At 40.4% G+C, this 107,895-nt stretch overlaps 5 protein-coding genes and 1 long non-coding RNA gene across 7 annotated transcripts; 2 read left to right on the top strand and 4 right to left on the bottom strand.

Annotated features, from left to right (window-relative positions):
* Positions 1-6,241: 6,241 nt before the first annotated feature.
* On the bottom strand, positions 6,242-8,880 carry LOC139313066 (uncharacterized). The gene is made up of 2 exons (XR_011600064.1): positions 8,800-8,880; positions 6,242-6,855 (listed from the first exon to the last, which is right to left on the bottom strand). It is a non-coding gene; the product is annotated as an uncharacterized lncRNA (long non-coding RNA).
* Positions 8,881-9,144: 264 nt separating this feature from the next.
* PHB2 (prohibitin 2) lies at positions 9,145-18,453 on the bottom strand. Of its 2 annotated transcripts, none has more exons than XM_070938415.1 (9): positions 18,375-18,453; positions 17,629-17,761; positions 17,448-17,532; positions 16,737-16,816; positions 15,906-16,090; positions 12,040-12,169; positions 10,323-10,426; positions 10,043-10,120; positions 9,145-9,225 (listed from the first exon to the last, which is right to left on the bottom strand). In XM_070938415.1, the coding sequence occupies exons 2-9, from the start codon at positions 17,753-17,755 to the stop codon at positions 9,145-9,147; spliced, it is 870 nt and encodes a 289-aa protein (XP_070794516.1). In that variant the 5' UTR covers positions 17,756-17,761; positions 18,375-18,453. The 2 variants fall into 2 exon arrangements, with proteins under 2 accessions (XP_070794516.1, XP_070794517.1); XM_070938416.1 differs by lacking the exon at positions 18,375-18,453 and adding an exon at positions 18,254-18,368.
* A 36-nt stretch (positions 18,454-18,489) lies between these two features.
* Positions 18,490-23,557, top strand: EMG1 (EMG1 N1-specific pseudouridine methyltransferase). Its single transcript, XM_070938418.1, has 6 exons — positions 18,490-18,862; positions 19,583-19,684; positions 20,136-20,277; positions 21,668-21,726; positions 21,803-21,952; positions 23,298-23,557. Exons 1-6 carry the CDS (start codon positions 18,728-18,730, stop codon positions 23,409-23,411), a joined length of 702 nt encoding a protein of 233 aa, XP_070794519.1. The 5' UTR covers positions 18,490-18,727; the 3' UTR covers positions 23,412-23,557.
* Positions 23,558-24,606: 1,049 nt separating this feature from the next.
* LPCAT3 (lysophosphatidylcholine acyltransferase 3) lies at positions 24,607-42,184 on the bottom strand. The gene is made up of 13 exons (XM_070938414.1): positions 41,964-42,184; positions 34,176-34,283; positions 33,967-34,073; positions 33,691-33,784; positions 33,403-33,440; positions 29,468-29,646; positions 29,068-29,176; positions 28,024-28,110; positions 27,143-27,309; positions 26,202-26,349; positions 25,216-25,374; positions 25,001-25,127; positions 24,607-24,920 (listed from the first exon to the last, which is right to left on the bottom strand). The coding sequence occupies exons 1-12, from the start codon at positions 42,091-42,093 to the stop codon at positions 25,011-25,013; spliced, it is 1,443 nt and encodes a 480-aa protein (XP_070794515.1). The 5' UTR covers positions 42,094-42,184; the 3' UTR covers positions 24,607-24,920; positions 25,001-25,010.
* A 14,382-nt stretch (positions 42,185-56,566) lies between these two features.
* On the top strand, positions 56,567-74,231 carry C1S (complement C1s). Its single transcript, XM_070938413.1, has 12 exons — positions 56,567-56,642; positions 56,999-57,107; positions 58,149-58,353; positions 60,429-60,606; positions 61,027-61,152; positions 63,089-63,288; positions 65,666-65,819; positions 67,069-67,184; positions 70,014-70,092; positions 70,922-71,053; positions 71,828-71,902; positions 72,875-74,231. The coding sequence occupies exons 2-12, from the start codon at positions 57,088-57,090 to the stop codon at positions 73,654-73,656; spliced, it is 2,067 nt and encodes a 688-aa protein (XP_070794514.1). The 5' UTR covers positions 56,567-56,642; positions 56,999-57,087; the 3' UTR covers positions 73,657-74,231.
* Positions 74,232-88,136: 13,905 nt separating this feature from the next.
* C1R (complement C1r) lies at positions 88,137-102,499 on the bottom strand. Its single transcript, XM_070938412.1, has 11 exons — positions 102,415-102,499; positions 100,968-101,196; positions 100,346-100,538; positions 97,910-98,047; positions 96,948-97,144; positions 94,930-95,077; positions 94,722-94,843; positions 92,822-92,900; positions 90,808-90,948; positions 90,287-90,361; positions 88,137-89,751 (listed from the first exon to the last, which is right to left on the bottom strand). Coding segments are annotated over exons 1-11 (2,154 nt in total). The 5' UTR covers positions 102,417-102,499; the 3' UTR covers positions 88,137-88,921.
* Between the last annotated feature and the right edge of the window lie 5,396 nt (positions 102,500-107,895).

Genomic DNA, 107,895 nt, shown 5'->3' with positions numbered 1-107,895 from the left:
ATGTTACGGGTCATGTAGGTAGGTAGGACACAGAAGAAGGACATACTCCATGATGGATCTCTCTCTTTGGGATATCGTCCCTTCAAAAATTAGACTGCCACCCCCCCCATTTTGACACTCCTTTGTAAGGCCCTGAAGATTTGGTTTTGCCGGTGGACCTGGGGAACTCAGAGTGGGATGGAGCCATCAACTGGCTTATTTGACTTGTGTGTTGCAGCCGAGGGTGAATGGGTGGGTGGTTATTGTTTTTGTTTATTTTTTTTATATATTGTATTTTTATTGTTTGTAAACTGCCTAGAGTCACTGTGGGCAAGTAGGTGACTATATAAATTTTCTAAATAAACATTAACTAGAATTTGAAACAGATTCCATGAGGGCTCTTGGATAAGTATGTGAGTCAGGGAGGGATCTGTATGAGGTCGTAGACAAGTAACAAATCTATCATTGGCTAAATACAAACATTTGTGCCTTTCACTTTCTAAGTCTGCCACTTTTTGGATTTTTAAGGTTGTTCTCCCTCCCCCTCCAGATATGTATGGAGCTAGTGAACATGGAACTAGTGAACATGGAGCTAGTGAACTGAAATCAGCATACATTCACCACCAGGTGGAATTGTTATATGGATATAGGCCAGTGGTGAAATCTGAACCTGTTTACTACCATTTGCTGGCTGTACATGCGCGCTGCACGCCAAGCACATACTGTTTTGTGTGCATGCGCAGTGCACACCAAACACGTTGCGTGCGCATGCGCAGTATGCACCAAAAGGAGGCTTGGGAAGTTAAGTGAAATCAGCTGTGGTGCATGATCTTGGGAAACTTTTTAAAAACTTTTTAAAAGCATTTTTTACTACTGGTTCGGGCAAATAGGTAGTAAAAAATACTTTAAAAAAGTAAAAAAAAGGTTCCCAAGATCACCGCTGTGCCGCGTGATAATCGGAACCTTTTTTTAAAAACTTTTTTAAAGCATTTTTTAACTACCTATTCACCTGAACCGGTAGTAAAAAAATGCTTTAAAAAAATAAAAAAAATGTTCCAATATTGCGCGGCACAGCTGTGATCTTGGGAACCTTTTTTTAACCTTTTTAAAGCATTTTTTTTACTAGCGGTTCGGGCGAATAGGTAGTTAAAAAAATGCTTTAAAAAAGTAAAAAAAAAAAAGTTTTGATGATCCTGCCTTGCTCAGCTGATCATCAGAACTTTTTTTTCTCCGGAACCAGTAGTTAAAAATGCTTCAAAAATTTAAAAAAACAGTTCAGAAGGTTTTTTTTTTACATTTTTTTACTACTGGTTCAGGTGAACCGGCTCAAACCGGTAGCATTTCACCCCGATATAGGCTATATTTCAGGCAATCCTGAGACATACCAGGTAATGTGTAATATTAAAAATAAAAGATCACTGTATTTATTCTGAAACCATTTAGTTTTCTGCATGAGTTTGAAAGGCAAGGAAAAATCAAAAGATACTTGGATTAAAATGGGCTAGGGGAATGTAGGGATCAGAAAAATGCTTTGCAACAATATTCAGGCTACAGGTAGTTCCTCGATTTATAACCATTCATTTAGTGACTGTTCAAAGTTACAATGGTGCTGAAAAACTGACTTATGACTGTTTTCATCCTTATGACCATTGCAGCATCCCCACGGTCACGAGACCATAATCCGGTCACTTGGCAACTAGCATGTATTTATGACAATTGCAATGTCCCGGAATCATGTGATCCCTTTTTACCATATTTTTGGAGAGTCAATGAAACCAGATTCACTTAACTGTGTTACTAACTCAACAATTTGCAGTGATTCATTTAACAACTGTAGCTAGAAAAGCCATAAAATGAAGCAAAACTCACTTAAAACAACTGTCTTGCTTAGCAACAGAAACGTTGGGCTCAGTTATGGTTGTAAGTCGAGGACTACCTGTATATTGGTACTCACCCAGATTCTGTTAGAATTGGGGCAGATTATAAATATTGAAAATAAAAATGTAAAGCATTGATTTTCTCTGCAGAGCCACTGATTTGGTGGATTTCCCACTGATTCCCTATCTTTTTGTATTACAGCTCCAAAAGTACAGAAACCCCACCCCTTAGCCCACAAGATACCATAATTCCATATTCCTTGGGAGTTTTTTCTATCACCACACTACCCTCTTGTGGTATATCATCAGATTACATTATTTGAAACAGCTGGTTGAGAAAGTGTCATTTTCCTATAGCCACTAGTACTGAAGATTGAGTTGGTTAAGCACTACCCAGTAGAAAGAGAGCCTTTTCATTTTATCTACTGTAATCATTCCAATTTCCCCTGCAGTGGAAGTGTATGATTTATGTTATTATCCGATCTGAACGGGTAATTTTTTAAAAAATTGCCACTGCTTTACTGACTTTTTTGGTGCAGTCTATTTTATCCTGAAGGTCTTTTCCTCCCCCCCCCCTTTTTTTTTCTGTTTAAAAAGGTAAGCTCAGCTCTCAGTGACTACTTGGACTAGGATAAGAGGGTTGGAAGGGACCTTGGAGGTCTTCTAGTCCAACCCCTGCCCAAGGCAGGAATCCTCACACTCTTTTGGATAAATTTATTGAAAATCTCAAGTGAAGGAGCAGCCACAACTCCAGGAAGCAAACTGTTCCACTACTAAATAGTTCTGTCAGGATATTCCTCCATATTTCCAGGTTGGATTTCCCTGACAAGCTTCCACTGCTTGCCTTATCCTCTGGTGCTATGGAGAATAAATTGACAGCCCGTCTTGCTATCACGTCTCCCCTTAGTCTTCTTTGTTAAACTAAACATACCTAGTTCCTTTACTCGTTCTTCATAGAATTTAAGTCTAGACCAGGGGTCTCCAACCTTGGCAACTTTAAGACTTGTGGACTTCAACTCCCAGAGTTCCTCAGCCAGCAAAGCTGAAGTCCATGTCTTAAAGTTGCAAGGTTGGAGACCCCTGGTCTAGACTACCTAGCATCCTTATTGCTCTTCTCAGCACTTTCTAGGGCCTCATCATCTCTTTTTTATGGGGTGACTGAACTGGACACAGTATTCCAAATGTGCCCTCACCAGTGTGGCATAGAGTTATCACTACATATAGTTCACGTAGCAGCAACAGGAAAATGGATTCACACTGGCTTCTAAGGAGATAATGACTGCCCTCTCTTCCCTACAGTCTTGTAGTTTTCTGAAGTTGTCTACTCAAATCTGAGCAAGATCCAATTCTACCCAGCGTTCTCAAGGTCAGCCAGTCTGGGAGGAAAGTCAGGTTTTAAAGAGGAATGGTTAACATCATTTGTAAGATCAGAAAGGAAACTGTTGGGAATAGTGTACAGATGAAACTCGAAAAATTAGAATATCGTGCAAAAGTTCATTTATTTCAGTAATGCAACTTAAAAGGTGAAACTAATATATGAGATAGACTCATTACATGCAAAGCGAGATAGTTCAAGCCTTGATTTGTCATAATTTTGATGATTATGGCTTACAGCTCATGAAAATCCCAAATTCACAATCTCAGAAAATTAGAATATTACATGAAATCAATAAAACAAAGATTGTACATAGAACAACATCGGACCTCTGAAAAGTATAAGCATGCATATGTACTCAGTACTTGATTTGGGCCCCTTTTGCATCAATTTACTGCCTCAATGCGGCGTGGCATGGATGTTATCAGCCTGTGGCACTGCTGAGGTGTTATGGATGACCAGGATGCTTCAATAGCGGCCTTCAGCTCTTCTGCATTGTTCGGTCTCATGTCTCTCATCTTTCTCTTGGCAATGCCCCATAGATTCTCTATGGGGCATTCAGGTCAGGCGAGTTTGCTGGCCAATCAAGCACAGTAATCCCATGGTCATTGAACCAGGTTTTGGTATTTTTGGCAGTGTGGGCAGGTGCCAAGTCCTGCTGGAAAATGAAGTCAGCATCCCCATAAAGCTCGTCTGCGGAAGGAAGCATGAAATGCTCCAAAATCTCCTGGTAGAAGGCTGCGTTGACCCTGGACTTAATGAAGCACAGTGGACCAACACCAGCAGATGACATGGCTCCCCAAATCAACACAGACTGTGGAAACTTCACACTGGACTTCAAGCATCTTGCAGTGTGTGCCTCTCCATTCTTCCTCCAGACTCTGGGTCCTTGGTTTCCAAATGAGATGCAAAAGTTGCTCTCATCAGAAAAGAGGATTTTGGACCACTGAGCAACAGACCAGTTCTTTTTTTCTTTAGCCCAGGTAAGACGCTTCTGACGTTGTTTGTTGTTCAGGAGCAGCTTGACAAGAGGAATACATTTGAAGCCCATGTTCAGGATCAGTCTGTGTGGTAGCGGCTCTTGATGCACTGACTCCAGCCTCAGTCCTCTCCTTGTGAAAGTCCCCAACACTTTTGAATGGCCTTTTCCTGACAATCCTCTCCAGGCTGCGGTCATCCCTGCTGCTTGTGCACCTTTTTCTTCCACTCTTTTCCCTTCCACATAACTTCCTATTAATGTGCTTTGATACAGCACTTTGGGAACATCCAACTTCTTTTGCAATTACCTTTTGAGGCTTTCCCTCCTTATGGAGGGTGTCAATGATGGTTTTCTGTACAACTGTCAGGTCAACAGTCTTTCCCATGATTGTGATTCCTACTGAACCAGACTGAGAGACCATTTAAAGGCTCAGGAACCCTTTGCAGGTGTTATGGCTTAATTAGCTGATTAGAGTGGGACACTTTGAGCCTAGAATATTGAACTTTTTCACAATATTCTAATTTTCTGAGATTGTGAATTTGGGATTTTCATGAGCTGTTAGCCATAATCATCAACATTATGACAAATCAAGGCTTGAACTATCTCGCTTTGCATGTAATGAGTCTATCTCATATATTAGTTTCACCTTTTAAGTTGCATTACTGAAATAAATGAACTTTTGCATGATATTCTAATTTTTTGAGTTTCACCTGTATTTATTACATTTGTATGCTGCCTGAACTTCAAAGCTTGACTCTACAATGGTGCTAAAAAGACAGAAACTTCTGTTCCCATCTGCACATTTTACAATTCAGAACTGTGGTTTATCATTGTCTGGCACATCATGGACTTCCCACTTGTGTGCCAACAGGTGTAAGCGGAGTGGAAATATTTCTTATTCACCTTCTAGCTCCTGCAACTTAGATTTTGTTGACACTGCACTGAGAATCCAGGCAAGGTCTGGGATCTGGCAAAGCATCCTCCAGCATCTTTATTTACAAGAAATTCTCTGGGCCTTGCATAAAACCTTGCAGACATGGATATGGAAAATATGTCCACCTTTGTGGGGAGGGTCACAAGATAAGCTAGAACTTCCTGGGAACAACAGAAAACAATTCAAGTTGCTTTCAGGTAGAATAGTTGTTTTGACTTTTCATGCTTAATATACCAGCCATTTTTATGTTAGGGCTTCTTCTTATAGCAGCCATTTTGTGAAAGTATCCTTCACATGCTTTAACAATCCTAAATGTACCCAACAGGCCGAATTACCACATTAGATTATTCCTTTTCACAGACACTGGTAGCTATTATTTATATAGTGTTTTCATTTAGAGAAAACAGTATACTTATTTTAAAATAAAAACTTTAAAACTATCTGCCAGCAAATATAATTTTTCTCTTAATACAGCTTTTAAGGAAGAATTCTCAAGATAATAGGGAAAGAAAAGTTAAACCAGTTAACCTGACATTCAACCACTCTTCCTGCCAATACTTTGTTATTGCACATACCAGATTTTTAATCAGGTCTGTGCTGAAGCATGATTGATTGGCTTTATGTCGGTGGGTGGTATGGTAATGCAGTTTGGTCAAACATCATTCAAGAACCAGTTGGTGGTTAAAGGCAGGTTTGAAATTGAGAGACTGTGAACTCGTCCTTAGTGCCCCCCACCCCCCAAGCTAGCTGTGTAGCTATGGGCTACTCTTTCTCTCCACCCTAGGAAAAAGGCAACAGCAAAGCACTTCCAAATAGAAGAGCAAAAACTGATAAAAAGAAAATATTCTTCTGTGGAAGATGGAAAATGCAACTACTCTGAAAGAAGATGGGGAAACCCTCAGTGCTCAGTAGCAATGCACTGCCACCTGTTCTCCATTTCCTCACAACTACACGCATGCTTTAACACAAGTATATGTTACAGTGAAGCGATTTTTAAAAGTATTCAAATGGGTACTTTTTCTCCTTTTTGCGTAAGTACTGTCTGGTGAAAAGAAATCCATCCCTTAAAAATGAAAACAAACATAATCGTATCAGAATGAGTTTTGGACCTGATTTTATTTAATAAAGATGTGAATCACAAGGCAACCGAAGTTACATAGATAAAGTATCACAGTACTTGCAAAAGTCCTGTGACCCATCATTCCTGAGATGAGATGTTCAATAGGGAATGGAATAGGGAATGGAAAAGTAAGTCAGAAATGAAAAATGGAAGAGCCAGGGATTTTATATATAAGGCATAACACAGACCCATCAGAAACTTAACAGCAATTATTTAATCTACTTAAAAAATCAGCCCCAATAGGGAAAATTGCATAATGCAATGCTCTTTGTTTCTCCCAGTAAACATCTGATCCATCAGGATGGGATTAAGTATCTAAGGGAACTCCATTCAATAAAACCAATTCTTATTCTTATTGATATTCTCAGAAAAATGGAGCCACATTAGCTAGAAAAGGTCCTTTAGGGAGGGATGAGTTGGGAAATTGATAAGGATGAAGATGACAACGGAAAAGAAATCCCAAGAGAATATTTATGGGCCTCAAAGGTACAGTATCCAAAAGCCCAGAATTCTCATTCTGTCAGTCATCTGCATGGTTCAAAGAGGCAATCGCTGTTTCATTTCTTTGTCTGTTTTATGACAAGACTGTCGCTGGAAGAAAAACAAAGACATAACAAAGAACTGTGAGAAACGTACCACAATATGGGCTTGGGGACCAAGCATAAAATCAAGCCTTAATTTTTATGGTTAACACAGAACAAGAGTAATTAAGGGTTTAAACATATATGTAATTTGGTGGAGTAATTCTTTGAGGCAGAAAAGCATATTTGTCCTATGCTGTTGTTTAATTTCTACAATGTTTTGTAATTGTTGTTTGGATATAGAAATTCTGTATTTTTTCTATTTTTCTTCAGCCTGCTCCATGATGGGAGTAAAGTTAACTCAGCTTTGGATAACTGATTTTGTTAAGGGAAGAGAGACAATGTCAAATGTCTGAGAAATTTACTCTAAATTCCTTTGTAACCAAACCTTGCCTGATTTAACTCATAAAATAATAATCATTTAAATGAAAAATGCTAAGAATGGAGCCACTAGAAAACCTTCCTTTTCTTTTTTTACTTCATTTATGGAAGACTATAACAAGCTGTTCTTGAACATGTTCCTTCCTACTTTTTCAACATTTTGTCCTAATGTCATCATCATCAATTTTATATGCAACCTGACTCTTAACAAATCTGGGTGGTTTATAAATCATTAAACACTATTAAAAAGAAAGAAAACCCCAAATGAAACATAAAGGTAACAGCTTACTGTATTAATGAATATTTTATATAAAAGATTCTTATTTAAATATAATACAGGCACATAACATTTCACATTACGTTCTAAACTACATATCTTTTTAGATAAACATTTAAACAAGGTCTGCTCAATTCACGAGAAAGACTATGGGTCCTTCCTCCGTACTTTTATGAACACCACCTAATTGCTATGAAACTATTAACGGAACTGGAATACCAGCTAAAGATTGCTGTCATAGATGTTCTGGGAAGCTATACCTAGTTTGTTCATTTTGGCACTTCATTTTCTACAGTTTGAAAGTAAGTACAATAACTTTGTAATACTATTAGCCTGGAGAAAATATAGCTTTGAATTCAAAACTTATTGTACTTTGGAGATGACAATGACCACATTTTTGTACCCTGGATGGAGTGCTTGGTCAAGCTGGACACAGAGCAACTTTCCATGCAGTTTCAGCTGAAAAGCACTGGAGGTTTTCTATTTTCAGCAGAAGAAAAAGGAAGAGTGGTGACTTAATCTCCTCTTGATCCCACTATTTGTCAGTTCAAGATTTCTCCATAGAAATAAAAAAGCATGTGGAGCTTAAAGTTTTTCATAAACTGACTTTCTCAAGGGGGAATAAAAAGTTTGGATCAGAAAAATAGCCAGCCTGTCCTCCAAAGTGGGTGGGAAAAAACTATGCAAAACCCATCCAGGCAACTCTTATTAAATTCATAGTTCCTGTGGTTGCCTATAAGCTAGAATCAAGCATCTGTGGGAGACTGTTCATGCATCAGGGCAGTTTAACCTAACAAGGTTCCAGAATCTACAAAGAAGAGCCCAAACTTATTCTTATGTAGTTTCTTTTTCCAAAGAGCAAAATCTCATCAAACAGCTATACAGACATACTGTTCAGGTGGAGAAGCCAACTCCATATCTTACTTTCTGTGTGCTTCTCTCCTCACCACTATAATTCCCAGCTCTCTAGATGACTTCATATTTGCCATGGTCCTGTTTTACATCTATCAAAATCTAGGAAGATGATTCATCAAGACTTTTAACTAATTAAGGTTTGTGTATGGATAACATAAAGACATTGTAGAAAAAAAGCACTATTTCAGTTGATGCCTTCTCAGAACAAGAACTTCTCTTTCACTCTCACAAGAGTGGGACTGTGTATTCCAAACAACAGATGCTGCAATATCTACCGCCTACAGCTTTTATAAATATATCATGTAGCATTACCAAATGAATCAGAAATAACTTCAAGTCATTTTCTCAAATTAAAGACTGTATGAAAGAGATGTGTCTTACCTTCCTCTGGATCCGGATCAACACATAGTAGCACCAGAAGAGAGAGGACAGAGAAGAAAAGGATTAGAAAAATTTACAACAGCTGCTAAACCTCAGTGTTTATGACACATGCTTTGGGACTTGGATTTATGCTACACACAGAGAGCAAGATATATTATTACGTTTATATTCTTTGCTCTTCTTCAAAAAAGCAGCATAAAATAAACAGCTTCCTAGTCCCCATCCCACCACTTTTCCAGAGGAACTACAGTCTTTTGAACTTTCCCTAAATCATCTTAAACTACAACTCATCACTGGGGAAAATCTAAACTCTGTAGATCAGTTACTTGGATATTCACAAGCCACTCACCTTGTAAAACTTTCCTCCTGTAGATTAAGCACTAAATTGTCAGCTGTAAGATACACACGGTTTTGAGATGCTGCAATCTGTAAAATGTTCAGGGCAGTGGATAAAAAAGGCAGTTAGCAAAAATCCTGAAACACATGGGGGGGGGGGTTTGGCAGAAACATACCTAAGCACAGAAGTTTCTTTCAATATTTAGAGGATCCTTCCCTAATCTCATCCCCTCCAGGGGTTTGCAGCTTTAATTCCCATGATCCCCTTCAAGCATGGTGCATGAACATAATGAAGTGTAGTGTAACCAGAATGGAGTGGGTTGGGAAAGACTGATGTAATAGCACCTAAACCATGAGAGTCACCATGCACAAGAAAAAAGCAAGGTCTCTGTAGAAGGATGCTATGGACAAAATTATCTCTTCCCTTTTGAAAGTTTATTAATTCTTTTGATGTCCTCAGTATGGGCTGTTTGATCAGATCCCAGAACACAGACAATGGGTGTGGAATTTTAATTTGTTTTCTGTCACAAATTTCAGATAGATCCAGGTCCATCAGTATTCTAAATGCCCAAATTCATTCTGCTTCTCCATCTGTTTTTGTTCCTGCTGTGAGCCTTTTCCTAGTCTGTGACACATGTTCTGCAAGTGACCACGACTGGGTATAGCCCACTGAAATGATGTGGGCCTGCTCTTACAACAAGAGTCAAAGTCTTCTTGGCTCTTGCTAAGATGGGGGAGATCAGCAGGCGCTGATGGTAAAAATGAACATCAGGAGAAGCATATCATATTCGCCTTGCATTCATCACTTGGCCTGGTACAATGCGAAAGCAGCAGCTGAGGGTGTACATGTCTACATATGTGTGTGTGTGTATATACATGAAAGCAAATCCACTAGTCCAATACTCACCGTTTTGGAGATATTCTGGGCAGCACGGATCTTGCGCAGCTTGATGTAACCTGGGTTCTTGCTGAGGGCTTCTCCAATGTGAGTAATCAGTTAAGGTTGCATTTCTTAAAAGTTTTGAACTCAGGCTCATCTTTTGCCATCCCCTCAGCTATGTTTAAGTTGAATCACTTTACCTGAAACCACACTATGTGAAGATTAGCATGCTCTGACAGTCTACTGCTGCATCCAAAGCGCCTGAAACCTGTAGCAATCTTTCCCCCTCACATCAAAGCAAGGATATCATTTTAGCAGCTGTGGCTTCACCTTCAGCCTGAACAATCTTCTGCCTTTGTTCTTGCTTTGCTTTTTCCACAAGGAATTGTGCTCGCTGAGCCTCCTGCTGGGCTAGAGTACAGAGAAAAATTAGTAACTTGGCAAGAACCAGAGTAATGTAATACACATGTGGAAATGCCAAGATGTTGCTAATTATTTATGGTATTTATTAAATATTCAGTCACAAATAAATTACTGGACTTTTCAGCTTGGAAAGCCAAATACAAACCTCCAGCTTTTTGGACAGTCTTTAATTTTATATTCTGCCTTTATTATTTTTATAAACAACTCCAGCCAGTGAACTTATCTAATACTCCTATTTTCCTCACAACCCTGTGAGGTGATTTAGGTTGAGAGTCAGCGACAACCACAAGGTCACCCAGCTAGTATTACAATGGATTACATGATATTACAATAAATAAACATTACCGTTTATTTGAAATAAATCTCCCCAAACTCTTCAACTCATCAACTGCTTCATAAAGTTTCAGATTTTTCATCATCCCTCAAATATTTATATGAAAATAATACTGAACTAATACTACAAACAACAACAGATAGGTGAATAAAAATACCAAAACCAGTCTAAACATCTATCTGACTGTGGAATCAACCATAATAATGAAAGAGATAGTGAGATTGACTATTTGGAGAACCCCAATTTAAAACAAGAGCCCAACCTTTTTTCATGCAGAGAGCTAATATAGCATTTGAGTAATGTGCTGTACGAAGCATCATTTTAAGAGTGGGATTAGAACACTAAATAGTTTTTCAATTCTTCCAATTGCTTACATTAAATTACAATATGACTGGCATTAAACTGATCTCACTTTAAAAATACTTTTAAAATATTCAACTTTAAAATTAACTGATTTACACCTACACCCTATCTTATAAAAATTATGTGAGAAGTAAATTCAATTAATGTAATGGTCTCAATATTCCACTCTAGCTCATCTTCAAATTAAATTGATTTCTTATCAAACAAAATGGAAAAAAACCTAACCACTGAGTGATCTGCCATTAAATCACAGGTGGTCTACTGTAGATAATCTGGAATCCAATTCAGGAGAATGGAAGAGCAGGAATTGAGGACAGAGGGGAAAAGTATGGCTGCCACAGAAAGCAAGACAAAAGGACCAAAGACAGGAGCCAACATAGTATAGGTAGGTTATGCTAGTCTTTGGCAACAGTAAAAGCAAATGGTTCAAATGACGAATCCATGTGAATCATGGAATAAACAGCCTTCCTTCAAAAAAACAGGCAATTAAAAATGACATTGGAAAATGATGTAAAGTGTGCCTTCTAGTGTTCTTGTCAATCTTACCAGCAGTAACCATAGGTGGTGTCTGTTCCTATATAACAAAGTAACATGCTACATAAATATACTTTTGTGTGTTTCTGTTCTCTCCTGTTACATCTGTGTGCATGTGTGCACTCAGAAACTCAAGGTGGACAGCATACACCCTATTCTGGATTATAAGGCAGGAGAATTGGTTAGTACAGAATTTACCAATACTTTGAGCAGCTGCCCACCTGCCTCTCATATGTTCATGTGTTGAAAGAATTTTTCAGGAATATTATTCCCCGCAGCCCTTTGTTAGCATGATCTTATTTTCAAACCATCTTCTTTTTTCTGGTTTCTTCAGCTGTTACAGTTTCCTTTAACTTAAGCATCAACTCACCCACTTGCTTGGATTCAACTGCTGCTGTGTATTCTCGGCTAAAACTCAGCTCTGTGATAGCTACGTCATCCAATATGAGGCTAAAATCCTTTGCTCGCTCCGTCAGTTCCCGTCGGATAAGCAAAGATACCTAAAAAAATAAACCCCCAGTTCTTGCTCAAAGGAATTTCCCTTTGCCCAGAAAGTCACAAAATCATAAAAATCATAGAATCATGTTGTTGAAGTGACCATTTAAATCCTTGCACACTATCCCTTTGGTACAAGAACCTACCCCCTCATGCTCCAACACATCTCAGCAAGAGGACTCCAACACCTGTCTGATTCAATTCTATTGTTAAACTGCTGTTACCGTTTGATATTTAAACATAATATGCCTTCCTGTAATTTTGGATAGTGGGATGAGCAACATTTAAAACTAACAAACAAACTTAAAAAGTCATAAATCAGAACTGTCTTTTAAAGTGTTTTTTCCTCAATTTCAGCTTTTCAGGTATCTGAAAGGTGCTATCACATCCCCATCACTTTTCTCTTTTAAAGACTACTGTATTTTTCGGACTATAAGACGCACCGGAGTATAAGACGCACCAAGATTTTGAAGAGGAAAACAAGAAAAAAATTCATTTTTGGCCTCCATGTGTCTGGTTTTTGCCCTCCCTGGCCCCCAGGAGCACTCTGGCCTCCCAAGCTCTCTGTGCATCCCGTTTTTGTGAAAAACAGGACGCACAGGATGGGCTTTCGGGAGGCCAAAAATGGCTGTATTCGGTATTAGAGGGGAAAGAAGTGTGTCTTATACTCCAAAAAGTATGGTAAATATTCGCTATCCTTTCAGTCTCTTTTCATAATACCTTGTTTCTAATTATCCAATGGTATTGCCTTTTTCTGACCTTATTTTGTAAATTCTTACATTCTTAAGAATAAGTTTTTCTAAAACGATTGGCCATAATTCTTAAAGAACTGGGCTTAATACTGGTTTTTCAAGATGGCTGCTGCACAGTTAGTTTCTTTTTCCTCTTACCGATGATCTGCTAATTTCACTGCTAAAGCTGGTTCTTTGGCAGTGCTGCTTCCTGGTTTTGAACAGGAGCACTTAGGAGTGAGCCAACTTTTGGACGATAGTTGATCAAGTGGGCAAGGGGGGGGGGGGTCTTGAAGATTCCAATTCTCTCTGGAAGTGATCAAAAAGTCATTGGGCATATCCATCTTCCCATCAAAGTTTTGTTTTCTAAGCACACTGGAATTTTAACTTTCGCTTTTTGACTTCTTTTATTTTGCTTATTGTTTTAAGTTGATTAATGGTTGGGTGTTGATTTATTTCAACCCCTTGCTGGACTCTTAATTGCTTTTTCTCTCCCCGCCGCCCTTTGATATATGTTGTTCTGGATATCCTGTCCCTTCCATAAACACCATGTTTAGCTAGGGATTGAAAAGTTCTCAGATTCTCATTGCTGGTTTCTGTACTTTGTGAATTTGCAAAGCACCTGGAGTTTATTTCCATTGAACTTTTCTTATAACCTTGGATTGAAATATAAAGACAAACATACTTGTTCCCTGGATAAATTTCATAGATTAAGATGGCTGAACAATTTCTGAAACCTGAGAAAGCAGGGTAGTGAAATGTGCAGCTCCTTAGCTGGATTCCTTCTCGAAAACTTGACAAACTTTAATGATTGTTAAAAGAATGTTAAGATCTAAAACTTTATCTTTGGATATGGCTGAAGATACACAAAAGGACTTTGATCCAGTTCCAGATCAAAGAGATAATTTCATGGCTGGAGAACCAGCAAAGTGGATTTTATCTGCTGTTTCGAAGTTTAAGTCTGCACATTCTTTTAACTTGGCTTTGACAACAAGGGAGAGAGATAGATTCCTACAAAGTCTGAGGAAGACTGGATGGATTTATTACAGTTAATTGGCAATTACTTCTTAGTGCACTTTGATTGTAAGATAAGACCTATTTTGGAGACTGAATTTACTATATTAAATAACAATTGACTAGAGAGGATATTAAGAAACAAACATGGATATTTGATCCAAGATGATTTGTTTATAACTTTTGGGATGATTTGAGATAGATAAGATGCTGTAGTACGAGTGGATTGCAATAGCCTGTTAACAAAGAGTTTTGAAACTTTAATTTTGTTTTGTTTTACTAATATTTTTTCTGTTAACTACTTGGTCATTAATATAACATATAGAAAACAGGTCAAGTTGCAAATAGATTTAGTAGTTTAAACATTTTTGGAGGGCTTGTTTTGCAAGTGGTGGGAACTCATGTTGCAGTAATATATTAATCAGTATTTATTTTATTTATTTATTTTATTATATTTCTATACCGTCCTTCTCCTGCGGGACTCAGGGCGGTGCACAGCCGAGATAAAACATAACATATAAAATTTAAAAAACAGTTTAAAAACAATTAAATATTTCGGCCCAGTAATTAAAATAACCCAATTAAAACCAATTCAATTAAAACTGAGAGGATGGGATCAAGCCAGCCCAGCTAGATGGAACAAGTGTGTCTTCAGGGCCCGACGAAAAGTCCGGAGGTCTGATATCGTGCGTATCTCAGGGGGCAGGTCATTCCAGAGGGCAGGCGCTGCCACAGAGAAGGCTCTCCCCCTCGGGGTCGCCAGCCGGCACTGCCTGGCCGATGGCACCCTGAAGAGGCCCTCTCTGTGTGAGCGAACCGGTCGCTGGGAGGCTATCGGCGGCAGAAGGCAGTCTCGCAAATACCCCGGCCCTAAGCCATGGAGCGCTTTAAAGGTGGTCACCAACACCTTGAAGCGCACCCGGAAGACCACAGGAAGCCAGTGCAGCTCGCGCAGGAGAGGTGTTATATGTGAGCGCCCCGTTGCTCCCATAATCCCCTGCGCGGCCGCGTTCTGGACCAACTGCAGCCTCCGGGTGCACCCCAAGGGGAGCCCCATGTAGAGAGCATTGCAGTAGTCCAGGCGGGAAGTGACGAGTGCTTGAGTGACCGTGCGTAGGGAGTCCCGATCCAGAAAGGGACGCAACTGGCGTATCAGGCGAACCTGATAAAAAGCCCCCCTGGCCACGGCCGTCATATGCTCTTCTAAAGACAGCCATGCATTCAACTAGAGGGGATAATGTGTGTACAATGTCTTTTTGAGGCACCTTTTTAATGCTTTGATTCTTTTGTGGGTTTTTTTGTCCTTTTGGATTATTATTTTTTTGAGTTCTGTATTTTGTATTTTAATCTTGTTTTGAATAAAATAAAAACTTGTGAAAAAAAGAACTGGGCTTAATAATAAATGCAGGATCTGAACAAAGCAGAATAAAAAATATCCTAAAACTACATTTAATACTTTTGCAGTCACATTGCACAACTTGTCTATGCACATCTGCTAAATTTCTTGTCTAAAGGAAATTTGCAAAAGATCTCATTTATTCCCTAAATAATTGCTTAATACATACCATATTTTTTGGAGTATAAGACGCACCTTAGTTTTTGGGGAGGAAAATAGGAAAAAAAAATTTCTGCCTAATAGTATTCCATCTGGCTAGCGTCCTTAGTCTGGTCAGCTTCAGCACATTAGTTTGCTGGTTTTGAGCGTTGGGGATAAAAAACAGCTTCTAAAGCACAGCTAGAAGCAATGAGAAAAGCAGACAAAGTGCAGAAGATCGCTTCACTCGCTAGCACCTCATTAGGGCTGAAAAACAGCTTCGAAAAAGCTACATTCGGAGTATAAGATGCACCCAAATTTTCAGCCTCTTATGGGGGAGGAAGTGCATCTTTTACTCCGAAAAATATGGTAAATCATCTGCAATCAGCAAACTATTGGACACAGCTGTGAAAAGTAGGATTAAGTGCAAGAAGACAGGTCTGGTATCAGAAAAGGACAAACCTGAGCTCGTTGGGTAATGAGCTGTGATGCATTAAACTTTGCTACCACACTTTTGAGTACTTCATTGACAATGGAAGGAAGAACCCGTTCTTCATAGTCTAGTCCAAGTCGTTGATATAAGCTGGGCAATTCTATAGCATTGGGTCTTGATAGAACACGCAAGGAGATATTCACCATCTGCAGATCTAGAGTCGAAATTAAGTCAACCACAATCTCTAAAGTGCATTTTATTTCTCAAGTCTGATTATATATCCAATTACACCATCCAGAATCAATTATTCTGAAGTTCTTAATTTACATTCTGGCCAGAGAACTGTGTCCTCTTCCATGAAGTACAAACAGAAGGATGTCAAAACTGATACAAAATGCAAAATTCAAAATTATGGAAGCACAAATCCTATCTACCACATAATGCACCACTCATAGATTTCAATGATTTTTTTTTTTTTAATTTTGATTTATATGCCGTCCTTCTCCGGAGACTCAGGGCGGCTGACAATGTGCTCAGCAATAGCCTTCATCCTTTTGTATATTTATACAAAGTCAGCTTATTGCCCCCACAACTGGGTCCTCAATTTACCTACCTTAGAAAGGATGGAAGGCTGAGTCAACCTTGAGCCTTGGCGAGATTCGAACCTGCAGTAATTGCAGGCAGCTGGTCTTAATAACCAGCTTAATAACAGGGTGCCTTAGACCACTGTACTACCAAGACTCTTTTGTGACATCATTCTTAGTACAAGATTCACTGCAGCATTGTTATAAAAACTAAAGATAGAGAAATATCTACATACATAATCCTGACTTCTTAGGAAGTAACAACTCTGTTCTTACCTTTGGATCCTGTTGGTGAGGAAATTTTGCGGGGCCGGGCTCGAATATCATAAATTATTGGATACTGGAACCAAGGAATTCTGTGGAGATTAGCAAAGATTATAACTGAATGAGATGTAAAAAAAATCGTATGCCTCTTACTTGGGAGATATAAATATCACCACATAACTTACACCTTACACTTTAATGAAAAAAAATTCTGAAGGTTTTAAAAGCACTATCTTAACAGAAATTATATCAATAAGGGTTTTCTTAGGGAAACTTAAAAAAAATATATTGCCAAGCTGAAGTAATATTAAATTAGATTTGGGGGGAAGTAGGATATATTTGGAAACATTGATATGAGGATAATATTGTTTTGAAATTCCCTGGTAAATGCTTTTTTTCCCTATTACACCACCTATAAGGAGCCTGAGTGGTGTAGGAGGCTAATGCCTCCTACTAAGACAGCATTTAACATCCAGCTGCCTGCAATTACTGCGAGTTCAATTCTCACCAGGCTCAAGGTCGACTCAGCCTTCCATCCTTTCTAAGGTGGGTAAAATGAGGACCCGGTTTGTGGGGGCAATATGCTGACTTTGTATAAAATATAGAAAAGTATGAAGGCTATTGCTTAATGCATTGTAAGCCACCCTGAGTCTCCGGAGAAGGGCGGCATATAAAAATAAATAAAAATAAAAAATAAAATAAAATAATCCCCTAGATGAGTACCTGAAATGAAGTCCCTCTGAAAGAATAGTATCCTGCTGAACTCCACCAATGCGGTTGAAGAATATTGCTCTTTGACCCCCTTCCACTGCAGAAATCAAGAGCATTCTGGTGTTATCATCAACAGTTGAACAAAAGAGAGATATTAAAGAATTAATTAAAGAATTAATAAAAGTTACCTTACCTGTAAAGACAGACTCCCGGATTCCATAGGCTGCAGCTCCAGCACCCAACAGCAACTTTAAAGCTGTGCTCATTCCACGCGGGCCAGTAGGCAGGCGGCCAGCAAAGTCCTTCAGGCTCTGAGCCATGGCAACCTTGTTATGGAGGCAGGTTCACAATTAAACAATTACACAATTCTGCAAAATTTCTTTCTGATTAAGCTTGGAGGGAGAGGTGGACTGGTGTGGTTGAAGTATTTTATGTATGCAATTATCTCTGGATAAAGAATTCTGCACTGAGAACCACACCAACACAAGTGATGCTAACCACTTATACAGACCACGATAAACGTACTTCCCATAGATAGATAGATAGATAGATAGATATCTAAACAAGATGTTATGATAAAGCAGCCCTTCTTTACTGCTAGGACGCCAAGAGCAAAAGTTAAGTTTTCATTAAGGAACATCACCTCGTGCAGAAGTTGCAGGCTTCTAAAAAGCCACGCACCCCCGGGGTAATGCCCCGACTTCGTTCAGCACAGCGGTTAAATCATGAATAAAATCCCCCCATTCCACAGCCCGCCCCTTCTTTGAACGGTCTCATTAAAGCACCGAATCAACCAGCCGCTCCCTTCCCCGACATGCCTGCTGCCCCTTCACTAAAGAGAACTCATCCTCGGAGAAGCAGGCGGGGGCTCTGAAAACGCTTCAGCGCTCCTCTCAGAAAACCTCACGGCAGCCGCCTCCGAGGATAACCAACCCTCACCCTCGTTCGCCAGTCACGCCGCCGAGCTGGAGAGAAGGACACAGGAAACGGCGGGCTCTGAAAAAGCGTTTCCGGGTCAGGCGGCCGGGGCCGGAAGGGCTTTTCCGCTGGCGCAGGCGCGGCCTTCGAGCACCGCGAGGCAGCCCGGAAGCCTAGGGGCGCTTCGTCATTTGCGGCTCGGCCCCTCTGGAAATGCAGCGCGTTCCCCTGCGAACAGTGCGGGGCTTGGTTTCCATCCGGGGCTGCTCGAGCGCCTTGAAGCCAAAGGGCAATTCGGGAACAGGAAGTGGCTGACCCTGGAAGAGGAAGCCGCTGAGCCCGTGGGAGAAAGGCGCGAGTTCGCCGCTTTAAAGATGGCGGCGGACCCCGTGAGGAAGCGTCCCCATCCGGAGGGAGGCTCTGCGGACGGTGAGGGGTTTGATCCCCGCCGCGCCGGGAAGAGGCGGCTGGTGGTGATCCTGGAGGGGGCGTCGCTGGAGAGCGTCAAGGTGCGGGCAAGCGCTGCTGGCCACTGTCCGGGAGAGCGCTGGGCAAACCTTTAAGCCCGGGGGAGAGTACGGAGGTGGGTCCGGGAGGAGAAGCGGCTTTGAACTTCCCTTCCGAAGCAGTCGCCAAAGTCAAAAGCTGCTTCGGGATGGGCGGGAGCGGCTTCATCGCCTTTCTCGGAAACACGCTGGATTTCATCTGTGTGAGGGAGAAAGATCCTGTTCCGATGGCAGCGTTTCTCGGCCAGCAATTCCCAAGCTGGTTATGTCCACGTGCGGAGCGAGAGCAACCACCGGAATCGTCACTCTGGATTCTGGAAATTGTAATCCCAACATTTGGACGGCTTTAAAAAAAAAATGCCGGGAAGAAGAACCGAGGGGAGGTATTATACCTATATGGAGCCGTGTTATCAGAGGCGATATATTTATGCATAGGTGTCTTTAAGGTCATAACTAAGTATGGGATGCAGAGGTCTTAGTTTCTGAAAATACTGTGTTAGATTAAGAGCGCTGGTAAGGGGAATTCTCTTGAGAAATAAAATTGCCATTTCCTCCCACAAATTCAGTTTATGGAGTGCCATAAGATGCGTTATACAGAACTTAAATGTCTCTTGCTTATGAACCAATGGTGTAGAATCAGAGTGTTCAGAAGCCAATAGAAAAGATTATCTAGTAGTATGGATGGGAGCTTTTCCTAATTTGGCACTGTTTTATTGTTTTAAGGTTGGGAAAACATATGAATTGCTTAATTGTGACAAGCATAAATCCTTGCTTCTGAGGAATGGCAGAGACCCTGGAGGAGTTCGACCAGACATCACCCACCAGGTATTCTATGCAGGTTTAAGTCCAGTTTTATGGCCCACCTCTGTTCCTGAAATATTAATTGGGAAATTACATAAATGAAAAGGCAAGAAATGCTGGCAATTCTATTTTTGAATCAAACCACAAATGCTCATTTTTATTTTTTCACTATCAGCTCTTTGTTATTTTATATATATACATACATACATCATACACACACACACACACACTCTAATACTTACTTCAGGAACTGTTCTTTCTCAAATATTCTTTACAATAGTCATTAATTGTTCTGAGACGGGTGTCAAACTGGCAGCCTGCGGGCAGGATGTGTCACACATAGGCCACGCCCACTCCAGCTCCACGAAGGGAAAAAACAATGTGACGCCGCAAGTTTGACATCCGTGTTCTGAGATACTTCCTAGATTTTGCTTTCTAAATAGGTACATGTATGATTTTCCATTTTTTAATTTAGAGTCTCTTGATGCTCATGGATAGTCCTTTGAATCGAGCTGGCCTTCTCCAAGTATATATCCATACAGAAAAAAATGTTCTTATTGAAGTCAATCCACAGACAAGAATTCCTCGCACCTTTGATCGTTTTTGTGGTCTTATGGGTAAGAAATGCAACTAAGATACATCGCCCTGAATTAAGTATACTGAGCAATGTTTGTCTGTGGATCTTTGTAGACTATTAAACTAGTCTAGTTTGGGATCTTTTACTGGTACAGGTGCACAGTCTTGCAGAATGTTTATATGGGGTAACCTAAATAGTTACATTTCCTGGTACTGTTAGTTTATAACCTGTCCATCATTTAGCATAACTTACTAAAACAATGGATTTTCCAGCACTGTTTCTGGAACATATTTGCCTTTTTGTTGAGCATGGAAATACAAGATGTTTTATATTCAGTACAAAAAGTAAGATCTTAAAGAGGAACAAATAAAAGGTTGGAATTATACTGGGAATTGAACTATAAAAAGTTGGTGAAGTTCACTGTAGTTTACATATAATTATAATTTAATGAAATACATGGATGTGATTATGTTCCATCTATTTTATATTTATGTCATTAACATTTTACCATGTGGCACCATTTTTAAAAGGGTCAAAGGCTCCATATATGGTCCTGAGTCTTAGTCACTTGTGCTTTACATTGCAAATGAGAATCCATTCAACCTCTTAATGGGTAGACAACCTGACTTTCTGTATGATTCTGCACTTTATCAGTCCATTGGTCTGGTAAGAAGGCTAGAGCGCCATCATCTGGGTTTAAAATAATATTACCTTATGTGTGCTAAATTAAATCACTTTACCTTTCCGGGGCTGATAAATGGATATTAGTTTTCCCTGTCAGGTCATATTTAATTACCATATATACTCGAGTATAAGCCAAGTTTTTCAGCACATTTTTTATGCTGAAGAAGCCCCCCTTGGCTTATACTCGAGTGAGGGTCCCACTTACCTGTTCTCTAGTGCAGTGCGGGTGTTCTCCGGTCTCTCCCGCTCATCTGTGGGCGCCTGCAGCCTCTGTGGGTGGTTCGATAACTGCTGATATCACTGCTCTTCTCCCGGGCTGTGACCAATGACGTAGCCTTTATAGTCTTACCCGTGCGTGGTCACGCCCCTTGCTCCGCCTAAGCATTGCTGAATACAAGTACCGGTATATCTCTGGTCTTGGATATACAGTACGTTTATTTAGGATTTTTACTCTTGTTTTTAGCTTGGTTGCTGATTGAGCTATTTTTGAAATTTACCGGTAGCTGCTGCATTTCCCACCCTAGGCTTATACTCGAGTCAATAAGTTTTCCCAGTTTTTTGTGGTAAAATTAGGTGCCTCGGCTTATATTCGGATTGGCTTATACTCGAGTATATACGGGGTAGGTGGTCATGAATTATGCATTAGTTTGTGGAAAAAGAAAATATTCTGAAAACCACTGGGATAAGTTGCAAGCAACTAACAGTATATGCTTCTGTGTTCTCAATGTTTCTTTGTCTCTCCTTAGTTCAGCTGCTGCATAAGTTTAGTGTCAGAGCTGCTGATGGCCCTCAAAAGCTGTTAAAGGTAATAATTCTACTATAATTCTATAGAAGATTAATTATGTTTCTATTACCAGCTTAATCCAGCTTTTCTTCTGTAGGTCATAAAGAACCCAGTGACAGATCACCTCCCTGTGGGCTGCGCAAAAATAGGCACCTCTTTCTCAGCCCCTCAGGTGACAGACATTCGTGACCTAGTCCCTACTGCAGACCCTATAGCCATAATTGTGGGAGCGTTTGCTCATGGATCGGTAAGGCTTGTATATGTTCTTAGACTGTCTTTATTTGTTAGTCAGTGATCTCACCTCCATCTTGAGGTTCTGGCAGCAAAGGTAATTCAGGTAGCCCTTGATTTACAACCACAATTGACCCCCAAAATTTCTGTTGCTAAGCAAGACATTTTGTTAAGTGAGTTTTTTCCCATTTTACAATCTTTGTTGCCACATTTGTTAAGTGAATCACTGCAGTTTTTAAGTTAATAACACAGCTGTTAAGTTGATTTGGCCTCTCCATTGACTTTATCAGAAAGTTGCAAAAGGTGATTACATGACCTCAGGACACAGCAACTGTCATTAATATGAATCAGTTGCCATGCATCTGAATTTTGATCAATGACCATGGGGAAGCTGCAACAGTTGTAAGTATGAAAAATGCTAATGTTATATTTTTCAGTGTTGTTGTGTCTTCAAATTGGTCTAAATCAAGGACTACCTTTATCAGTGATGGCTAACCTTTTTGCCATTGCGGGCCAGGAGAGGGGGGCGGGGGAGGGGCATGCGCGTGTGCCCACACCGATAATTCTATGCGCCCTGCCCTGTGCATGCATGCGCAAACACACACACCCCTGCTCCTGGCATGCAATGGCCTGGTAGGCCCGTTTTTCTTTCTTACCTGGTTCCAGATCCTCTCTATTTATCTGGGAAGGGAGAAAACAGCCTTTCTCACTCCCTCAGAGGCCCACCAAAGGCCTGAAACGGCCCATTTCCAACTCCCAGTAGGACAGGAAGTGACGTTTTTTGCTGTCCCCAGCCTCTCTAGGAGTCTCTGGAGGCTGGGGACAGCAAAAAACATCACTTCCTGTCCCTCCGGGAGTTGGGAAATGGGCCGTTTCAAGCCTTTGGAGGGCCTCCGAGGGAGTGGGAAAGGCTGTTTTCACCCTCTGCAGATGCAGAGAGAGGATCTGGAGCCAGGTAAGAAAGAAAAATGGGCCTTCCCCAGCCCCTCTGGAGGCAGGAAACAGCCTGTTTCCCTACTTCTGGTGGGCCCAGAAGGCCCGAAAATCAGCTGGCCGGTGCGCGCATGATGCCAGAGCTCAGCTGGCGTGCCCACTGATATGGCTACGCCATCACGGACCTATATTGCCCCTTGTTATAGAACTGGATTAAGTGTCTTAACGTGAGGGTGGGAATACTAGAGGGATAGTGCTTAATAGTCACTAATTATGGAGTTGATTTTTTTGAGTGCACCAATTTACAGAGTTAGAGACAGAAATCTTGTTTTCTGGAAAGTTAGATCATTTGTCTAATTTATATTCTCATCTAGATATTAATGTAACCTATATGCTTTAGAAACTTGACTGTCATTGTTCTTTTTTAGCTTAATGTTGACTACACAGAAAAGACCATCTCTATCAGCAACTATCCACTTTCTGCTGCTTTGACTTGTGCTAAAATCACCACAGCTTTTGAAGAAATGTGGGGAGTGGTATAAACTTCCTGTTTTGCTTATAGATTCGTAGCCTATGATATTTTGGTCTAACAGGCTCTTTGTTGTAAATGTTATGTACTGTACCCTTATTTATGGGAAATACATCCTTAATTACTTTTTTTGTAGTAAATAAATAATTTTTGTATATAGCAGTATTAGCACTTCATAGTGCTCTACAGCCCTCTCTAAATGGCATACAGAGTCAGCATATTGCCCCTAACAAATGGTCCTCATTTTACCAACCTTGGAAGGTTGACTCAACCTTGAGCCGGTCAGGATTGAACTCCTAGCAGTGAGCAGTTTCGCCTGCAATACTGCATTCTAACCACTGCACCACCACAGCTCTTAATTCATGATTAGCAATAGTTGCTGTATATTTCCACCAGGTTTCCCACCCCATTTCTTTTTCCTCCCCAAAATTATTTTAATCAAAAGATAAATATGAAACTGGTATGGCACAAAGCCCTAACTTCTAGCATCTTATTTGTTTATTCAATTTTTTAGGCCCTTTAACATGTCCTCTGGGATTATAGAAAACTTCCTGGAGACTTAATTTTCCTTTGTGATTTGCTATGCTTTTGCCATGACAGTCACATACAATTGGCAAGTCTCAAGACAGTGTTTTCACCTATACCCAGTCTAAAAAAATACTTCCCTGCTTCTCCATGAACTATGGCAAGTCTGTTGAATAAACAGTTTTGGAGGCTAAAGACCGCTGAATAACATCAATACCATCACTGTTTCCAGAGGTAGCCTCACAATCCAGTGATGCCAAACTGATAAGATATGCATACTATTTTGTTACTTGCCCTCCTGAAGATGCTTGTGACTGTTTTGTCTCCTCCAAGTGATCAGGAGAAATAGAATTATCAGAACAAACACTAAAGTGTTTGTTAACGCTAAAGTGTACTCACCACTGCTGAATCTGTACAACTGGTATTGTATGTAAGCAATTATCTGTACAAAAAGAGGCGTACTCGGTTGCTGTGGTGCACTTCATTAAAGGCACAAGAACAAGGTGTGAAGATAAAATGGGTAACCTTCATGTGCATCCAGGAGACAGTCAATCTCTGAAGAATCAGTATATCACATTTAACTATGTTCCTCATTTTTACCATAAGTTACAAATAAAACTAGTAAGAATAGAAAAACAGTACCAGTTCCAAAATCTGGTGAAAAGAAGCAGCTGAAGCATGAATGAAAAACCAACTTGGACCAATTTTATCTAGTGGAATTGGAAAGTAAAAAAGTCAGGCAAATGCTCCATTCCTAGATGGCAGCTGGATCAAGTGCTTTACAATCATCTTGACACTGCAGAGGTGGAAGTGTCTGGGGAGAAGTTGAGATAAGGCAACCTGTAGAAAGGGTAAAGAGGTCTGCAGCCTGTTTCCCTTAGTTTGGGGTCTTGACCCCTGTGCTCTTTCACCCCAGTCACTGTAATACAGTTCGTCCACAGCAAATTTGGCAGGTGATGCTTCAACCATCCTGTAATAAATGCACACGTGGTACAATCTGAAAGGAAAAACAAAAGTCAACTAGATGTCATCCAAGACCACTATGCACTAGTGACTAGTCAAAAGCAGTTCTCTCACCTTTTGGCTGTTACTCATCTTTCTTTAACTTTTCTTTTCGTGGCACAAATATTTTTCGGAAATAAGGCAATATAAACAGCAATGTAAAGAACAACACATGGCCTGCGAAATAAATAGACATGTACACCTGCAAAAGAGGATGAGGAAGTCAGTGTGCTGTCTCTTTCTCCAGCCAGTAAATAGAGGGGAAATAGAGAATCGGGCTCCTTTGGTACCTTAATCCACTTTTCCCAGGTAAAGAGGCAAAATGGTACTAGAGAATATCCCATGAACATCCAGTGAATAATTTGCTGAATCAGGTAGAAGAAGGGCCTCAGTATGATGTTTGAAGCCAAAGCAGACAGAAATGGACTGTCATTTACCAGTTTAATAGCCTGTAATTACAAAAAACCAAAACCACAATAAGCTTTATGCTTACAGTTGAACAAACAAAACATGGCTCTGTGCTGCTTACCCATTTTTTACTTTCCTTCCTCCCAGAAAAATCTCTTCAGTGAGCTTATTGCCATCTCACTCTAGCAGTAGTTGCTTCAACAATCATTTGGTATTTCAATAAATTATAACAAGTTGCCGATCAGCCTTGAACTGCTCAGCTTGAAATTGTCCTGGGTTCATCAAGAGACTGTTTCCCTAAGCCAATGTGTTGCAGCTGTCAACCACCTCAAAGAATGTAATCTGCATTTATTTATTTTCCTGCATGGATTTACATTTACTAATGCCTTCTGCACACTGAAATGCACAGACTTAACATTTTATTTAATTCTCTTAAGAAGAGTTCAACTTAACAACTTAGCATAAATGTGTCACTGAGGAAGCTCAAAAGCAACTTTCAGTACTTAAGAGTCTTTGCACATTGTGATAATTGCTGGATTCATCCATGTGCTAAACTGTAATCTGAAACAACCTGATTCAATGAACTGAATGAACCAAATGCAGGTTTAGGGGCTTCTGATCTTGCTCCTTTTACTAGAATGAAAGCAATGTCACAATGCAGGTTCCATTCCCGCTGAGCATAAGTGCAATGCTGCATGTAGAAAACAAGTGGGGCTTGCAGCACACCACGTATTATCAGTCTGATTATTCTTATTTGTGCCCACGGATGCCTCAGCACAATTTTGTCAGTCAATCTATAATTCATTCATTTTAAAGTGGATCCAGATATTAAATATTATCTTAAGATAACGCTTTAAAAGGTCCTCACCTGCCGCTCCACAATGACAATCAGGAACTCCATTTGGAAGCAAACTAGATACCCACAGTGTAGCCCATGCCAGAGGGACAGGAAAAGCAAAGATAAAGCTTGCGATAGTAACTTGTTCCCCAGGAATTTCAGACGTTTGTATATATAGCTAGGAATGGAAATGTAATACTGTCAGGGCAAGTGTCAACATTATTTTGTTTCTCCAGAAAAAAAACACTTAACAAAGACATCCAAGAAACTGCCAACATTTTATTCTTTTAACTTCAGGCTGTCCAAAATAAAGGGCAAATGTTAAAATTTAGCAGTCTCTAGCTTTGAATGGTGTGAGAATACAAGTTGCTTACTAAAACTTCCAAATATAAAAGGTCCTCAGTGGGAATACCAGAAATCAGGGATACTGTTTCAGTGCTCTGAATAGCTCCTTGCTCTTAGTCAAAATAATTCCTAGAATAATTTTTTTTTTTTTTGGAAGTGGGAGGAGACCTTAGCTGCATTTCTTTAATCATGGAACAAAACAACATACATTTAATTCTTACTCCCATTCTAGGCATTGATTAGCCCAATTCTCTTAGCCTCCAGCTGTATATTCTCTGCTTTTCGAGACAAACAGCAATCTTGGGAGGCTTAACATTTTTAGAGGACTACAAACTGCAATGGGTTAGGCAATGATGCAAGCGGGCAGAGTCATATGATTGAGTGAGTTTTTGAGTTTTCTCTGTTTTTGTGTTTGTGCATTATGTTGCTCAAATTCCCTGGGAGACCTGCAGCTGATTTTCTGCACTAGTGGTCAAAAATACTCTGGGAGCTGCAAATTGTTCATTCAGGCTTTGCACACAAAAATCACCTAATCTCCTCAAACACAATCCTATCATCCCATCCCATCCCTCTTGCTGTCCAGCTGACTCAAACTGTTCTGCAGAAAACAGCCAAGTTATGCTCACCGGGCTACCCAGTTGTTGGTGTTAGTATTGAAGGAGGCAATGGTTCCTGTAAAATAAGGAGTTGTCTCGAATGTCCAGATTTTCATGTTGGCACAAGCATCCCACTGTGGTACGTCCTTTTCATCCCTTCCATTGTAGCCTAGTCCAGTTAAGATGCAAACTCCTTCCTGGGATGAAAATAACATAGGATTATTAAGTTCTGCCAATTAGATATTATTCTATCTAACCTGATTAGAAAACATTCAGTCCTGGATTATGGGCTAGACGAAGAACAACAAGCTAAAATTAATTAGTAGCGAAGTGAGCTAGAGATGAGACTCTCCCTGAAAGAAGAGATCTCCAGCTTGATCTGGATTCACATGTGGCAGCTGTGGTGAGAAGCATAGATTTGAACAATTAAAGGAAACCCACTAGCTACAATGATTTTTGAAGTGGTCACATTCAGCTATTTTTCCCCACCTTAGTGACAGCTTGAACTATTATAACAGATTCTATGTGGGAGTAATCTTGAAAAGCGTCTGGATGATGTAAATTGGTACAAGATTTGCACTAAATCCAAACTGCTTCCTGGGTACAGGATTGATGTTATTTTTTAAACTACTGAATATGTTAGATTAGCTAGAACTGCCCTCAGCTGCCCGAGTAATAAAAGCCTAAATATCAGTTGGGAACTGTGTTTGCCTTTTACTCTCTCTCTATAAAGATGCATCTCTCTTGCGAGGGGCTTTGAAGATTAACAGATTTATGTTTTGTGGTTACTTGTTTTATTTATTTTTCTATTCAGTATATATATTGTTGTTTAGTAGCTGGGTTGGTCCTTTTCAAAACAAAGGTGACCCCAAATTAAGAAAGGAAATAAATTGGCCAACTTCCAGGCTTACCGTCACTAGCCAACAGGTAACGTACTTGTAAAGCATTATCTTGCCCCAGATCAATATATAAAAGCAGCGAAACCAGAAGGACAGTTTCTGCATTATAAGAGCACATTTGTAAAATAAGATTAGTGTCAGAAGCCAAAACATTTTTTGTATAAATACCTAGCATTAAACATTTCCCAAGCTTATGGTATAAAAATATACTTCAATATCATAAACCGATCATAAAAGTATTTTATATTTAAAGACATTTTCAAATATTAAAATAAAATCATACAGTAAATACCAAAAAAAATGTCCCCGCTTAAAAGCCAGAAGGAGCAAATTTATTTTTAATAGTCCAGCATTTAATCTTAGGTAAAAATAAGGCCAACCTCAGAACCTGAAATAGGGCACTTTCAGAAATAGCTTTCCTGGTCTCAAATTTTGGAACAGTATTAGCATACAAGAAAGCCATGGCAGGCAAAATGTGAACTACTAAGAAATTGTTAGGATGTGTAAATCAAAGCATTGAGTACATGCATTCCCACAGAGAACATCTGCGAATTTGACTCAGGTAACCCATGAAGTAGCTTTATTGTAGATAGTAGTGATACATAGGCACTGTTTTCCTTCATCAAAAGATACTACTTATAAAAAGTTGAACTTTCAAAACAGGTGTGTCTGTGTATAAAAGCAAATAGTGGGGGGGGGAACAGTGGTAAAGAAAGATACTTGGTTGTTTTTCTGGTGCTGTTTTAGGAACAAGGGATACTGTTGCATTTGTATTAGCAGATGACTAAAAGCAAGCTATTCAATCTAATGCCCCTTAGATTGGTTGCATTTCAAATCTTATGTTGGTTTGAAATCCTGGAAATTTAAATTCAGCACATCTGGATGACACAAAATTGAAAAACAGTAGGTCAGAGAGCTTTATGCTGTTATTCAAAAGATGATCATTATAAAGTTTCTTGTGAGCTAAACTGTAATCCTAATGTAGCCAAACACTATTTTTATTCTTGATTTTATTCTCCTTAATATGAAGTTATAGAAGCCTTTAGCACTACTTACCATATAATCATCAGAGGTAAGATATTCCTCAACAATATAAGGTGATGCCACAGTGTAGATTATCATGAAGAAAGTTCCCAGAAGTAGACGTTTAAGAGCAGGAACAAAGCTGTAACAAATGTCAGAAAATCCAGACTCCCTCTAGTGTCATATTTCAAAACAAGGGGAACATGTGGTTTGGTTGAAATGGTTCACATAACATCAGCATTTCACAACTAAAAGATTATTCTGTAAGGGTTCTGCCATATTCCTGAAGAAGTGAAAATCCCCATATGGGAAATAGTATCCCCAATGCAAATAGTATCAACAATGTTGGGCTAGTTTGGGAGCTGCATAGATGTATCCTTAACGAGAAAGACTTTGGCAGTTGGTTTGTAGAGGCCTCAGCATGGAAGATTACCTGTTGGGTCTTTGGCCTGGAACATCAGTCAGCTCACCCTTCACCAATTTCTGATATCGTGTCATGGAGAACTGAGGGCCCACCATGAAGGCACCATAGAAATAGGTGAAGCCAGAGACCTCAAGCAAAGTAGGAACTCCCCGGACAGCAAACTGTTTTTGGTCAGGTTCTAGGGATTCCTGCACCATAAAAAAACAACAACACACTAACATTAGTGAAACCTTTCCTGTAAGGTTTTGAATCTCAAAAGAACCTGGTCTTCTATATCTAGACTTTACTCAGAGTTCAGAATTTCAACTGCTTGGCATAAATAAAAACTGTTAGGTGAAAAAAAAGTAATTCTTTAATCATTTTGAATGTTATTGTAAGCTGCTTCAAGGCCTCTTTTAAAGAGAAGTGGTATATAAAAATAAACAGAATACTGCTGCATAAATAGTGTACAGTAGAACAAATTGTACAAATATACGGTTGTAAAATTAAAAATAAGATGAAAAAATATTTCCTTTCCTGCTACATCCTTAATGCAATAAGCATTTCAAGTGCTTGCCAATTACAGTTTTATCAGTTTATTCTTTGGTAGTGCAGCAACAGATACCAGAGGTGGAGACAACCACAGTAGAACCCACGATAAGCTGAAGATTGCAGCACCTGGGAAGGTTACCAATATCTCTTTTCAAGCACTGTGCTTGGAACAATTTAACAAGCCATATGTTCCAAATGATTAAAAAACCCACTCCCCACACGAACAAGATACCCTTCCATTGTCAAACTGCCAGTAACCTATGGATGTCAGCAGATGGAACTCACACAATTTTTTTACATTACATTCTTCTTAAGCCACCTCACTGCTATTTATAGTCTTTGTCCAGAGACTTGAAGAGAAGCCGATAGAAAATTTATCTAAGCATTGTAAAATATTGAAAATAAAAAATCCAAATTGCAATATTCTCACCAAATCAACAATCTTTTAAAGGACAATTGTAAAATCTTGGATCTATAAAAACATGTAATAAGGCTAAACAGTTAAAATCAGAAAAGGGGGAAAAAGCATTAAATTGAACACCAAGTTTGCTATTTCAGTTTTTGTTTTCTCAAGATCAACATTTGTTGCTAAGCAAGACAGTTGTTAAATGAGTTTTGCCCCATTTTATGACCTTTACTGCCACAACTGTTAAACGAATCACTGCAGATGTTAAATTAGTAACATGGTTGTCAAGTGAATCTGGCTTCCCTATTGACTTTGCTCGTCAGAAGTTTGCAAAAGATGAACACATGATCCCAGGACACTAAAACCCAGCAGCTAAGTCTGAGTCAGCTGCCAAGCATCTGAGTTTTGATCACATGAGCATGGGGATGCTGCAATAGTTGTAAGTGGGAAAAATGGTTATTGGTCACTTTTTCAATGCCATTATAACTTCAAATGGCCATTACACGAACTTTTGTAAGTCGAGGACTACCTTCTCTGTAGTCTCAAGTATTAGAGATTTTTCTATTTTGCTAGAATTTGGCCTCTGTTAGTACAGTATGACTGCCTAATTTGGTTTTGACAGAATTAGCAGCAATTTTATTATCTTCAAATTTAGGACCTCAGAGACTGCCCATTTAACTCTGTTCCAGTGTCTGCCAAGAAGGGCTCTGAGTATTGCATAGAATGGGATCAGTGGGAAGTTTAGCTGCTGGAATTTGTATTCATACAGTAGAGTTAGCTTGAATGAAGCAATAAAATAGGCTAGTAAACAAATAAAAGAAATAATTTTAAAAATACGGAGATTTTATCTTAATATGTGTTTGCCTCCAACATTCCCATGAAGAACCTTTGCTATATTTTAAATAACTCTGTACTTACTCTGAGAAACATCCAAGTTGCATGCCTGATCATTCACTTCCACTTAGGAATGAATGTACTACAATAACAGTTTTAGCCACATGCACATAAAACATCTCATCCTTTCTTTGATTTTAGTTTGATGCATCGAATGCTTATAACTATTCAAATAAATGTTGTTAGCCTTTAACTTGACGGCTTACACTTTGAGTTTTTTTAAAGTCAGTAGTAATACTGTCTTTAATACAGAAGAGTTGGTGAATCAAATCTGGTGAACCAACACTGAAGTTCATAAGGGGGTTACTACCCTCCTTGGTCTTATTTGTAAATCTTCAGCTAAATGGAATACAATTATTTTTCTAACTGGTCAATGATGCCATGTTTTTTTTTGCTTTAATCTTCCATGTATATTTAATGGAAGCAAAAAGAAATGTTCATGATAAAGTTTGCACTGTTTAAATGAAGGAGTAAGGGTGCCACTGTCTAAGATCTATGAGATACAGGAATGTTCCTTTCTGCTTGAGTCTTTTTGAAAGATAATCGGATAAAAACAATTGTAAGTTTTATTTTCTTAATAAACACATAATTTTAGGCCCGCTATTTGCAGCTAAAGAGATTTACCGTATTTTCCGGCGTATAAGACGACTTTTTAACACATGAAAATCTTCTCAAAAGTCGGGGGTCGTCTTATACGCCGGATGTCGTTCTCCTGTAACCAGGCAGACCAGCCCGAAAGGCTCTGACGAGCCTTAAATGGCTCTGGCGATCCAAGCTCTGACGATCCCAGCTTTGCCTGCTAATCAGGCAACTCAGCTGGGATGCCAGAGCCATGTAAAAGGAAAAAACTTTTTTCCTTTTACATGGCTCTGCAAGCTCTGACGATCCCAGCTGAGTTGCCTGCCAATCAGGCAACTCAGCTGGGATCGCCAGAGCCCTGTAAAAGGAAAAAAGTTTTCCCCCTCCAGCTTGCTTACCTTAGCTGCTAATCGCAACGCTTGCCTTGCTTTGCTTGCCTGAATCCATTCCATCAGCAAGCCACTCCCTGCCTGCAATCAAGCAGGCAGGAGTTGTGGACTTCAACTCCCAGAATTCCTCAGCCAGCAAAACAAAGCTGGCTGAGGAATTCTGGGAGTTGAAGTCTACAAGTCTTAAAGTTGCCAAGGTTGGAGACCCCTGTTCTATTGGGTAAGTTTTTTTCCCCTTTGGGAACTTTAAAAAAAATAGTTAATTGGGATTTTTTTTTAGTTGTTCTTTTTTAGACCTAGCCATTTAAAGTTTAGGAAGTTTTAAATTTAGTTTTCATATAAAAATAAAAATAAAATAATATTTGTGCAGCTTTCTGAGATTTAGTGTGTTTCTGTAGTGTTTCGCTCTAACTACACAAACACACAAAATCTCACAAAGCTGTATGTGGAATTTTGTGTGTGTAAAGTGTGAAAGTTGTTTTTTTGGGCTTTTTGTGGCTGTGTGAGGTTCCTGCTTGTTGCAGGGGCCATTTTGGGTCTAGCACAGCTGCTTTTACATTGTGGGTGAGCCTGTTGTGTTGTGTTGTGTTGTGTTGTGTTGTGTTGTGTTGTGTTGTGTGTGTGTAAAGTGTGAAAGTTGTTTTTTTGGGCTTTTTGTGGCTGTGTGAGGTTCCTGCTTGTTGCAGGGGCCATTTTGGGTCTAGCACAGCTGCTTTTACATTGTGGGTGAGCCAGTTGATGTTTTTTAATTTTTATTTGGTGTGCGTTGGAAGAGGGGTAGTCTTATACAGTGAGTATAGCCCAAACCCTATATTTTAACAGGAAAAGTCGGGTGTCATCTTATACGCCCAGTCATCTTATACGCCGGAAAATACGGTAAGTCTGCTCACCAGCTTGACAGCTATCTGGACTTCAATTGCTGCAAGATCTCTTTCTCCTTCATTGTGAATTTCCACTAAGTATCTACATTTCATTTTGAAGTCTCAGTCTAAATGTGTGATGATTTATATCCTATAAAGAATATTCTGGGAATGTTTTCACAACCACAGGTGATCTGGTATGAGTCACAGAAGTGTTTTTAATTTCTCTTATGATTCCAATTCATGATTAAAGAATAATGGAGGGAAAAAACTGGTACTACTCACCTCTTCCTTCCTGCCTTCATAGTAATCAATAACCAAACCTACAAAAAATATACATTATCAAACAAGAAATATGCCTATTGAACACTTTGGGGGCAGCCAATATAGAACTGATATGGATCTAATCACAGCTCAGCTAAGAAACATCTGGGTATGAGTTGTCAGTTATGGTTTTTAAAGATATAAGAACTCTGGGATCTTCAAGACAATAAATTAAACCCACAAGACTGAGTATAAAGGGACCAGATGGAACTGCATAGGTCAGGAACTGCATGAAATGGAATTACTTACCAATCATCTTTAGAGTCAAGACACAATGTGGCATGGTCCATTTGATGTCATAGTGCTCTGTGGCCGTGAAATAATAGCCAGCCATCAAATATGTCTGAAAAATATTAGCTAAAATCACATGCTATTGCATAGATTGTTTTTTCTGCCTAAAATTTCCTCACAGTACTTGCTGAACCCATCAGACCCAGACAACATCAGAATTCCATAAAAAAGCATGAAGGGAGGAAGTATGTTCATTGGAGTTGGGTGGCTAAATTTAAATAAATAAATGTTTACCATCTGAAAGCAGAAGGTAGTGGCAATGGCAGTGACTGTGCGACCCATGAGCCTCAAGATGAGAAACTGTACCAAGACACATATGAGAGAGTGACAGAACTGTGGCCCTAAGAAAGTAAATAGAAGTGATTACAAACACCTTACAGACAAGCAGCATTGCACATCCTCCCAGGCACCTTCCCAGTGCTCTCTTCTTCTAGCTCTCTTACCAAAGTTGAAGTAGGCAAGTGAAAGTCCTATTATTGTATTATAGATGTGGATGAGGTAGTCACTTTTCTGGAAAAGGAAGTAGCGTTGGAACAAGGCAAAGGGGTATCCTAAAGAGAGAAAACAAGTGAAATCAATACAGTGCATCTGTATTTCACAACATTCAATTATATATATTCTTATATTCTGATCTTCTATCCAAAACGTAGGCCACTTTTTGATAGCCAACAGCGATAGCTTTAGGGGAATAGGAAGCTATAAAATGAGTAAACTGATCTTACAAAATTTGGAGACTGTATTTTTGGAAAGAACAAATGGTTGTTCAACCGCTTGTTAGGTCTGTTTCTTTTGAACAATTTAAATCATTCTAGTAGTATGTTCCAGGCATGGGTTTCAACCCACCAAGTTTCAGTAATTGCAACAATGTACCTGCCCTCATGTACTAGATTTCAACTTTACCCTCTTTGTTCCTCATTCTTTATGTATATGGGCATCCGAGTCCTTTTTGACTAACTCTGCGTCTGTATTTATAATGGCAGTAGTTCTACTCTACTATTTATTTATTTATTTATTTATTTATTTATTATATTTCTATACCGCCTTTCTCCCGTAGGACTCAAGGCGGTGTACAGTCAAGAAAAATATAGACACACAAACATCATAAAATTGCTAATTAAAATTGTTACTTAGTTTGGTCAATTAAATAAAACCCAGAATTAGATAACATTTAAAAAATCATTTGTATAAAGTTATAGTACAAAAATGGAAACAATGTTTTTAGTTCTAAGTTTTTCATTGCAGTAGAGGCAAATATGCCTTGTAACACCACTAGATATATATTTTTTTCCTTTTTTACAGTTGGAAAAGATATTCAGTTATTATTACAGCTGTGAATTTTTAATAAGGAAGGAACCTGTAAATGTTACATTTTCAAAAACTGCCCATCACCCAATTTAAGTGTTTGCATCTCAATAATCCAAATTAAAAGCTGAATCTGCACGGTCCTCAGAAAAGCAGCCTTCACAAACATAATATTCTCCAGATGTGTTGGTCTACAATTTCCTTCATCCATAACCAGTCTTCCTTATGGTGGCTGAGGATGATTGGAACTGTAGTCCAGCACATTTAGAGGACTCTAAAATAAAAAAAATCTGTAATAAAGACATAGCCTCTCCTATATTTCATCCTTAAATCAGGACCAATTGATGCAGTCCTATGGTTTCAACTTCTAGGCATTTTTTGTTCTCTGTACAATTCCTCTGAAGAGGATTTTCTTCAAAATGTTTTGGGATCCATATTAAAAGTAGTACACCATATTTTTTCCCCATCATGTTGGAAACCACAGTAATTATAGTTTTCTATAGTAAAATATGTTTAAATAAGTTTTATGTATCCAAATCTCCCTAAACCGATTATTAGAAAATGGGGAAAATAATCAAACATTACGAGTGACTTCAAATATTAAGAGTAACAGAACTCAGGAAAAACAGTAAAATTTGCTTTGACCCTTTAATGATATGTACAAGTGTAACCCCTTACTTTCTTTCCTGCCTTCTATACTGATGCGATAACTAAAGCTTTATAGATCTGCAATGCACCTCAGCATATATAGCCCAAGTTCCTGTTTCAAATAAGCAACATAAATTTAAATTTCACTCTAAAATAGCCACAGGAAAGTTTCTATTGAAACTGTAAAAGGATTTCCTGAATTACTTCCTTAGAAGACATAGTCCCCAATTAAGACAATTATTTTGTCTCCCTAATCACAATATTTTCCTATGTTTTATAATGAGATATAAAATACTATGTAAGTAATCTATCCTAAGGTACTAATATTTTAGATGTCTTTATAAAATACTTTATCTTTTTCAAGTGCAGCCTGAGTTGCAAGCAAAGAAGCCACCTCAATTCACTTCTGTTTTGTCTTTGGCCAGGTTACATATGCAAGTTTCACAAACTGAACTTTTAAAACAAAACATGTCACATTCTGTAATACATGTTTTTCTGTCCACTAGACTACATACTGAAAATATGGTAACCCAGCTGCCATATAATATAGAAGCAATATCATAAACTAGATTTCACTCTCTTCTGTCCCTCTAAATCAATATGCCCATCTCAAGCTTCCTGGATATATGTTTTATACAGACATATATACATCAATATTAATACTCAGCTATTAATAAATATACAACTTCTACAAACATCTTTCTCACTTACAAAAATCCTGCAAAAGGAGACTCTCAATTTGTAGTTAATTTTGAAATTTTAGGAGATATAGCCTTTGCAGAGTTAATCCCAAAAATTTTCAAATAATTTCAAAAGCTCAAATCCATATTATTTATAAGCTGCCATATATCAGGTTTAACTGGTTTTTGAGGGAATCAATTAAACTCATCAGATTGTCGAGATTTCCACAGCACTATTAAAATAGCTCAATTGCATGGGAACATTTATATAGAAAATGAAAGTGTGTGATAAAAATGTACTGAAAGAAAAAGAAACACAGCAATCCATTGCCTGTGATTTGCATTTGTTTGTTTATACCTCTGGCTTAAATACATTTATGAAGATTATAAATCTAAGATGCAATTCCCAAAAGCAGCACTGGGACAAAACAGATGCATTCTGTGCAATGTATTTGCATATGTATATTTACCACTTTCTTTTGCTTCTCAGAACAATGCCAGGCTTAGAAAATACATACCCTTTTTTCAAATAAATCTGCAATTGTAATGGCAAATGTGTATTTTTAAGGACCAAGTTCACAGAACCATTCTGAACATTATGTTAATCATAATGTGCGTATCCTTTGCAAGATCATCACATATGCTGTCTTGTATACCTCCAAATTTTATCTACATACCCAGAGAAGCAAAGTATTTCAAAAGAAAAATGCTGATTTTCAGAATCCAAAATTATACAAACTGTAAGAAGCATACAGACTTCTTTAAAAGTTGCTGATGTGGAACTGCATTAAAATGAAAACCTGTAAACTTTGTAAGATTGTCAATCAAAACATTACATATTTCCTAGATCTAGGCTCATGTAAAAAATAATAGTCCACCTTGAATATACATTTAGTGAATACTCTGTTCCCACCAATGCACTTTTGTGCATTAAAAACTTCGCAAAATGCTTTTCCATTAGTTCACTGCCAACAAAACTGACAGATAGAAACCATGGATTATGACATTCCAGCATAGGATGTTTTCTTCAGAAGTCTATTTTAAATTGTATTATTTGTTCAATACATGTATGCTTAATTTACAGATACTTATTTTCCAGCTTTTTAATTTAAATCTGAAGTGCTTATATCTGCTAATGCTATTCTGCTTTCATAATTTTTTAATCCTTTTTGTATTACATACTTTTGATTTATATGGATTTTTTCCCTATAAACAATTGTAGAAATTGAGCAACAGGTTTGTAATTATTAGCAACAGATCCAAACTGTTTGAAAGTTCCTTCCATGAAAGCTGCATTGAAATGAATTATTATACAAATGAACAAAAGCTAGGAAAAGGTATCGAGTCAGAATGACTTTTTTCTGATTCCAAGTATACTATCCATTGTTCTTTCATTATTGCTTTCTATTTGTCAATAAATATCCCTTCCTTATCCCTTCAGGTTATACTTACCTCCAAATAACATTGCAAACAATCAACACGCTATTTCTGCTTCAGCTCAATGTTAACATTAAAAGAGCAAAATCATCACCATTACTATAATCTAATCTACTCAGACTGCCTGAGGTTTGGGGATTCCAATATTTCTCTATGAAGAATCACATAACAGTAACAGGGCATATACTTTGCATGCAAACATTTCTATCCCAGTATCTACAAAGAAAACTTCACCATGATGCTTAAGCCATCATAAAATGCTGCCAATCACAGGAGGCAGGACTGAATTGCATGATGTGGGATCCTGACTTGGAGGTTGGACTACTTTTTTCTCTCTCTCAGAAACAGGATACGGAACAGATTTGAGAACAAATCTTTGAGAAGATTTGAGTTCTGATGGCACCAGTAAGAGCTGATGGCAATGTAATAAACTTTTTTCAGTTCAGCATCAAATGATACAGCAATATTATTATTCCAACAAGAATATATATATAAGCTAAGAACTCCCAAAACCTGAATGTTAACCCCTATTTGACAAATGACATATAGGCAGGATACTAGAACTGAACATACATCAGATATGTCTTTTATTTATATTAAATTCCTGCTTTAAAAGCTACCAGAGGAAATTTGGGAAGTAAGTAAGCAATGGGAAAGCTAATGTGAAAAGGTAAAACCTTCTATTCCATGTAAACTTGAGGAATCTTGACAAGCCACAGTGCTGAATACATGTTCTATTTTGAATACATGAATACATGTTTCTATAATACATGGCTATTTTGAAGATCTTACACAACACCTTGGAAACCTTAATTAAGCACACACCTGAAATGAGAAAATATCTACAAATCTGCAATTCTCCCAACACATAGGTCTACAATGCAATCATCTTGGTGTTGCCTTAAAATAACCACCCATTTAGATTCAGGAACATACAGAAGTATGGAAGAGGGTACAGCAACAGTTATCTCAACATACAAGCCCTTAGATGAATGGTTAATGGAAACAGTGAATATAAGCACATGTGCATCTTTGGATAGGCATGTTACCTGATCTTCAAAAACTGGCAGAAGTACATTAAATTAAAGTCATTCTACTCTGAGATTAGCAGAGATTACAACAGAGAGAAGCTTGGGAAACAACTAAGTAGTTTTAACTATAGGAGAGAGAACTCCCTGGATGGGAAGGCCAAGATTTCTATAAGAGATACAGAATTAATTACTACTGGTTCTGTCATACTGGTGAAACCAAATAGCTTTTAAAACTTTGAGATGAAGTAAGATGCTGAGATCTATTACATAAACAAATGCATTCCACCTTTATATATCAATACAAGTGATTCTTAATTTGCTCTTCAGGGTATTCTTGACTATTAAGAATAGGAACAAAAAGAATTATGTAGCTCAAATGGATAGGATTCCATTGGCAAGATGTGCTGGATTTGGTCTCCAAAATTATATTGCTTTTCAGTTGAGAAAGCAGCACAGTAATGAACCAAAAAATCAGGTTTCCCTTCCCCAAAAAGTAATCAGTTATGATCCTAGTTCCTACTCTCTTCTACAAAGTAGCTTAGGCACTCCTGTGCTACACAGTTCTTTTACTTGAATGGACATGTGAATTAGAATGGCAAAACAATAGGTGCATAAGATAAGAGGATCAATCGAGACATAGTGTTCTTTATATATATACACACACTAGCTGGATACCCTTGCTTTGCTACTTATGACCATTTTTCACACCTTACAGCCATTGTAGCATCCCCGTGGTCTTGACAGACTCTCATTGTCATCATCACCACCAACAAAGTATATCTGGAGAAATGAAGGTTGCTGCCAAGGCCCCGCCATGATGCTCCCTATCCTGTGGTAGACCTGCCCATGCACTTTGAATGTTGGCATAAAATTTCCCTCCTTCACCTCTCTGGCTCCAAAAGACGTCATTTGGAAGCATCTGTTGTACTTCCGGGCAGCAGAAAGACAGTCTTTTCCCTTTAACTGGTGTTACAGTAGAAGGAACAGATTCGTCTGAACTGAGGAGGTCAGTGCAAGAAGTGAGTTGGGGCTGGGACACTTTGCAGGAGAAATTTGGTTCACAATCCGTTGGCTCAGTGGTGGTTGGTGATTGAAACACATAAGGGAATATCTCTCCTGCCGCCTTGAGTTCGGAATCAATTCCATAGGCGGAAGGCGTAGACATTTTGGTGAAGTAGCGATGTTCAGTACTCTAAGGACCCCCAGACTGCTCCTGAGTGAAGGAGTGGAACGTCTGCCAGTTTGACCTGACGTAACAGAATGTGAGGCAAGTGGCAGTTGGAACTTTTCATGTGGGGAGGGGGAGTAAAACGTCTAAATTCTTACCATCAGAGTGTGTTAATATACTGTATATGAATATATTGTATATGAAATACTAATGATCTGATGGTCATTTTGAAAAATCCTTTCTTAGCGAGCACCTAGAAGCCAAGAGGAACGTATTGCCAAATTTCAAATTTGTAGGCTTTACCATTCTGGAGATCTCGTGATGAATGAGTGGATTTTGTTTTTACATATATAGATATTATCTATCAACTGAATGGTAACATATTAGCTGGAATGAATTTTCAGTGATGAAACAAAACTTATATGCCATGTCACTGAGCTCAGGATCAATGTGGTTTAATGTCCTCTGGTATACATTATCATGTTTGCAATTGATAACATGGCTTTCTTTGTAGAAAATGAGAACTTTCCACTGAGCCCAAAAAGATTAAGCGTTGCTGTTGTCAACTTAGATCAGGGGTGTCAAACTCGCGTCTTCACATGACATATCACAACTTTTTCCTCCTTCACTAAACCGGGCATGGTATGGCCAGCATGTGATGCATCCAGCCCGCGTGCCATGAGTTTAACAGCCCTTAGATCAAAACATATAGAAGGATAACTTCTAGGGTTGAACGGTAATTAAAATAAGCAAGTGATACCTGTATTTTTTCTTACTAGTGCAAGCGTTCATAAAAAATAAAATTCTTCTGTGTTTTGTAAGAACACAATATAGCAATATTAATTAAATTATAGCAATAGTTCCATCTGGAACTATAATTACCACCTTCTCATGTTTCAACATCAGAGGTATTTCCAGATTCCCAGACCTAGGGTTCATTTTCACAATTTAGATTAACAAATTGAAACAGAACATAAGCAGTCATCTTCTTTTACGTAAATATGCATCGCTCCAACATCTACAAGCCATAATATTTTAAAGTTTTGCCAAGTCTTGAGCTAATGATTCATGTTCATTTCACATATTTAACCATCTCCTAAGAAAAACAATTCCTCATTCAAGCTTCTATTGCCGGTTGTTAACTACTGATGCAAAAGGCAGATAGAAAGGCTCATGAATTCTTAAGAAATGTCTGAGCAGAAATTGGGAGTGAAAAAGTTGCCATTCCTGAATAATAGCTTTGCTATCTTTTCTTTTGCTGTTTTTTCCCCCCCCGGAGTTTGTTATTCTAAATTTTAATGGGACCTTGCAACCAGTGGGCTACCACAGACAGAGAGAAGTACAGTCCATAATTCCTTCACCCTGTAATAGCTAGGATAAACAGGATAAACAGAGTCGTTAACACTTTAAAGACCTATCTCCACACTTTTTTTGTAGACACCCCTGGGGGGATATAAAGGAAAAAAAAGTCCGAAGGCGTAACTTGTCATGCAAGGCTCCTCGTTCACCCGGTTCCCAGCACTTCCCAACCATTAGAGAGCTATAGGAGCCCTAACCACCCCCTCCTTCGCAGACTGTCATTCAGAAGAGTTTGCTGCTCCAGAGATTTATGACAACCTGGGGCTGACGCCAGATATCTGTAAGGCAATAAGGACGACCATAAATGCAAAAAAAAAAAAAAAAAAAAAAAGGCATGTACAGGAGATCGTCTGTCAGAGCAGGCATGAAGGATCGCCCAGCCCACCGGGATCCGGTTTCACGGGGGCCGCCCCTACTCCTGGTGAGAAGCCCAGTCGCTCTCTCCCCGAGACCCCTGCCTCAATTTGACTCTGGAAAGGCAAGACGACGCGGGGCTTTTTAGGTATCCCGAGCGGCGGCGGGTGGGGGTGGGGGGGCCGCCGGGGCAGGCTCGCTCTCTCCCTCGTGGCACCGCACCGCTCGTCCCTCCTCCTCGCCTTTACTCACCCATGAAGATTGAGACGATGAGGCGAAGTGCTTGTTCCGAACTGCCCAACGACTTCGCTATGTCGGCCAGGCTCAGGCCGAGCCCGCGCCGCACCACGGCGGCGAGGGCGCTCCCGAGGTCTTCCGCCATCTTCTCCGCCGGGCCACCCAACCGAATCCGAACCCACTCCGTTACCCCTTTCGAACCCGGTTAACAGCCGCGGTAGTAGTACCGCCGCGGCGGCCCCCGCACCTAAGCCACGCCCCTGCCGACTTTTCTGACGCGCCGATTGGTTTCAAGACTCCCGGCTCCCACCTTCCATTGGCTAACAGGTGGCTGAAGGGTGGAGCAAGAACTTCAACGCTTAACTGAGGCAAAGGTTAGCCACACCTTTTTTACACCCCCCCTTCCCCTACGCACACACGTGAAGGAACATCTAGCTTGTTGAGAGTTGAGGGAAGCCATTTCTATTGGGAAGGAAGGGTGGCGTCCAGAGCGTGAGGCGGTTCTCAGCTTTTCATTGGCTGTCCTAAGACAGGAGAGAGCCAGAAAGGGAGGGGGTCAGGAGGAGGAGGTGTTGCCGAGGTTACTGTCGGACATAAGGAGGCAGACTAAAGAGAGTGGGCGTGTCCCCCCGCGGCAGGTCCGAAGGTTCGTCCCGTGGTTCTAGACCTGTCAGTAGTGAAGTAGACCCCGCCTATTCATGAATATTCAAGTAGAGGCGCACGATTTTGCCCGGCTTCCAGCGTGCACATTTCTATTTCTCATTTCATTGTTCTTTATTGTGTACGTATGCAAATTTATTCGTTAAAAAACACGAATGCTTAACTGTTACAATGAATTCAATACCTGTTACTATCTGCAAAATTGAATAGGCATATATTTTAGATTTAGATTTAGATTTTATTTGATTTTTATACTGCCCTTCTCCAGCAGGACTCAGGGCGGTGAACAGCCGAGATAAAACATAGCATACAAAATTTAAAAACAGTTTAAATATATGAAGTTGGGTGCCTTTCCCCCCCCATATATTTCATTGTACTGTAATTAATTAAGATGGCAGAACTGAACAGATAAATTTTGTCTCATTTTGGGGGTTATTTAATACTTTTGCTAGCCAAATAGACATTTTAAAAATTCTTGGATGCTTTTATAGAATATAAAAATGAATTCAAATTTAAAACCTATTTTTTATTATTATTAAAATATTTTAGCATTCTTTATAAACACATCAAACAGAGCATTTATTCAACATTAAGTTATACTAAATTATTTTTAAATAATTTTATTACATATTTTACGAAATATATATGCCACTGGCTTGGAAATTAAATTTAAATTGGATTACTTCTGGGTTTTGTGTATATGCTACTCTGCAATGTTGCAGAGCCACATAGTGATAAAGAAAATAAAAGAAAATATACACTGGTAAATTTATTTTGAAAAAAATAAAATAAATATATTTATATCCTGCTTTTTGATTGCTCATAAAAATACATTTCTCAGACAATGAAATTGCCTTTAGATTTTGCAAACACAAAGAAGCAAACGGTTCTACAAAACCTAATATTGGTTGCCTAAAAGTGCAATCCTACACCTTGAAGATACCAGCTGAGAAACAGAAGGTAAAATTTGTCACACTTAGGCATAACATGGTATAATACTGTATATAGCAATAGCAATAGCAATAGCACTTAGACTTATATACCATTTCACAATGTTTTACAGCCCTCTCTAAGCGATTTACAGAGTCAGCATATTGCCCCCAACAATCTGGGTCCTCATTTTACCCACCTTGGAAGGATGGGAGGCTGAGTCAACCTTGAGCCTGGTGAGATTTGAACTGCCAAATTGCAGGCAGGCAGCAGGCAGCATAAGTAGCCTGCAGTACTGCATTTTAATCACTACACCACGGTGGCTCACATTGATGCTACAGTATCTGCCCTGAAGATATTGTCATAGTACAGTGGTCAAAATCAGTAACAGACTTAGTTGGCGAAGGGCGGGGGAAGGGTAGAGAGGTGCCAAGAAGGAGCAGAGTTACACAGAATTCTATATTATTACATAATATACATTCCATATAAAACTGGAACAGGCACAATGAAAATGGACTTAGTGGAGAGAGAGAAATTAACCAAACAGCATTGTCATAAATTCATATTGTAGATAATTGGCCAAGATTACAAAACTCTGTAGGAACTCCAGGTAGGAAGCCAATAAGTCAGATGATAGAGTGCATGACATGGAGCTTTTGGGCCTTTTTAAAGCAGAGGTAGTGGCTTGGGGTAATGAGAGCAATGGGCCCATTCAATATTTGAGACTCCTAATTATTGGGCAAAAACAAATGGACACTAATGTAGGATGCAAGAAAAGTGGGAGAGAGAGAAGTCCAATATGAATATTCTGTAATTGGGATCCTCAGCACCTGAAAAAGGCCTTTTGAGCTGAAGACCTACTGACATGATTTTACACACACGATTTTACCACTCTAGTGCTGTGTCACTTATTATGTTTAATTTAGCTGCTAATCAAGTCATAGCTCTCTCTACTGTAGAAGCTGGCACCACACAGTCCAAGTAACCAGGCCAAACGAATAAAGAGTCCTCATCTACCTCCTCCAACTACCTGCTGTCATCAGATGAGCTCCTGTGCTGAAGAATATGGGCAAAGCCTAATTATATCAGTAATCTCCATGTTGGCTAGGTTAAAACACTACAGACAATCGATGTTTGAGAGGCTTGTTGTATGCCTTCCACTTCTAGCCAGTAAGTTTTATAATTGAATTTTGGGTTGATACCTCCTCACCAAAGGAGCTATTATTGATACACATTCATAGGTCCAAATTAAGTCATGATGGTTTTTTAAATTATAGTTTATCGGATAACACATTTATTGTGTTCAATTGTTCATATAATACCTAAAATCAAATGTTTCACATTATAACTTACTGCAACCTGCGTAACAAACTTCTTTCTCTCACCTCTCATTTAATTCAGTCTGAAAGCAGCAGGACAGGCTGTTTGTTCAGTGTCTTTGAAAGCCCAGCCTGCAGGTAAGAAAAAGTTTCAGAATCCCACTCTATTGCAGGCGAAGAGAGTTATTTATCTCCTGAAAGACCAAGTTCTCCTAGGAAGAGCAGTAGGAAGCTACTGCCCAATCTGTGGGAAACACACTTCCCTGAATTTTCTGACACCACAGGGCTCTCAAAAGGAAGGACCATACAAGTATGGCTCTGGTAAGAAGCAGATTCCAAAAGTATTAAACCTGAGGAGGTTTAACTTACTGCCTCCCAGCTATGCTTGGCTGTCCTTGAGAAGATCTATGGAAGCAGAAGGCTCCCTTGTGTGAAAGAAGAATATAGACTGTTAGATGAGTGGAAAACCCAGTGTGTTGATTCCCTCATTATGAAATTCTAATACAGAACATCAGATCAGGCTGTTGTCTTGTTGACTTCAATTGAGCTCCCTGTTTTGAGAAATGAGTCAAGCAAGACAGCCTGTATACTACCCACAGACCATCTCTGCTGCCTGTACTGTGTAGGTGTGGCAATGGTTGTGGCTTTTTTTCTCTTGCCCTAACTCCCTGTTGGGTGCTCCTTGGAGGGGACATTTTAAGTGACAGACCTCACTGCCACTGCTGATTGGGCACAGCATTTCTGAGACAGCACCAGTAGTTCAATGTGACATAGTGATTTCCAGGCCTGAAACAGTGTCTGAAGTACCCCAGTCAAAGAAGTTTTAGCATCCATATGCTTACATCCTTCTCTAACCTGTTGTGATAGGTGTGTGAACGCAGTCTGATTCCCATTATGTCTCTCTTGCCTCTGCTGGCTGATTGCTATCTTGCCTCTGTTCTCAATAATTTAGCCATCACATTTTTCACCATATTAGGGAATGAGAACGCCCAACATTATTTTTTTGTTCTGAAGCTGTCCTTAGGTAGTATAGAAAAAATAGGAAAAACATTTTAACAACAGCATACTTAAGGACAACTTAAGGCTGGTTCACTCATGGTCTAGTCTTGAGATGAAGGAAACATTATAGGAAAAAATGTTGCATAGTGCAAATGGGGACATGGCTACAAGACAGAAATTTGGAGGGCTGCCACATTTTGTAATGCCAAGCATTGCAAAGTATCATTTTGCACTGATACACTAAAAGGATAGTAAGTGACCATTCAGATTGTAGAGAATCTACTTCTTTTGACTCTGTATTTTTTTTTAATTGTCCGTGTAATGAGCAGGCTATAACTAAACTGCCAGTGTAACGTTCATTTTCCCCCCCACCCTACCAGTCTGAAGAGTGGAGAGCCAGTTTGGTGTAGTGGTTGAGGCACCAGGCTAAAAACTGAGAGGTTGTGAGTTCCAGTCTTGCCATAGGTACAAAGCCAGCTGGGTGATTTTGAGCCAGACACTTTCTCTCAGCCCTACAAACTTGCAATGGGAAACTACTGCCAAAAATGTTGCTAAAAAAACCCCCAAGGATTTGGCCAAGCAGTCACCAGGAGTCAAGATGAACTTGAAGGAACCCACACAAAAAAACAAAAAATAATCCAGTTTGAAGCAGCCAATGTTTTATCTTTTACTTTCTGGAATCAGCTTTTCTGCAGGTTTTGAAACTGCTATCAACTTCAGTGCGAATATTTGGCATGGAACAATTTTCAGGTAACTTTTATTTATTTACTTAACACCATCTATCGACTATTCCAATTTAAAATAACTTTGAAAGATACATTAACAAAGAAAAGAAAGGAAAATAGATTGGCAAGTCCTATAATTGAAGCACAAATGCCTAAAATGCCTTTTGAAAAACACTAATACCTTTATTTCATTATTCCAAATTTATTTTTTTAAAAGCAAAGTTTAAATTTTCAAAATAAACTTTGAAAAGCTGTTAAGACACAGACCTAGAGGGATGCAATAAAATGATATGGATAAACATGGATTTAAACTGGCTTGTAAATTCCTTTAATTTTCCTTCACAATTTCCTTTCTGTAGTCAAATTCACATCAGAGAATCCAGTCTAATAATTGTTGTAACCCCTTCTAGTCAATCTTCAGGATGCAGATTTTACTGGTTTTCCCTGCTTATGTATGTAATATACATTCCTCCCAACCTTTTTATTACTCTTCCAAGGACATGCACAGAGTTCTATTGTGCAATGGTTAGGAAGGATTACGCCTTCCCTTACTAACTTAATTTTTTTCATACTATGGTTATCAAGAAGGAACTTTCATTTCTTTGCTTCTAAGCAAATAAAGTTGGTCCTTCCCACCTCCAGCCTGGCAAATTGATGAATGTCCTTTGTACTCTCCCAAAGGTCCCTTCAAAACCCTTTGAAAGCCTCATCAGCAAAAGATTCACATGGGCAACTATTCTCTGAATGAAACATAAATGATGTGGTGAGACCTTGAAAGAGACATGGATAAATCAGATTTTTTTTTCTTTTCCTAAACTGGACAACTCTTTTTACACAAACCACACACACACACACACACACACACACACACACACACACACACAAAGAGAGAGAGAGGGAGAGGGAGAGAGGGAGGGAGGGAGAGAGAGAGCTTTGTGAAACTAGTGAGATAGTTGAACAAGTCCCTAGCTGGGGTGAGTTGAAAGACAAATATTTGTGGGGTCTGAAAGAAAAATTTTGAGAGGGAGAGAAGCCTCCCTGTTACAGAAAACATGAATAAAAGCCAGCCCTGAAGGATAAGAGTAGTGTTGTGAAAGATCCTGATATCAGAATGATTGTATGAGTGTGGTAAGTTTCCAAAGAAAAAACTGACTTTCTGTGGTAAAAGCAAAATGGTTTTTGGAGCTCCAAACAAACACACACACCCTCTCCCATTGCATGATTCTCCCCAGTTCAGCATGATGAGAATAGCAGAAGCTTGAACTACACCTTTGTGTAAGAGAATCAATTATTCTGAAAGCCTTTTAGAGCATAAAGCATCATTAAAAAAAAAAAACCACTTTCCTTAAAAATGCCAAAAGGGAAAGGGGGGGATAGGAGAACAATAGTAATAAAGAGAAACAAAACTTCTTCCACATCCCTCCCTCCCTCTCACTTTGCCTCAAATATGCCTTTTCCACAAACAAAATATATCACTATCCCAATCTTCCCTTTATGAAAGGTTTTCCTTCCCTGAAATGGATTTCAGGGATAAGCTGACTTTGTATAAAAATATACAAAAGTATGAAGGCTATTGCTTAATGCACTGTAAGCCGCCCTGAGTCTCCGGAGGAGGGCGGCATATAAATCAAATTTAAAAAAAAAAAATTTCCAAGGAAGACATGGGAAGTTGAACCATCCCAGCAGAGGACTTTAAATCACCAACAAGGGCTTCAGACAGTTGCTCCTTACAGGATTTTGCACGTAGGAAGGAAGGACAGAAGGAGAGAGTTTAGAAGCTAAAGGAGAAGAACACTCAAATGTGACTTACTGATACAGAATGGAGCAAAATATTTTAATAATGGATACATTGAAGGACATTTTTGAGTGGTGGACCCAGAAGTTAATTTTAAGAGGGTCTGCTTCTACAGATGGACTGTGTTTAGAAGATGTTATGGAAAAGGAACAAGTTTTACCAGACATGACACCCTGATCTGAAAGTGGATTTGAAAATGACAAGCTATAATAATGAAATGGAAAAAGATGCTAAATTGGATATACAAAAGAAACCAGCTAGTGTCTTAATAATTATAAGATAATTGATAACTTTTCTATACTGGATATACAAAAGAGGCTTGCTAACGTTTCAAAGAATTATTTTGAGATGGGACATTAAAAAAAAAAGAAATCGAGCTCTAGGACATTACAATCTTAACTAAAATGAAGATTATTAAAAGCAAAAGGAAGGAATATAAAGTAGTTTTTTTTTTATCAAGGTCAAAACAGATATATGTTGTTACCTCTGATAATCCTTAATGGACTTTCGCTGACATCAGGAAAGAAATGATGAGGCGTTAAGATTTGTTTATAGAGAAGAATTGGGATAAGAGTAGAAGAGATCATTTGTTGTATTTTAAGAGAAGATTATAAGTTACAAAAGAACACAGAACCCGGGTTTAGAAAAAGCCTGGCATGTAGGTGGTACTGGACAAAGAAGGAAAAAAGGAATGGTAAATGAATGAATCCGAACCCTGTCTTCATTTCATGCTATGAGGAAATGATTGTGCTGCCAGCAAAAAACCAAGGGTTCAGTTCTGATCTTGTGGATGGCAGTGCCTGGAAGTAGCTGCTTGTGAGCCCTTTGAGGTGGTCCAGGTCAAGAAACAGACACTGCAAAGATTCCAGGAATACTGTATTACATTTGTGTAAACGGATGTATTAGCAGAACCTTGCAAGCTTGTCCAAAACCTTTTTTTAAGAATAAGATGGGCAAGACAGAACTGTTCTGAGTCTCCCTCATACTTTTAAAAAAAAATTCTCAGAGTTAAGCAACCTCTCCCACTCCCTTTTCAAGACTGAAGCTAAATTCCTTGATGCTGATGCCTGCCATGGAGAGCACGTGGGCAAAATGGGCATACTCCCCCACCCCCAACAAACATGACATGACCATGGTACTTGACAGAAAGAGCCCTATTCAATCAAGAGCATTGATTGAATAGCACACTCTGCATAGGATGTTTGGGATGGGGAAATTAAGAGTGGAAGTACAACATACACCACCTTAAACTTCTGAATGAAAGGCAGGGAATAAATGTAGTTAATGACATAGACAAAAGTATTAAAACCAGTAACAAATGGGGCAGGATGGATTTAAATTGAGTTGATTTAAATAGAGCCTTTTTACTAGTGATTTAAATTATTTAAATTGTGATTTAAATCAACTTGATTTAAATCATTTAAATCACTAGTAAAAAGGCTTGCTTTAAATCAACTCAATTTAAATCATAATTTTTAAAGAGCAGCTGTCATCTCTGTCCTGCAGCAGCTCCTCTGACCCGCTGTTGACTCACTGACAGTCCCATTCACTTTAAAGGGACGGCTGGTGATGCGGCAGTGACACAACAAGGTGAGGGACATGGCAAGCAGCAAGTGAGTGGATGCCTGCTAACAGGCGCTGCCTTGATGGATCTGAAATGACAGGTGCTCTTTAATATTATATTTATAAGCTGCTTAGAAGGTTTCACTTTCATTTTTATTGCTTGCCCTTCCTACTCACACTTAGAGCCTGGTGCTACAGATGCATTTCTTTCCAAACAATCATACAGTTTGTAGTATACATAGATTTTTAAAACAATGGGATAAAGGAATATTCCTGAACTTTGTTTTATGATTTATCTCATGGTTACTGTGAAATTGTGTGAATGCATCAGTGCATGTTATTTCAGCTTACAGAGCTTGGATTCATTGAATGAGTTTACAAAAGATATAAATATTGCAGAATATACAGCCTCATACTACATAACTAAGCTCCATTTCATGCTGAATAAATGAAATTATTAATGTATCTTAAATAGAAAACTATTTTTAGATAGATTTTTACTCCAAAAGCATTTTATTAAAATAAATTTGATAAAAATAAAAAAAATCTGATCTAAATTTTAAAAAATCTGATTTAAATTTTTAAAAGTCCATTAAATTTTTTTTAAAAACCATTAATTTTTATCCACCATGAAATGGGGCCATGTGAAACCTCGTTCAGAAACAGTGGAAAATCTGTAATGTGTGTAGTTGCTTTCAAAAAGTATTAAATGTGCATATAGAGAGATCCCAGGTAAGATCTGACAAGTGCTTTGGAAAATGCCAGTCGGGCCTCATGGTGCAAGCCTCCAGAAATATCTGCTCTGTCCTGCAGTGTATGCCAAAAAGGCCATGGAAGGTAGTGCCTGGCACCTGGTGGGAAGGCCCTGCTTGCAATAGCCTAAAATGACCAGTACAAACTGGACAGATCCCAACCCCTGGCTGTGTCATCAATCAAATGGCCAAAGAAGTATGCTGATCATTTCAGCAGCAAAGACTAAGTTACTTTAAAACTGGAACATGTCAAAAAATAAAACAGTGATTTTGTGCCACAGCTATAGGCAAATGAGGAAGTGTGCTAAAAGATCAGATGTTGTAAGAGTTATGCTAATCAGCATACATGTGCTACAAACTTCCTATTGTGCTGCACAGGAGAATGGAAAGTTATACCATTGTTTTAGCTTGCTTTTCTAAGAAAGAAAAGCCATGTTCTTTTGTGCATTTGTATTCATGTGCTGATTTTATGAAAGCTGTAAATATTATTGCTGTTCCACTTTGTTTTGTTTTAAGCTCCATGGTTGCATGTACATTTGAGCAGCTTAGTTGAAATTTGTTTTCTAATCTTAAAACATAGGGTATCCACTGAATACATATCCAGTATAATTTAAATATCACAGCTTAGCTTCTTTTCCATTCCTATGATTAGAAGGAACATATGTTATATCCAGCTTTTATATTCTTCATGCAATTCACCTGGATATGCAAAAACTATACAGAGAAGGCCAATGGATACAGATTTTCTTAAGGAACTTGTTTCCCAATTCAACTATTCATTATGTAGATTTGGGGAGGAGGGAGAATGGGTAGCATTCTTATTAGCACTTAGCAATAGTAATAGCACTTAGACTTATATACCACTTCACAGTGCTTTACAGCTCTCTCTAAGCGGTTTACAGAGTCAGCATATTGCCCCCAACAATCTGGGTCCTCATTTTACCCACCTCGGAAGGATGGAAGGCTGAGTCAACCTTGTGCCTGGTGAGATTTGAACTGCCAAATTGCAGGCAGCCGGCAGTCAGCAGAAATAGCTTGCAATACTGCACTCTAACCACTCTGCCACTGTGGCAGATGCATCTTCCATTTAAATCTGTGCTTGAGCTATGTTTACAGACCCATCTTTCCCCCCCTCTTGCACATGTTCTTTCAGGAAGCCATTGGTTCTATACCAGGTGCAAGAAGCTTTCTGATACCCATTCTACCTATTCTAAACTAGTGTTTTTCAAATTTGGCAATTTTAAGATGTCTGGACATTCACTCTTAAATTTCTCAACCAGCAATTCTGGGAGTGGAAATCCACATATCTTAAATTTGCCAAGTTTGAAAAACACTGTTCTGCACCATGCCAAGATAACCTCAAGATGACCTGGAATGTCAGTGTGTGGCAAAGGCATAGAGAGTGAAATTGAAATACTGGCACCTTTCATTTGGAGCCCTCTGGGATGAACAAAAAGACTGAGGGGGAGAGGAAGTGGTTGATGTTACAACAGGAAGTTTTGAGGAAAGGAGAAACAGTAAAAAAAACTGAATTTCCAAGGGCGAACTGGGACTTCTTTTTTTTCTTTATTTGCAATGTTTTATCATAGGTTTGCAGGTGGTTGTTGTATTGAGTTGGTATGTATAGCAGCAAAAGCATAGGAAAATCTTATCATGGTTTGTTAAGCAGTATTTTCAACTGCCTTGAGAAGGGAACCCCCTCCCCAAATACAGAAATAATAAATTATAATTGCATTCAAGCATGGAAAGCTTTTCTTCTTGATTCCAAATTAGTAACTTTCATCTAGACCCAACATCTTGCAAGTTTGAGCTAATATTGAGCTACACCTATATAAATAGCTGGCTCTTGCATAATTTTGCCAGCAATTTTAGCTAGAAAAACCTAGATGGGGAACTATACTGATGTTGCAGTAGCTGTCCATGGCCCACAGTCTAATAAAGGATGAATTAATGATCACCTTGGAGCTGTAGCCCATCAAAACCTTCCTCATAGGCTTTTCTCATAGTCAGCTACAAACAACTGAATATAACCTGATGGGATTGAGATTCATTTCACACACTAAATTCCCCTCTCACCTCTGAGATTTCTTGATTCTTCAAGTTTTGTTCCTAAATATTTTCCTTATCTTTCACAAATCTCTGCCTTTCTTACATTAAAAATGTAAAAAACATGCTGAGCCAGCAAGAACAATTCAATAATATTTGTCCCCTGGAATCACAGTGTGCTTCTTTGTCCAGTTATGAATATCTTAAGAGATGGATGCAGGTTTTGAAATTAGAACACAGAAGATTAAATTAATTCAACCCTATGATTGGTTTTGATTTATTTGATTTATATCTCATCTTCATATTTTATATCTTACCTTGAGGTAAGATGGGTGGCCAATAAATTTTATAAATAAATAAAATATTGTACAAATCAAGGTGGCCCACTTAATACTTGTTCATCCTCTTGTTTCTCTACAAACACAACGGTATAAGTTGGGCTGAGCTGGGCTGAGAGAGTAATTGTCTCAAAGCCAGCCATCTGTGTTTCATACCTAAGGCAGGATTAGAAGTCACAGTATCCTGCTTTCTAGTCTGGCATTCTAACCACTGTACCACCCTAGCATTTTAGACTGGATTGTGGGATTCACTTCTGTTGGCATTCAAAATAATGTTGCTACTCTCTTCTGGAAATTCTAGCATTTTCAAACCTTCCAAAAACTGTTTCAATACATTCCTTTCTGGCAGTTAGAAATCTTCCAAGAAATGTCTCAATATGTTCTCTGAAATGTCTGAATTCCTAGCTCATTCCTCCATGGATAGCTTCCAATTTTCCATAGAGGTTTTTGTTTTAGTCATGGAGGATCTAGGCCTCAAATAATCCAAAACTAATTTCCCCATTGAATCCTTCCTCAGGGGGGAGATGTTCACAGAGGAAGGGCCATGCTTGGGGCATAAACAAATGATGTGTCACTCCTGATAGCATTATGAACACAGCAGAAATCCCACTGCATTCCTTAACATGTAGTTGCATGGCAATGCTCATAATGAAAGATTTCTTGAAATATTGTCATTTAATCCTAGCCATTTTTTAAAGTCCTCTTTTTGTAAATCATTGGCAAACAGTTGCCCATCTTCACACTTTAACCTGTTGCATTTGATATTCATAGACATGTTTTAATCTTTTTGTTTCTTCCCCTTCTTTGAGCTTTGGAGATATAACAAGATAGCAATAAAATTTGGGCATTGTTTGCTGGCTTTAGTGAAGGAGGGCTAGTTCATGGACAGTCAGAAGAAATAGAGCTGCTAGGCATGAATTTCTTGTGGTCTGCTGCCCTCTGCTGTTTCTATATATAAGGTGGGAAGGATATTTTAAAATTTGGTTGAAGACCAGCTGGGTTAGATGAGTCTTCATTTTGGAGGGGTTCCAAATAGAAGTCTCCCAATGTTAGCAGCAAGAGACATTGTGCAGCTTTTTCTTTTTTAACTGATTTTATCCAGGAAACAAATAGGGGAAAAAAAACAGTATTGTGAAATACTGAATAGTGGAATTTAACAGAGATAAATAAGATAAAACAGTGATAAAATACAGTAGATAGTAGATAAATTGTAAGTGAGATGGCTACCCATCTCAGCCTTGTGACTCTGAGCAACAAACAGCAGTTAACAACATAAATACAGCAGCTAAGTAAAAATCATCACAACCATTAACAGTAACATCCTTTAGGTGCCCCCACCCTCCCTAACACAGATATGAATGAGGTTAGGTGAATGCTTAAAATGGCCGATTGAGCCCTTTGCTTGTCTGAATGAAAGCCTCCAGACACAGATATGGTCTACACTTGTTATCTCTCAGTTGAGCTACTTCTGAACACAGATCCCACACACTTCTGAAAGAGTGCTAAACCCATGTCCCAAAGGAGTAGCCCATCTGCCAATCACAAGTGAACAGAGGAGAATAGGAAGGAGTGATTGATCATGAATACACTGCATAAGCACTGCAAGAAAATGACAATGGTGACAGATAGTAGAGGTGGCTCCCTAAGTGGCTCAGTAGCTAAGATGCTGAGCTTGTCAATCAGAAAGGTTCGAATCCCTAGTATGAGCAAAGGGGGTTAGACAAGATGACCTCCAAGGACCCTTCCAACTCTATATGCTGTTAAACAGTAAAAAGAGTATAGTCACATGAAGGCTAAAGCAGCAGAAACTCTGCAATGCATTCATTGATGACAGACCCATCAACGTATAGCTGGCAAAGTCCACCTGTTTTTCCCAATCCTAGTTTTTAAATAAAGACTAACTGTATGCTAGTCTCTGATAATAATAAAGGTTGATTTAATATATGTCTAGCACTCTTTCTAAAGAATGCTAAGTCCATACACATAAGGAGTCCAAGTGTGACCTGAGAAGCACTTCAGAAAACACCACTGTTACTTAGGTAGATCTACTGTAACCAGGATCAAAGTACTGTTTCCTCCCTTATTCTGACAGTCTGACACTGTTTCAAGGTGTGAAAAATCCATTGGTCTTTGTCAGCCATTGTCTTGGAAGGAAGCCATGAGGCTGCGGTGATTTGAAAGAGAGGTAAGAGAAACAATGCTTAACGCATTGTAAGCCGCCCTGAGTCTCCGGAGAAGGGCGGCATATAAATTAAAGCAAAAAGCAAAAAACAAAAAACAGGATAGGGATCAGCAATGGGGAACGCAAATTTCAATCAGTTTGGAGCCAATTCAAGGACATGCAGGAAGTGCTTCAGCTCAAGAATGTTCAACTCAAGAATAAATTCCATATTCATAGTCGCCAGTCAAGAGTCAATTTGTTAATTGACAGGTGGGCAGGTCACTGCCCAATGCTTTCCTCAATATAGTAGCAACCTCTCATAACAGCCAGTGACACAGCTGAGCAGTAGGTACCTTGGAAGCATGATCTCTTTAGGGCAGAGGTCTTCAAACTTGGCAGCTTTAAGACTTGTGGACTTCAAGTCCCAGAATTCTCTAGCCAGCTAAGCTATGCATAGCTAAGCTATGCTGGCTGGAGAATTCTGGGACTTGAAGTCCACAAGTCTTAAAGCTGCCAAGTTTGGGGACCCCTGCTTTAGGGAAAGCATGCTCTCCTCCAGCAGCCCATTGTTTGGCAGTCTGCTAGCAATCTCACATAGACTTTATGGGAAGCACTGTTCCCCAGTCTGGAAGCTGGAGGAGGGGAGAGGGGATCTGGGAAATTCCCAGCTCTTGATTTACTACTGCTTGTGGACCTTAGTCTTGAGAAGGTTGCCAAGATCTTATACACACAGCTAATCTTGCAGTCTCCTCTGCAGACTGAATTGTCCCCATGCTAATAAGAATTCATTCACTGGATTGCATTTGGTATGCATTCTCCATAAAACTTGAATAAATCTGCTGCAAATATTTGTATTAATTGACCTTCTTTCTGTGGCATTCTTTATGGCTTTTGTATCTTGGACGCTTTCTGTTTTATTTACTTCTGTTTTATTTACTTGTTTTGAAGCTGATATAAGATAATGTGTGCGTGTGTGTTTAGTAAGCTTAAGCTAAAGGTCACTAAATGACAAAGTCAATTATTTAAACTTGTAAAAGCAATCGACTGCTATAATTGCGCAATACTGTAACTTTGTTTTCAAAGTGGAATTTGGAATTTCCCTCATTTGCTTCGCAGAAGTCACATGACTTCTTTGGAAAAAAAAATCAACCATCCCTCTTTGGTTGATCCAAGGCTAGCAAAAATAGGACTTGTGCAACTGAATTATCTTAATATGGTTTTTGTTAGCTGAATTATTTAGGGCTATGAGAAATGAAAGATAAAATTTTAAAACAGCAGAGGGAGACAGAGTTCCTTAATGAAGTTCCATTGTTTCCAAATAGAAATGTTGTTCAGTGCTGGTAGTGGAGAGAGGCAGAAGAGGCAAACAGAAAGAGAGATCCAGCTGCAGAGACAAGGAGTTAAAGGTAAATCACTCTCAATTTCCTTTTCAGAAATAGGTATCCCGGGTATCTATTTTGGGATTAAGTTTTCTGCTCTAGTTTCCTAAGAGGTGATGCTTCTTCCAAGAGATCCTACTCTTTGAAGCGGGTGTGATACTTTTTTAGAAAGTCAGAAGTAGCTTTATGGCAAGTTGAGCTCTAAACCTTATGGCTCTGAGGAGTCTCCGGTCACATTGTGCACCTTATAAAATCCAACAGACCTTTAGGACATGATTTTACTTGCTAGTTGACAGTGAGAAATAATACATAGACAATGAATTCATTCTAATTCCATTCTTTGGGAGTGAGATTTTCACTTGATTATTCTGTCCATCCACCAGGCACATTTCAGGGGAGGAAACATCCCACTGAGCAGGGTGCTGGGTTCTCCTAAATCTCATGAACCCGTGGCTTTCTGGAAGGAATAAGGATGGTGCTCTTACAGATATGGTAAGTTACTGAATGAACAGAGGGTTGTTTAACAAATAACTTGGGACCCTGATTAGCTACTTTCTTTGTTGGAAGACCAGTTCCAGATGAAAGTCAGGGTGGTAGAAGATGATCCACAACCCACTTGAATAACTGCATCTTGCCAGGACTCCCATCTGCTCCCATCTCATGTCTAGGACTCTGTTGCACATCCTCACTTAGTAGAGTGACTTTCCTGGCAGCAGTATCTCATCTGGGTCAATAGTAAGGGCCAGGAAAAATACCATTGTCCTTTGGAGGCTCTGAATCAAGTTGCTGGGATTGTTCCACCCTCTATTGGATGGAAAGCTAAAGTCTTCATACTATGTGCATTCCCCCGTGGCTTTCTGTGTGTGAGCCACTTGTGGAGTCACTTCTGTTCAGGACAACCAGCATATTCCTCCTCATTATCTGTACTTTGGTTTTTGCACTGAAAAGGAGTGTGCAAGGACATTTCTCTCTTTTCTTTTCCATCAACATGATCTCGCAGAGGTTGCAAGGACATTCAGATTGCGCGTGTTTGTGTCCCACCACCCATGCATTAGAGCCAAACTAACTATGGCTTAAGCCAGGGGTCGGCAACCTTAAGCACACAAAGAGCCACAAAAGTCCTAACTGGAAGCCCCCGCATTCAATTCTGGAGCCAACTGGAAGTCCAGTTCCCCCACCATAGAATCTCCTCCTAGTGTGGTATCCTTTTTCCTCTGCCGACCGGAAGTCCAGTTTCCCTACCATAAAGTCTCCTCCTAGCATGGCGTCCTTTTTCCTCTACCTGTCCTAACCGAAAGCCCTATCAATTGTGGAGCCAACCGGTGACAGGGAGCCACAGCAGAGGGATGAAAGAGCCACATGCAGCTCCAGAGCCGCAGGTTGCTGATCCCTGGCTTAAACAATGGTATATTATTAGCCATGGACCTCTAGGCAAAACCAGGATGTCCAAGCTAGAAGATCTTCCAAATATATTTCATCCAGGGGCTGAGTGTGATTTTGGCAGTCTCCTTATATTGATATTTCATGTTTCAGGAGCTTCATTTCCTTCCTCTTCCTGTCCTATACTGAGGCAACATCTATGTATGGAGAAATTCTGTCTCCAAATTATCCTCAAGCATATCCCAATGATGCTCTGGAGTCCTGGAAAATAGAAGTTCCTCCTGGTTATGGCATTCATCTTTACTTCACCCACCTGGATATAGAGCCATCTCAAAACTGTGAATATGACTCTGTGAAGGTACAGGGGCATATTTGTCTGTTGGGAACTTGAGAGTGGAGATGTGTGTAAGCTGAGGTTTGCCAGACTGTGTATTGAAACACCCAGCTAGGAAACTATTTCAAACAAGATATAAAACTTTTCTGGTGATGTGTAAAAGTTAAGGATATGGATTGTTGAAGAGAGTTGAATATTGTTTCCATGCTAGATCACACCTGTGCTACAACTAATGAATTAACTACTTTGCCTGCTTCTGTATAGTAGATTTCAGTTAAGTCCATTATGGTAATCTCAAACAGAAAGTTTCTAGGACATGAATCCCTGTGCTAGATTGCTCTCTGGCTGTGTTCATAACTGGCACACAACCCCAAATGGGCAGAACATTTTCAAGCTAGTGAGCTTACCTAATTCACAATATTTCTAGGACAGGACATTTACCCCAAGTTCCAGACATGGGAGCCTTCAAGCCTCTCATTTGTCATGGTCTACTGTTAGCTTTTTGTTCTTCATCACAGCATTATGGCATCTGGACACGAATCCAGCCTTTTGACAGCTCCAAAAGCCTTCTGCATTCCCCTCCTAGCAAAGATAGCTACATCCCTCAAGGAATCTTGGCAGAGAGTGCCTGCTTGTGATCCCTCTCATCCGTATTCATGCTCCTGATTGTCCCCCCCCCCTTTTTAAAGGCCTGTGGCCCAGCCAACCTCTCACTCATTTTTTTTCCATTATTTTACTTAGTGGCAGCAGCAGGAGAAGCAAATTCTTAGAAGAGGGGTCTCCGACTGCCATCTTAATTTCTCTACAATGTATGAAGATCGGGGTGGGTGGGTAGTAAATTAAGATCTTAGTGTCTGCTGCTATCCTTAAATAGCAAGAATATTTAAAATAAACATCGGAGAAATGTTTAGAAGCCATCCACTACAGCTATTATCACTATGCTGGCCCAGGACAGTGCACATCTGTATTCTGAAGGAATAGAAGGAAAGGATAATTGAATGATAAACTGAAAGCATGAACAAAGTCTTGGACATGCTGTCCCAGCTTTCAGGAAGGGAGTAGCTTCAGGAATGCCTGGACTTTTGGATCTTTATCTGGCAATATGGGGAAGTGGAAGCAAGTGATGAATCGTGTGTTGTAATGTTGCAACCCAAACTCTACCCCTTATGAATTTATATATGCAATGTCTTGATGCAAGTAAGAATGGATGGAGCTCGTATTGTGATGTCACTATGCCCACTTCATCATTTGGATAATCCTGTGTATTAGGAACAGAGGCCTTTACTTCAATGATTCTAGAAAAGCAGCCATTTTCTGAGAAAATTAAACTTTGGGTGACATGAACAAAAAGAGAAAGAAGGGCAAATGTTGCTGGATGATATTGATGTCATTTAGATGACAAAATATGTTTGGCATTAAGGGACCATTTTGAAATCATGGTAAATGAGATGTAAAAAGGCAATTTTTACCTTAAACCTCCTCAGAGCATCCCAGCGTACAAAAAAGAGGCAACCTTGTAGTCTCTACTGCTCTGAGAGCCACAAAAGGGGAGTTCATAGGCTACACTTTTTGCATTCTGGCAATAGAGCATTGAGGAATTGCTGCAAAGGGCTGTTGCCATGAAACACAAAGATGACCTTGGACAATATCTGCTACAGCATTACTGTAGAAAACCATGTTTGAAGCCCAGAAGAGGGAGAGGCAGTGGTGGGATTCAGCCAGTTCACATCACTTCGGGAGAACCGGTTGTTAACTTTCTGAACAGTTTGGTGAACTGGTTGTTGGAAGAAATCATTAGGGCAGAGAACCGGTTGTTAAATTACTTGAATCCCACCACTGGGGAGAGGAATCCTAAAATGACTCCATCTTGACTTTGTTGGGTATAAGATGGAGGGAAAAGAAAACACAGGGAGGCTTTCAAGGCTCTGTTAGTCAATAGTCAATTTCCAGTCAATCTTATGGAGTCTTTTTCCTGACTTGGCTTACCTTGTAGGGCTGGCACAGAAATATGAAGAAAGGATGTTCTAAGGAGGGTTTATATTTTGGATAAAAATATAGTTAAACATAAGCTCTTATTCTTGTTCGTTTGATCCTTCCAGGTCCTGTCTGGTGAACAGGTGGAGGGTCAGTTCTGTGGGCAAAAAACGAGGCGCGCACGGGGCTCTCCTATCCTGGAAGAACTCCATGTGCCCTACAATAGTATAACTATCCTATTTCAGTCTGACTTTTCCAATGAAGAGAGATACACTGGATTTGCTGCCTATTACACTGCAATTGGTAAGTCCTTAGCTGTCAGGGGCAAAAGATCAGGACCACACAGGATGTTCCAATTGAACTGATTTATTACTAATTATGCCTTGTAAACCTCTCTGCACCATTCAAGAGCTCAGTCTTAAATCTGTTCGTGATTATGTTGCAAAAGAACAGGGTATTCAAAGCATTTGTCATCTGTTGGTTTTTTTTAAATCCGAGCCAAAAACTACTTCCCCAAGCTCCCCCTAACCACAACCTGTAAATCTTTGGAAAGCTCTATTTCCTATAAATGAGGGCTCAGGATTTGGGAAAGACACTACTGGGATTCCTTAGAGACCGAGCCAGGCTGGTAAAGTCTTGAGGTGGTAAATTATGTCATTCTTTCTGTCATCTTTGCTCCTATTCCATTGAGGATTTTTCTACATCTCTCTTCCTTTCTTACAGATGTGAATGAGTGCACAGATTTTGTGGAAGAGGCCTGTAGCCATTACTGCAATAACTATATTGGTGGCTACTATTGCTCTTGTCCTCCTGAATATTTCTTGCATGAAGATAAGAAGACATGTGGAGGTATCATTCATTGACTTACAGAGTATCACCGGTGTGGAGTCAGTGACAAAATGTACATTGTGATGTTAATAGTAATAACACTTGTATGCTGCTCAACTCCCAATGATTATGGCAGTTCACAACAATCAAACAAAGAAATTACAATAAAAGTCAATAAAAGTTGAACAATGGCAAACATGACAGACTAGAGGGAATGAAGTGAGGGAAGTCTCTCTCCCCTTTGCCAAGGGCCAGGGATTCACAGCTCTTCTAAACAACAGCTAAGTGGGAGCCATCTGGCTCTCTGTGGGGACCTCCTTCCAGATGGCATGCGCTGCCGCAGAGAAGACATGCTCCTGGGGTCCCAATGTTTGATTAAACATTGTTTAATCAAAGGTACCCAGAGTGTGCCAACCCTGCATGATCAAATTGGGCAGGCAGGTGGTCCCTTAAGTAACTGTTCCCTCTCTGTAACCAAAACCACTGTCAAAGGCTTGGTGTTGTTGACATCATAATGCACATTTGTCATCATCATGATTAGAAATAGATTTGATATGTATCTGCCTTTCTGTCCAGAGAACATTCAAGAGGAAAGCTAGCAGTAAAAGAATAAAAACATAAAGAATTAAAATCTGAACACTTCATTAAAATTACTGTTAATTTAAAATTAAAACAGCTGACTACATAGAGGAATATCTTAAAAATAGAAAGTATAGGATTAACCACAACTCCCAATGGATGTTTTACTATGAAACCAACATCAGAGGCTTTCCCTTATGAACCTAGCAAACAGACCATAGAAAGTTGAAGAGGGCATCTTTTGCTGACTCTAATTTCCCAACATTTCATATAGGAATAGGTGGGTTGTCACATTTGACAGATAGCTGTTTTGTTTTTAAAAATCAAGAATATGCAAGTTTACATCCTTACACTGAAGTCCAAACTGAGGTAAAACCAAGTAACGTTATCTACAAAATATGCTGCAACATTTTCACAATGACCTCAGCTTCCTGAGTTTTCATTCATTTGTACTCAAATTTATTTATTTATTTAAAACATTTATTAAGCTGCTCACCTTACATTGAATTCTGGGTTGACTTTCCTTCTGCTTCATCAGTTTTGTTCTCCATTAAAGAAGAGAACTGAACAGCCATGTGGGACCAAGAGGGTCCACAGTTCATTGTTTCCCTATTCAATTGTCACTAATAGAAGGAGCAGGAAAATTCAGGAAACAAACTGAGTCCATGAAATGTCTGAGATAGAACTTTTAATTGGTCCTCTGACTCTGCAAAACCCTCCTACCAATATTCAGCTTAAAGCTCATAAGACCTTCATCCTCAGACCACAATGTTCTCATAAACAGAATACCAAATCTAGAGTAAGCTCTGATGCATGTGTGGGTCCACATGTTGATTAGGGTAAGTGCCTGGTTCCCATGTTTGATCAGAACTTCTCAGAGATTTCCCATTTAAAAATCGTGCATGGATATCTATCCTTATATTAAGGTTTATGTATAGTATTTGCTGAGCAAGTTTTCCTTAAAACTTAGACAAGAGTGAATTTTTAAGAGAAAAAAATCTGAATTAATATGGGTCATTCTGTTATGAGTCTCTTTCAGAAATGATTCAGATGGGAACTTAGAGAAAATATATGGAGTTAACCAAGGAAGTTAATATCAGAGAATATGCTCTTCTTATAAACAATCTCCTGTTCTCCTAAGACAATGCTTTGAGTAGGAGAAGCCCAAGAGATTTAAATGCAGAAACTTTAAATGGCATATGTGGTGGGTTGGTAAAAATATAACTATATCCTTTCATGTCACCCAAAACACTGCTGTTGCCAATTCATCTTGCCTATTAATAGGCCTTTAAACCCTAAGGAGGGCCAAATAGTGACGACGGACTTCTGTCAACGTTATTTCTATTTTCTTTGCCATTGCTTTTCTTCTAAACTCTAGTGAACTGCAGTGGGAATGTATTTACTGAGCTATCTGGGGAGATTACCAGCCCGAACTATCCCAGGCCATACCCGGAGAACTCTCACTGTGATTACCGCGTCATCCTGGAACCAGGATACCAGGTGATCCTGAGCATTGGGAACAACGACTTTGAAGTTGAGCCAAGTGACTCAGAAGGAACTTGCCCAGATGTTTTCAGAGTAAGTGATCGTGATGGCTCTTGATTATGAGGTTTTCCTGTTCAGATTGTATCCTAACTTTGTTCCTTATGAAAATGAGGGGCTGACTTGACTTTCACAATCCATTGAAGTCCTGGAGTGTATGAATTGTAGCAAGGTAGAATATCTGAGCAGGAACATGGTGAATTTGCTTTTCCAGCAGTGTGTTCAACTTTGCCCTCTTGCTAAATAAAATTAGAAGGGGGAAAGGAAATCTACATAAATGGACTGAACTTCAACATATGCAACAGAAGGACACTTGTATACTCTCGACCTTGTTGGAAAGATTTGCTTCTGTTGCCTTAGAAATTCCCTTTCTCCTCCTGTTCATTCTTCTTCTTCCAGATGTTTTAGTGGTCTTCTATAAATAAAGCCATTTTTCATTTAGGATGCTAAAAGATACCAGTAATCTCTGTTCAAGAGCAGATAGATTACAGTGAAATCAAATAAGAACTAACAGCAATCATCTCCGCAGCATCATACTTTAAGAGAATCACAGCTGAAGCTCCCCTCCTACATGCTTAGTTAATTCCAGCAAGATTTCTCAGATTTCTCTTTTCCACATTCAGTGAATAATAGGTTTTTGCAGAAATCAAATAGGAAGGAGTCGAGATATTTCTATGCTCAAACAAACAGTGGCTATTTATTGTTAAAACCTGGTTCCTGCAAATGAGTATAGACTTAAATATTGCATTGTAGTGCTATAGGTATCCCAAAATACGAAATCTTTCTATCACATCTTAGTTTACCACCAAAGGATTACTAGCTTACTGTCATATCCAGTAAACACAGTGGATATTATGAGTTTTATTGTTTCTCCATGTGCCTGAGTGGTAATTGTGTTTTGACACAAAATCACCAGCATGATATTTCATACATAAAATACATAGTAAAGATTGTGTCTGGGACTCTGAACCCACAAATCTAGCTCTCTTATAGATATTTCAGACCATTTTGAGTAATGCTCAGCTTAAAAACTCCAGGGGAAAAAAATGAAGTTTTAAAGCCTTTTAGGGAAAAAAAGGAAACGAAGATCTAAGCAGCATTTCATATCTAGTTGTTCAGTAAGAAGTGATTAAATAGTATTCTGTTTTTTATCAAGGTCTATGTTTCTTGCATTCTGTGCCAATACTTAAATAATTAGGGAAAAGAAAGCAGGAAAGAAAATTGTTCTTTTTATTTGAATTAAAAAAAAATCAATAAAAGTTCAGGATGGTAATAATAGACTGGGCCAAGAAAAGCAGTTGATTCGTTAAGGGAATGAAGCAAACCCATCGACATTCTTCTCTACCAAATATTTAAGGACATTTTAGGACAACAAAGTGAGTGGAATATTGATGTCTCATACTTAATACTCTTCCATGGCATTTCTAATTGAAATAGCAATCTTCTTTGTAGGACCAAATCCAGGTCAGTCAATATTTCATATCCAGTTATTGAGTAGGAAGACGATTGTTCTGAGTGTTCTGTGTTCTTTCTGTCTCTGGGAGGACTGACAAATGCTTAGCACATTCTTACATTATATGTCATTAAAAGTATTTAATAACATCAATAACCTGCTTCTATTTGGGTTTTGCTGCTCTGTACATTAATATTGAATGCATCCATAATTGTATCTTTAATTCTTCAGCCGACAGCCCTTATGCTTATTTTACATCTTGAATGCCTGCCTCACTCTTTCAACTACAGGTGTACAACCATCACTGAGCCTAAAATTTATGTTGCTAAGCAGGACAATTCTTGAGTACATTTTGCCCCATTTTATGACCTTTTTTCTCACAGTTGTTAAGTGAATCACTGCAGTTTTTAAATTAGTAACACTAATGGTTATTAAGTGAATCTGGCTTCCCCATTGACTTTGCATGTCAGAAGGTTGCAAAGGGGATCACATGATCCTGAGACACTGCAGCCGTCATAAATTGCCAAGCATCTGAATTTTGATCCCGTGACCATGGGGATGCTGCAATGGTCGTAAGTGTGAAAAACAGTTATAGGTCACTTTTTTCAATGCTGTTATAACTTTTTTTTTATTTTTACACAAACACACATACAAACACACAATATATTTTTTCTGAACAGAGTGTTGGCCGATTCACAAATTTCAACAATTTTTAAGCATTTCAACTAAATTTACACTTTCAAATTGAATTTGGTTAAGATTAGAGATTAGGATGAAGGGTAATATTGGGTTTTTTTTAAAAATAGAGAGAATAAATATGATGGCAAAAAAAAAAATATGCCGTTATAACTTTGAAGGGCCACTAAACAAACTGTTGTAAGTAGGGGACTACCTGTATTACAATGCTGCTTTTTCTTTTTTTTGAAACTTTCCCCATTATTCCTACTGGCTGTTCTGTAGCTTTCAGCAGGGGATCAGAAGTTTGGTCCTTACTGTGGCAGTACATTTCCTGGGCCTCCTAAAATCAACACTAAGAGCAACATTGTGGACATTTTTTTCCAAACGGATCAAGTTGTACAAATGAAAGGCTGGAAAATCCGCTACTTTGGGGACCGTGAGTAGATCTCTTCTGAGGAAACAATGGGGCGAATTCAAGTGCTGAAGTAGGGAACTGGGTTGTTATAACAGGACAAGTGTTTGTTTCCGAGGAGCAAACAAAAAAGATGATATTTGCAGAATGGTGAATGAGTTACCATCAACAGAAGGAATGTTGTCTGTAAGAATTCTACTTGAGGATTCAATTGCATATTGTCCTGGACAAATTGTGAATAGGTAGATTATGGGGGCTAGGAACTTTCTTTGAATGTAGACGAAATTTTTTTTGATTTGGTGGCTGATTTGGAGTAGTTAACCCCAACTCAGCTCCACTAAAACCAGGAACAGAGGCAAAATGCAGTATCGTATATAGGATGTTTATTGTGCAATGCTTAGGAATGGAATTTCCATCAAAACTGGACTATGTGCAGTAGCAATATGTCATTACTACTACATTATCAGTTCCTTCCCCATTTTGCATAAAGTTAGGAAAAATAAAACAAAATCGTCTCAATAAAAAAAGAATAGGCATCCAGGTTATATATAGAGAGAGCCTATCTTCAAGATCATTCTGGAAGGCAAAAAGGTTTCAGCAGAAAGCTTTGCAATCCTGGTGGATTGCACCATTCCTTTCCTATTTCTTCTTATTCACAAATGCTAGGACAAAAAAGCACAGTTGGTCTCAGTGAAGAAAGGGTGAAGTATTGGCCAAACTCAAGACTTTTGTGGGTCCTGATTCTGACCGTTGGTGATAGAAAAGGGGGACTGGTGTTTGTACTTGTATAGCATAAGGCAGGGGTGTCAAACTAGATTTCATTGAAGGCCCATCAGGATTGCGTCTGACTTTGAGGGGCCGGGGTGGGTGTGGCTGGGGTGGACGTGGCCAGCTCAACATCACTCGTGTCTGGGGGAGCTGTGGTGGCCCGAGCACTCTGCCAGCGAAACCGGGCTCCTGAGCTCCATTTTTGGCTGCGACAGCCTCCTGCAACCCTCTGCCAGTGAAAACAGAGTTCGAGAGGGCCGCATCTGGCCCTCCCGAGCTCCGTTTTCATTGGCAGAGGGTTGCAGGAGTCCGTCGCAGCCAAAAATGGAGCTCAGGAGCCCAGTTTCCCTGACAGAGGAACTGCGGGCCGGTCCTTTTTTGTTTCCAGGGCAGCCCTGAGGGCAAGATCTAAGCACCCCATGGGCTGGATCTGGCCCCTGGGCCTTGCGTTTGACACCCCTGACATAAGGTGATTGATTTCTGATACTTTTTTCTCTTTCTAAAGCAATGCCCTGCCCACAGACTGTTATTTCAAGATCTGTTCAGCATCCCCTAAGAGACTCTTATGTCTTTAAGGATTCTGTGAGGGTGACTTGCATAGAAGGCCATGAGATTGTAATGGTAAGTAATTTGTGTTTTTGATTGAAGGTTCTCCATAAAGTTCCTGTGGAACCTTTTGGTACTATAGTGGTTCTTGATTTACTCAAGGAAGAAACAGCAAACCATACATTAGCATGTTATGTGGCACAACCATCGTTTCTGGGAAGCCATGTAAACAACATCATGTTATTTCCCTGAATGACTGTTATTGTCATTCAGAGAGCCCACAGTTCCGCAAAAGGGTTGGTTCTTCATTCTGACCATGAGTTAAGACCAGAAAGCAATGATGGACAGGCTGAAGATCAACTGCAGGAAGCCTGGTTCAGCCACATGACCATGAAAGTCTTACCTGCCATTTCAAGACAGGAGGAATCTCCCAGCTTAACTTGCCAACATTACACCTTTCTAGCCAAAAGTTCGGAAATAGAAGGAAGCCAGCACCTGCCGGGATGCTCATGTTGATGAAGATCAGAGCAAACTCAGGTGACAGATAAAAGAGGGAAAGAAAGAGTCCATAACAAATTGTGATGACACCAAAGTGATGCTGTAAGGGCAATGAAATCATCCCTGAAATGCCACACTTGCATTAGAATCTCTGCATTAGAAGCATAAACTGAACCATTTGTGTATAACTTGCCCTCCCAACATGCCCTTCCTCTGTTTTCTACAGAATCAAAGGTAGATATGAGTAAGTTTCAAGGATATGAGGGTTCCTGGCATCACCAGTTAAAAGACATGCTTCAGTTATTCAGTCTTTAACCCTCTTAATGGATTTCCACCCCCCTCCCCACCAGTGTTAAGAATATACAGAACACATGATAGGAAACTTGGACATGGAGAAATCCTAACCATAACCCTAATCATGATATTTTATGAATGAGGAATGGTGAAACAAGCTTCATACAAAACTTTATTCATTTTTGTCTTAGGACAGTATATAAAAACCAACATCATTATTTAATACTCTATTATAACATGGTTTCTCCTTGTTCCCCCCACTGTCTACAAGATTGGAGCTTAGACCTGAGGGCTTTTCTCAGAAGTGCTATATATCTCTTTTACTGACAAAAACTTCACCAGGATAAAATCTGCTGTCTCCACTGAGGAGCCTTAAACTGCCTCAATACCATCTATTCTGGTGTGTGTGTGTGTGTGTGTGTGTGTGTGTGTGTGTGTGTGTGTGTGTGTGGAATATTTTTGGATGTGCAGGGCATGTTCAGTAAAAACATTACTTAAACTTTCTATTTTTATTTGCCTTCCCCCTTTTCAATATTTCCACACAGCAAGAAAGCATCTGCCAGTTACAGTAAGGCTATGGTTGGGGGATGGTTTTAAGAAATGCCTTGATTTGTGAACTTTGCCATCTTTCAACAAAGGTTTGTGCCCAGCCTCTTAGACTGCTGATTATCAGGCTGCGTTATTGCCCAGTAAAGTGGTGGAACCTCTTGGGTACAGCTTTTTACACAGTGAATTAAATGCACTGAGAATTGTTGGGGGAAATATGTTCCTTGAAGGAGATGGTTGGTATACAAATATGAAATACAAAATGGTGGGTGATCTTGTTTTGAAAGTAAGCTTGATGCTGTGCTCAGTGTGTGTGTGTGTATGTGTGTGTGTGTAGTATGCCTCTCCCTCTTTCTCTTGACAAGGCAACTCTAACTCTCCTGGAGACCACCACATATCCACCTGGGAAATGGTGGGTAGTGGGAGTATCCATTTTGAAAGAGCCAGGTTTTCTAACTCCCCAAAAGAGAAAGGCCCCATGGAAGACTCCACAGGTTCTAGAGGAGGTGGTTTGTTTGTCTCAGCCTGAAATGGCTAGTAGGTGTTGACCAATGGTGAAATTTAATTTTTTTTACTACCAATTCTGTGGGCATGGCTTGGTGGGCATGGCAGGGGAAGAATACTGCCAAATCTTCATTCCCACCCCACTCCAGGGGAAGGATACTGCAAAATCTCCATTCTCACCCCACTCTGGGGCCAGCCAGAGGTGGCATTTGCTGGTTCTCCAAACTACTCAAAATTTCCACTACCGGTTCTCCGAACTACTCGAAATTGCCTCTACTGGTTCTCCAGAACCTGTCAGAACCTGCTGGATTTCACCCCTGGTGTTGACCCAATTCCTATGGCCTTTTAACAGCACTGCTGCTGGCAAAATGAATTAAACCTTGTGCACCTTGAAAGTGCTGTGAATTGCTAGGTGCAAGTGGGGAAAGGTTTCTTCCTCATTCCTTTGGAAGTGTCCCAGGGCCTTTACCCACTTGTATCTAGCTACAAGATAAACATGTCATGGCAACCTTGTTTTTTTTCTGCCCTGTCTCCAGGACAGCAGTTCATCTCATCCCCACCCCATACCACAGGCAGCTTGAAACACACACATGCACACACACACAGACATACAGTTATAAAAATTTGAAAGAGAAAAGTAAGGAAAGTAAACTGATAAATGCAGTGTAAGTGGAGGGGGAAAAGCATGGAAAGAAATAGAAAAGGGGGAAGGGGAAAAGGAAAATGAGAAAGAAGGAAAGGAAAGGAAATCAGGGAAAGAAAGAGAAGGGAAGGGGGGAAAGCATTTCCAGTCTTCTTAAGAAACTTAAAATACATTTATACTTTACTTTCTCTTTTTAAGGTTACAACATAATTTCCTTCTTTCTATAATCTATCCTTTCTGATCACCATAGCCATAAATCACATTCATTTTTTTCTTTTTTCAGCATAAAGTCCATAATGGGTTTCCAGTTGCTAATAAATGTGTTTATTGCCCTTTTTATAACCAAACAAGTCGGTTTTGCTATCTCTGCTAATTCTGTCATTTTCACAAACTCTGCTATTTCTGAATCCTTCTTTCAGCCACAAGGCAGTACAACATCCTTCTACTCTAGCTGTCAAAGCAATGGCAAATGGAGCAACTCAGATTACAGTTGTGTTCGTAAGTGATTTACAATGGTCTCTGCTGTATCATTTCAAGATGATAATGATATGATATGATAATGAATAAAATGTGAGAAGCAGACACAGATGTCTTGCCAAAGAAGTGAAAGTAGATGAATTGCAGGGCTCAGAGAAACTTTAAAGAAACATCCTGTTATATATAATTTTCTCCACACCTGTCAGCAGGTCTATGACAATTTTCCACCCGACCGACTCGCCACAGCCAACTCATCACGCGACAACTCACCACAACCAACTTGCCATGGATCAACTCATTCCGGGACAAGAGTTACACTAATATCAAAGAAATGGTGGAATCGAATCATTAAAGAATGGGTGTAAAAGGAGGGACAAAATGAAATGTGAATGCCAAAAATTAAAATATTTTTAAATTTATTTTAAATAATTAAATTGAAGTGTTAAATTGTCCTGAGGTGAGTTGTCCCACAGCAAGTTGGCCGTGGAGAGTTGGCCATGGCGAGGTGACTGCGGCAAGTTGGCTGTGGTGAGTTGTCCCCATTCCGCCTGTCAGCCTTCCATTATATAACCACGCTGGATCAACCACAGAGTATGAGTGTTATCTTTGATAGGTGCTGTATAATCAAAAGCTGTGGAGGTTGACAAGGATTCAACCATTTAATCCAGTAGAGTTTGAAAATCTTTATATGACATAAAATAGTCACCTATGGAAGTTTTCCCTGAGGAGGGCTACTCTAAACAAATAATGCAACATGGGATGGATGAATGTATGCAACATAAAGAAAAATGAAAATGGAAAGGTGAACTACTCTAATCCTGCCTCATTCTGTTTTTCATCTGTCTTGCAGCTGTAGACTGTGGTGTGCCTGATCCCATTAAACATGGAGATATTGTTTACCTGTCAGGATCGGAGGAGACACAGTATCAAACCACTATCCGTTACGAATGCCACAAACCTTATTATACCATAAAGGGCAAAGGTATGTCCAGTCCTTTCTTTCCTCCACTAAAACCTTCCAATTCAGAAATTAAGAACATCATTTTGCTCATTTTACGGTTGCCAGCCTCAGGAAGACATGATTGAGGTGGGAAGGTTTACTAGGCTGGGAACCACTAAAAGTACCCTGCCAAAAATTGAAGTACCCAGGTTTAACAATAAGCATAGTGATAACAAAGGAACAAGATTACCATGATCTTATGAGTCTTCCTCGCCTTATTGCTCAGTCTTTATGATCTTTCTGAAGCCTTGGCTGTTGTGTACTACATGGCAGAGGCTGCAACCTGAAATATCTCGAGCTATGTACCTCTTTCTCTGTGCCTCCACACAGCAGATCTTCACTTTCTACCTGCCCCTCACAGCCATTCTGTTGCCCAGGAATTCCCCCCCCCTTTTTTTATTTTTCAAATCTCAACTCTATATTCTTTAAGTTGTTTCCATTATCTCCTTATATTATCTCAGTAACTTATTTATCACATTCCAGTTTAACATTTGTTCAGTTAGATTAATATTTTTTTTTGTATTTAATACTTTTAAAGCAAAATGGGTGCATGTGTGTGAAATTATTGGTTAAAATGTTTGGTAAATCAGTTGATAAATTCCTTTTATAATTGTTACTTTTCTTTTTAACACATCTTTGTTGGGTTGATAGTAAGTCATAGCTGAATGGTTCTTGGAGTTTGTGATATATATTAGAGTCTTTTAATCAGAATTAATGATAGTATTGTATTTATAAATAATTGCTTTATTTCCAAAGAAACATATCAGTGTTCAGCCAGTGGAATATGGGTGGATGAAGAAGGGAAAACAGGGCTTCCAGTTTGTGACCCAGGTAAAGTCTACCTACTGTATAATTCTCTGTGCTTTTCACTAAAAATGAAGATCATATCAAGTTGCAATTACAAAATAATAATGTTGTTTCTCTTTTAATCCCAAAATAACAGTATTTTCTCTGGTAACTCTTTTGCCAGAGAAAATTCGTAAACTTTCCCCAGTTTAAAGTTTTATAAAATTGTAATGATCTGCCAGACTCTGAATTTTATTAGTTTAATTTGTTTTGGAAGATTTAAATCTTCCCCTAATACCAACCCTACCAGAAGTTCTAAAACAGGAATAATTTTGGGAATCCTTGTTAGGACATTGGAAAGAACAATTGAAGTATAAGGAACAATCCAAAGAGGAACTAAAGAAAAGCTGAAGCTTGCTTGGATTTCCCTGGGCTTAATATTTTCTATATGGGTCAAGGAATCATGCTCTGGATTGTAGGTTTAGTGGGCTGTGCCTATAGAGTTGCAGAACCTATATCAGTGATGGCTAACTTTTTTGTCACTGTGCGGGCGCACCTATAGTGCAATGCACCCGCGACCCCGCACATGCCCCAACCCCTGTACATGTGCACATGCCCCCCACGCACTCTGTGAATGCACATTTGCCCCCATGCATCTGCGCACCTCCCTGTGTGTGCCCTGACCTTTGTGCATGCACGTGTGACTCACCGTGCTCCCCTTGCCCCCCCACGCATGCATGTGCATCTCCTGCATGACCCTGCCCCCCCACGCATGCGCGGCAGAGACCCAAAAATTAGCTGGCCAGTGGAAGGCACACGCGCATGCGCAATGGAGCTGAGCTGGGGCAACGCCTTGGGTGCCCACAGAGAGGGCTCTGCATGCCACCTGTGGCATGCGTGCCATAGGTTCACCTATACTATTTTTCCTTTTTCTCCCACGTTAATCGATATATCTGTTTCTGATATTTATTCTGCTTTCTCTCTGACTAAAAATGGTTTCTTCTGTTTTTGCTTTAGTTTGTGGAATTCCCAGTAGAAGTATTGAAGAAATAGGGAGGATTTATGGAGGCACAGTTGCTAACGAAGGAAATTTCCCTTGGCAAATCTACTTTGATGAGCCACGAGCTGGTGGAGCCCTCATTTCAGAACAATGGATACTTACTGCAGCTCATGTGCTGGATGATGCTCCATACCCAGTTCTCTATGCTGGGATGTTCAGTGTAAATCAAAGGGCCAAGAGTGATACTGAGCCACTGAAGATAGCGGATACATTCATTCATCCTAAATGGGCCAAAAGTCGATCAGGGACCAGGACAAACTTTAATCATGACATTGCTCTGTTAAGATTGAAAGAACCTTTGACAATGGGCCCCACTATTTCACCAATTTGCCTACCTGACACATCCTCAGAATATGATCCACAGATAGGGACCTTGGGCTACATATCTGGCTGGGGCAAGACTGATGCGACTCGATCAAATCCTAGATTATCAATGAGACTCAGGGCAGCTTGGATCCCTGTGGTGGACATGGATACATGCAGAAATGTGAAACGAAACACAGGTTATGTCTTCACAGAAAATATGATTTGTGCTGGGGATGGCCGGCAGGACAGCTGTCAGGGAGACAGTGGTGGGGCATATGCTATCAAAGATCCCCAAAACGAGACACACTATTATGTTGCTGGACTGGTTTCGTGGGGGCCAGAATGTGGCACTTATGGTCTTTACACTAAAGTGGCAAATTACGTAGATTGGATCAGAAAAGTCATGAAGGAGTATAAAGAACCTGAAGAGTAGATGTTTCCTTCCCTTATGTATTATCTTGTCTACCAGGCACCTACTGACTCCCAAGTGGTTTTGTCCCATCCATAAATCTAACTTACAAAAAAGGAAATTTGCAGCTAAGATCCATATTATTGCAAGTTGCTTTACATTGCCTTTCTCCTCTTTCTTCAGGATAAGTAAAGTAGTAGCAGACATATTACGTTTTTCTAGTTTTGAAATGCTTTGTCTTCTCTTTCTTTAATTAGGCTTCATTTATTTTCTTTTTTGGGAAGCTGCTATAGACCAAATTATTTTAATTCAAGCAAGAATATTGCATTTTTAGTCTCCCTGGGTTTTGACCATTGGAAAACGAATAGCCAGCTACGTCATAGAACTGGAGAACATAGCCTCTGTGGGCAGCAGAAAATTCTAGAACATAATTTACCCAAAGGTTCTTTTTCATTGAAATGAATGGCTGCCAGCCTTCATCTTTGTATTGCTTGTGACTACGGTAGCTTTTGCAAGAGAAGAGTCTCATGGATTCTGCTCAAAGGAGCTCGTTGTGTCCTTCTTGCATAAAAACCAATATACACTCATGAAGACAAGAATATTTTGTTTGTAGTTTTCATTTTACAAGTCTTTGTATCATACAGGTTGCTTCAGGGCCTCAAAGAGGTAATATCAGTGTCAAATAATGGGAATATCGTCTTTCATACATGGAAAAGTAAAGGTAAAGGAGTCCCTGTGGATTTCACTCGACTAGTCATTAACTGACTTTATGCAGTGGTGCCCATCTCCGTTTCTAGGCCATTGAGCCAGCATTGGCCAAAGACATTTCCGCAGTCATGTGGTCAGCATGACATCATACCACAACTGAGAGAATACAGCAAAACATGGAACACTGTTACCTTCCCACCAAAGTGGTACCTATTTATCTACAATTAGTCCTCAACCTATGACCACAATTGAACCCGAAATTTATGTTGCTAACTTTTTTTTATTTTATTTTTTTTACTTCAAATTTATATACTGCCCTTCTTCCTAGGGACTCAGGGCGGTGTACAGCCAAGTAAAAACACATAAATACATAATACATAGATTAAGAAACAGATTAAAAGGAAATATCTCAATTTGGCCCAAAATTTAAAAAGACAAACACATTTAAAATCATTTAAAATCATTTAAAAGGATTTGTTAGTCCAGCCCGGCTTGTTGAAAAAGGAAAGTTTTAAGGGAACAGTGGAAGGCACGAAGGTCTTGGATTCTCCTTATCTCTGGGGGCAGTTGATTCCAGAGGGTGGGAGCCCCCACAGAGAAGGCCCTCCCCCTGGGGGTCACCAGCCTGCATTGCTTGGCTGATGGCACCCCGAGGAGGCCCTCTCTGTGGGAGCGCACGGGTCAATGGGAGGTCATCGGTGGCAGAAGGCGGTCTCGAAGATAACTAGGTCCTATGCCGTGGAGCGCTTTAAAGGTGGTAACCAACACCTTGAAGCGCACCCGGAAGACCACTGGGAGCCAGTGCAGCTCGCGCAGGAGCAGTGTTATGCGGGAGCGCCATGTAGCTCCCGTAATTACCCGCGCGGCCGCATTCTAGACCAGTTGGAGCCTTCGGGTGCTCCTCAAGGGGAGCCCCATGTAGAGAGTGTTGCAGTAGTCCAGGTGAGAGGTGACGAGGGCATGAGTGACTGTGCACATGGAATCCCGATCAAGAAAGGGGCACAACTGGTGAATCAGGCGAACCTGACAAAAGGTCCCCCTGGCAACAGCTGTCAGATGTTCCTCCAAAGACAGCTGCCTATCCAGGAGGACTCCCAGATTGCGCGCCCTCTTCACGGGGACCAAAGATTCGCCCCCGATAGTCAGCGATGGAGTCAACCGTCGGGAACCACAGTCACTCGGTCTTGGAAGGGTTGAGCTTGAGCCTGTTCCTCCCCATCCAGATCCGTACAGCCTCCAGGCACTGGGCCATCACTTCAAGGGCATCGCTGGGGTGGCCTGGGATGGAGATGTACAGCTGGGTGTCATCAGCATACTGGTGGTATCTCACCCCAAAGCCACAGATGATCTCGCCCAGTGGCTTCACATAAATGTTGAACAGAAGGGGCGAGAGGACCGACCCTTGTGGCACTCCACAGATGAGAGGCTTCGAGGTCGACCTCTGCCCCCCTGTCAACACAAACTGCGACCGGTCGGAGAGAAAGGAGGAGAACCACTGTAACACGGTGCCCCCCATCCCCAACTCTTCCAGCCGGTGCAGCATGATACCATGGTCGATGGTATCAAAAGCCGCTGAGAGATATAATAGGACCAGAACAGAGGAGCAACCCCTGTCCCGAGCCCTCCAGAGATCATCAACCAACGCGACCAATGCCATTTCCATGCTGTGCCCAGGCCTGAAACCCGACTGGAACGGATCTAGATAGGACGTTTCCTCCAGGAATTGTGGAAACTGTCGTGCAACCACACTCTCAACAACCTTCACCACGAAGCGAATGTTGGAGACAGGACGGTAGTTAGCCAATACTGCCGGGTCCAGGGAGGGCTTCTTGAGGAGAGGCCTCACCACCGCCTCTTTCAAGGCAGCGGGGAAGTGACCCTCACTCAACAAAGCGTTGATAATTCCCTGGAGCCAGCCTCATGTGACCTCCCGGGAAGCCAGTACTAACCAGGAGGGACACGGGTCCAGTAAACATGTGGTCGCATTAAGTCTCCCCAAAATCCTGTCCACGTCGTCCGGAGTCACAGAGTCAAACTCTTCCCAGATAACATTCTCAAGACTATTCCTCGCCATCCTGCCCGGATCTACCCAGTCAGAGTCCAAATCCTGCCAGATCTGAGCGATTTTGTCATACAGATATCGTCCGAAATCCTCAGCCCTGCCCTCCAAGGGGTCTTCCCGCACTCCCGATTGAAGCAGGGAGCGGGTCACTCTGAACAGGGCCGCCGGATGATTCTCTGATGATGCAATAAGAGCAGAAAAGTAATTAGACTTCGCCGCTTTTATCACCACTAGGTAGGTCTTAATATGCGACCTTACCAGTGTTCGATCAGATTCGGTGAGACTGGCCCTCCAACCGCTCTCCAGGCATCTTTTCCGGCGCTTCATCTCCCTCAGCTCCTCAGTGAACCAAGGAGCCGCGAGGGATCGACACCGGGTCAGAGGCCGCAAAGGCACGACTCGATCTAAGGCTCCGCTAGCGGCCCGATCCCAGGCCGCCACCAGGTCCCTGACCGAGTCATGTGCTAGAACCTCAGGAAATGGCCCAAGCTCCATCTGGAATCTATCAGAATCCATCAGGCCCATCTGAGCCCCATGACCGCATCTCACAAAGAGGGTTTCACATCTGGCAATCTATGGCACAGTGGTCTCCCTCGGACCAAGACCTTCTTTAATAATAACCACCACCACCCCTCCCCTCCCCTGGGCCCTCGGCTGATGAAGCAGTCTGAAGCCCGGTGGGCATATCTCAACCAGGGGGACCCCTCCCTCTGGGCCCAACCAAGTCTCAGTAATAGCTGCCAGGTCCGCTCCCCCCTCCTGTATAAGATCATGGATGAGGGGGGCCTTATTAACCACGGACCTGGCATTGCATAACATCAGCCGGAGGCCCAGGTCCTGAGTATCTAAGCCACCTATTATCTGAGTGGAGTCTTGGGGACCTAGGCGCGCAATTGCTCTCAAACAGCGAGTGCGCGCCCCCAGCACATGATGTAGCCCCCTACTCCCGCCATATATGCCCCTCCCATTCACCCTGCTGATGGTAAATTCCTCCTTCGGATAGCCCACCAACCCTTCCCCAATCCCTCGACCTGCACCCTCCAAATCATTCCCCTGTGCCAGGCTTGGCTCCGACCATAGTGGCTTACTCCCCTCAACCCCATTGGTCTTCCTCCCGGTTCCCCTTAAAAAATCATTAAAAACCCTAATTAAAAAAACCCTCAATCCCCGCTTTAAAACATGCCACCTCTCGGGACTCCAAAGCCCGTCCTTAAGGTAGGCCTTTGATTGAGTGGAAGGCCATCGCCGCGAGAGGGGGGCATCTCGCAGCGCAAGCAGATCTGCTGAGGTATAAGTCATTCAGATATGGTGGGAAAGGAAATAAAAATGGAACTCTGGGTGTTAATGATAGTCATAGAGGTGAGAGATAAACAGTACAGTTGGACATGGAAAAGCTGGAGCCCCGTCACTCTCTCACAGTTATGGGGCGTCCAGGGCAAGTAGCAGTACAGGTGGGTGGCCACAGCTGTTCTCTCACAGCGGCAAGATAACATAGGCCAACCTTCTTTCCCTGTGGATGGAACCGCAGTCATTGTCCTGGACTCTCAGCTTCTCCTTCCAACTGATAAATTTGTTAAGTGAGTTTTGTCCCATTTTATGACACTTCTTGTCACATTTGTTAAGTGAATCACTGCAGTTCTTAAATTAGTAACACAGTTGTTGAGTGAATCTGGTTTTCCCATTGACTTTGCTTGTCAGAAGGTCACAAAAGGGGATCATATGACTCTGGGACACTGTAATCATCATAAATGTGAGTCAGTTGTAAAGCATCCCAATGTAAATCACGTGACCATGGGGATGCTGCAACCATCATAAGTGTGAAAAATGGTCATAAGTCACTTTTTCAGTGCTGTTGTAACTTCAAACGGTCACTAAGTGAACTGTTGTAAGTCAAGCACTACCTGTGGTTGCATTTACATGCTTTCAAACTGCTAGGTGGGCAGGAACTGAGGCCAGTGACAAGACTGTCATAGGTGGTAGGGCTCAAACTGGTGGAGTATAGACCTTCTCTGGCATCTATTAAGCACTGAGGCTCCACCCGGCCTCCTTTCCTACAGGCCACAAAAATAACTTCAATCCAGTACCACTATTGTAATACAGAAGAACAGAAACAAAAAGAGGCACTAGACTAGGAAGAAGGTCTCTTAAATGAAATTTAGCCAAGTATCTATGAGTCAGCAAATGGATTCATGTGAGAGACCACTGGGAAGGCCTTCTGATTATTAGTCCAGAATATTTAATTGTGCTCTTCTAATGCTTTTCATAATCATGTTCCCTTTTTCAATAACTTTGAAATGTACTAAACCAGGTCACACCAGTACACTGCTAGAGAGGCAGTCTTGTCTTTCTCCTCTCATGCTACGACTTCAAGCACCTGCGTCATCTGAAGTAGTGTTGTTGCTGATTTTTAACGGAGTCATTCCTGCCTAAGAGGGAAGAAAAGCAGGCATGGAGTTAATTAAAAGTCTCCATTAAATAAAAGTGGGTCATTGTCTAGTGCCTACTTATATTTATTTATTTATTACATTTATATGCTGCCCATTTCGCTATCAAGCCACTTTGGGCGATTTACAATGTCCCCTCCAAAATATAAAACACGTAGACCTTTAAAAAACATGAAAAACAATGAGCGTTAAAAGTTAAAATATTAACATTAACAACAAACTGGATAAAAAAAAGACCAATACATAAACAGGGTGGGGGTGGGGGAATTCTCCCAATCTACTAGCCACCTCCAGAATGGACATCCCCATCAAAGCCCCTAACCAGTTGGCAGAGCCATGTTTTCAGGCCCTTTTCTGGCCAACAGGATGGGGGTGACTTCATCTCAAGGGGCATGATGTTCCAGAGGATGAGATCCATTGCAGAAAAGGCTCTTCTCCTGGACCTCACCACCCAAACTTCTTTGGTCAATGGGGTCCACTCCATAGTATGCCCTGCCAGAGTGGGTGGTAGCCATAATTGTGCCACCTGGAATTGAGATATAAAGCTAGTGCCATCAGCATCCCATGGTATCAGATACTTTCACCCAGTGACTTCATGTAGATGTTGAAAAGAAACAGGGAGAGTACTGAACTGTGCAGCATGCTGCAAAGGAGGAGCCATCGACTGGACACCTGGCTCCCTATCAACCTTGATCGGGACTGGCCTTAGAGAAAGGAGCCAAACTAGTGCTATACTGGTCCAGTTTGATCTAGAGGTTATGACACTAGGGTAGAAACTGGGAGACTGTGAATTCTAGTGTTGAAAACCATCTGGGTGATGTTGCCCCCCCCCCGAAGAATGAAATATTTTGGGAAATATTAAAAAGGCAGGATAGAATATTTCCCCTAAAGGAGAAATGAAAAAAAAAATCCTTAAGGGAGGCAGAAACTAGCCCCCGTTTCCCTGCCCAAGCAGAGACTGAGTAGGCCAGCTTTTAGAAATGCAGATTTGGTAATCCATTCAGAAAGACTGGGTCAGGCAGAAACTCAGATAAGCAATAAGCCAAAGGTTGACAAATTAGTTCAAATTAGGATTTGCATTTTCGCTTTTGCTTATAGAGCCAGCCATGACCCCTACATGACCTCATAGGAATCCAGAAGGTGTAAAACCCACCCACTCTAAACTCCATTTGGTTTATTTATTTATTTATTTATTTATTTATTTATTTATTTATTTATTTATTTATTTATTTATTTATTAGTTCGATTTATATGCCACCCTTCTCTGGAGACTCAGGGCAGTTTACAATACATTAAGCAATAGCCTTCATACTTTTGTATATTTATACAAATTCAGCTTATTGCCCCCACAATCCGGGTCCTCATTTTACCTACCTTGAAAGGATGGAAGGCTGAGTCAACATTGAGCCTGGTGAGAATTGAACTCACAGTAATTGCAGGCAGCTGGCAGTTAAGTGCTACTTTAACAGCAGTTTTAGTCCGCTGTGCCACCAAGGCTCTTTAGCTTCAGTTGTCCCAGAATCGCATGTGGTTGGTGGTTCTGCTTCATTAATAAACTTTCTTTCCAATCAGCCTCCATGTTGTTTCCAGCGTCTTTCTCCCAGCTTGGAACTGAACCAGATGAATTTTTCTTCTAACACAACAAGAAAGAAAAGAAGGAAAGGAAAGAAGGAAAGAAGGAAAGAAGGAAAGAAAGAAAGAAAGAAAGAAAGAAAGAAAGAAAGAAAGAAAGAAAAAGAATCAGCCAGCAAGCCAGCCTGGACAGGCTACCAGAGAAGCTTCACAGTATCTTTATTTGCTGATTGAATTAAAAAAAAAATTAAAGGAAAGGAATTATTTTAAATATGAAAGTAATGATCCCCATAAGACAAACTCTTTTATTAAAAATAACACCATATGCTGAATGATGAGTACAGCCTTGTTCTTCACCTGACACAGACTCTGAGAATGAGGCAGAATATTGCCAACTGCCAAATATTCTTGAGCAACTTCCATTTAGAATTCAGAAATTCAATTGTGTTATGTTAAGTTGCACATAAACCAAGGATTTATTTACTCCTTTGTGGATCTTTGTGTATTTTTTCATCATCATTTCCTAGAACAGAACTTTGTGTACTCTGGCCCACAGTTCTTTTTCTGCTGCAAATATATATCAAAATACTTTGTTTTAGATTGAAATCTTGTCCTCTTCAGGGATTGCAATATTCACTGACAAGGTTTTCTCTTTTTCAAAGTCCCACAGTCCCAATTTAATATGTTCCTGCTGTTCCAGTTACTTCTGTAAGGAATAGCTTTCTCCTTTTTCTCGAAATGTTAAAGTCACCAGTAGCTTTACACAGGATTAGGCACATTTGGATAATAAATCTCCCTCCAAACACAGAAACAATGCTAAAGTCCTCCAAAACATTCTAAATAAACCAAAAGACTCAGTAGCTCTAGAAGAAGAAGAAAAAAGAGTGTTTACAACATACAATGTAAGGACTGTAACAGCCACTATGTAGGACCAACAGGCAAAAAACTAGCAGAGCGCATCCATGACAACCAAGTAGCAGTCAGAAGACATGATGAAAACTCCTTAATTTCTCAACACATGGACAGACTCAACCATAGTTTCAACTGGGAAACTCTGAACATCCTAGACCAAGCCAAGTCCAAAAATTCCAGAGAATTCCTGGAAGCCTGGTGCTCAAGACATATCAACCATTAATAGGCATATAGACCTAAACAACATTGACATACCATACCAATCAAAAAGCCAAAAAGGAAACAAAAAATTTTAAATGCCTCACTATAAATCAGCACTAGACCAACAATCAAGAAGTAAACAATACCCCAATCAAGGATCTACCAACTCAAACAAAGAAACTAACAGTAAGCAACAGCCTAATCAAGGAACCACCAGACAACTCCACCAGCATTGTCAGGGTAAGCAACTACTATATAAAATGACAGCAAACCTTACTTCTCTCTAGCACTGATAATGTTACCTAGTTGGGGTAATGAAATGTCTGCAAAAAACAGCCAAACTCAAAGAGCATCAAGGACCCCACAATATACAGTACATAGTTCTGGGAGGTGCAGCCAAAGCAAGTTTTCTTGTCCTCATTATAAACTTCCCAACAGCTTCCTTCCAGATTTTGACCTTCCATCTGATGCTGTAAACAACTGTTATGGACTCCTATCATTTAAACATTTCCACATACCTTTCTGACCTCTTCTTTTTCTATATTTCATTTCATTTTATTAGATTTCTATACCGCCCTACTCCCGAAGGACTCAGGGCGGTGCACAGCCAAACAATAAAAACACATACAATACAAAATTTAAAAAATAGAATAAAATCAAATTAAATAATATAAAGCATTAATAAGTTTAATGGCCAATTTGTTTCTATACTATCCTCTAAATTGTATTATAAACACCTACAAAACTGTAAAGGCTCATCAGACTATGCAATAAGGCAGCATCAGGAGTTTTTAGTGTTAAAATTTCCTATTTTTTTTAAATGTAAGTTTCCAGCCTTATGATATCAAATGCAAGTCATGGAGGAATAATCCTCTGAGGGAATGAAATCTGGCAGAGTTGGCCCTACTTATATTTCCTTTCTAGGCCACCAGTTCTCAAAAATCAACCATTTGGATGAGAATATTTAAAAAAAAAACTTGGGAAAAGCCAGAGGTAGAATTTTCATATTTATACATTGGAATCTTGCATAATCAGACGCACAGCTTTAGCAACTTTATTTGGCAGTTCAAATAACAGCAGCAGTATTTTGAAAAATGGACTAGGCTGACTGGGTTTTCCCCATCTGGGTTAAATAAAAACTTAAGGGGTAAAAAAGAGATACACAGCATTTTTGTCCATCCTCTTTATGGTCAATGAGTAATATCACTTAATTATGCAAAAGTCCACACTTCTGCCTTTTGGGGATTCCCCCCCCCCAGATATAGAGGAGTCCAAAATCAGCAACTTTGAGGATCTAGGAGTGCCTGGCAGTTCCATTCTAGCAGCTGTTTTACAGTAATGCTTTGTTATGGTGAATCTGCCTTTCTCATTTTATCTGATTTAGATTAAGCATGTTAGGAAGAGAATCCTGCTCAAGATCAGCATGTATGCAGAGAAAATTGAAGCTTTCTCCTCTAATCACTTCCATGGCAAAATTATCCCATTATCACCTGTAGAAAACAGATAAACTTATAAAAAGAAGCTGGGAAGAGGGCGTGAGGAGGATCTGGCTGCAAGAGTTGTCACCCCATTGATTGCCACTGTTGCTTTGGCTGGCTAGGAAGCCAGATCCCTTCCTCCCTCACTGCTCCATGTGCATCCCTTTTGATGCTGAACACTTGGTGGAAGGGGACAACCATCTCAGAAGAAGTGTATGATCTTTGGTATACAATAGCTGCGCTCCCCTGCTAGAAACTCCAAATGAGCTCAAACTGGGAAGAGAAAAATTGAAACCTTCACTACTGAAATGATGGTCTCTTGTCAAGATCTAGTCCTTGCACACAATGTATGCTACTTTTAAAAACAATTAAGACAGCCACATGTTTTTCCCCCAGGCGTGTGAATGTCTAGATTTTTTTTAAAAAATCTAGTTTTGTATGCTATTTTATTGCATATCAAACATTTATCCATGCAACTGCTAGGAGTTGAGCCCAATTCTGTGGCACCTATTTCTATAACAATTATAATATACTTTTCATGCTGCTGTTCTAGCTGTATTTTCTGAGGATTTCAATTGTATGCTGCCTCAATGGGTTGAAAAGCAGGGCATGAAATTAGGCCAATGAAATCTTCCCATCCATTCTTCCCATAAGCTTTAAACCTACCTATCAAGGAGGCTCATTTTAAGAGAGGGGGGAATAAAACTACCCGAGAAGCATTGTCTAGACGAGGCAGCAGCTATGCATCTTCCAGAATATCTATCCCTTGTCTTTTGCAAGGGCTGAAAATGTTGGAATTGGGACAACCTGAACAAGGCATTGCTGCTAGTAGTGTTTCATGTATAGTTTATGGAAAAAGGAATTAGATGGCTTTCATTTTTTTTCTTGTCTTGAAAATATTCAGTCTGTGTAGGCAAGTTTTCAGTGAACATGAAATAATTCAGGATTATGCAGGGGACCAACAGAATCCCATAGGACTTTGGTAGAGTAATGTATAGGCTACAACATGGCCAGTGTAGAAGAAAGGAAGCAAAATATCCCAAGATATCTAGCAAAAACACCTAGAGTGTCTCTAGGTGTTAGTTTGTCCTAGCATTAGCTTCATAATAAAGTTTGAATTTGAAAATGGATGTTAATGCTTTTAAATCTGTTGCATTATATATTTTGTAATTTAGCTTTATTATTGTAAGACACTTAGAGTGCTTATGTGTATAAGAAGTTGGAGTGAAAATTTGGAACTGCTTGAGAGATCAACCTATATGACTCTTATTATTGTTAAAAGGGGACTCCATGTTTCCTCCACAAATCTGGGCGCACAATTCTCCACAAATCTTCCAAAGAAACCTAGACTGCATGTGGTCTGAAGATAACCATTCTCACAACATCTCTGTTCACAGATTTATCTCCTTGCTATCTGACTGCCTTTCCTTCCTCCCCCCACAATCCAATTGGTTTAGCTGGTTGCCGGTTTTCAAATGAAAAAGGCTCTTCAGCTGGATAGCAGGTGAGGAGAAAACCTAGTCAGTATTTCTACTCACTTTATTTGTTGGAGTAAATCTCAAAGAAGTGATCAGGATCTTGCCTTCATTAGCTGGTTAGAGAGGAGCTGGAAAGAAGTAAGGGGAGATTACACAAGCCTTTGAAGTGGCTACTGTAGTTCCAAAGGGTGGAGAGTGAGAAAGAGAATAGTGTAAAGTGATCCTGAAAGGTGAGAGCTAGCAACGGGTGGTTATGGGCGCACCTCGTTGTGTGCGCGTGACACCTCTCCTGCGCGAGCTGCACTGGCTCCCAGTGGTCTTCCGGGTGCAATTCAAGGTGTTGGTTACCACCTTTAAAGCGCTCCATGGCACAGGACCCAGGTACCTTCGAGACCGTCTTCTGCCACCAATAGCCTCCCACCGACCAGTCCGTTCCCACAGAGAGGGTCTCCTCAGGGTGCCATCAGCCAAGTTATGTCGGCTGGCGACACCCAGGGAGAGGGCCTTCTCTGTGGGAGTCCCAACCCTGTGGAATGAACTGCCCCCGGAAATACGTAAGATCTCTGACCTCCGGGTGTTCCGCTGCGCACTGAAGACCCTGTTGTTCTGCCAGGCAGGGCTGTCAATATAATAATTTTAAATTGGGGTATTTTAATTTTTGGGGTTTTAAATCGGCCAAATCTATTTAATTATTTTAATTTTTAATTATTGTTGTGTCTTGTGTTTTTAAATTGGCTGTACACCACCCTGAGTCCTTCGGGAGAAGGGCGGTATAGAAATAAAATTATTATTATTATTATTATTATTATTATTATTATTATTATTATTATTATTATTATTATTATTATTATTATTAATTGTTGAAGAAGGGTCAGGGAACCATTCCCCTTTGAGTCCAAAAACACCCACTCATTGGACCTCAGCTGACAAAAAGACCAATCAACAGGTGAAGAAAAGCATTTAAGATGTCTGAACCTCTGAAGGATGAAGAAAACAGAGCATTGTGCTGAGGGAAAAGTGGTTTTGACAGAGAATTCCAGCTTAAGCATCCTGAGCGATTGGGGTATCATACATCTGTGGTACAAAATTGGGCTTAACAAGGCACTCTAAGGCTCTAGTGATTTACTTGGGCAGAAAAGCTCAGTTTCTGTTGAGAAGCTCCTAGCAAGCAGTACTGGAAATAGATAAAAAGGAATACGGAGATGCATGGTCTTTTGATAAGTATATTTATTGCAGAAAAGTTTAAAAAGCTGTACAGAAGATTTCCAGTAAACTTTGAATGTCAACGGCAAGCTTTAATAATGAAATCGAGGTTTAAATCTTTGCATTTCTCTCTCTGTGTCTCTATGTCTCTCTGTGTCTCTGTCTGTCTCTCTCTTTCTCTCTTTCTCTCTCTCTCACACACACATGGAGGGGGGGTTTAGAGAGAGAGTTATGAGCATGAAGCTGTTCTCTTTTGGTTGAGAGGAACAATTTGCATCCAATCCTTGTGATGGTAACAGGTTGATCGTCCCCCTGGTTGTTTGCTTATGACCATATGAGGCCTTGTTCTCCCTGTTGAATTACGGGAACAGGACTGTTAAAACTCTCCAGGTCATTGTAGTCCACTAACTGATAATCATAGACCAAATCAATGTGTACACACAAACAGTTTGAATGCTTCTTTCATTCAAAAGCTGCCTTCACACAACATTCTAGGCCATCTAGGCCATCTATTTAACATAGCTAAATCAACAAATCACATTTTATGTGGGAAAGTGCACTTTTTTATCCGTTAGAAGGGAATGCAGTGAAATCATTTTACCTTAAGCTTAACAGGAAAGTGGAGGGGCAGCATTAAAATTTCCAAAATTGGGAGTGGCTAAGCCATAATTAACAAACCAGAGTGGCTGGTAACTCTATCCTAAGCCATACAAACTACAGTTTGCCTTAATGTGTAACTTTAAACTAGCTGCACATCTAGTGCAGCTAGTTTAAAGCTGCACATTAAACTTAGATTTGCCAAGTTTAAATTCTAGTCTCTGGCAGATGTTCCTTTGGAAGACCGAATATAATTCTACCATGAATGATAATATGCTCCATAAACCATTTGTGCTACAGAGAGTTTGTTATTGTAGTCGTATGTACCAGGAAAATATTTCTGTATATCTGTGAGGAACAATGGTCTTGGAGGCCAGGCTACTGTTGAATTGCAACAGGGCAATGTTGAATTGCAACACTTTGGCTTTGCTCAGTCAAGTGAATGGTAGTGTCTTTACCTCTCCCTTGGCCATGGTGACCAGAGAAAGTATCTAAATATCTCTAAGGGACAACGTCACATTTCTTTATTTGCATTTCTTGTAACGTTTCAAAGGGCCTTTCTCCACTGCTGTTAGGAAATTTATTCACCAAGCCTTCACCAAGCAGAAAACGATACCAGCTTGAAATTAATGAAAGTTGCTCCCACCATTGGTGTATCCTATTCTGTCTCTATGGCTCATCCCTACTCATTAGTAGCAACTTCCTCCAAGTTAAGGAGTATCAAAGCTAAGCAGGTTTCCCACATTTTGAGACTGCCCTCAATACCTGGAGAGTTAAGGGAAACTTCTTGTTTTGCTCATGAACCAGGGAGACAGTCTCACAGAGGAGACAGCCACACAGAGAGGAGGTAGAAAAACTATGTTGCTAAGACATGAGTTATATTTTAGGCCAGATCCATCTATAAATTTATCCATACAGGAAATACATGACAGCAGAAGATTCTTGGACTCAATAGTGTTAGATAAGTTGCTTCACGGTGGCGCAGTGGTTAGAGTACAGTACTTCTGCTGATTGCTGGCTGACTGCAACTTCAACTGCAACTGCAACTGCAGTTCAAATTTCACCAAACTTAAGGTTGACTCGTCCTTCCATCCTTCCGAGGTGCGTAAAATGAGGACCCAGATTGTTGGGGCCAATAGGCTGACTCTGTAAACCACTTAGAGAGGGCTGTGAAGCACTGTGAAACGGTATATAAGTGCTAGTGCTATTGCTATTCATGACAAAAAAAGTAGTCATATAGACAGGGCTGTCTTAATGCATGGCCCTAATGGGCACTTGCTCATGGGCTCCACAAGCATAGGGGCCCCATATTAATCTGCGTATGTTAACCCTTCAATGCACCTTGTAACATATAAATACAGCAACTGTATGGCTTACTGTTATTGTGTTTTTCAAGCCTTGTGTATTGTTCAAATGTTTATTATATTGATTAGTTGTTGCTGCACAGCATGTTTTTAAAGTTTCAACGCCAATTTTGTTGGAAGTGCCAATAAAATAAATATATGTTTAATTTTATCAACCATTTACATTTTTATTCCTGTGAGTAGTTGTCATAGGGGCCCCAGTACACTGCTTTGCCCAGGGCCCATAATGCTGTTAAGACGGCCCTGCATATAGACACAGAAGAGCTTCCTGTTGCAGAAGACAGAAATCAAGAGGCACAAAAATATCAGCACTGGGTTTATGTCTCCTGCTTATAGACCTGGATCAATAGATTTAGAGCAGTTCTTTCCTCAGCTTTGCAATTGATATACCCTATTCTAGATAGTTTTGCATAGTCTTAGCAGCAAAGTTTATCACACATTAAATCAAAATTAAAACATGACATTCCCTGCCATAAATAATTGTTCTTGACATGTTGTGATTTATTGATAACTTGCTTTAATGTTTATTAATTACAAAAAATACATTATTTCTGAGTCTGTGTTATGGCATGTTCTCTCTGCTGTTAATGAAACTAATACACAAATCTTTTTGAGATGTTTTATTTACTTATCTTTAGTTTATATTACTAAGCAACTAAAGATTTGATAGATGAGGTATCAATAGAAGCTGTTAGTTATACCAATAATTGTCTATTTTGCAAGAGGATAAAGGGCTCCCTCACTTATTGCAAAAATAAATGAAACAAGGGTGCCATTTTCTACAAAAAAATTGGTAGCTGTCTTTTGGTTCCTACAGTATGGCTGCATGTAGAGGCAGATTCTGGAGCCAGATGCTAAAAATGTATTCACATTCACAAAATTATATAGTGTGCATTAGAGTACACTATATAATTAAATCTAAGTAGATTTCCTATCTTAGAGTCCCCACTGATACTAGAAAGAACCTCAAAGAAACTTTTGAGCCAAGAGGATGAGGGAATGGGAAGAAATAACATTTCCTTTTCCTATTCAGAAATCTTTCACTTTTCCTGAAAACTTTCTCTTTGCTGACGGCATTGGAGAATGAGAAGAGAAATGACGGGCAAGAGGAATTATTCCCTCCTCTCCCATCCAATAAAAGAAGCAACTATACATTTATTTGGTATCAAAGAAAAGAGGACAGGGCAGCAAGAACAGCAGAAAGATAATGAGAAGTATGTATTTCCATGCATGCATGGAATCATAATTTAGTTTACACTTCTTCAGTAGGCTAATGAGAAACCTGCATGGACACCCAATCCTTCCCAACAATGCCCTTGATCCAATCCAAGTAATTGATGATTTTGGTATAAAAGCCATATCCCTTGCCACACTCAAGGCCCCAAGAAACAATGCCTGTGGCCACCCAATGCTGAGTCTCTGGGTCACGCACAGCTAAGGCCCCTCCACTGTCACCCTGACAGGTGTCTTTTCCTCCGTAGGGGGTACCAGCACAAAACATGTTATCTGAGAAGACTGGATCCTTCTTAGAAATCTTCTTTCCTTTCAACCACTTCCGACACAAATCCTGGTTGCCCACTGGGATGGGGGCATACTTCAGCCTGCTAGCAAGGATGTTTTTTTCTACCCCAAAGCCACTGGCATAGCCCATCCAACCTGTATGGTAATAGGTGGTGTTTCCTGACTCAGGGAGACAGATAGGCAGCATGTCTCGGCCAAGGGTCACTGGATCTCTCAACTCAATGAGCGCAATGTCTCCGTCAAAGTTATGCTCATCCTTTGGATTGTAATCTGGATGCACAAAGAGTCTGAGAACTGGTTTATTGCCTTCTTTGTACAGTTCAGTCACATCTGTGTGACCCAGGAAGATTTCAGCCTTCTCTGCCACCTGCACAGGGGTCAGTATCTCTGTGTCATTCCCTTTCCCTTTTGGGTACACAACGTGGGCAGCTGTCAGGATCCAGCGATCACCTAGCAGTGCCCCTCCTGCTCGTCCAGCGATGACAGTCATAGCTTGCCATGGGAAACTGCCTCGTGGGGCATCCTTCCCACCAATAATTCGCTGGACTTCCACGATTGGGTTGTCTGGCTTTCCACATACTGTGAAAAGAGAGAGAATACTCAAAAAGGCTGCAGCACCCTCATCTCCCTGCCCTCTTGACCCCCCACCCCAGCAAACTTTCTTTATTTGTACACCTTATCTTTGCTTAAGTCACATCAGAGCCAGCCTCCTAATCATCATCTTCTTTACTTCTTATTGTTAATTAATTTTCTGCTGTCCCCTCTTCGTGCTAAAAATGTTGGATATCAATACCTCTCTCATTATACTACCAGAAAAGAAACAGAAGGTAATTTAACAGACAGGATCCTTCAACACTTGGCAATGAAAGCCACCAGAACCAGGCACCTGCCAACTGAAACTAATTTCAGGGCTGGATCCAGAATCCCATCTCATTCTAGTAGGTCAAATACCAATGGAGGTGGACATGATGCCTGCTTCCTCTCTGCCTCTTCTGGCTCTTCTGGTACTAGGACTTGCTAGTCTTCTGGTGCCAGCATCAGCTTTGACTATTGAGAAGAGGTGAATCGTGCTATAATAATATATGAAACAAGAAAATCTTTGGCTATGTTTTACCTGGCAGACACATTGGGATGTCATCATGATTAACTTGATCCTTCCAGGAACCCTCAGCTGAGCAGGTGTAGATACCTAAAGGAGAAACAAAAACAAGAATAGTGGGGCCGAAGATTGAATGCTCAATGGTTTTTTATTATTTATTTTTGAACATTTTATTGTTTTTTTAAAAAAAAACCATGGATGTTTTATGTTCTATTTTTGTGTATCTGAACATCTTACAAGTGCAATGAGATTGAAATCATTCAGTCACTCACTCAAATAAACAAAAAAATGCATTTATTACATTTAATGTGTTTTAATGCCAAGTACTCTAGCCCACAATGAATCCATCAAGGTTGGCAGCTAAAACCAATTAAAATAAATAAAATAAATGGATTTTTTTTCAACCCCCAAGCATTTGGTAAAGAAGATACACATACAAAAGAAAGGAAATTGCTTGGCTGCTGGTTTGTCAAGTTTCCCATGCAATGCTGCAGCTTGCACTGGGTTTGTATTGATCTGGCAATGCACGGCCTCACCTTTTCCTGGGGTGTTGAGCAGGCGATAATAGGGTTCATTACAGCGGTACTTGATAACTGACTCATAGTTGTTATTTTTTGTTGCCGATACAAAATTAAATTCCCCGTTTTTCAGAAATTTAGGTTTACCGCAATTCACAACTGCAAGACACAAACACATAAAATGAAGAGAAGAGAGTACAGTATTTCCTTCTGGGATTTTCCAGGGATCAGAAATTATCACAACCCAAGACCGGCACTCTCATAGGAATTATTCATTTCTTTCCCAGGTTGTGATTAATAGTATGTCATGTCTCTAATCTTGTCCTAACAGAACAATTTTTAGGTCTTCTTTAGTGAAGAAGATAAAAAGTTTGTGTGTGGGACATACCCTGTTTCCTCTAAAATAAGACATCCCCTAATAATAAGCCCAATCGGGCTTTTGAGTGCATGCACTAAAATAAGCCCCCCTGAAAATAAGCCCTCCCCGAAAATAAGGCCAAGCGCTTATTTCAGAGTTCAAAAAATATAAGACAGGGTCTTATTTTCAGGGTAGCAGTAGCAATCACTAGTTTGGTTGTTTTTTAAATGAGAAGCAAAGGAGAGGACTAGCTTTTTCCCCTGCTATTAGTTATCTGAAAAGCATTTCCATATAAAGAACTGCTTTTTTATGCACAGACAAAAAGACCCCAAATCCTTAAGACAATTTAGAGAGACGTTTAGAAGGGAAACAGAAAGAGATAAAAGAAAGCCATTGCAGGATTGTCAGATCAAATGTTGGCAGCATGTCAGAAAATAAAGAGCATAAACCTAAGAGCCAAATTCCACAATTTAGGAGACTTTCCTTGTTTGCGCAATTGCAGTAAAAACATCCCAGCAAACTCTCCTCCCCTTTTTTTGGCTGCTTCCTCGTGATGTTGCTTTCATCTGATTGCTACCTTAGCCACATCTGTGCTAAAATAGCAATTTTTTTTAAAAAAATCTTATCTCAGGATAGGTTTTGCCATGGATAGAATCTGATGGGTTTCATTGACCATTCTGTTGGCAGCAGAGCCGGGTGACTCCTGGGGAGAGATTAGCTATAGAGGCATCTAATGGTTTTTGTGAATCTGCCACCTCTCCAATTTCTGGGCATTATCTTTTACAGCCCTTCTTTTATTTATTTTTTTTCATTTAAGAATTAGAGAGACTAATTCTTTTAAATTGGGTTCTCCCCCTACCCCCTGGCAAACATACATTGGGGCTCTGGGCTGAACTCAGCTTGGAGACATGGATCAGCTGAACGAAAGCTGACAAATGAAGGTGTTCCTGTTAGTTATGGTTTACATCAGGGATCTCCAACCTTGACAACTTTAAGCCTGGCAGACTTCAACTCCCAGAATTCCCCAGCCAGCTTTGCTGGGTTTAGATTACTTTTAAATATGACTTGGCATGATTATTAAATGGTGCTAAAAGTCCAAGAGGAGCTTGATTATCAGCTGATGTCAACTAATAATCAGGTTTCCTTCAATACACTTTTGCAAAATCAGAATGAGTTTTGAAAAATGGCTAAACTTCCCTATTTAACCATAGGTCAAAACATGCCGCCATCCCTGTCTCGGCTCTACTACCAATAAGAGAGGGTGATTGCCAGACATTTTATAGGCAGGGTAACATTTGATAGGAGCAAAAGGAAACAAAGCCAGGAGAATCCAGCAATCATTCTCTGAGGCAGGCCCCATATACCATAAATAAGAACTGCTCCAGGACAAGGACAGACAATGAAGGCAGGGCAGAAAGCTTAATGTTGGTATATTGTTCTGGCTTGAAATTGGTGAATAACTATGCTACTTATTGCCCAGTATAGATCAGATGAACACAGTGGACTATCTTGTGGACAGAGGCAGCAAAATGCTTCTCACTGCCATGGACAATGAAGATTCCCAGCTCTAGCCCTTCAACAGCAGGAGTCATGAAAAAGGTCACCAGAATTTGGGGAACTTGAATCTGCTTAGGTAATATTGCAGGCAACAGATAGGAAAGGCTAACAACTCACTTTCACATCGGGGCATAGAACGATGCCAGGTCCCATCATGTTGGCAGACAGAGGTAAAGGATGTCAAGTGTTCTTTACCCTGTTCAAATGAAAAATAGCTGACAGTCAATTTAACACCTTTGTTGATATCCCTAGCTTGCTATCATGCTTTTTGTCTTTTTCCATCTATAGCCGTGATGGTGAACCTATGGCACGTGTGCCCAAAGTGGCACATGAAGCCATGTCGTCCGGCACGTGCAGCTTTGCCTTTGCCCTCTCGGTTTCTGACGTGCATGTGTGCGATGATGGCCTACCTTGGCCTAACTTCCCTTTTAATTGTAATTTTTAAAATTGGTTTTAAAACATTAGGGGTGTTTTAAATTGTTTTGGGCCAAATTATTTAATGGGTTTTTATATTGTCTTTTAAATTTTGTAGTTTGTGTGTTTTATCTTTCTGGCTGTTCGCTGCCCTGAGTCCTTCGGGAGTAGGGCGGTATATAAATCTAATAAAATGAAAATGAAATGATCAGCTGTCCTTTATGTGCAGCGATGCCAAAAACCGGTATGCGCATGCGTGCTGGCCAGCTGATTGTCAGATGCGCATGCACGCCAGAACCCAGAACTTTGTGTGAATGGCAGTGCCGAAAACCAGTGTGCACATGTGTGCCAGCCAGCTGATTGTTGGGTGCACATGTGCACCAGAACCTGGAAGTTTGGCTTTTCCAGAGTGCGATCCCTTTGCATGCATGGCAGTGCCAAAAACCGGTGTGCATGTGCGTGCCAGCCAGCTGATCATCGGGTGCGCATGTGTGCTAGAACCCGGAAGTTCAACTTTCTCAGAGCATGCCTCTGATGAGCATGTGCATGCACACGCGCGACATTTCCGCACAACCTTTTTGGCACTCGCCACCACTGATCTATAGTCTGGCTGACTGAAGTTCAGATCAGACAAGTAATGCCACCTTAAGACAATTTGTTTGGCAGTGGCAGATGGGATAGGCTGTACATGGCGTTTTACCTTAGCCTTTCTCTTCATTGGAATCCGTGGTACGGAAGAAGAAAAGCTTTCTCTTCCAAAAAATATAAGAAGGATCCCTCACCCAGGTTACTGACACCATTCTGGGATTGACAACGTTGCCAAAACCAAAGCAATCCATCTTCATACCTCTGACCTCCGTCCCCCCCATATAATTATTGCTCTAAATTATTGCAAGTCTTCAGAAACCTCATGAAAACAAGTTTTCAGGTTTTGGTTTTTCTGCATGAAAAAATACCTCCATTATAAAGACTAAAAAGGATCAATTGTTGTCATTAGTTTTAGACTGAACATGCTATTGGACAGAATAGTGATTGCCCATTTATACCAGTTGGAGTTTTCTTTTTAATTAAAATCTGGGGCTCTGGGGTAACAAATGTAATCCTACAAGCAAATAAGCTAGGGGATGCTTACTAGTTAATATATAACTGGTTAGAGTTATTTAGTAGTGGGAAAACATGAGAAAAACTTGCAGTTGTAAATTTGGTGCTAGTAGAATTGAGTTCTGACCTTCAAAGCAGCTTTCTAGAGCTGAGTTCCAAATTAATGTTTTCTTTCTCTCTCACTCTTACACTTTCGGTTTCTCCAATTTCTTGCCTCTGCTTTAGTAACTATTCAAAAATTGCGCAATTGACAACTCTCTGTCTTTAATCAAAAATTCAAGCACAGTTTGACCTCCTTCTTTTGTCTGGGGAAGATACGTATTTTGTTTTTTTCATGCCTTGGCACATATCTTAGTTTGCTTCCATGAACAAAAGTAGAAGATGTAGAAAGAAAGAAAAGCTTTTAGAAGAAGCAAAAAGGAGACCACTTAGATCAAGGTTATTGCAAGAAAAAGGCTTATAAGAGATAACATAATAAAGCACTCAAACGAATAATGCCCACCTCCATCAAGTTATATCCAGTTTTGCAGCTGACAATGAAGTAATCTTGGTATTGATACAGGGGCTGTGGGTCCTTGATGATGGTGAAAACATCATTTGCCACAGGCTGCGGGCAACGGATTCCTATTGGAGATGAGAAAGAAATGAAAGAAGCAGCAGCAGAAAGGTCCTTACCTTTTAACTTAAAAGTATGGGATGGGAGTAATTACTTTCTATACTGTACGAAATCTTCCACCCTCGGCTGTATCCTGATTCGTCTGTGAGAAAAATGACATCCACTGAAGAACTATTGGTTTCAACCATCCCTGGAGGCTTTCTGCCACAGAATTCACCAATCTGTTTCGTGCCAGCATGGATCTAGTAAGAAATTGAGGTTTTAGGAATGAATGTTCTATCAGTCAGAAGAAAATGTTACATAAAATGGGAAAGAAACTTTCTTGGGAAATTTGGCTAAAAGCTTCCATCTTGGTATGATCAAAAGCTCATTAGAATGAGAAAGTCCTCGGAGAATGGGCGGCATAGAAATATGAATAATAATAATTAAAAAAAAAATGAGAAAGGCTTTCCAAAATTTGACTTGTACCAAGTGTGGTTTTTCTACGTGGTTATTAGAATTGCATTTTTTACCTGTTTTGAATATTTCTATTAAAATCAACCAACCAACTCATCACTCAAAAGATTCTACCGATAGGTTCAAATTTAATTTCTCACTACTACAAATAAGATGGAACTTATGGCAAAGACATTTAAATGTTGTTGAAATAGTTCTCTTTTTGCTTGTTTTGATGGATTTTCCATAATTATTTCTTTATTTAATTTCTACAGCCACCCATCTCAATCCAGTATCTCTTGCTCTTTCATTTCTGTTCTTTTATATAATTATTTGACTTTTTCTTGCAATTATATTTTTATATTGACTTTTGATTTCATTGTTACTTGCTGCATTTTAATGTTTCATTTAATTTAATGTTTTGAATTTATTTGTTTATTTTGTGTGTCACTTAAACATACTTTTAAATATTAAAATAATGTAATAAATAAATAATTCAGTAATAAACACATATACATAATTATTAAGGCAAAATGATTAAATAAATGTTCATATTAGGGGCTGCAGGGAAAGCCTCTCTGTATGTAGGAACAAAAGTATTTTGACAATAGTGTGAAGTGAGCAGCAAAATCAGAGGAAGAAGCAGAAGGTGCCCAATTTGGTAGCCTTTTGAGATTTTTTCCTGAGGATCAGCTATAGGACAGTGTGCTGCTTGCTATAGAATAGAATAGAATAGAATAGAATAGAATAGAATAGAATAGAATAGAAAGGTACCTTGGAGGTCTTCTAGTCCAGCCCCCTACTCAAGCAGGAGAACCTATACCATCTCAAACAAGCAACTGTCCAGTCTTTTCTTAAAGACCTTCAGTGATGGAGCGCCCATGATTTCTGAAGGCAAGCTGTTCCACTGATTAATTGTCGTTATCACTAGGAAGTTTCTCCTTAATTCCAGGTTGCTTCTCTCTTTGATCAGTTTCCAACCATTATTTCTTGTCCTGCCTTCGTGCTTTGGAGAATAATTTGATCCCCTCTTCTTTGTGGCAGCCCCTCAAATACTGGAATACTGCTATCATGCCACCCCTAATTCTTTGTAACAACGGAAGCACTTGGTGTGTAAATGGAGATTCTCAGTCATCCAGGTCATGGTTGTCCCAAATGTACTTTTTCAAGAGGCAACTGGACTTTCTGGTTTTTCTTTGAAGGCATTTCACTTCTCATCCAAGAAGCTTCCTCAGCTGAAGAAGCTTATTGGATGCGAAGCGAAATGTCTTCAAAGAAAAACCAGAAAGTCTAGTTGCCTCTTGAAAAAGCACCTTTGGGACACTTGGTGTGTACTTGTGCTCTACTTGTACACTTGTTATACATAAAATATTACAAGAGTCATTTGGTCTATAATAGACATTTCAGAAGGAGCCAAGCTCCCTGGAACAACTCACCCTATTTGCAGTAGAGTTTACTTTAAAATGTAAATGGAAGAAGGTGACTATTTGGACAATATTCTGGCTATTTACACAGATCTTTCTTAGGAGAAACCCAAACATTTTCATTCCACAATGAGAACCTAATACTTGAGGGACAGACTGCAGTGATCCTTGAAGCTTCCCTATTCCTGATCTATCAAGGTTGAACCAAGTACTGAATGGCAACACCAGTTAGGAATTTATCAATCTGCAGTACCTTAAGCTGGTCATAAGGGCAGCGGACTTGTTGGTGATCATCAATTTCAAAGGGTTGCAAGAACTTGAGGATAATGGTCATTCCTTTCTCTACCCGTATGCTGTAGTTACACTGCAAGTTAGGTGGATAGGGCTCAGGGTATCCAGGGCTTGACAAATACCCAGAGGTTTCTGTGAACAGTTCATTGCTGCAATCCACTGTAGAGCAAGAAAAGAAGATTCACTGGAAGGAAAATTCATATCAATTCATCTGCAGGGCAGCAGGTGGCATATTTCTGGGATCTATTTCTCATTGCAAACCTGGAATAGCACCTTGATGGCACTAAAGACAAGGGTTGTTGGCCCTTTGAAGAAGACTAGCAGAGGTGGTACTCAGCAGGTTCCGACCAGTTCTGGAGAACCGGTAGTGGAAATTTTGAGTAGTTCGGAGAACCGGTAAATACCACCTCTGACTGGCCCTGCCCCCATCTATTCTCTGCCTCCTGAGTCCCAGCTGATTGGGAGGAAATGGGGAGTTTGCAGTAACCTTCCCCTGGAGTGGGGAGGGAATGGAGATTTTACAGTATCCTTCCCCTGCCATGCCCACCAAGCCACACCCACAGAACCGGTAGTAGAAAAATTTGAATCCCACCACTATAGACTAGGTGAGAAATCAGAAACCCCAGGGATTGATTACAGGAACATTGGTTTACTATTGTAAGGTGTAATAGCAGAATCTTAAAGCTATTCAGAGATTTCCTTTGCTGCTTCTCATACAAAAAGGGAATCTAGGCAGGGTTGTTCTGAATTTCATTTTCATATTTTCTCCTCTCCTTTCCCAGAACTAAATTGTCACTTCTCTGTTAATGACATCTGCAAACTTCCTCAATGTTATCTTGTATTCTTCCACATTGGTATTCTTCTGGGTATGAGCTCCCTGTTCTCTCTGGTATTCTGCTTTCTTGGGTGATCATGTAGTCTTACCTTTGCAAGAATACCCATCACTCTGGAGTTGGTAGCTAGGCTGGCAAGAGCAGAAGTATCCCCCTATATAGTTGTGACAGAAATGCTGGCACTGAGGACCATCTTCAATGTCATTTCTGGAGGCACACTCATCTAGATCTAGAGGATGAGATGAAAGCAGAGAAAACAATAGTTTACAGGTTTTTATTAATTTTGCATTCAAGGTCGGGTCATTCTTTTGCTCTTAAACAGAAAAACATTCTCAAGGCAGCTGCTTCCAGGAAATCCTAGTCCTCCTACTTATGATATGTACTTATTGTACATCTGCTGGCTCATATGTGCTGCACCACAGCTGGAGATTAAAGGCTCCTGAAAATCATATTCCCTCACCAGCAAATATATTTTAGATAGCTGCAATGTTGAGGGTCTGCTGTTCTTCACTTAGCATGTTCAAATTGCAAATCTTTACCTGCTATGACAGAATTGCAGGTGTGAAATAACAATTTAAGCAATACAATTAAAGTATCCTGTGCCCCAAAGCCCGCAGTTCCTCAAGACATGTGAAAATCCACCGGATACTTGGCAAGAGGTTTGCATTTACAATAGCTGCAGCTTCCTGCAGTCATATACACGATTTGCAACCTTCCCAGCCAGATTCCAACAAGCTAAATTAGTGGGGAAGTGGAGAAAATTGCAAACCATGATCATGTGATGTCTTGCTTAATGACTGTGCTGTTCCACTGTGGCAAAAAGATCATAAAATCAAGTGTGGTCACATGATGCCTCTATTAATGACCGTACCACTAAACAGTGAATTTTCCAGCTACATTATGTAGATTGAGGGATTTCTGCTTGATCTTGCCACACTTCTTGCCCTATTGGATTCTCTCATCTCCCCTTCTGAATGAAGCCACTTTGCAGGCAAGCCATCTAGGGATCTCCAATGGTCTCACCAGGTAAAGGCTTAGGATCAAGCTAAAGGCATGATGGTGCTGAACTGGTGCCTGTAGTGTTAGAACTAATAAGTTGAATCATGATAAAGAGGTGCTGTTTGGGGTATATGGTCCTTGCGCACAGTCATTCATGCCCTCATCACTTCCCGTCTGGACTACTGTAATGCTCTCTACATGGGACTCCCCTTGAAGAGCACCAGGAGGCTCCAGCTGGTCCAGAATGCGGCCGCGCGGGTGATTATGGGGGCGACTCAGTGCTCCCATGTAACACTGCTCCTGCGCGAGCTGCACTGGCTCCCAGTGGTCTTCCGGGTGCGATTCAAGGTGTTGGTCGCTACCTTTAAAGCGCTCCATGGCATAGGACCTGGATATTTACGAGACCGTCTTCTGCCTCCAATAGCATCCCACCAACCAGTACGCTCCCACAGAGAGGGTCTCCTCAGGGTGCCGTCGGTTAGACAGTGTCGACTGGCGACCCCCAGGGTAAGAGCCTTCTCTGTGGGAGCACCTGCCCTCTGGAACGAGCTGCCCCCGGAGATTCGTCGGATTTCCGACCTCCGTACCTTCCACCGCGCCCTTAAAACGCTATTATTCCATCAAGCAGGGCTGGCCTAAAATATTATTTTAATCGGGTATTGTGTTTTAGATGATTGGCCAAACTATCTAATAATTTTAAATTGTTTTTAACTTTTATATTGTTGCTTTTTATCTTGGCTGTACACCGCCCTGAGTCCCTTGGGAGAAGGGCAGTATAAAAATTTGATAAATAATAAATAAATAAAATAATGGTCCTCAGGAAATGTAATGTTTTTGATATGGCTATATTCCCCTAAAAAAGAAAATGTATAGCACTCATTTGTCACTGGAGCCTCAGGCACCCACGGTGTCTTGACATGTTTCTCATCCATTCAGGTTCACCAATTTCTACTATTTCTGGACAGGGTCAGCCTAAGTGCTAGTAAACTTCTCACTGGGGTATTTACACAATGCTATCTGTTGAGCGGCCTTTGAAGATAATTGCTGCAAAATATAGATGCCAGAATTTCCCCCTGTATGTCCACATGCCAGGTCATCCATCCAGTATATAAAGGCAGCATTTGCATGGTAACATCACTGTGTATGTGTCATCAGTTCATGTCATCACAGTTTGCTACAGATGCCTGTGGCTATATTTACATATGCCACTACACTGACATAAACACAGAAGCTTGGAAACTGTATTTCCCAACTTCATTTATATTGAGCTAATTAAAATAGAGTATTTTTAAATACTGTGAAAAACTTCTTTCCAGATTTCTTTCCATCTGGGCTGAATTGCTATTTATGTGCTAAGCTCTCGACTGAGTTACCTATTCTTTCTTGATTGTTCATGCTTATGTCCTCTTCTGTTCCTTTCCTCCCACCCTAAATGTTTTTCATCAGCAAGCCTTGACTGATCTTGAAAAGTAAAGCCGGGTCGGTTTGTGCTTAAAACTTCAGCAGGGTATATAGATTCCATACTCACCCACAGCTTGATAATAAGCTAAGAATCCCTTATAGGAAACCACAATGCCGTTCTCCTCATTAGAGAAGTCAGACTGGAACAGGAGCCGCATGCGATTGTTGGTAGACAAAAATGCCTTGTCTCTTGGGTGGTTGCCTGTGGCAGAGTCTACCTGGCCACAGAACCGGCCTAAGTCCTTCTTGTTTGCTGTGATCTGCAAGAGTCCAAGGAGAAAAGGAAGGAAACATTAGAAACCAGAGAGCTCCTTGGCCAACTTCCATAGTATCTTCAATTAACGTACATGGGACATTGAACTATAATCCTTTAAAAACAGTCCATGCAGAAAGCATCTTGCCAATTTGCATGGAAACAAGGGGAATTTAGAAAACAAATTGAGAGGCAGAAAGTTGGCGTGTTTTAGAAGAAGGAAGGAAATCAATATTCCCCCTAGTAAGCATTTTCTTGCAACTAAATCTGAGCACAAATGCAAAAAAAAGTATGAGGAGAATAATAAAGAAGACAAGAAGGAAATTGTGATGCAAAGACCAGTGAATACAGTAATATTTTACCCTTTATGGGCAGCAATACTTGGATCTCAGAGACCCTGATTCCCATCGCCACAACCCAGCCCCTCTTCACATACCTTGACAAAGTCATACTGGCAGGTCTCAGATGGCTCCAGATCAAACAGCCAGAAACTTAGCTTCACTCTGTAACCCTTTGGCACTGAAATGTCCCAGGTACTGATGTTGTTGTTAGGGTATGTTTTGGGATAATTTGGGGAAGTGATCTCCCCATAAAGCTTTGTGGTTGGCCTGGAACTGACTGCAGAAACTAAGAAAGCTCCCTGAAGCAGGAAGACAACGGGAGACCTGTCAACACAACACAACATAGGCATGAATGAGAAGACAGAGCCAAAAAACAGAGCCAACAAGGCCTCTGAAGTGGACACACCCCTCTAAACACAAACACATACATTGAAAATTGAATTGGGCAATGGGCACCTTTAAAGAAAATGCATCTTTTTCTTTTGAGACATCTTCTCAGTGTTGCATAAGTAGGATTTACAGATTACAAACCTTTTAACAGCTTAGATTTCTAGAGTGGTGCATGCTGTATGCCCAGCCTATCCAGTCTATAATGGGACAATGGTGCTAACAGAATCACAATGTATATATACATTGTGACTAGGGCTACCAGATCTGGTTGTAAATATCCAAATGACCAATAGACAGCAGCAAATAACTTCAGAAAATTATCTCTTTGCTGCAGTGATTGTCTGAAATTTTGTAATTCAGATCCTATCCTTGTGCCTAGGGACCTTCTAGTGAAAGAGGTTCTTGTAATTTCCAGTGGTAAGGTGGCATTCTGTCCTCCTGTGTTAGAACCATTCCCTTGTTGATCCAGAAGGTGGAAAGCCATTTAACACATAGCAGGATAGGGTATGGAAGCCTTGAAAACTAGCATCCTTCAGAATTGCCAGAAATAGCAAGAGCGTCAGGAACATTGTGGTCTCTGCTGCCAATTCTATGTAGACTAAACTCTCTGCAAGGATCCTAGAGATAGCAAGGAAAGGAGAAAGGCAGCAATAGTCCTTGAGTGGCTTTCAGTTTTGATTTCATCCCCTGTGAAGTAGTTGCCACTCTGATTTGTTTGCTGTTGCTCTGCAAAGCTCTTTGGACCCAAAGATCACCAAATGCTGCGCAAAATGGCTGCGAAGGAACCTGGAGAGGAATTGCTAACTAATCCCAAATCCCCGTCTCTGGTCTACTTTGGCAATCCCTGACTTTTCAGTTGAAGATGAGCTAAAAGTCTTGAAGTTGAATGAAGAAAAGCACTATGCTGTACTTGCTAACCCTGTCTGCATGAGGGGTTCCCGGGCTAAAACAAGGCACTTTAGCAACACCTTGAGGCTGTGTTATATTCTTCTAAGGTTAAACCCAGCCCTGCAGTTCCTTCTCAGGCAGACCACAGACATTCTGTGTCCTTGGAGATTTTTTAATATAGATATTGTAAAAGAGGAATTCCTGCATTCGTTTTAACAAGTAGGCACCTATGCCACCTCCCTTTCCCATACAAACAACACTCACATGTCCGAAGCTGGACTTAAGCTCTCTTTTCTCCCTCCAGGTCTTGTGGTCTGTTCTTGGGAGTTTCAAACAGATTTCAATAAATTGTTAACCCTGTTAGCTATGATTCACTGAGATTGGGGTAGAACATGCCGAGTGGGAGGGAAGAGAGTTAGCTGGTACTTTCCAGTCAATTAGGTAATAGTTACGGCTTTCCTAAATTGTGTTCTGCTGCCCTCTGCTGTACACACACACACACACACACACACACACACACACACACACACACACACACAGAGAGAGAGAGAGAGAGAGAGAGAGAGAGAGAGAGAGAGACTGTTTTTAATATAAATGTGTCCACTTAGAGACAGAGGGAGATACATCCATAGGTGAGTAGTTAGACAGATAGAATGACGGAGATATTGTTATTATATAGAATGGTCATCCTCAATGCACGACAGCTCCCTCAGTACCTGGATGAATCGGCTTATCTGGATCCGTTCCAATCAGGCTTCAGGCCTGGATACAGCACGGAAACGGCATTGGTCGCATTGGTTGATGATCTCTGGAGGGCTCGGGACAGGGGTTGTTCCTCTGTCCTGGTCCTATTAGACCTCTCAGCGGCTTTTGATACCATCGACCATGGTATCATGCTGCACCGGCTGGAAGAGCTAGAGGTGGGAGGCACCGTGTTGCAGTGGTTCTCCTCCTTCCTCTCCGACTGGTCACAGTCAGTGTTGGCAGGGGGGCAGAGTTCAACCCTGAGGCCCCTTGTATGTGGGGTGCCACAAGGGTCTGTTCTCTCGCCCCTTCTGTTCAACATTTATGTGAAGCCGCTGGGTGAGATCATCCGTGGTTTCGGGGTGAAGTACCACCAGTACACTGATGACACCCAGCTGTACATCTCCACCCCGGACCACCCCAATGATGCCCTTGAAGTGATGTCCCGGTGCCTGGAGGCTGTACAGATCTGGATGGGGAGGAACAGACTCAGGCTCAACCCATCCAAGACCGAGTGGCTGTGGTTTCCGACATCCTGATATAGTCAGTTGGTGCCATCACTGACTATTGGGGGCAAGTCATTGGCCCCCACGGAGAGGGCTCGCAACTTGGGCGTCCTCCTGGATTCACAGCTGTCTCTAGAAGAGCACTTGACGGCTGTGGCCGGGAGGGCGTTTTATCAGGTTCGCCTGATTCGCCAGGTGCGTCCCTTTCTGGATCGGGACTCGTTAAATACGGTTACTCATGCCCTCGTCACTTCCCGCCTGGACTACTGCAATGCTCTCTACATGGGGCTCCCCTTGAGGAGCACCCGGAGGCTCCAGCTGGTCCAGAATGCGGCCGCGTGGGTGGTTATGGGAATGACAGGGCTCTCCCATGTGACCCCCCTCCTGCGCGAGCTGCACTGGCGGTTGTGCAGGAGGTCTTCCGGGTGCGCTTCAAGGTTTTAGTTACCACCTTTAGAGCGCTCCATGGCTTAGGACCGGGGTATCTACGAGACCGCCTTCTGCCACCAGTAGCCTCTCACCGACCAGTACGCTCCCATAGAGAGGGTCTCCTCAGGGTGCCGTCAGCCAAACAATGTAGACTGGCGGCCCCCAGGGGGGGAGCCTTCTCTGTGGGGGCACCGGCCATCTGGAACGAGCTCCTCCCAGAGATACGGAGGATCCCAGACCTGCGCGCTTTCCGCCGTGCCATCAAAACATTTCTTTTTCAGCAGGCCAGCCTGGCCTAACCTCTTTTTTAAACTTTTTAAATAACTTTTAAAATTTTAAAATTTTAAATTTGTCTTATGAATTTGGGGTGTTTTAAATTTCGTTTCCAGGCCAATTATTTAATTGTATTTTAATGGTTTTTTAACATTTGTATTATATGTATTTTATTTGGCTGTTCACCGCCCTGAGTCCTTCGGGAGTAGAGTGGTATACAAATTCAATTAATAATAATAATAATAATAATAATAATAATAATAATAATAATAATAATAATAATAATAATAATATGATGATGATGATGATGAATAGAAAAATATTATTAGCTGTCTGATTTGTATTATAATTTTCATTGCTTTTATTGTACTTTTGTATTAAGCTATTCGGAGCTTTTGAAGGGGATTGAACAGCATATACATTGCAGTAAATGAGTAAATAAACAAATGTGTATATACACATGTAAAATTATACTCCCTGGAATTAAGCTTGGCTTTTGGGGACCACATGGACCTCTCTGTATAGTAGTTTATCTCATCCAAACACTAACTAGGTGGAGATCAACCAAGGGCAACATACACAGAGACATTCCAAAGCAGTGTTTCTTAACCTTGGCACCCTGAAGAGGCATCCTGAACTCCCAGAAGTGTCTAGCTGTAGTTGAAGCCCTCTCCATTCTTGGGGTGCCATTCTCCATTCTTCTTCAAGAATCATGGTGGCACAGTGGTTAGAATGCAGTGTTCTGCGGACTGCCGACTGATTCTGACCAGCTCAAGGTTGACTCAGCCTTTCATCCTTCTGAGGTGGGTAAAATGAGGACCCAGATTGTTGGGGGCAATATGCTGATTCTGTAAACCACTTAGAGATGGCTGTAGAGCACTATGAAGCGGCATATAAGTCTAAGTGCTATTGCTATTTTGGGGCATTGAAGTTCACACACCTTTAAGTTGCCAAAGTTGAGAAACACTGTTCCAACAGGGGGAGAGAGGACAAATTTGATTAAAGAGCAATTAATAAAAAAGGCTTTCTAAAATCAGAAAATAAACCAAGACTTCTGATGTGTCATTAGACCTAATTCAACATGTCTATTATCAATGTTGATAGAAAAAAGGCAACAAGCTGTATTTATGGAGAATGAAAAAATATAACATTATCTTGTCAGAGGTATATACTGTATATATTGTAGAGTAGGGGTGTCAAACTCAAGGCCCAGTCCATGGGATGCTTAGATTTGGCCCATGGGGCCACCCTGGAAACAGCAAAGGACCATCTTGCAGTGCCAGCAAAAGCCGCGGGTGGCCCTACCGAGTTCCATTTTCACTGGCAGAGGGTTGCAAGAGGCCATTGCAGCTGAAAACAGAGCTCAGGAACCTGTTTTCACTGGCACAGCGCTCAGGCCACCACAGGTATCCCTGACACGAGTGACATTGAGGTGGCCACGCCCACCCTGACCCCCGAGGTCAAACACAACCCTGATACGGCCCTCAATGAAATCAAATTTGACAACCCTGTTGTAGAGTCACCTTTGGCAAGATGGGCGGCATATAGGAGGAAGAAAGGAAGGAAGGAAGGAAGGAAATGATCCAATCTATATAGTGCTCAACTCACCATAACAACCTTACCATTCAACCAGTAATCCACTAAAACAGAAATTAACAAGCAAACATACCTTTCAGTTGTTAAAGGCATCATAATCGTGTATGTCCAGTCACACTTGACCAATAAAGAATTCTATGCTATGCTATGCTATGCTATGCTATGCTATGCTATGCTATGCTATGCTATGCTATGCTATGCTATGCTATTTTCCCAAGATGGAGATACCTACCACTTCTTTATATATATATATATGAAGTGTGTGTGTGTGTGTGTGTGTGTGTGTTCCATAGCCCAACCAGATGATATTGAGGCAAAGAAGAAACATGGAATATGCCCAGCCTGGAAAAGCATAAACCAGAGATCAGAGGCATTGCACGTAACATGAGTCTGTGGCATGTAGGGCTTTATAGATGATGATCAGCATCTTGAATAGTACACAGAACTTCACTGGAAGCCAGCACAATTGCAAAGTAAAGATGTTACATAAGTTAACAGGGTATGCCAAATACTATCCACAAATGGTAAATACTAGTAAGTTAACATACCAATTAAATACGAGCACACACAATAGGCATTCATTCCACCAGCTTTTCATATTACCAGCCAATTAAGGATATAATTTTTAATTTTGACCCTTATTGCAGATTGTCAAATTGAAAGTTATGCCCATAGGTCACAGAGGTTGTTGCAGATATGGTTTACTCACTGCAAACAATAGTAATGTCATATGTAGCTTCTGGCTAAGAAACGAATTGCATAAATTATGTCTACCTGGATTGTGTTACATTAAAGAATTGTCAATTTAAAACAACTGAGTTTTATTATTCATATGTCAGCAGTTAGAATGGAAGTGAATATAACTAGTGCTTTGGGAAGGATATTAAGATTGTGATTCAACTAAAATAGAAAAGAATTAGCATATGAGACTTCTAGGTTTGGGATTCCCCCTACATTTCCCCATATAATCTAAGCACTCTTTTGTGGTATCTCTGCTGAATTCCCTATTTAATACAATGCGAAAAGCAGAATTTCCCTTCCTTTACATTGATTCCTAGAATTTATATAATATGCAGCATCTTCAGTGCCTACAACTGGAGAGGGAGAGGAAGGGAATTGATTGGCAAGGTGAGAGGGATGACATGGAATTGTCCTTCCTGTGCTGCCCCACTCCCCACATACATATATGGCAAGAGTTCTACAGGTGTTTATTCAACCCCCCCCCCCAAACAGGTCCTCAGAAAGCACGCCTGTTGCACAAGTCCAGATTCCAAGCTCAGTACAGCAAGAATCACTGGGTAACCGAGTCCAATGGGCACACACAAAGTTCAAGAAAGTGGTTCAGGAGTCAAACAGGCCAGGATACAAGGTAAAAACACACAAGGCACAGAACTGGTCATGTTGCTCCAGCAACACTGAAGTCCTCAGGGTTGAGTTAAGTAGGCAATGCTGGTGCAGCCCTTCATGAGAGGCAAAGTTGTATGTAAGTAGTCTAGCTGACCAATATTATGCCTGTGTCCTCTCTGCTCTATGTGTCCTCGGATCAGGAGGAAGTGTGGACTCCACCTCCTCCTCATTGCTAATGGGCAATAGCTGTTCCCAGTCCTGGCCTGGACCCTCCTGGCCAACTAGCTATAGCTGTGGCTCACCTCCTTCAGCCTCAGCCTGTCACTCGTCCAATGACCCAGCTGAGGTTGCTCCATCAGGTTAGCATTCTCTGAGCCCTGATCCTGACCAATACTCAGCTCCACACTTTCCTCTGCAGATTCAAACTTGCCCTCCTCCTCCGAACTCGCATCTGGACAGGGATCCGGGAGCAGATCCATGACACCTCCTTAAGGATGGATAGTGTAAAGAACTGTGTAAACTGCTGTTCTTAGCACCTGGCTAAGCCTGCCTATGCCCATCAATTATTTATTGATTCATAATAACAGAATTGGAAGGGACCTTGGAGGTCTTCTAGTCCAACCCCCTGTTCAAACAGGAGACCAACAGGAGACCCTACCTTTTCAGACAAATGGTCCCATCTTTCTTAAAAACCTCTAGTGTCAGTGCACCCACAACTTTTGGAGGAAAGTGTTATGTCCTTATATGGGCATCCCCGCCGGATTGGTTAGTCCACCAGCGGGAGATTTGAAGATCTGTCATTGGCTGGCCTGCCTGCCGACTCCCTTTATAAGGCGAGCCCGGCAGCACA

The sequence above is a fragment of the Pituophis catenifer genome, unplaced genomic scaffold, assembly GCF_029215685.1.
Source record: "Pituophis catenifer annectens isolate HBS135680 unplaced genomic scaffold, rPitCat1.0.hap2 SCAF_2, whole genome shotgun sequence".
NCBI lineage: Eukaryota > Metazoa > Chordata > Lepidosauria > Squamata > Colubridae > Pituophis > Pituophis catenifer.
Note: the sequence above shows the minus strand (reverse complement) of the source record. Positions and strands in the feature narration are given on the sequence as shown.

Excerpts from the sequence above, each read along its gene's own strand:
- PHB2 (XM_070938415.1), bottom strand. The coding sequence starts at position 17,755 with ATGGCTCAGAGCCTGAAGGACTTTGCTGGCCGCCTGCCTACTGGCCCG. Across the intron at positions 17,533-17,628 it reads CCGGGAGTCTGTCTTTACAG|TGGAAGGGGGTCAAAGAGCA; the intron begins GTAAGGTAACTT and ends TGATTTCTGCAG. Across the intron at positions 16,817-17,447 it reads TCAGAGGGACTTCATTTCAG|AATTCCTTGGTTCCAGTATC; the intron begins GTACTCATCTAG and ends TAATCTCCACAG.
- EMG1 (XM_070938418.1), top strand. The coding sequence starts at position 18,728 with ATGGCGGCGGACCCCGTGAGGAAGCGTCCCCATCCGGAGGGAGGCTCT. Across the intron at positions 19,685-20,135 it reads GACCAGACATCACCCACCAG|AGTCTCTTGATGCTCATGGA; the intron begins GTATTCTATGCA and ends TTTTTAATTTAG. Across the intron at positions 21,727-21,802 it reads GCCCTCAAAAGCTGTTAAAG|GTCATAAAGAACCCAGTGAC; the intron begins GTAATAATTCTA and ends TTTCTTCTGTAG.
- LPCAT3 (XM_070938414.1), bottom strand. The coding sequence starts at position 42,093 with ATGGCGGAAGACCTCGGGAGCGCCCTCGCCGCCGTGGTGCGGCGCGGG. Across the intron at positions 34,074-34,175 it reads ACTTGCCTACTTCAACTTTG|GGCCACAGTTCTGTCACTCT; the intron begins GTAAGAGAGCTA and ends TTACTTTCTTAG. Across the intron at positions 25,375-26,201 it reads TTGTCATTGTGGAGCGGCAG|GCTATTAAACTGGTAAATGA; the intron begins GTGAGGACCTTT and ends TTGTAATTACAG.
- C1S (XM_070938413.1), top strand. The coding sequence starts at position 57,088 with ATGGTGCTCTTACAGATATG. Across the intron at positions 65,820-67,068 it reads AATCCGCTACTTTGGGGACC|CAATGCCCTGCCCACAGACT; the intron begins GTGAGTAGATCT and ends CTCTTTCTAAAG. Across the intron at positions 71,054-71,827 it reads TTATACCATAAAGGGCAAAG|AAACATATCAGTGTTCAGCC; the intron begins GTATGTCCAGTC and ends TTATTTCCAAAG.
- C1R (XM_070938412.1), bottom strand. Across the intron at positions 100,539-100,967 it reads GCCAGTATGACTTTGTCAAG|ATCACAGCAAACAAGAAGGA; the intron begins GTATGTGAAGAG and ends GGACTCTTGCAG. Across the intron at positions 89,752-90,286 it reads CATCCCAATGTGTCTGCCAG|TATGTGGAAAGCCAGACAAC; the intron begins GTAAAACATAGC and ends CTCTTTTCACAG.